The 124893-nt window shown below is 49.1% G+C and overlaps 6 protein-coding genes across 9 annotated transcripts; 3 read left to right on the forward strand and 3 right to left on the reverse strand.

Moving 5' to 3' along the window:
• The first annotated feature begins 3340 nt into the window (after positions 1-3340).
• PNPLA1 (patatin like domain 1, omega-hydroxyceramide transacylase) lies at positions 3341-14060 on the forward strand. The gene is made up of 10 exons (XM_075442899.1): positions 3341-3362; positions 3491-3593; positions 4479-4553; positions 9369-9517; positions 10248-10468; positions 10900-10965; positions 11451-11660; positions 11742-11802; positions 12311-12530; positions 13085-14060. The coding sequence occupies exons 1-9, from the start codon at positions 3341-3343 to the stop codon at positions 12484-12486; spliced, it is 1083 nt and encodes a 360-aa protein (XP_075299014.1). The 3' UTR covers positions 12487-12530; positions 13085-14060.
• A 26645-nt stretch (positions 14061-40705) lies between these two features.
• ETV7 (ETS variant transcription factor 7) lies at positions 40706-47026 on the reverse strand. The gene is made up of 8 exons (XM_075443202.1): positions 46974-47026; positions 44904-45021; positions 44446-44610; positions 44053-44160; positions 42983-43174; positions 42532-42674; positions 42285-42385; positions 40706-41652 (listed from the first exon to the last, which is right to left on the reverse strand). The coding sequence occupies exons 1-8, from the start codon at positions 46977-46979 to the stop codon at positions 41541-41543; spliced, it is 945 nt and encodes a 314-aa protein (XP_075299317.1). The 5' UTR covers positions 46980-47026; the 3' UTR covers positions 40706-41540.
• A 440-nt stretch (positions 47027-47466) lies between these two features.
• KCTD20 (potassium channel tetramerization domain containing 20) lies at positions 47467-77524 on the forward strand. 4 transcript variants are annotated; one of them, XM_075442937.1, is made up of 9 exons: positions 47496-47544; positions 51222-51319; positions 69072-69271; positions 69993-70266; positions 71158-71260; positions 71782-71902; positions 72844-73041; positions 73538-73648; positions 74230-77524. In XM_075442937.1, exons 3-9 carry the CDS (start codon positions 69121-69123, stop codon positions 74520-74522), a joined length of 1251 nt encoding a protein of 416 aa, XP_075299052.1. In that variant the 5' UTR covers positions 47496-47544; positions 51222-51319; positions 69072-69120; the 3' UTR covers positions 74523-77524. The 4 variants fall into 4 exon arrangements, with proteins under 4 accessions (XP_075299054.1, XP_075299052.1, XP_075299053.1 ...); XM_075442938.1 differs by lacking the exon at positions 47496-47544 and adding an exon at positions 49711-49836; XM_075442939.1 differs by lacking the exon at positions 51222-51319 and having other exon boundaries at positions 47467-47544.
• A 1007-nt stretch (positions 77525-78531) lies between these two features.
• On the reverse strand, positions 78532-94996 carry STK38 (serine/threonine kinase 38). Its single transcript, XM_075442978.1, has 14 exons — positions 94771-94996; positions 92844-92976; positions 90514-90565; positions 90233-90355; positions 89583-89666; positions 87628-87751; positions 86608-86762; positions 85367-85469; positions 84360-84421; positions 83701-83818; positions 83389-83512; positions 82576-82671; positions 82230-82324; positions 78532-81711 (listed from the first exon to the last, which is right to left on the reverse strand). Exons 1-14 carry the CDS (start codon positions 94994-94996, stop codon positions 81581-81583), a joined length of 1626 nt encoding a protein of 541 aa, XP_075299093.1. The 3' UTR covers positions 78532-81580.
• A 1634-nt stretch (positions 94997-96630) lies between these two features.
• LOC142364139 (parathyroid hormone 4-like) lies at positions 96631-98452 on the reverse strand. The gene is given in 3 exon segments (XM_075442979.1): positions 96631-96995; positions 96998-97236; positions 98255-98452. Coding segments are annotated over 3 exon segments (489 nt in total). The 5' UTR covers positions 98344-98452; the 3' UTR covers positions 96631-96834.
• Positions 98453-107167: 8715 nt separating this feature from the next.
• On the forward strand, positions 107168-113181 carry SRSF3 (serine and arginine rich splicing factor 3). Its single transcript, XM_075443079.1, has 6 exons — positions 107168-107258; positions 108058-108265; positions 108805-108939; positions 111100-111138; positions 111967-112053; positions 112318-113181. The coding sequence occupies exons 2-6, from the start codon at positions 108060-108062 to the stop codon at positions 112343-112345; spliced, it is 495 nt and encodes a 164-aa protein (XP_075299194.1). The 5' UTR covers positions 107168-107258; positions 108058-108059; the 3' UTR covers positions 112346-113181.
• Positions 113182-124893: the final 11712 nt, after the last annotated feature.

The following is a 124893-nucleotide window of genomic DNA, read 5'->3' on the forward strand; positions in this document are numbered from 1 at the left end:
CAGACAACCATGTCCATCCCTTCTCCAGCCTCCCACAACCCTTAACAAACACTTTCCCATCTCCTCACAGCAATTCATTTCTCCTTCCCACCTTCCCCATACTCGTACCTGAAATAAATCCCCATTTGCTCTCCCCAGGAGGCAGAGGGACAAGGATAGCTGTGACTGCTCATATTAAATGCACAACTGTTCATGCAGGGTGCCCACGGCAAGTGATGCTTCTCTTGGTTTTGCTCTCTGCTACATGTTTATGCTAGCTCTCCCGGCAAATCCACAACACATTTCTGCCTCAGAGCAGACCAGAGCATCCCTAAGAATCTTCCATCAGAAAGTCACTGTCAGGCTCCCAGAGCCAGACATGTTTCCGCAGCCGCTTTCTGCCCTCTTGTGAAGCTCTGCAGAAATCCACGACTACAGCTCTGCAAACCCATGCTAGCTTGTTTCCCTTGCAGAGACATGAGGAGATGATGACTTTCACCAGCTTACATACTAAAGATTTCCTGAGCATGAATGAAGGGCTTTAAGGACCACCACCTCCCCCAAAAGAGAGCATTGCTACCAGTTCAACAACCCACACCAGGCTCAAACCTATTTTATCCTTTTTAAAGCCCTGAGCCAGGAGATTCCCCCTTGCACTGCCAGCCTTGGCTGAGACAAAGCTCTCGCTCTCTCCATCCAGCCTAGCCGAGGGCTTCCCCAGGATCCCGTGGGAGTAAAGGCTAATCAATCTATTGATTATAAAAAGACTGAGCGAACCCGCATGCTCTTCCTACCAACAGTCCCCCAGAAGCACTGGCCAGCATGTTGCAGGGTTCCTCCCTCCCCTGTTTTGGTATTGCCTCCACAGGACACCAGGATTTGGTGGCTTATCCCGGGGATATGGGCAGGAAAAGGCAGGGGTGCAGTATGCAGCCTGGGGCTCAGAGGGTTCCTGCCTGCTAAAGATAAGTTGTTTGTCCAGAAAGAGCAGGAACCTTTGGCTTTAATCTACATTTGGTGCCAGTGTGGGCTGTACCAGCACAGCACAAATTTCCACTCCAATCCCATCTCTCTCCCAGTGGCTGCAGGTAGGGACAGAAGGGACATGACTCATCCAGAAACGGAGACAGACCAGGGACAGGAGGGGAGGTCGGCTGCCTTGCTGCGCACATTACCCTGCCGCACACCCCCCTCCCCTCCGCCCGAAACCCCACCGCCCCGCCATCTGATCAACAAGTCCTCATCTTGCTCAGAGAAAACGGTACATCTTGCACCAGCGCAGCCCAGCCAGATGGGCCCTGCTGTAAATCCATAGCTGCAACTCCCCCTGTGCCTACAACCTGCAGTGCCCCTCCTTTATAACAGGGAAACTGAGGCACAAAAAAGGCTGTGACTTGAAAATATCTAGCTCAGTTAGAGACCAGAGGATTCACCCACATGCCCCGGCTACCGAAGCCACCCCAGGTCAAATCCACACAGCTGTCTATTCTCCTCCTTCTCAAAAGGGTCAGTGACAGATGCCAAAGGCTCTCTGGGGTCCCCTTCATCTTCCCAAGGCATTTAATGCTCTCATATAGATTGTTACTGGCCCCATCAATTATTTGACTTTGGCATGATGACGCAATGCAAAACACATGCTGCACAGCCCACTGGCTTTTAAATGCCATGGACATAAGGAGAACAAACTCCATTTGGTCTCCTCCAGTCATTTGTCACAGCCATTGCAGGACTGTTACTTAAAACGTAGGATTTTATTCTGGATTGTGTGACTGCATCCAACAGGACAATAACACCACACCAAGCCTCTTCCAAGAGCTGCTTTTCATTGCTTGGGCTCTGAACCACGCAGGTGCAGCCAGGGATCTGCTTGTATCAACACAAGACCCATCCCAAAAGCTGACAATTAGGGTAATCCAGCCCATCCAGAGCCATGTGCCAGATGGCACAGCCACCCCGCTCCCAGACAAACACGCAGCGACTCACAGCCCAACCCGCTCTGACAAGCGAGACAGGAGGAAGGTCAAGCCATCTGTTTGCCAACAGCTCAGTGCCATATTTAAGCACAAAGCATTTAAAAACTGGAAAGCTGATCTTACACTTCCCCAGTATACAATTGCTTTAGTCTTGCTTCTCCCTACTCTCCATGAGCTTGAAATCACTTTGAGTCTTAAAGCTGAACAGCCAGAACAGAAATAGGAAAGCACCCAACACCTACCAGAAGCAGCAGAACAGTTGTCCTTCTCAGACTGATGCTCCCTCAGCGAAGCACTGCGCCACAAGACAGAGCCAGACCTGACTGTATGCCCAGAACAGGAAAAAACACTCCGTTATTTTCACTATTGAAGTTCCTGAAGCCCTTATTGCCACAATATTTTGAATTCTCCCTACAGTTTTCATCCCTTCCCAGTGCAAAGCAGCTGGTGCCTTTCATCGCAAGCAGCTGTGCTTCATGAAACTGTAACTATTGCCAAGGGTTTGGGGGAGCCCCAAGACACATGGGCCCATCTACTCCAACTTACTAATTCCTCCTGCAAACAAGGAGACCTTTTTATTTTTGAAACCTAGCGCACCTACACACCTAAGCCACAGCTGGAGTCGCCTGGTTTGAACTCCAGGCTTGGAGTTTTCCACAGGAAAGCTGGCCTACATCACCCTCTTCCAAGCTCTCTCAAGCTGAGTTTTCAGGCCATTATTTCTAACTCTAAATAGGAAAACCCCCAAGCAGCTGTTTCAGGCCCATTGGTCTGCTCATTTCACTTAAAGGAAAGCAGCTGTAGCACACAGACAGCAGCTACATACAGAGGAGGCTCAGGGGAGGCTCCCTTCATGCCCTGCAGGCCCCTCAGCATCCCTGGGAACCCCCAAGACCCAGTGAACACCCCGGCTTAGGATTTGCCCTGCCCATGCCTGCTGCAGGGCACTTCAGACTTAGATTCCACCCCACCTACAATACACATAGAGCAGCCCAGCAGCAAGCTCTAATGCATAAAAAAAGTCAGGAAAAAACAGAGAGGCTCAGCCCCACAGCAAAGCACCACCGCTCACCAGAGCTCACCGCCTCAGTGAGGGGCGACTGCCCCCGCCCGGCATTTTATACCCGCGATAGGGGGCGGGGCCTCCTGCCCGCACTTCTGCCCTTCTCCAACATGGCGGGCCCGGCGAACACCTGCCTTGCGCATGCGCTTCGGGAGCCTTTAAAAATGCGAGGGGAGGGCGAATTCGGAAGACTTTTTCACCATGAAGGGATTTTTTTGGGTGTTATATTTGATTCTCTCTGTCGGTAACGGGCGGCTGGAAGGGGGCGGGAAAGGGAAAAGAAGAGAGGTGGAGGGGGGGGTTGCGTGACGTCAGTGCGGCGGGAATGAGGCTGGGCGGGAAGGGCGGTGTGGGCTGGGCCGCTCCCCGCAGGGCTGTCCGGCGCCCCCGGGCCAGGCCGGGCTTCCCACCGGCGCCGTCCCTGCTGGTGGTGCCGTGGCGGGGCCTTCGCTCCCCGCCGCCGGGCCCGGCTGAGCCCTGAGGGCCCCTTCAGCGGTCTCAGCCCTGCCGGGGGTTCAGCGCCTGAGGCCCAGGCTGGCGGCTCGGCGGTGCCAGGCCCTTCCTCGGCCGCGCCTGAGGTGGGTGTCGAGGCCAGAGGCAGGGCCGGTTGTCACTAGCGTTGGTGCTACCAAATCATGGAGGGCTTTGGGTGTCCTGGTTTTCTGGTGTCTTCAATGGCTGTCGTTGTGGGCAGAAAATACTAAATGCCCCAACAAGGATTAGGAGGGGTTTCTGCAAGTTGTGTTTTTTCTATTTAGAGTGTGAGATAATCCCATTTTGTTAAACAGCCCTTGTCTGATGTTCAGAGGCTGCCTCACGGCCTGTAGGTTTCTGTGTTTTTGCACTGATGAGAGTCTTGACACTTCTGGGAGGCAAAGTCTGTCTTTTCTTTGGGCTTCGCTCTCCCCAGAAAGTGTTGGGGCTGCTGCCTTGCTGTCCTGGGCGGCAGCTGCTTAGCGGTGTGGGCGCAGGCACGGGGAATGAGCGTGTTGTGGGGGCTGAGCGTGACTCTGGCTGCCTTTTGATGTGGCAGTGGGAAAGCGGCTCTTCCTAGGTCTTCTCCTGCTCAAAAAGAGGGGATGATGTAATTTCCCTCTGAAATCATGTAACATCTACTACTAAGGTAGCTTACTAGTATAACAGCGTGATCTCACAGGTATGCAAAGGCTGAAGAATCCCTGCTAGCCTGATGTGAAGTGGTGCCTGCCCTAACTTCATAGAACCATAGAATGGTTTGTGTTGGAAGGGACCTTAAAGCTCATCTGGTTCCAAGCCCCCTGCCATCAGCAGGGACATCTTCCACCAGCCCAGGGTGCTCAGAGCTCCATCCAGCCTGGCCTTGAACACTGCCAGGGAGGGGGCAGCCACAGCTTCTCTGGGCAACCTGGGCCAGTGTTTCACCATCCTCATGGGGAAGAATTTCTTCCTAATATCTAATCTAAATCTGCTCTCTTTTATTTTAGAGCCGTTCCCCCTTGTCCTGTCACTACACACCCTTGTGAAAAGCCCCTCTTCGTCCTTCCTGTTGGCCCCTCCAGGTACTGGCAGCTGCTCTAAGGTCACCCCGGTGCCTTCTCTCCTCCAGGCTGAACAGCTCCAACTCTCTTAGCCTTCCTCGGGCTGGAGATGATCTGCTTCAAACATCTCCTTGTCCTCAAAGCCCTGTGTGCACAGCTATCAGCAGGAAAGGATCCGCAGCAGAGACCCAGTCTCGCTGCAGTGGTCTGTTTGCCAGCACTGTATGCCACAGCCTTTGCCTGCAGCTGTAGGACACCTGTGAGGTCGGTGGTTTCATTGCTGTTAGGACAGGTCATCTGGCTGCTGTAGACAGTGACATCATGTCATGTGCCTGGATGAGATACTGGTCACATGAGGAGGGGAGGGGTTTCTCTAATACTAAGTATAATATGGCCTGGAGGTTTGTATGCCACATTCCTGTTATAAGGGGAAAAAAATGTATGTTGGGGCACAACTGGGAGCTGCCAAAGTCAGAGAAATGTCAATTTATAAGGCAAGGGCTAGGATGGATCGTTAGTCCTTTTTTTTTTCCTTTCCTACATATAATAAATGTTGTCAGTCAAATCGGCGGCAAAAATGTTGCTCGTGTTCTCAACTCTGGTAAAATCAGTGTTTTGGAAGGAGGGCAGGCGACTGGGAGCGCGATCTCTGGGAGCAGTGTCAGCCTTCTGTGGTGAGGAGGCAGCGAGGGGTTCGTTTCCAGGTCAGTGCTGTGTGCTGACATAACACCTGAGCTGGCGAAGAGGCAGGCAGGCTGCACGGGGTGAGCATGGCACGTGTTGCCAACCTGGGACAAGCAGCATTTCCCATGACCGCTGTTGGAGCCGCGCCTTTGTTCGTGCTCCTGTTTCAGTGCACTGAGCTGGGGAGGTGCCAAGGAAACTCCTTGATTAATCACTTTACGGACTGTAGACACAAATAAACAAAAGAATGTTCAGCTTCCCCGGAGATGAAAGAGACATAAACTGATTTTGCCAAGATTAGACTCTTACATGAGAAGACTTCAACCTAAAATAAAACTTATCTTGAATTTCTACAGGGATTTCTCTCTCCCCCTCAATCCTTAACTTTTTCTCCTGCTGTAGCTGTAGGGAATACCCAGTTTCCCTGGTTTGGACTCTGCAGCGTCGCAGGTTGCTTCTGATTATTCACAGAAGCAGCAGGGCAATGAGGTTCTAGGCTTGTGAGTGGGGAAGCAGGACACAGGCTACAGGCAAGGCTGATGAATCCTCCGGTATTGGGACGTCTTGCTAATCTAAACGTGAAGCCAGAACTTTCACCCTCTTGTTCCAAGATGTGTGAGCTGAGGATACAGCCCAGGCTTAATCCCTGCTGACTCTCAGAGAGAGGGAACAGACTCCTACCAGCGAGGGGTAGTCTGTCCCTGTTCTGGAAATCTTGCAGGAGCTTTGCTTTTCTGGCAAGCCATGAGCCCTCTCCAGCTCAGCATCTTGCAGTCAGTACCTTTTTTTTCCAGTGCCTTCTGCATCAACAGCTGCAGGGTTCAAAATTCTTCCAGGCCCTGCACAGGGTTTGTCCCTGCTGGGGATCTTCCGACTGTCTCAAGGCTTTTAGATCGGCGTTGCAAGTGGAGCTAGATTAGGAAATTTTGGGAGGTGACTCAGCGTGCAGCTTGGGTGAGCTCAGCCCCTCCCAACCTCTGCCTCTTGCCCTGAACATCCTGCCCAGCTAAAAGCTTCCTCATCCAGGGTGATGCATTTAGAGCAGCCAAATGCTGCCGTCTAAGGGGAATGACTTTGTATTATACAGTGGCTGAGTGAAAAAACATTCAGGATGTGGCTTTTCCTTTTTTCTTAGTCACAGGAGATGATATTTCTGGACATCCAGTGGTCTGCATGGAAAGCAGCGCACCGACAGCTCACAGCTAGTGAAATCCCGCAAGGCAGCGCAGTACCAGCTCCTCCACTGTGCATTTAGTGTAGTTGTCGAGGTACATGCTAGTGCTTGAAGTCTGACAAACTGCTCATCTCATTCAAAGCAGTGAGGTCATTCATTGTCCCGCAGAAATTAATTTCTCAAAGTCTTTCTCTTGAAATAACTTGCAGATCAGAAACCGTATGTGGGTCAGAAACACCGCTGCATTCCCAGAGCGGTGCAGCCCTGAGGTCACAGTTTTGTCGTTGCAGAAGATCTGTGAAAGAAATGTTTTGGTCTGGTGTCAACTCAGTGCTAAAATATGCCACCATGGGGAGTCAAGATAACCTCCTGGCATCTGTCAGCCTGTCCCTGCTGGGTCCTGACTGGGCTGATGGGTCAGCTTCTGGTTCATTTTAATGCCATAGGAGGAAAATCCTATTTTGGGCATTGCCCTGTATTGTCAGTGATTTTGTGAATGCACGTGGATTGCTTTGTTTCATTTGGCTGCCTGAAGTGGTGCTTCAGACTGGCCCACCCTGGATGGCCGGTTTGCTCCAGGCCAAGCTTGGCTTTGTCCAAAGCTGGAATGAAGAACTGAGACACAAACGAGCAGAGCCCATGTGCTAGGAGCCGTTTCTGACCCGGTGACGGAGACGTGACGCATGCCAAAGAACTTGGGGGTGTTTGGCCTGGGCAAACAACAGACCTCAACCTCAGAGCATCACGCAAGGATGGATATGATCTGTATCCCATCCTGGTGCAGGACAGATAGGGGCCAAGAAACAGCTTCTGCATTTCCACAGCAGGATTTCTCAGTTACTGTTTATACCACCAGGGTCAATCCTTTCCAGATCACCTGGACTACTTCTACATTACAGCCCCTTTGAGGTCTGGGTTCCTCTCACTGAGGCAAAGCCCACCCAGCGCTGTGTAAACAGGTTTGCATTTTTTTTTCCACTCATTGCTAATTTTGAAAGACACAAGGGACAGTCTGAGGGTTTGAAAGACAGGGAGAGATGGCAGTACCCGCTAGTGGTGGAATAAGCAGGTAGAGACTTGGTTTCTCTTTACTTTTCCACTCTAAACACTGTTTACTTCTTGGTGCTGCAAGACTGGGTAAGAAGTTAAATGGATTTAAAAACTCAAAAATGCAGAGATGCAACTAAGAATAAAAGGTAGCCTGTGTGGCCTGATCTGTGGGTTTGGTTTGCGATTTGAGTAGTGCAGTTGTCTGGCTGTGTTTGGAAAGCAGCACAAGAACGTGTCGCATTTCTAGCTCACCTCCTGTGCTGCTGACTTAGAGGAGGAGGGCTTGAACCCGAGGCTGGAAGCAGTGGGACTGTTGTTGCTTCTGCAAGGCTGGCTCGATTTGGTTTTTTTTGCCCTTGTGCTGGAGTTGGGCATCAAAGTTTTCCTTAATCTCAGGAGCTTCCTTTGTGTGGCTCACCGGTGGGTTTCAAATGCTGCATCCCTCTTGCACCCGATACGCAGCACAGAGCAGCTTCTGGAATTGACTCATTGCAGTTAATTCTCAGGGGGTACTTATGCTAAAGTGCAGATGGAAAATTATTTCCAGTGCGTTTGTTCTCTGGACCAGGCATGGAATATGTTTATTTCTCTGTTCCTGAGTCTTCAGTTTTTCTTTGCTCGTTTTCCTTTGCAGCTCAGCAGTGGGATCTGCAACATCATGCAAGGCGTGTGCAAGGAGCTTGGTGGCTTCGCTCCTGGGTGGAGCTGGGTGGTGGCATACGCTACTCCCATGTGGAATTGGAGCTGGATTAACACCATGCTGATGATGCTCGGACAGCAAGAGTTTGGGGTTTAGCAGAGACCACTATTACCAGCAGCATGTCCAGCACAGCTGCTACGGGATCGTCAGGGCTGCACCCAGCCACAAAACTCACCTAGCACTGCCTCAACACACAACAAGAGGGAGAGCAGCGTCTCCTAGGTGGTTTTGGAAGCCTTTTTACCTGAAGGCATTGGGCAGATTTCCATGTATCTCAGAAATACGTCCAACTTCTTGTAGTTACTCTTTGTGTTGGACAGCTGCTTCTGCTCTTGCCCAGCTTCAGTGCTGGTTTTCCCACTGTCTCGCCTAGCTGCAAGGCTAAGAAGGCTGAGCATTTCTGGGTGGATAATCAATAGATCACTGTCAGGCTTATTTCCCCCCCCTTCTTCATTGACCTGTTGCTCTACTGAAACCTCAGCCATTTAGGAAGTGGATTAAACCATGAGTTGTTACCTGGACTTTGTACTTTTACCCTTTTGTAAACTCAAACCCTGAAATTGTGAAACTAGGAGAACAACTTGGGTGGTGATTTATTTAATAATCAAATCACCTCCTCCAACTTCTCCACTCCCTGGGGTGGGGCTTGGTAACCTGTTACAACTGGGGCAGGACAGTTTGGAGCAGCATCTTGCAAGACTCTCGTATACCAGGGATTCCTGCCTCCCAAGAGGCTGGAAACTTAGGCTGTAGAAACTCTAAAGCAGTCCACCAGCTTGGGGAAGCAGCTTTTCTCTCTGGAGGGCTCATTTCTGAGGCTGTGCTGACTGGCGCTGTGGTGCTTCCCCGACACATCCCTGTGACACATGGCCCTCTGCATTGCCTGGGGCTTCAGCTCAGTGCACACCTTAAAAACTTATTGCAATGCCATCATTTTGTTTTAATGAGTCGCCTTAGGTATTGGGACATCATGTCATCCACTTCTGCTCACTGCTGTTGTTTCACTGGACGTTTGGCTTGGAGATCTATGTTGATCAGAGAGGTATAAGACAGCAAGAGCGTGGGCAGCAGCAGGTTGGGAACAGCCACAGCTCAATATTGGCTGGGTGTAGAAAAAACCTCCAAACCTATCCTGGGCAGCTGCTTTCTTGTTCCTGGGGTGCTTGGTGTTAGCAGAGGTGATGAAGATAAATGGAAACGAGGGAAGATCTTTCTCTATACTGTTCAGAGGTTGCGGTTTCTTGCTAATATATGAAGCTGGAGTATTAGCTGCTTTGCAGGAGCTGTCGCCTGACATCCTGAAATCTGCATCCAGGATCTATGGGGCATCTTCAGGATCGGTTGTAGCTACACTTGCTTTGTGTGGGTGTGGTATAGGTAAGGGCTACGCACTTCCATTTATTCTGTGTCTAAAGAGATTGAATGTCTGGATATTTTGGAGTTGCAAATGATCTTTTTTAAAATTATCTTTAATCAGTGGTTAATTCCTTAGAATTTTACTTTGTTGACTTCTTTAGGAGTGGGAAATGTAGGTAAATTAACCAGCACAGAGAAAAGACTAGATATAGTTATTAAATAAGTCATTGCGTCTTATTAATTTGAATTACTGTTAAGCATATCTAATATAAAAAACAGAAGTGTCCTCCCTAATGAGGCATTTGGAGTTGTTGGTAGATTCCGAAAACACAGAGGGGAAATAAAATATTGAATATGAAGAGTATGTGTGTTGCCATTGCATGAAATGGAAAGGAAGTTGTAGGCACAGAGCGGAGAGATACGTTAGGGGCACAGACGGAGAGCCAACGGGAGAAAATGTTACGCTAAGGTTTCCAGTCAATTTTCTCCCATATCTTCAAAAATTTTTAAGATGTCTTGTGGAAGAAATGGAGAGAAATGGGAAAAGAAAACAAAATACTTCTGCTTCCTGCAATATTGAAGGTCCTTCGAAAATCTGGGTCCACTCATGAGACCTTCAGCCCTGATGAAAATAGAGGCTCTTTATGAGCATTTACCAGCAGGGTAAAATGCTGCTTTAGCAGGTGGAAGTGTAGCGCAGAAAGTACATAAATAATAATATAAGGGATGTGGAATGATTGCTTTGCTTTAGATGAGGTGAAGCTATCCTTCCTCAGTGCTCTGAAAACTTCTTTCTGGGGGTATCTTCCTGGAGGAAAAGTCCTTAAAATCTTAAAGGATGTCTTAAACAAATACTTGCCTACGAACGCCCACCAGCTGGTGTCTGGAAAGCTGCATGTTATCCTCACGCGTCTGCGTGACTGGAGAAGCGTGGTGGTTTCGGAGTTTGCCTCGAGGGAGGACCTCATTCAGGTGAGAGCAGCCGTTGCACCCTGCGAGGGGAGAGCTGCGGGAGGTTTGCTGCCCGGCCGTGCCCACGGCATCTCCAAGGGAAGTCTGGGGCCTCGCAGTAGCCCCTGCCGTGATTTCTGCCCTTGCCACCCTCTGAAGCCAGACAGGGTCACAAGCTGAAAATAATAACACATCAGTCCTTTTGATTGCTGGCTGAATTGCCTACAGGGCCTGAGTATGCAGGGGACAAAATAGGGTGTTTCGTAGGTTACCTTCCTACTTCTCCAGCCCTGGCTGTGGATATCAGACATGGTCTGGTCCGCAATAGGCAGTGGTGCCCAATGACCCAGCCAGGGTCCCCATGTTGACATTCACAGATGAGCCACCGTTCCCAAAGGCAACAGGTTTTCATGGCTCTTTGCTCACCTCTGTACTTTCCGTCTCACCCACAGGCCATCATGTGCAGCTGCTTCATCCCTGTGTATTTTGGATTTTTACCTCCTACGTACCATGGGGTGGTGAGTAGCCTTGTGGTCTGGAGACCCTGTCTGGGTCAGGCCATCTAGTCTGTGTCCTTTCTCCAGTGGTGGCATTAAGTGTTTGCCACCAAAGTTGCTTGGAGCTGTGTTGGCTCAGTGTCTGCAGAGGGAAGAACTGAACCCAGGTGCCCCACAATCTGCCCTCGCTGCAGACAGAACTGACCTTCTCACAAAAGCATCCACCCTCAGCCTGTCGATGGGGTTGGCTCAACTCCTTTCTGCTGCGCTTTCCCCCAGTTTCATTAAGCAGCAATTTTTCATCTGGAAGGGAGGAGGTGGTGGGTGTAGACCTGGAGCACATGACACAGGGGTCAGGGCTGTTCCCTGGAAGGGGATCTCTGTAGCCCCAGTACCTCAGTCTAGTGTGGGACTGGGTGGGGAAGAAACCCCAGATGCATGCACATGTGGCACAGCACTCCTCTCTGAAATGAGGAAAACTCAGGGTTCCTTCTTTTCTCTCCTAGCGTTACATCGATGGGGAACTCGGCATGTGGCGGACCAACTTCGTGTTCCGGACCACAATCACCGTGTCTGCTTTTGCCGGCGAATACGACATCTGTCCCAAAGATAGCCCAGCTGCCTTCTTCAATTTCCAACTCGCTGACTGTATTTTACAGATATCAAAATGGAACATCTGCCGCTTGCAGCATGTTTTTCAACTTCCCACTAGTCAAGTGAGCTGCTTCTACAGCTACCCTGAGCCATGAGGCCCCTATAGCTGGCCTGTCTGCCCTGACTGCCATCTCCCTCTGCAGGTTCTGGACCAGTTTTATACCCAAGGCTACCAGGACGCAGCCTCCTTCTTAAAAAGACTGAGTAAGTGATTGGGAGCAAGGAGCAGGTAGGTTGAGTGCTTCTCTTACAAAGTTGGCTTGCTGACAGAAGGTAAGAGATGCTGCCAGTGCATCTAGAGTGACCAGGGCAGAGAGATCCCTGCATCTCTGGCATTGCCAGGATTCCTTGAATCCCATCGCCTGTGTGGCCTCTCCTGAAGCTCCCTGTTCACCCCTTTCCCTCTGATGGTGTTAGGTCCCCTCTTGCCTGCCACAATGGGCATGGTAGAGCTTTCCAGGGACTGCAGGTCCTCAGGACCTAGACAGGAGAAGTGCAGGCTCGGGTACGCTGTGTGGTGTTGGACTGATAACCCACTGGTGCATGAAGCAGCAATGTTTTGTGATCCCTGACCCAGAAACCCAACTCGGATCAGTCATGCACTGTGGCTGTCAGTCCCCCTATATTTCAGTCAACCCTGGTCATGCCTCACATTGCTGGAAACCTGGTAGTTGAGCAACAAGCAGTGAGAGCTGGATTCTCTTCCCACCAGGTGAATTTGGTATAAATTACCTTGATGAGGACTTTATGCTTTCATTGGCCAATGAATCACATCAGAGAGGTGAGGGGACCCTGCACTGGAAGCCAGAAACAAGAGTACTTCGCTTCAGAGCCACAGACCCTGAGGATGTCACCAAAGAATCCAGGGACCATCCAGGCAACAGATGAAGTAGAAGAGGGAGCCCTGCACCACCTTCTCCACCATCAGAAAGGTAGAGGATCAGCACTTCCTTCACCCCATCAATTTTCATTAGCTAAGGGACACTTGCCCAGAGCTCTCGCTGCCCAAAGGCTATTCTTTTTGCAGGTTCCAGTAGGTGAGAACATCAGGATAGGAGGAAGTCCCCTCTTGGGTCAATGGTTGTTAGTGTAGCTTCATGCTGAGCTTGGTTTGAGTGATGTTTGAGGATTTGGTTGTGGCCAGGTCAGAAGGGCTCTTTGGAGAAGTAGCTTTTTCTACGAAGAAAGCCATTTACTCACTTTGCAAGGTAATAACAGGTTCTACCCCCGCATCATTTCATTAAGGGCGAGGGAAGCAGCAGTGTCTCCATGGTTAGAGCTGGGTTTGCTGTGCCAGTCAAATCAAAATTTCTACTTAGTTACTCTGGCGTGCAGCCAGGTGTAAATACTTAAGTGCAAGAAAAGCTTGTTAGAGCTGCAGGTAGACCTCTACCTCTATCATTTTTAAGCAACAGAAGGCAGGTTTAAATTCAAAACTTGTAGTTTTCTGCAATCCTATGCAAAATAATGCCCTCTCCCATTTCAGTTTTGACATGGAAAGGCGGTGAACCCTCAGCATTTTGGATTCCAGTTTGTCTTATTGTTACCAGCGGAATACAAAGAAATATGTGCTGGAGTGCAACATCTTTCAGTTTTATTATTTATTGTCTTTTTCTAAGTCTTTCAACATTTCAGAATTTGTCAGCTTAGGAAAAATTGTGCTGTTTTTCCAGCATGATGATGGCTTAAAATGTTGCCACATAAATTAAAGAAATAGTGAAAAAAGACGCAAATATTGTTCTGCTATGTCTACAAGGACCACACCAAATGAGGAATATAAAGGGGAAAGAACAGGACCATTACCATTCCAGATCTAAAAATAAAAGCATGGAAAACATAAAATAAAAGCAAAGATGACATCTTCATTGAAAACAAGACAATTCTATGGGAAGAGACCCACTATAGAAGTGGCAGGACACAGTGTTAGGCTGTACAGTTTTTTCCATGCTTGCTGTTTTAAAGGCTTCACCAGTCCCAACTATGTGGAGCTTTTGAAAGCAGCATAGTAGGAACCGTATTTCTTTGGAGGTTGGGCAGGCTTTGGGCTATCAGGAGTCTCTTGGTCTCTGGTTTGCAGCTGGGCTGCAACATTTTGCACCAACGTAAGGTTGCCTGTGGAAGGAATCAAGACTCATTTGTTAGGCCAGAGAGCACCCAAGAGGTAAGTCAGGGCTCTCGGTCTGCAAGGGAGAAGCACACTGGATTTTTCAGGTCTGGGAAGAAAAAGCCGTGATGATCTAGGCCAGGAAAAGGCTATTTTACTGTTAATCTGCACAATACTATAATATCATTGATGTTACCAAATAAGCAAGGATAGAAATGTGCAAACAACTTGCACCTTTTTTCCTGAAGAAGTCAGAGTATCTCCAAAGGACTACTGCTGCAGTAGAGCCTGCACACCAGCAAGCCTCAGGCTGGATTACCAGGCTAACCACAAGCATTTGCATTTCTATCTGTGTGCCCTCCAGGACAGCTGCCCAATGAGCTGCACGCTTCTTTGTATCTAGACTCGAAGCAGAGTCTGGCATAAAGCACCTGCGGGCAACAGCCAGAGACGCAGGCAGGAATGGACACAGGTTTGGTTTCGTTTGGCTCGGTTGCATGGGTCAGACCTCAGGACTCCCCCTCCCACTGGGTCTGCAGCGGGATCTAGCTTTACAGAAAGCTCCTGCAGGCTTGGTTGTCTCCAGGATCTCATCCCATCTACCTCAGGCTTCACATCTGCTGAGTTCAGTACAGACCAGAGCAAGCAATGGGACAGTGGTATGGGATATATTTGAAGGGTAGCAAAACCCTTTGAGGAGCTACTGGAGAGTCCAGCAGGGGCTACAAGGATGATGAGGGGACTGGAGCATCTCTCCTATGAGGAAAGGCTGAGGGAGCTGGGCTTGTTCAGCCTGGAGAAGAGAAGGCTGAGAGGGGACCTTAGAAATGCTTATAAATATCTGCAGGGTAGGGGTCAGGAGGACGGGGCCAGACTCTTTCCAGTGGTGCCCAGCGACAGGACAAGGGGCAATGGGCACAAACTGAAGCACAGGAAGCTCCAGCTGAAGATGAGGAAGAACTTCTTCCCTCTGAGGGTGATGGAGCCCTGGCCCAGGCTGCCCAGGGAGGCTGTGGAGTCTCCTTCTCTGGAGATATTCCAGCCCCGCCTGGCCGCGGTGCTGTGCAGCCTGCTCTGGGTGACCCTGCTTGGGCAGGGGGTTGGGCTGGGTGACCCACAGAGGGCCCTGCCAGCCCCTGCCATGCTGGGATTCCCTGAGAGGTGCTAAGATGTGTTTAATGACTCATCATTCAAATCAGCTGTCTTTCATTTCTCTGCAGGTTTGGGGCAGGAGGGCTCTATGTGGTGACCATTTTGGTTTGGGTGTTCCTTGTAGGCTGTTTTTTTGTTAAAGTTCTCAAAGTTTCATTAACTTTTTGTGGCCGAGCACCATGCCGTGTAGGGGCAGGGGGGATGCACCTGGGTAGTTCAAACTATGTGCAGATGTGCAAACTGTGAGATTAGCAGGCAGATTTACTGGATTTGGGTGTCCATTTCCTCTATGAGAATTTTCTTTTGGGGTTTTTAATTCCTGTTAGAGTAGGGATAGCCTACGTGCCTGAGGCTGACTGAAATGGCTGTACCCTGCCAGGAGGTGGTGGTGCTTGCTGGGAAGACCGGGAGCCTGGCAGAAGGGCTGTTGCAGAAGCGGGGCTGTCTGCCTGGGGGGGGAAAGCAGAAGAGCAGTAGGAGCAAAAGCAAGCGATGGGGTGACTGGCCCTGCTCCTGCCCAGGGAGCAGCTGCTGTCGCTGTGCCATCTCCACTTTGATCTGTGGCAGGAACACAGTCACGGTTCATGAGCTGGTTTTGAGCAGCCCAGCTTTGGCTGCAGGGCTTGAGAGATGTGAATACATCCAGGATGGAAGGGGAGACAGGAGAAGGTTTTGACGGATCCAGTGTAAATAAGCATCCAGGTTTCTTTTGGCAAACTCATTGCAGAGAAAATATTCCAAGGTTGGAATTGATTCATTGATTCACAGGTTCATTGATTTCAACCAGAGACAGCAAAACATATGATATTAATCTTTCACTGAGCATTCATAGTTAACTTTGAATCTGTTTACATCAATGCAGCCTTCAGCTATTCCGCATGTTCATGCCCACGGTCTCTAGGGGACTTTGGGTGAAACTTCCCTTTGTACAGTTTCCCTTTTTGCAGTTAAACAAGTTGTTCATTCAAATAAACAGCTTGTACTGTTGTGATCCATTTGTTGCACATTGGGGACCAGCAAACAGGGGAGACCGTTGGGGCACAGCCACTCCGTCAGCCTCTGATGTGCAAAATAGATTTGGCATGATGAGAGTGCCTGTGCATTCTACGCAGACCAGCAACACGAGGTGCGTTTGCCTGAACCACACGCTGTTCATAGCAGCAAGGTACAGAAAATCTCATGGAAAGAACTAATGGATTTGTGAAATGTCAGCTCTCGCGGCGCAGCAGGAGATGCAGTCTGCAAGACTGTGTCCTTTGGGTTGGGGAGGGTTAATCTTTAGGTTTCTCCATCCTTCTCCACAGCTGCAGACTCAGAGAGGTCCAAAGGTGCGCCTACGTCCACTGGCAGGAGAAGTGGGCCTCAAGAATAGGTGATTGGTAAAATAACTTCAGGAAACTGGATAAAAAGGAGTTCCTGCCCAGTGTGATGCTCCCGAAGGCTTTTCCCTCTCTGCTTTCTGTTTAATGAATCTCTCAAAGTTTTTAAGCGGGAGGAAAACACTTAAAATGTGACATTTCCTGGCAAATGCCTGCCCTGTAATCTGCATTAAATCAGAGGGAGGGAGGATGCTGGTGCTCAGCGAGCAGAGTGGCTAGGGGAACCAGCGGCTGGGCTGAACACGCATGGAAGACGCCCAGTCTCCCCTGCGCAGACTGCGGGTCGGCCGTCATGTTAAAGCAGGTCAGGCCTGGGCAGGGACACTGCGGCAGCAGCACTGGAAATAAAACCAGGCGGTTTCCCCAAGTGGAAAAAAAAAACACCCCCAAAAAACTCCGTAAAAAACCAGCAGCCGTGCCACTGTGTGAAATGAGCTCCGGTGTCACCCACTGCTTCCCGGGGCAGCAGAATCTCACGGTGTTGGAGACCCCAGCGCCCGTCCAGGACGGTTACCTAAGGGAACAAACTGGCGGTTAGTGGAGTCAGGGTCAGCGATCTGACAGGGACAAGGAGCTGCAGGGATGTTGGATGCTGACGGGTTTTTTCATGACTGGGGAACTGTGAAGCTGCCTGCCGTGAAATCGTTCTGTGCAAGTCCCTTCGCCAGCTGCATGTGAAGTGACTTGCAAGGAGGTTTTAGGGAGGCATGGCTTAAAAGCTGTCTGTGTGACAAGTTAAATGCCTTGAATCCTGGAGAGCTGAGCTCCAAAATACCTCTCAGGATCTTGATGAACGTGCCTGATACCCTGCTAGGACAGAGCCCAGCAGATAAACGCTTTGGAACAAGAACATGTTGCTGTAGGGAAGCAGCACTAAGCTAGTTCATGGCTTCTTTCAGATATCACTAAATAAATAATATCACGGGGACAAAACTTAGCTACTTTTAATGTGGGGTACTCCAGATCAGAGATTTTTAGCCATGCTCAGCATCAGTGTCCCATGGGTGAGTTGCCCCGGGGTTTCCCTGCTCTGCACCCTCGCTGCGCTGAGGGTTTGCATCCCCCGAGCACCTCACCTGCTGGTCCTGACTCTCTTAGGCAAGCTGTGCACCATGGCTTGGAGGAGCTGCTGGAACAGTTTCACCATGGAGGTGACGCCTTCCACGAGCCCCCACAGCTTCTTCAACCTGCAAAAGGAAAATAAACAGGCAGAGCTGAACGACCGGTAAATGCAGCAAAAGGAGGAGGGCTTTAACAGTAAATGCACACTGCAATACTCCTTTTCCATAACCAAGCGATCCCGTGGTGTTCCTGCTCGCCATGCCCACTCTCCCTGAGAGCTTGCCTTCAGAGACGACCAAACCCTCCTGCAGAGGAAGAGGATGCCGCTAAGCCTGTTTAATCAGCAGATGGGCACCAGCTTGCCCTGGTCTGTAGCAAAAGAGGGGCTCAGCCGCCAGTCCGCCCTGCCCCGTGGTTCCCGTGCAGCTGCCGTCTGAAGGATGCTGCCGCCCGTTGCACGCCCCAACGCCGGGCTTGCAGGGACACCCACGTGCCTCAGGCTAAGCTCTGTTTTCTGCTTCGCTCTCGGCCTCGATGCCTCCGTCAAGATGTTCTTACCCCTTCCTGGCAAAAGCTGGCAGCCTGTATGGCTGCAACAGGATCTTTGACAGGGGATCCTGCAGTCCAGTCGCCTGCTCCTTCCTCCACAGAGCCAAGCCTGTGCCCATGAATGACAAGACAGAAGTAACGACCAATAATTAGAAATAACCCAATAAATTCAATAATTCCTCTTCTCCAGCGACTCTTGCTGCAGCTCAGCCTGTAGGCACTGAGGCCCAGGCCAGAATCCAGCTTGAGCCGCTCTTATGAAGCCGCTTTGCAAACGGCTACTGCAGCTCTAGAAATATTTAATCTAGTAAGTAACTCAGTAATGTGTTAAATATAATACTGCTCCTCTCAAAGGCTGCAGCAGCCCCGCGTGGCCCCGGCCACCCCCAAGGTGAGTACCCCACATCCCCGACCTGGCGGGAAGCAGGGAGCCAGGCACTGCGGGACGCTTCGGCACAGCCCGGCGAGGATCCTGCGGCACTGTGCGGAGTCATTCCTCCCGCACATGGTGGCGAAGCGGAAATTGCCGTCGAAGTAGTTAAAGCCAAAGGCATCTGTGAGACACGGAAAGCAAGGGCTGATGTTTGCGTGGGTGTCACGCTGCTGGGCTGGGGTGGGGGTAACACTTACTGTTCCTGTACAGGAAAAGCACCGTGTCTTGGTACCCCTGGGAGAAAATGTCGTTCAGGACCTGCGAGGAGAAACACCTGAGGTGACTGAAGAGCCGTCCATCCCGGCACCGGCAGGATCTAGCCAAGGCTGCTTGACCGCGGAGGGCTGGGATGGGCCGTGTGGGAAGGCAGCGAGCACAGGTTGGTTTCCAGCCACCAAAGCGCTGCTCCTCTGCAGGTTGTCAAACCGGGGCGGACCCCACGCCAGGTTGGCCACCCACCAGCAGCGTCCGGCAAAAAAATGCACTGCCCTTGAAATCTGATTAATTAATGGTGGAGATTGAGCTGAACCTTAAAGCTTGGAAAAGCAGGTCCAGCATTAATTTGTTTTAACTGAAACAAAGCTGGGAAGAAGACCTGGTGGGCTTACCATGGTGCTCGGCGGAAAGAGAGCGTAGCTAATCCTGCAGAGGTTTTCTATCGAGATCTGAATGCTGCCGTTGAAGATCTGGAAGCAGAAGAAGATAGCGGGACAGTCCCGTGGACAGATATCGAGCTCTCCTGTGAACGGGGACACGGTGATCACAGCTTCTTCCAAGCTGGAAACAGGCTGCAGGCCGGTGAATCCTCCGTCAACGTATCGCTGAGGGGGGAGAGCAGAGGGAGGGTTTGCTCCAAGGATTCTGCGTCCCCGGGAGGAAAGAAGGCACCTCCTGCCAGAAGCCATTCCCAGCGTGTCCTCACTTCCCACTTGCAACAGCATCTCTTCCCACCCCTTGGTCTTTATCCTGGGCTTTGCCAGCTCCTTCTGCTGCCCTGCCTACGGCACCCAGCCAGCTCCTCAACCAGATGCTGTAATGCACAGCGGTTATTTAAAACAGAAATGTAATTATTTTAATTCACAAAGCTTTGTAAAGTTGTTTTGGCAGTCATTAGCCAATTCAAACGCCACTGAATTTACAGCGTCGTATAAATTTCAAGTCCCGAGCTCAAGCAGTAGGGCTCCCGCGTTTAATAACTGCCTGCAGATCCCTGGAGGATTACTCACTGGGCAAGGAAAACCTCGTTTGCTCTATTCCAAAAGGAATTGGATTTACCACCCACCTCAGTGGGATTTGAGGTTGCAAGGACTGCAGCTGATCGAATTAAATGCTCGTGAAACAACAGCGCAGAGGAGCCTCAGGCAGCAACGCCGCCGAGCGCTGGGTCCTGCAGAGTTTATGCACTTTGTGGGCAAGCCCTGCAGCCCGGGGCAGGCTGGAGATCTGACCCGACACCAGGTACAGACGTCTGAGGACTAAACAGGCTCAGACCAACGGGAGTCAAGGAGAGATCCTAGCTCTGTCCCAGCTGCAAATCTGGTATCGTGGCTTTGTGGGCTTTGACACACAAGCGGGTCACAGTGCATCAGCTGCTCCGTGGTCCGTCTGCACATGTTTCACCACCACGCTGCTGGGCTCCTCCTTCACTGAGGGTTAGCAACAAGCCAGCCCAGATTTGTTGACTTCATGGTGGTGTTTCACAGAGTAGGAACATGCACGTGGTTGGGGGAGGATCCTCCTACGAACTTTAGACATTTCAGCCATGCAAGTCTGCACCTGAGCTCGTGGAGACGTCTGCACTGCAGACAGATCCTGCCCAGGATAACTGGATTGTGTGTCAAAGTCCTGAGTGTGGGCGTCCTCTCACCTTGCTTTGGAGATCTGCAAGGCAAGAGCCAGACACCCAGGCTCCGTCGGCAGGCTAAGCAGTCTCCAGGTGGCAACTCCACCCAGCTATCATCTTAGGATGGGACGAAGAACAAGCTAAAAGGCTTCATCATCCTCTGTTAACTAAAGAAGCAGCCCAGACATACATATCCCTCCGTGCTCAAGGGAATGTAACGTTCAAACCCACGAACACACTGCTGGGAGCATAGGTTTTATTGGAAATACCACTCACCACACCTCGGTAGGATGGAGGGATGAAGCCACAGTAGATGGGAAGAAAGCAGCTGCAGAGGAGAGCCTGGGGGAGGAGAGGGATTGCAGAAGTAAGTGTTCGTGTCAAAGTTCTCTTGGACAAAACTGTTGACTGGGTGCCTGCGAATTCAGGCTTGACAAATCATCTGCAGCTGGGCTGTCGGTACCACCTGGGCTTTGCACTTGGCTGTGTCAAGAAGAAAGGTTTCAAGAAGGGGAAAACATCTCATTTCCATAAAGCTGAAACACTTCTCTTGAGCAGGGCGTAGCGCTTCATTTATTTTTATAGCCACCAGCAATATTAGCGTTGTATATCTATGTACCACTCTCCACACACTGCCCTTTGGTGTGGCAAGGTGAAGCGTTGGGGTCATTTTTCAGATTTGTGAGTTTTTAGACAAAACGAAGACATCCTCACAATGCGTTCTCGTTCTGCTGGGATTTGTCGATGGTGAAGCCACAGCCGGGCCGTTTGCAACCATTTTCCACCCATCTCATCAGCTAGGAATGAGCATCCTGGGCTTCTGGGTTGACCTAGGGCAGGCACCACGGGGTGAACTCCAGCGTCTCCATGGACTTGCCGTCCTCTACCATCTGCCTGGGACAAGCAAGCCCCCAACCTCGTGCTCGGCTCTGTTAGGGTTTTACCCTGGGATTCTTTCCCCAGCAACTTATTTACTGGTTAATCAGCTGCTGGTTGTTTGGCAGCACAGACGCTTTGTCCAGCTCTTTCCTCCCAGGAAAGCGCTGAGGCAGCAAGGAAGACTACTGCCAGTGGGACTTGGCTGAGGAGAGACCTGTCCAGAAAGCTGAGAGGTCATGTTAGCATGAACACAGCTCTTTGCAAAGAGTCATTAGCGATGATTAGAGCTGGCCAACGTGTCGGCATCAGCTTTTTGAGCCTGGAAACAAACCTTCTGCTTTTTTATCATGATTTATTCCCAGATGGCTCTGGACCTAACAACATCTCCCTCCTTCCCTCCGAGCTTGATGGAGCTCATTGTGATGGGACCACGGCTCTGACAGAGCTTCCTTACACTCTCCCCATCTTGGCTAGAAAACAGCGCAGTTAAAATCATCACCGCGCAGGTACCTCCACCCCTAGCAGTAGGCAGAGATCTTCCTGCAGCATCACAGGAAGGTCGCTTTACCTCAATGAGCTCCTCTTTGGAGCTGAACTCAGAGGCTATGACATTTTGGCCATCCATCACACGCGTGAGCGAGATGTGCAGCCGCCCCGACGCCAGCTGGTAGGAGTCCTCTGGGAGAATCCGCTGCAAAATAGCCTTGGTATACGCCAGCAAGCTGCACTTGGGAGAGAGAGGGCCCAGGATGGTTTTCCTGACTTCCTTTGCCATGACAAAGAAAAATTCCTTTAGGTCATCTGACACAGAGCAAGGGGAAAAAGACAGAGAGAAGGTCAATATCCATGCTGCCCTGACAGTTGTATTTTTAATCCTATTTTTAACATTCCCCACAATAAAGCCTCTTGCTTTTTATTTATTTATTTATTTATTTATTTATTTATTTATTTTTGTACAGGATGATAACACTACTATAATGGGGGATGTGGTGGCGGGGCAGAAGGGGGAAGATCATTCCCGTGATGTCCTCAAAGGACAACGTATTGCTGAGCGTGGCCCCTCTGGTGAAATCTCCATCTGCCCCAGAGCCGGGTGCTCAAGAAGTGCCCGGCCAGGGATGAGGGAAAGGCTCCAACGAGCCCCGGGAAGGGGGACGCAGGTGGAAACACTGAGTTCTTGGTGCCAACGAGACTTGCACAACACGCTTCTGCCTGCCACCTCCGATTTGGCTCGTGGGCAGTTCCAGGCTTCACGGGGGAGCTGGTACGGCTCGAAGGTGAGGACGAGGGCCAGACCCCCACCTCCTCTGCTTAGGGCTTTGCTGCAAGCCAGGCACCCTGGCTGCACCGTGCTAGGACTGCCTGCTCATCTGAGCTCCGCTGTGACCTCCCAGACGGTGTTAATGGTCATTACGTGCGTCTGCACATCTCCAAAGCTGGATTAAAGGAGCAGAGCTGCAGAGCCACGGCCAAGGGCTCAGGAGACACCGGGCTTTAACGGCTACGCCGAGACGGGGCGAAGAGGGGGTGCACCAAACCCTGCAGTCAGCCTGACCCCAGGGAGGGAGCTTGGTCCCTTTGCTGAAGCGGGGAGCTCACTTGGGGGAATACCCCACCTTGGGCGGTTAAACTCTTGCAGCAAAAAGCTTATCCAGCTCCCCAGTGCTGCAAAGAGCCATCCTTGTGCCTGGGTGGACTCCCCGGGACCCCGAACCAGCACAAAGCCACGGGCTTGCCTTAGCACCATGGATTTGTAGGGACAAAGGATTCCGGGCTGTCTCCTGAGATTGCTTTAAATGCACAGACAGATGGATTAGATGGAGCGTCCCAAAGGCAACTGGAGCCACACAGGTATTAAGAGGGGTTATAAATGTTTGAGCGGATGTTGGGGCCATGTGGCGTGATGATTAACGCTCGGCGGGTTCACACAGGGTCCTCAGGGATGCTGAAAGAGCCAGAGACATCCCAGGCAGGGAATGCACCCGCCGGGCACTGTCTGGCTGCTCTGTGTCCTGGAAATGGGGGAAAACCTGGGAAAACTGCCCACAAGCTGCCAGGTAAGAGGTGAGAGCCGACCCCAGCTTTGGGGGCTTTGGCTCTGGACAGGGCTTTGACTCGGGGCGAGTGAGGGCTGACCCTGGCATGCAATGCCGTGACTGTCCCAACCTGCACCAGAATCACAGAATCACAGAATCACAGAATCACAGAATGGTAGGAGTTGGAAGGGACCTCTGTGGGTCATCTAGTCCAACCCTCCTGCCGAAGCAGGGTCACCTACAGTAGGTTGTAGAGGACCTTGTCCAGGTGGGTCTTGAATATCTCCAGAGAAGGAGACTCCACAACCTCCCTGGGCAGCCTGTTCCAGGGCTCCGTCACCCTCAGAGGGAAGAAGTTCTTCCTCATGTTCAGATGGAACTTCCTGTGCTTCAGTTTGTGCCCGTTGCCCCTTGTCCTGTCGCTGGGCACCACTGGAAAGAGCTTGGCCCCATCCTCCTGACACCCACCCTGCAGATATTTGTAAGCATTTCTAAGGTCCCCTCTCAGCCTTCTCTTCTCCAGGCTGAACAAGCCCAGCTCCCTCAGCCTTTCCTCATAGGAGAGATGTTCCAGTCCCCTCACCATCCTTGTAGCCCTCCGCTGGACTCTCTCCAGTAGCTCTTCATCTTTCTTGAATTGGGGAGCCCAGAACTGGACAGACTACTCCAGATGAGGCCTCACTAGGGCAGTGTAGAGGGGAAGGAGAACATCCCTCGACCTGCTGCCCACACTCTTCTTGATGCACCCCAGGATCCCACTGCCCTTCTTGGCAGCCAGGGCACACTGCTGGCTCATGGTTAACCTGTCATCCACCAGGACACCCAGGTCCCTCTCCGCACAGCTGCTCTCCAGCAGGTCCGCCCCAAGCCTGTACTGATGCATGGGGTTGTTCCTCCCCATGTGCAGGACCCTGCATTTGCCTTTGTTGAACCTCATCAGCTTCCTCTCTGCCCAGCTTTCCAGCCTGTCCAGGTCACGCTGAATGGCAGCACAGCCTGCTGGTGTATCTACCACACCTCCCAGTTTGGTGTCATCAGCAAACTTGCTGAGGGTACATTCTGACTCTTCATCCAGGTCGTTGATGAAGAAGTTAAACAAGGCTTGGCCCAGTACTGACCCCTGGGGCACACCACTAGTTACCGGCCTCCAACTAGACTCAGTGCCGCTGACGACAACCCTCTGAGTTCTGCCATTCAGCCAGTTCTCAATCCACCCCACCGACCACTCATCCAGCCCATACTTCCTCAGCTTCCCTAGGAGGATATTACGGGAGACAGTGTCGAAAGCCTTGCTGAAGTCTAGGTAGACAACATCTACGGCTCTCCCTTCATCTACCCAGCCAGTCATGTCATCGTAGAAAGCTATCAGATTGGTCAGGCATGATTTCCCCTTGGTGAATCCATGCTGACTACTCCTGCTGGTGACAAGCATGGGCCCAGGAGGTGACCCGTGGGGTGGCAGAGGACAGCGCAGAGGGCTCAGAGCTCCTCAGCCAGCCTGGGTCAGGGCACGTGCCGGGTACACGACCTCAGCCACCCCATGGGACGCCCAGTCAGAAGCCAAGCACACCTTTAACCCTGTTTTTGCCCCAGTCCTCCCCAATGTGGGTTTGACAGAGTTCGTGCCACATTCATTTACATAATTAGAAACCCAACCAGAGTCACCACTACCCAAAAAGGGGAAGATGTTTTGGGCACAAGGTCATCTCAGCACCTCTAAATGGATGGTGCCTGCCACCCTCAGCGAAGCAGACCCCAGTTCAGCACTGGTGCCCACAGCAAGAGCCGTTACCAAACTGATTTATACTGGACAGCCGCAGCTCCTTCCAGTTACACCAGCATGAGGAATCAGAGAGGAAAGCTTTGGGCCCCTTGCTGATTTGTAGAGGAGTTCATCCACATATGGGCAAGAAGGTTCCTTTCTGCTTTGTCTAAATATATTTGCCAAAGTTTTGAATTCTTTTTAGCTCCAGCAGAGTGGTTGTAGCACCCACCAGAGGTTTCAAGCACTGCGTGTTTCCTCCCTGCTTCCCCCAGCATTCTTTGGACCCTAAAACACCGACTCCTCCTGAATGTCCCCATCGCTTGAAGCAGGGCTTGGATCACCCTTCGAAGACTTTAGTCTTGTATACACTTGTTTACACATGGACACTAATTGGAAATATGGAGGATGTGACTGTTAAAAGTGGGTTAACTGCTCTGAATTAATTCTACACACAGAAGATCTTATTGCTGGGGGGGGCGGGGGGCGCTGCTTCCACACTGTCTAAAGAGGTTTGGAGTAAAACCCCAGCCCCGGGCCGGAGTAGGGATTGCTCTTCCCCTGAGCATGTCCTGCTGATGAGCTGCTGCCAAGAGGAAAGGTGCTCCGCTATCTGGAAACGGGAATCATGCCGCATCCTCCCTTGTGCTGGGAAGGCTGAGTGGGATAACCCAAGCAACATGCAAACAGGGCTGTCAGCTCTCTAGATACCTGTGTGGCTGCCACTCGCCTCCCTTGCTAGCTAAGGATGCCAAGGGACCTGATCCATAGGGGACAAGGGGGCTTTATATGGGCATACCCGCCCACCGCGACTGCGTAGACTTTCTTTGGGACACATCTCAGCACTCCTTAGACCTCATAGCAGAAGAGAAGCAGATCTGCTCCTTCAGCAGAAGCAGGGAAATGAGCCAGTAAAATACAGGTACGTCCAGATTTACCCCTGCAGTATCTACCCAGCCATTGCGGTACAACATTCAGACAGTAATAACTGGCTTTTCCAGCTTACACCACCCAAAATTGCTTCAGGGTGGCTGCCAAAAGTGGCGACATCTTCAGATTTCCTTTATGCCTTGTGAGTGATAGGAGTTACATCAGTATTGCATCCCCACTGGTGCTTTAAGGAATTAACTCCTCTATTTCTATTTTGAAATAAAAAATATATAGTAGGGAAATCTAGGCAATAATTGTCTTACCGAGGCTGACGCCGCACACCACGGCGGCGGCGATGAGCGAGCCGGCTGAGGACCCATAGACCTTGCACGCAGACTTGAGGAGCTCGGGAGCTAACTCCAGGAGGGACTGCACCACCCCGATCTGGTATAGGACGAGAAAGCCACTGCCCGAAAAGGAGAGAGAAAAAGGGGTGCTCGAACCCCGGAGATCCTCCTCAGCCATCTTGAGATCAAATTGACGTATCCGGCTCAATGTCTCGGGTTGTCCCTTCTCACCAGGTGAACCTCAAGCTCTCTTCTCCTCTGCTTTCTCCAGGCTCATCTCTGGCTGAAGAGGAGTCCAGAAGATGGATTTTCTGCCTCCTTTTATGACAGCTCCCTGAGGTGTTTGGATTCACGAGCTATTTTAATTGCTACCTGTGCTAAAACCAGAATTTTTCCCGGATCAAAACATTGCTTGTAATCCTCGACCACGGCCAGCTCAGATGCTCAGGGCTGAATCAAGGCTCGGCTTTTATACCAAGCACTCTGCCGTGCCCTGGGAGCCCTCCTGGAGACGATCCCCGCATTATGGCGCCCGTCGCTCTTGGAAACATCCATGCAAAATTTCCTCTTTGCTTTGTGCCTTCTTCATCAAGGGTGTTTTCCTAAATAGGATTCTCCGTCAATCCCAGCTTAGGCACAGCTCAGTACTGGGTGAGTAAAGGCTTGTATAAGACACTTAAGGGCAGAGGGTGTTACACAAGGGGTGGATGCAGGGCGTTACGTTGGGTTAGGTTTGGAAATATTGCTTATATTTGCTCCCTATTGGAAGGGGTTTATCCTTGCATAATTCTTGGATGTGCTTTGGGGGGAAAAACAGGGAGCTGGATTTGCTTTTCTCTTCTTCCCCCAGCACTGTGCTCTATAAGGCCCCAGGACGATGCCCGCAGCAGCACCGTGTTCCCCAGATCTGGGGTTACTGAACCAAAAGCAAACTGCCTTTGGGCTGTCTTCACTGGCTGGGTGATAGTTAAAATAAACAAGGAGAAATTCAGTTGATTTCTAGTGTCATTTCAGCCTTAATAACCTATTGCTGCTGCCAACATGCAGAATAAAAATTGCAATTTTAAACAGATGTATTTATTAAATATTACTAAATACTGTGGCTTGTGTTGTCCAAACACATATAGCGTGCACAGTAGATAATGAATATTACATATGTTATATTCAAGCTCATGTTTATATACATAATGTGGGCATGTGTATAATAGCAGGCTGGAGGGGAGAGCTCTCATTGCCCCTGTTGGTGCACCAGCCTGGCCAGGGCGGTACGAGAACACAGAGGATCATCCCAGCATCCTGATACAACCTTCGCAATGCTGTTTAACCCCAAATTTTCATATGTTTTTCCTCAGGCTCTGCAGCCATCGCTGGGTCCTCACGATAAGAGTTGTGTCCTGTGCAATACCCAGGGGCCGAGACCCCACCTCAATGTGCAAAACGTCCCTAGGTTGGAGTTTCGCTGGTCGCTGCCCATCAGCAGGTGAACGTTGCCTGCAAAGCCCCCCAGATAAATGCCACTCGGCATGGCCAAGGCTGTCCTCGACGGCTGCTGCCTGGGCGACAGGACAAGCAGGAGCAAGCTGTCAGCTCAAAGATACACGGAAACGTTATCTGGACTGTCCTGGAGGTGAACAACTCCTTGAATGAGAGCATTTGCGTGTGACCATGTCCTGCTGTAGATACAGAGCCTTGCTGGATTTGGTCTTCTCGTTTCTTGCCTTCCCAGTGTTTGATGTTGTTTTTGCATTATCCCCTCGCTGGGTGAGTCTCCCACACGTTCCAGCCTTTCTACCAACCTTCTGGTGATATCTGAGCTTGGATCTGCATGGTTCATGCCGCTGTCTCCTCCAGCCCCTGGGAAAGCAAATTCCTGCCCTTCAAGGACTTTCTTCCAGCACTGGCAAGCGTCTGCCGGTAGAAGAAGGGCAAAAGGTGTCATCTCCCACTGCGACTGATCTGAACAAACCAGCGCGTCGGAAGTGCAGGAGTCTGTGCACGCTGGGAGAAGCAGTTTCCTTGTTCTCTATGCATTAACTCTGCTAATTATGCGCAGCAGGCCCCCGGGGAATTCAGCAGGCATTGCGTGGAAGAGGCGTAGGATGCTCCTGCTTCACTCACCACTTGCACCTTCTCGGTGGAGCCCAGCCCTGGCTGCCAAGCTTTGGGAAAGGTGTAAATGATCCCATGGGACCTGCAGAACACGCTCCTCCATCCAGCGCGCAGCATGAGACCAGTAGGAGCCGGGCTTGCTACAAAATGTGGTGCTCCAGGAGCACCTCGTGAGTGCAAACCCCGACCAAGCTGAGCGGGAGATGTTGTCCCCCCAGGGTTTCCTTTGGGCGCCTTGTAGTAGTTTCCTCCCTTGCGGCTGCCATGAAGTAATGTATTAAATGTATTTTTCCATTCCCAAAGCCAGATGATGAAGGACAGTGCGGTGGCCATGATAAAGCCGTTAGCCCTGCAAGAAGAGAAGTGAGCAGCTCCGTGGGGAGGTGCATGGTGAGTGCGAGAAGGTCCCTAACATGGAGAAAGCCCAGCAGATGGCACAGCCCCATGCCAAGGTAGGGCCAGCCCCAGGAGAGGGGCAGGGGAGGCAAGGCAGGATGGACGAGAGGATGAGTGTCCATGCTCAGGGCAGGACAGGAGATGTCTGACCTGGCAAGGGGAGGACAGCACCCCAAAAGTTGGCAGCTCAGACCTGCGAGGGCTTCCCAGCATCCTCAGATACCCCGGGCTCCCCTTGGGATCCTCAAAGCCCAAGAGGAGCCGGGCTGTGGGGACACACTGGGGAGATCTGCGGGCCGAGGGGGTGCACAGCCACGTCACAGCATTTCCCACAAATCGCCCTGTCCTGCAATGAATTATGGGGGTGCTTCTCAAGGAGGGAGGGGATGCAAAATCCACCCTGCACCCTGTCCCACTACAAACACCGAGGCCCTGGGGACAGCATCCCAGGGGCCAGCATCTTCCCTGGCCCGGTGCCACACTCCCGTGAGATGAAACCTTGTCATCATCCTCTTAGTGACAGCGAATTTTGCATTAATTGGCTCATTAAGTGCCAGCCTGATTTTCTAAGCCACCCTCCCCCACCTGGTGCTCAACAAAGCGGGATCAGTGGGGACTAACGACTTTGGAAACGCACGATCCCAGAGGCAGCCTGGGATGCTTTCAGGAGAAGCCCTCCCAGCTCGTGTCGAGCTCCGGGCAGGCAGGGGGCTGTGCAGGGTGCGGGGTTCTTTCTGCCCGGGCAGGATCGGTGCCCAGATGGCCGGTGTCCGTGATCCCGGGGATTTGCAGGCGAGGCGATTGCCTTAGCTGTTTGAAGCCACGGCAGGGCGTTTAGGGAAGGATGAAGGTAATACCGAGAGCTGGAAACCGATCAAAACGCCAGGGCTAATAACTTGCCCTTCTTTAATACCTCCTTAATATCTCCAGTGGCCACAGGCAATCAGGGTCTCAATTTTATAACCAAGAGATTAAGCCAAGATGCTGGAGTCGCTCACAAGAAGGGACCTGGGCTCCAAGAGCCACCAGCTCCCGGGTGCTGCGTTAACGGCAGCCGTGGCTGCTCCCGTCCTCGTCCCACCACGCCGGGCTGGAGCAGCATCCCTGCTTTGGGGTGGGTCATCTTGGACCAGGAGCCCGTTGTGGCTGTGCAGGTTTTGGTCCTTGTTTCCCCAGCACCACTGCCCTGATGGGTGGGGAAAGGTCCAGCAGCCACAGCAGGAGGGTATTTGTTTCAGCCGTGATATCGGGAAAAGTGCAGCAGAAGGAAAAGGGAGCCTCTCACCAGTGTTTTGCCTGGCAGCCGTGTCCCGTGGGCCGAGGGGAGACGATGCCCTCCGGGAACTCAGCGAGGAGGCAAAACCCTCTTCTGCTCCATGCAAATCCCAACCCACACCCAACACTGCAGAGCCCAGATGCAAAACAACCATGATCCTCCTACCAGGTCCCCACCGGGTCCCCAAGCCCAGCTCACCCTGCCCCGGTCACTGCCCCGACACTGTCCCCCAGGCTCCGGGCATGGGACGGGAACGTCGTGAGCCTGTGCGAACAGGCGAGAGCAGTTTCGGTTTCTCCTGCAGTAGAAGTCTCCCAGCTTGGTTCCCAGCCAAGAGGAAAGAGCACTGGTGCTGTGCTTGTTGCTGGCGTTGCCGAGTGGGACCCAGGAGTGAGATTTGATGTTTTTCACAGTCCTAATTAGCCCGGGCTAAACTAGACAGAGCCCCTGCGAGGTATCCCCCCCTCCTCGGGGCTTTTCGGCAGCCGGCGAGTCAATGCTCCGCAGCTCTATCCAATGTTTCCTTAAAGGCTTCGCAAACAGGGGATGTTGATCTGGGTGGGGAAGGGCTGCTTCCTTCTTGTGAGGGCTCTGCTTCCCCATTTCATTTTATTTAGGGTTTTAAAAGGACTGAGAAGATCAGGTCCTCCAGGAGAGGAGGTGCTGGGCAGACACAGGCTGTCGCCGGTGGCCCGCGGGGGACGGTCACCCCGTGCAAGGCACTGACCCAGACCCGCAGGTTCGTTTGCCACCATTGTCACCTCCAACCACGAGAACATCCCACCTCTTGCACGCTGCAAACCGTGAAATTTTGTCCCCTGCACCCCAGGCCGGGTCTGACCCTGGCAAGGGAGATGCTCCTGCTGGTGCCACCACGCTGAGCGCTGGCAATACCCCGGCTCCGAGCTGCCTTAATCCCTGGCCCTTCTTAGGGTACTGGGCAAAGATTAGCTGGGAACACTCCCAGAGATTACAGCTTAATCGCTTTGACATTTCACATCTTCTTAGACCTCGTAGGTGAGACCCCAGCAGCCGTAAATCCCCCCGGGCCTCAAGGGAGCTCCTGCACCCCTCGGGAACAAGCTTTACCCAGTTCCTGGTGTCAGATCAAGCTGCTTTGGCTAATAATCTCCTTCTGCTGGGAAGGGAATGGCTATAAATAGTAAAAAAAAGCAGGACCACGCCACGTATCTGCTGTAAGACTCCCTTTGTGCCACTTTGCATCTGGCTGGAAAGGAGCAGCCCACAACAGCTGCAACAAAGCGAACGCCGTTCCATGTATAATGCCCGTACACAACACCCATTAGACAAGCCCAGCTGTCATTTAGGACCAATTTATTTGAGTTTTATGGGTTTTTTCCTGAACTGGATGCTTGGCTGACAGCAGAAGCTACAAAAATCATGTTGTACATTCACAGACTTGTATAGAAAAGCAGGTAAATAAATACACACACACGAACACAAACAACATGAGGTTCAACACATGCACTTGGCAAGAGCTAAAATGCAACTACAGGGTGAAATTTGGGGGTTCGCTGATTTACAGACTCTTTGCCACCATCCAGGTGGGTTTTAAGCATTTTACGCTGCTGTGGCTCTCACTGTGGTTTTCCTTCGAAGATTTTAAATCCATAGCTTGGCAAATCACCCCACATCCAGGTCGCCAGCAGGGACCGTGCCCCCCATCAGTAAATCTGCATCCTCGGGCTCCCAGGCACCGCAGCCGATGTCAGTCCGGGCTCTCACAGTTGTCTGTGCTGAACTTCTCTCTGTCCTGCAGAAACAGGATAAAACATCGGTGAGGTCCCTTCCCAAACGGAGCTGGTGCTCTTGGTCTTCTTTCTTGAGGAGGAAATTCTCCCCGAGGAAAGCCACGGTTACACCAGGTTGCAGCAATGCCGTACGCTGCGGGGCTGCTCCCGGCTGCGGAGACGCAGCGGGCAGGGAGCAAAGCAAGTCCTGCTCCTTGTGTGCACATGGGCCATGCTCGTGTTGGAGGAAGGCAAAGGCAGCCCAAACAGCACTGGGCAAGATCCAGCACCCAGTCACCTCCCCAGTGTAAGCCAGGATCACTGCTACCCACCCAGGTCTGCTGAGCACCCTAAAATTACACCACTTGCCCAAACTTGCTGCTGGGAGCTCAGCCCTGGATGACTTCTCCCTACCTGGAGAATTTTGCTGTAGGACAAGGGTGCAAACGAGTCTTCCAGGTAGCGGGTGCCAAAGCCCATGATCCTGTTCACGGCCTGATTGCAGATGCCGGCCACCTTGGCGGTGAGGTGCACGGCGAAGGCAAACTGGATCTCTTGGGGGTTGACGTCAGGTCTGCTGGCCGTCATTTCCTTGCGGACATAGGCGTCGGCCAAGTTCTTGAAGGAGCTGTAGGACATGTCTCTGAAGAACACCCGTAGCCGTGCATCTTCCTTCACCTGGTTAAGAAGCGAATACACGTTACGAGCGAACGACTCAGTGTGTCAGCCTTGCGTTGATGCCTTCACTTCACACTAGGATTGCAGCTGAGGGAAGATGGACAGACAGCCACGCTCACGCCCCGGCGGGGAATTAAAAGATGCCATTTCCTTGATTTTACTGAGCATTTCCCTGCAGCAGGGAAATCGATGGCGTTGCTGTATGTTACAGCAGTGCAGAGCTTGGCCCAAAGTCCCTCGACCCCATCCAGCTGACCGCAGCTCTCACCTGCCTGTCCAGCTCATCTCCTGCACTCTGGAGCAGGGCGACGATTCTCCTGATGGCTTCATCTGCAGAGAGAGACCCCATGTTATCTCCAGCCCTTGCTCCAAGCCTCACACCCAGATGCTCTGTTTAGACCCCAGGAAAAATTCCCTGAGCAATGCTTCCCTGCCTCCATCCCTCCAAAACCCATTTCAGCCTATCGCCAAGTGCCTTGTTATCCTCAGCCAGCACAAACACCCTCCTGCCTTTGAAATTCTCTCTCCCCACATCAAGCCCTGATGCTGAAAACCTCTGCCAAGGTTTCATATGACTCTCCAGGTCATCCTGGGGCAGGACTGAAGCGGGGTTTTGGTCCCATGCAGGCTTTGCACGGGGAAAAGTCTCATGCCTACATTTTCTATACATGCCAGTGATGAAGAGCTTGCAGGGGCAACACTCACCGACCCCGTCGGTGCTGGCCGGCCGCGATGGTTCCCCACATCCACGCACTCTGCTGCCCTGGCTCTCGCTGCCCTGCACGATCAGCCCGATCTCATCTGAGACTCGTGCGTAGTAACCATCGGGCTGCTCCGCGTCTGCTGGAAGAAAAACACGTGTTCAGAAGCAAGGATTATTTTTTTTGTTGGACATTGATTGAAAAGAAAAGCAGCCACAGCGTTGACAGCATCCACGTGGTGCTCGTGCCCGCCCTGGATTAGTGCATACCGACGGCGAAGGATGGGGCTGAGCTCCTGAACCATAACTGAGCGGCTCCGACTTGCCCCGACTCTGCCGAAGCTTCACAGAAAACCCCTCACCGGCTTTTTGGCAGGAGAAGGGCTGGGCTGGGGACAGGGCTACCTGCAGTGCCGGCTGCCCGCACCCTTCCCCGCAGCAAATCTAAAGCAGCTTAACGTTGGCCGTAGACTGGCTTAAGATTTAATCTCAGGTCTTGAATGAAAGTTTAAATAAAGCCACCACATGCCTCGTTTGCCAGAGGGGGAAAACCTGTGCTTGGCTGGTTACTGCCGAGCAGCTGGCTCGGGGTAGCTTGCTCACAAGCCAGAGCAGTGGCGTGTGCCCAGTACGTGGGCAGACTGACCCTTTCCTGGGGCAGCCACTTGAGACCGGAGTCCCCAGAACCTATCCCAGACCCCAGAAAGAACCAGGAGGGTGATGCTTAGGTTAGAAACCAGCACTAAACTCTACACCTTTCCCAAAAGAAACTCAACGGAGGTCGCGTTGGCAGTAGGGTTGGGTTAGGGGTGGTGGGGGTCCTACCTGATGTGGTGGGCACCTGGACGTGCCGCAGGGGAAGGCAGCTGGGTCGCTTGGCCTTCGCCCCGGCTGCCACCTCTCCCCGCTCCTCCTCCGCATGCTTCTTGAAGGAGAAAACCTTCTTGAGGCTGGGTCTCCTCTTCGGGGCTCTGCCCAGCGGCGGGGATGTGCTCAAGTCCGCTCTGGGTCTTTTCGCCCCTTCTGGTTTGGAGCTGTGAGGAGCTTTGGCATCTTTCTCCTTTGCTTTTTGCCCTGCGTTTTCCTTCTGGTCCTCAGAGCTTTTCTTGAAGAAGAAATTTAAGAAACTTTTGAACAAGGTGCGTTGGGTTTTGCCCGGGGAAGAGTTTTTTGTGCTTTTCTTCTTGGTCTCCGGCTCCTCGTTAGGGAGCTCCCCTGGAGCTTTGCTGTCATTATCCAGAGCCTCAAGCAGGTCTGGTGCTTTGGGTCCCTCCTCCTGCTCCTTCTTGAGACCATGTTTGGCACACGAATACTTGCAGAAGTCGCTTTTCGACCGTTGCAGCCTGCCTGCCTTCCTCCCTCGCCCTCCGGCTCTCTCCTGAAGCGTTTTTTTGGCCACCAGCGAGTTTTCGCAGCAGCTCAGCGAGCGCCTGACGTAGATCTCCAGCACTTTCTTGGCCCCTTGCCTGTCCAGGGAGAGGATATTGCCCGACGGCTGCCTCCCCACATCCCACGGAGGCTTCTCTGCAGCCAGAGCCCGCACGTTGCTGTGGAGGAAAACAACATTTTCAGCCTGATTTTTGCTTTCCCCAGGACGCCGCATGGTCAGGTTGGGCACAATGGAAATCTCCCCCATTTTGGCTAACGCTGGAGCCCAAAGGTGCTTTGGGTGTCCAAGACTGTGTATGCTCCCAGTAAATGATCAACCCCTTTTATAGCTGTTACCCGAGTGCTCCTTACACAGACTGCACACGCAGGGTTTTATGATGGGCTATAGACACCGCTGACAAAGGAAACAAAACTGCAGGTAGCAGGGAGCCGAGCTGGGCACGTCTGAGAGGGAGAGCCTGGTTATCATCCAGAGGGTTTCATTCAGCAAGGGTATCACCCTGATACCGTGGTGCTGTATCCTCCTATCGCAACATATTCCCATACTACAATGAAAAACTGCATGCCAGGAGCGCCATCCCCCCGATGAATCACACAATCCAGAGGTTTTAGTATCCCCCCCTCAACTATTGGCTGCTAAAAAAAGAAAATAAACCTCCTCCAGCAAGGCCGGGTGCTTTCAGCCCTTGGAGAGGCCAAGGGTGATGTGAGCTCTTGCAGATCTGCTCAGTCACTACCAACACTGGCTCAGCACCTTGCGACGATGCAGCCCCTCCCCGAGCTCTCACCAGTGTAGGGCTGTGATCGGAACTCGGAGCACGCAGTCCCTGCCTCTTCCATCACCCTTTTCCTCTACATTTTCAAGCAAAATTAAACAGGAGATGTTACTACTGAAAAAACTATGCCTGTGCCTTATGCTGGCGCTGCTTCCAAAACCAATTTCACCCTTCAGAGAACCAGACCCAAATCAGACTTTCTCTGCCACTGAACGGGAGAGTGAAGCCAGCACAGAAATCCAGCACCCTCGGGTGTGTAAACCACCCTGCAGCCGGGCATCAGCCTCTGCTCAGTCTTAATGAGTATCATCACAACACACACGCACACCCACCCCCAGCTTGACCTTTTTTTGGATCAAGGAGGCAAGTTTCGTTCACCCAAGCCATCAACAAAGCCATCTGACCACCCGATAGTAAATCATTCAACTAGTCGTAACCACAGCAAAGCAACAACCCCCGTCCTACTCCAGTTGGTTCCAGCGCATTGGCTGCATCATTCTTTATCTGCTCTTTTGGTATTTACCTTTCCATTAGTATTTCTGCCCTCTGCACGTATATCAAGAGAAAGCTCCTTGGCCACAGGCACTAAGGGTTGTCAGGCTCTCTTGGGAGGTGCGTTTTTTATACCTGGGACTGATGGCTGGCTGAGTTAAGTCCTATTTTTAGCAGCCATTCAGGTAGGAGAACGGCCAGCGCTTCCGCCTGGGATCCCCGCTATCACCTCCCTCGTGGCGGAAAACCAGCAGGCGTGAGTTTCGCTGGAGGAGAAAACAATTTCCTTATGACGAATAGCAGCAAAACAACATAAAAATCACCTGTCACCTGCTGTAAGCGCTGGCCTTTGAAACCAGCTATCTCAGCCAGGTGTTTGGCATTTGGTTTTGGTTGGTTGGGTTTTTTTTCAATGGGTGTGATGCCATGTATGGGCTTTTTCTGGGTTGTTTTTGTAAGTAGAAGTCATCACTTTCTCACATGAATGCGGTTTCAATGCAGCAACCAGACTACCACGCTCACATCTCAGGAGCTTCCAGGACAGTGGATGTCGTGGCTGCTGCAGGACCACAGATGCTCTGGGGCACAGTGCTATCAGGTTGTTGCCTAACACCAAGCATGACTGGGCTACAACGTCTTTGAAACCCACCCTGGGGTCCTTCAGACAGCCCACACATCCACCCTAAAACATGACACAGGACCAGCTTCATGCCCCGAACCCTCTGCACCCCCAAGGCTCCCACTCAGCCTTGCCCAGGGGCAGAGCATCTCCCAGGGCCAAACCCACAAGACAGATCTGTGCATCCCAGTGTCTACACACTTGGCCCCTGGACCAAGCTAATCTTCTTCTTCTGGGGTGCATTCAGAGGACTGTGGCCAGCAGGTCAAGGGAGGTTCTCCTTCCCCTCTACTCTGCCCCAGTGAGGCCTCATCTGGAGTACTCTGTCCAGTTCTGGGCTCCCCAGTTCAAGAAAGATGAGGAGCTACTGGAGAGAGTCCAGCGGAGGGCTATGAGGATGAGGAGGGGACTGGAGCATCTCTCCTGCGAGGAGAGGCTGAGGGAGCTGGGCTTGTTCAGCCTGGAGAAGAGAAGGCTGAGAGGGGACCTTAGAAATGCTTATAAATATCTGCAGGGTGGGTGTCAGGAGGATGGGGCCAGACTCTTTCCAGTGGTGCCCAGCGACAGGACAAGGGGCAACGGGCACAAACTGAAGCAGAGGAAGCTCCAGCTGAAGATGAGGAAGAACTTCTTCCCTCTGAGGGTGACGGAGCCCTGGCCCAGGCTGCCCAGGGAGGCTGTGGAGTCTCCTTCTCTGGAGATATTCAAGATCCGCCTGGACAAGGTCCTCTACAGCCTACTGTAGGTGACCCTGCTTCGGCAGGAGGGTTGGACTAGATGACCCACAGAGGTCCCTTCCAACCCCTACCATTCTGTGATTCTGTGATTCTGTGATTCTTCCACCTTTCTTACACCAGAGATCCATTTGGCCCCACAGCCATCTCCTTGCACCCCTGTGCCTGTTGCACCCTCCCACGCTGCTGCCCGCCATCCTCATTGCTATTTTGCCATCTGATGGCAATATTTCACACTGCACCTGGCAGGGACGGTGCTGGATGCGGATGAGTTTGCCGGGCAGCAGCGGCTGCCACGCAAGCTTTGGAAAATCCCTTGGCAAGGTTTCCACCTGAGCCGTGCTGCATTATCTCTGGTTTTCAGCTGGGATGATGTGCTGCCCAGGTCCCTCCTGGATAAAAGTCATCTTTGCCTGATAATGGGTTCAGCTTGCAGTTGAAACAGTCCAGGATTTTTTTTTTTCTGTTTCTACAAACTTTCTGTGCCATAATTTCCTGTAACTGGGGAGATCCAGACCATTTCTCTCTGTTTCTCCTGAGCCTACACTGATGAATGAGAGTCTGGTATTGATTAGGAATTATCTGGTTTTGTTTTTCAGCACCCCCATCTACTTTTGATAAATAATTAAACCATCCATGCAGAGCTCTGGGCTGCTAACTACCATCTGACCACGTCCTTTCATAAGCAGGTCGATTCCAGTGGGGGTGAAGCAGTTTCACAGTCAATTTTATTATGAGGTTTTTTTTTCCTCTTCAGCATTCATAAAACAAAAAGCCACATCCACTCTGGCAATGGGGCACAATCTGGCCATCTCCAGTTTGGAGATCTTGCTACTGGAAATCATCCAAGGCTGAGCCCAAACACCATCCCTGCTCATGGAGGACTTCTCACTATTAAACTTGAAATCAGCATTGACTTATGGCATCTTGTAGGCTTTTCCTCTGTGTAGCAATGTTTCTGGACGCAGCCTGAAGATGGGCTACCCAAAGTGACCCAAATCTTGACCTGAGTTGTGATTCTGGGTCCAAACCTTCATCCAAGTTCAGGTCCCTTCTGGGATTTGGGACATGTTCAAACCTCATGGGAGAGAGGCATAAGGAAAAGATGTTTGCGAGAGACCTGAGACAAGCCAAAAGCCCATTGCCAGAGTTGGGGGAAGAGATCCGGATCCAAATTTGTCTGCTTTCCTCATCAGTACTGGGAGAGAATGAGGAAGCTGGCTGGAGACGCGGTCACATGGAAGGAGCACACAACACCGAGGTTGGTATCTTCCAGCCAGCAACGTTAGAAGGAAAAGCAGAACTAAAAGCATGGGGACACAGCAGGAGATAACTGGCTTGTTTACAGAAACTTGCTCCAGAACATGAAAAAAACAAGGGAGAGGTATTCCCTACATGGAGCTGTGAGGTCCGGAGGAGTACAGCTGGCTCAGGAGAGGGCAGGAGTCAAATCACACAAATTTCTTGTGAACAAGACAGACAGGCCACAGGCTGAGGGTGGACATCAGGAAAAGCCTCCTCGGCAGGAGGGCAGACAACCTCAGATGAGTCTCTAGAGGGGTTGGGGATCACCATACTTGGAGGTCTTGAAGATCTGGCTAGCCAAAGCCACTGCCATCCCAACTGGGTGTTGGAGGCGGTCTATGAAGAGAGTGGACCACAAAAGTCCCCTCAAGCCAACACCAGCCACCTGGGCACAAAAATATCCACAGTTTCAGATCTGAACCATGACGGGGCTGTTAAGGGCAGCCACTGCTCCCTGCACCAGCCACAGTGGAAACCTCGCAGCCCGGTTGTGCAGTGCCTCTGACCCAAGCGGGTGGTGAGCACCAGCCCCCAAAGCAAACCCTCTTTTCCTTCAGCCTTAGGACTGATTTTAGCTGCTTCTCTCAGAAGATGAGCAGTGCAACGCAGCAGTGGGCATGCATGGGCATTTGCATTGGCTGCCATGCAACACCCTGCCCCAAACACCACCAGACCTGGGGCTGCCGAAGCATGGATGATGACCTCCAGGGAACGAAGCACCGGCAAACCTCTGGGAAAGCCTGCATGGGGCAACCATCTCCGTGCCACCGCCCCTGGACTTTAGCCATGGCCAGAGTCACCGACTGCTGCATGCTCTCCCTCCCCACACACCCACGCCAAACACCACGGCGCGAGCGGCGGTTACTCGGCTGTTTACCGAAAGGGATGGGTCCCTGTTCCAGGAAAGAGCAGGTTTACAGCTCTCCCGTCTCTTTACTGCAGGGAAAAGAGACACATCGACCCAGGAAGGACACTAGGGCTTCCTGGGAGGACAGAAAGAGCTGATCGTTGCAGCCCATCCTTGCAAAGGTGCCCTTTGATTTTCAGGCTCCACGATCCCTCCGGAGTCGCAGTAGCATGGCGTGGCACAAGGAGAGCTGAGTGCTTTTGGCAGCTTCCCAGCCAGGAGAGGGAATCCCCATCCAGGTCCAACGGGTTCCTTAGTCATCACAGGAGAAAACAGGTGAAGAGAGGGCATCTTGCATGCTCCCTGCAAGCATGGCACAAGCACCAGGGCCACCGACTGTCACTTCCTCCAGCAAAACAAACCACACAGGCTGGAGACATGATGGGATGCTCAGGAGTCATCAGGGCTGTTTCCACGGCAAGAAAGTCGGGGGGATGTCTTCTTAGGGGAAGGTCAGGAAAAATGCACCCATGGGTGAGTATCCTGAGTGACGCCGGGCCAGAATGGGACAGTTGCTGAGGAAGCAGGTCTGCTTTCCCATCTGAGCTGTCCCTCAGGGTTGGGCAGGACTTACACTGACTCTGATGGATTTCACCCCAAGAAAGATCTGGTTTTAGTCTTCACTGGGACAAAAAGCACCCTTTGTGGAAGGAAGGATGAAGTCTAGATGCTTCACTACACCTTCCCAGCATGGTGGACCCCAGACTGTAGCTTGGCTGGGTGCTGGGTAACCTCCAGCCCCCTGTCCTAGCAGAGATTTTGGCCTCCCTTCCTAGCTAGGACTTCCCAAAGGCTGTGACGCGATGCTCATTTACCCCCTTAGAGCTTCTCATTTCCTTCTCCTCCATCGCTTGACTTGTCCAGCACTCATGTTTTGCCAAGCTGGTGATTTTTCTGGAAGTGAAACTTCGGCCAGCGTTTCCACAGATGTTGTACTGTTGACACTTTGCCAACCAGCCACCACGTGTCCCACCACCATCTCTTGCTGGCTACAACCCACCATCACCTTCAGACTCCAGTTAATGGGTGTAAAGTAGTTTTGGAGGAGTGACACCCATTACAGCAGGAGGCACTGCGGTTGGTTTCAGGTTGGCAACAACTAGTTTTGGTTAAAACCTCAGTCACCAACCCTCAGGAAAGTCTCACAAGACCAACAGTTCCCAGACCCGTTCACGGCATCGCTGCCCCAAAAGAAGCACTGCTGCAGCTGAGGCTTGGGAAAGGGTCCAGAGCAAAGAGACGAGGCAGCGGGATCATCTCTGCAGTGATGCAAAAAGTGAACTTGGAAGAAGTTCACCTTCTCCTGTCAGCCATGAAGCATGCTGCTGCTTCACAGCCTGTATCTGTGCTTGCCCACATAGCTACAAAACGCCATGTGTTACACCCTGGTTTAGGGGCTGCCAAGGTTGGGGACAAGATCCGGGTGCCCACAGGAGCTGGTTTTAAATGAGGAAGGCTTGGATTTCCCAGATTCAGACCTTCAACCAGCAAGAAGTGGGATTTTCAACCATACAGAGTTACAGGCTTTTATTTCCTCAAAAAAAAAACCAATCTGAAAATATTAGTGAAATTTTTTTTATTAAAAAAAACAAACCCTCCCCCACACACACATTGCTTCTTCCAGGCCACTGACAGTGCCTGGGGTTGCAGGTATTCCTGCTTCGGACCCTAAGCAAATAACCATGTGTCTGACGATGAGCGTGGTCATATTCATTACTGGCTTTGTTTCTTTTCGTATTATTTAGTCAGGTAATTACAAAAAGCATTACATGGAGGGAAAGGAGGTAAAATGAGACCCAGCTTAGGGCACCCATGCAGCCTGGAGCTCCAGCCAGGTATTGAGTGCACTCCCACCCTCAACCCCAGGAGCAACCCCGCAGTAGACAGTGAGATCGCAGCGTAGCTGCAACGTGAGTCCGTTCTCGAATCGGGGAGGTGGCGCAGATTCAGAGCAGCGCGTTCACGCTTGCAGCCACCGCTCTCCGCAAAAGCACTGCGGTAGATGTCTGACCAGCAGCACGTGCTCCGGTGCTCCCTGCTCAGCCCCTCTCGTTGTAAGGACAGAGCAGACTCTACCCCAAGTTTGAACCTTAAAGACAAGCATCAACATTTACAGAGCAAAAACATCACATTCGCTCCCAGAGGAGAGAAGTGAGCAGAAGACCAGCCCACGTGTTCCCCTGCGCTTTCAGGGCTGGGGGACAGTTTCTGGATGTGTTTTGCTAAGGAAGCCCCAGAGATGTCACCGATGTCACTGTCTTTGGCTCAGGGCAGGTTTAGAAATGCAGGACCAGCTCTGTGGCCTTCTGTTCAGGAGATGCAAGAGACACCGGCACTTCCCAGCGGAGCACAGATCTGTCTGTGATGCACTGCAAGTGCCACCTCCAAGATTTCCTACGGTGAAACCTCCAGTGGGTCTTCTTTCAAGTCCTCATGGTCCTCGTTCTCCAGCTGCTCCAGTTTGCTGGATTTCTCATGGAAGATCTCCCCAGGAGTCTTCAAAAACCTGTAATACACTTTTTTAATGGCTTTAAGGGCATATCCAATACCCAGCCCCAGACCAGGCTGTAAATGGCAGAGCCCTTGTCCCCATCAGCTGAGCTCTGGAGTTCACCAGAGGGTACCTGCCATCCCTGGGCTTTGCTGAGCATCCCAGCTCTGCACCCAGGCTGCACCAAGCCTGGGGAGACAAAGCTCAGGACTCACCAGCCCAGAGCTGGCATTTGAAGTTCAGACTAGTCCCAGGGAAGCAGCCAGCACTGAAAACAGGAGGCTCCTGACTCCTTCCACTGTTTGGAGGTGGACTTCAGACCTGGTGTCACCGGGGAACAGGAGGGACATTTCCAGCTCAGGTGGGCTCGGGGACGTTTCCAGCAGCACCAGCTGGACTCCTCGCAGGAGAGCAGACGGATGCTGGCCCCAGGGCAGGCTGCTGGCATCGGATGGGACCCAGAGCCCAGGCATCCCAGCTCCTGGCTTGCACAGGAGAGAGCCCGGACACAAACCCATCGAGCTGTTGCATTTGCAGGGGAGGATCTTGCTGGATGAAGCAGCTGCCAACATCTGGAGCCCACCAGTTTCTCATGCCCCACCTGCACCTCCCCAGGCAGCTCATTTCGCTGATCCGCTTCATCTCACCTGAACAATAGCTTCTGCCCCGGCTCCTTTTTAATAATGTTGAGTTTGTAGTAATGTCTGAGCGCTCGTGACATCTTTTCATATGTCATGTTCATCCTGTTCTGGAAGGAGAAAAGAATTGGGGGGTTGAATAAAAGCAAACACCAACACCTGGCTTGGGGCTTGTCTGCAAGAGGACCACGTGTGGGACATTCGAGGTGGTTCTTGGGCATTGAGGAATGACAAATTTGTTCTCAGCTGCAGCTACCTTGTGGTTCCCCCAGAGCTGGGCAAGTCCATTTGGGTTAACGATCCGGAAGACCTTGGCTTCCTTGTCTTGCCACTTGATGTAAGGCTCATAGCGGCTGTCGGAAAGGAGCTGGTACACGTAATCCCACAGCAACCTGCAGTCTGAGCACCAGTGGAGAATAAATAGTCACAGAGCTCCTGCTAAGGCACCTGTGCTCCGGTGAGGGTCGGTCAGCAACAGGATTGCACGTTTGCAATGATCATGAATATAGGAAGAACCCAGAGCTCAGGCACAGCACTTTTATTGCTAGATCTCAAAACACAGCAGGAACTATAATTTTTCGAGTGGGGAAACTGAGTCAGGGAAGCACACACTGATCCGTGCAGTAAGTGGAAGGGGAACAGATGGGCAGACAGGACAGAGCACAGTCTCATTTCCCCAGGGAACCAGGCGGCAAATTCATATTTACCTGCAATTTTCCCATCCACTGGGGCCGACAGGGCTGTAGGCAGCGAGCAGGCGGCATCTGCCCTGCAGCTGCCCTCCGAGCTGTGATGGGAGAGGTTGAGTGGCTCCGCGTGGCTGCGGGACACAGGCTGTGCTGCACAACCCAGGCAGGAGGAAACAGCAGCTGGGGCAGCCTCAGCACTGCCGTCTGTCCCTGAAGAGAAAGAAAACCAACCCTATGGTGCATTATGGCAGGTCCCAGGAGATCTCACACAGCTCCAAAGCACGCGGGGAGGGATGGCCCAGGGTGGTTATCAGCCCAGAGGGGACAGGTGCCAAGGAAAGCCCAGGATTTTCCTAAGGCAGGAGCAGCAGAAGGTCCAGAGGGGTTTAGAGGAGATGCCAAGTATCATGAGGATCAGATACAGAATAAAAGTTGGAACAGGAGAGCGTACCAGAGTACTGGGACTGCCTCGTAAGTTGTTGTGAGGGCTTAAGGTGTGTATCACCCTACACCTGAGCCAGCAGCAGAGCTCAGGAAAACACTCCCAGAGCCACCTCAATGCAAAGCCAGCCATTGATACCACCCCATCCTAACTCCTACCAAGATCCCCCAAGAGCACCAATAAGCCTCACTGGCCCTGACCAGCCTCACCTGGGGCCTCTCCCACACCACCCAATGGCCCAACAGCTCTATTTAAACTCAGCCCTGGCCCCTCTGTCCTTTCCTAGTTACACCGCTGAACTGGTCTCCAGCCAAGGCTATGCCTCTGCCTGACTGGACACTCCCACCCAACCAAGATCTCAACTTGCAGATAGACTTCCTACTGTAGCTGCAGCCTTACTTGGTCACCATGGACCCACCTGGTGGTCCCTAGACCTGATTCTGACCAGACCTGCTTCATCACCACAAGCTTCCTTGATGACTCGGACTTTGTTGGACCTGGCTGCCATCTCCAGGACTGTCCTGCTTGCCTTGCTGAGGTACTATGGGATGGGTTCAGCTGGCTGAGCTTCAAACCATGGATGTGTGCAACTCACTGTAGCTGAGGGCAGGACAGCTTGATAGGCAGTTGCCATTCTCCACCATACCTTCCCCTGTGCTCCTGGCCTCCCTGAAGGGTGAGTTGAGCAAAGGGCTGCACACCAGTGCTCTTCTTTGAGTTTTTATGTACTGGAGTATTTCATATAACACATCACCTGCAGGGAAGGAAAGTCTGCTCAGATGATTTTGCATTGTAGTAGAGACTCTTGATGTTGTTGCTGGTATTTCTGTGCTACAGAGTAAAACGTTGTTCCCCATCCCAAAGCATCTGCAGTCCAGATGGACTGCAGGAGGGAAGAGGGTTGTCCTTGTCTCTAGGACCCAACTGGCCAGGCAGGACTAAAGCCTGGTCTGCTGGGACTCATCCAGCCCCTCTCAGCAGACCACAGCTTGTGCTGTACTCGGATGGTCCTCAGAAACATCCCTGCGCTCGGTCTAACCTGAGCTCGGAGCTCGGTATCTGAAGTCATCCTTGGTGAGGATGCACAGAGCTTTGCCGTTCATTTCAAACTTGCTTTCGTCCGCTTGCCGAAGGGAATACTCTTTCTCAGCCCATCTTAGCCAGTGGATCACGTCGTCCTTGCTCCACAGTGAGGGCTGGATTCCTGAAACCAGGGGCAGCCTCTGAAACAACTCTGTCTCCATCCTCAAAACTGCTGAGGGGTGGGGTGGGATGTTAGTCTTCTCCATCACCAAACTTTCCTTCTATATTAAGCACTCATAGATCGAAAAAGCCCCCAAGAGAGAAAATGAACCCTGATGACTGGTCCATCTTGTCCCCCTAATCTAGGCAGCAGGGAATGGTCCCTGGGTGGGACACCATGGCTGCACCCACCACATCCCACCCTGTGGGAACTCCTTTTTTTAAGCAGTGTTGACTTGCTCAACATCTACTCACTCAGCCTGCCTGGAAGCCTGAAGATCTCCCCCTCACTGACAGGTGAGTGTCTGGCCTGGGACGGGGCTGGTAACGAAGCTGCGACAACGGGGCTGGAAGAGCTGACTCCCACTTTACCCTGAGGAAAAGAGATCAAACTCATCAGTGCAGGAAAATTCCCAGCTCTGGTCCTGCCTTTGCTTTGGAGGTGCCTCCACCGCAGTAAACACTGCTCAGATAGTTCCTAACTGGTTTCTCATAGCAGCACGATGTGCTGTCTGCAGCTCTTCCACGCTGGCCCTACATTCTCTACCAGCCCCAGGATGAGTTTCTGCTTGCTCGGGACAGCCTTAGCCAGAGATTCCCCTCTCTTTCTCCAGCTCTTTCCTTCAGCAGAGGTACCTGCCCTCATCCAGGCTCCAGATGAGGGTTATTCCTCCCCGCTGCCCCATGGCTGCAGGGAAGGAGCAGATGGAGCCAAGACTGGCAGAGCCTGCAGTGCCCGTGCTGGCTCCTGCTTCCTGCGGGATCCTCAGGTGCTCGTTGGATGCCCAGGGTTTTGGGACAGTGCTTCAGTTCTTTGGAGTTGTGAAAACACAGCTAGATTTTGTCTTAAAAACACTGCATGAAGAATTCTCTAACTTATTCCCTGGTGATCATTTGTAGTTAAGCGCAAATAGCCATCCCAGGGTTTAGGGAGGTGTCCTCTCATCTTGCTCTCCTGCCATTAAGTCCCAGCCCCTCAAGAATTACTTCTCCCTCTCGGCTGCTCCTTAAGGAGCCCCCCCAGCCTCACCAAACAGGGTGAGATGGTCGGTGCTGGGTGGGTCGGCATCACCCCTGCTCCTCTGCCGGGCTGGAGTGTAGCATCGCCCCTGCCCTGCCTCCGGGCTCTCATCCAGAGCCCGGGAGCCAGAAGGGAGCTCAGACCCTGCTTTCAGCCCCGTCTAGATCTTGAAATATTACTGGCAGCCAAGCAGATAATGTTTCCCCTTAAAAATCTATTAAGGGGAATACCAGCAATTTCTCAGCTTCGTTCTCTGGAAAATTAAAAATTTTGCCTGCAAATGGTATTTTTTCGAAGCGGTTGCCAACTCTGGGCGCTTCGATACACCCTCAGGCAGATTTCTGGGGGTGGTTACAGCAGCCAGCGCTCCTCAGCTGCGTGTGGGGCGGGCAGAGGAGCTGAGCCCCCCAAAAATCGGGGCTGAAGAAAAATCCCAGTGTGCGCTGGCAGAGCAGACAGCGGGTGGACACATCGGAAATGCAAAACTGGTGGCCCCGAAACCGGGAGCACGGGGGCAAAGCGCTCCATCCCTCCCGGGGACAACGCTTCCCGAGGATCCGGGGGAGCGGGAGAAGGGCAGCAGCTTGGGGCTGGGCGGGGGGGCGGCTTCACCAGGAGGATGAGCGGTGGAAGGATGGCCGGCTGTCTCGGGATTGCTGGTTTTAGCAAAGCAAGCGGCTGCGTGACACTGGATGAGGAAACCAGAGAAACTCCAGTATGAACTCTGAATGGGCTTCATGGCAGGGCAAACTGGTTTGGATTCGTTCTGATAATAAGCTACGGGGGAAAAATAAAAGTGAAATAAATTCGGGGTGTATTTTGTCTAGAACTCCTCTGAAAAGATATTTTAGTTTTTTCCTATCGGTGTGACCTTGCTTACGATGAGATTTATGGTAAAACCAGGCCAAGTGTTTGCTGTTTCTCTTGCTTCTAAAGATGTCTTGGATGTAAGAAACGCATTCTTCTTTTTTATTACTTTGTACCGATTTTATTTTCTTGCTTTTTTTTCCTGCTTAGCTGCTTTCAGGCGTTTCTGAGACGGCGCTTCCCTGCTTTGGGAGGAAATATTGTCTTGGGGGGGGGGGTCGAGTAGGAAAGCAGAAAAGGGGGGGTGAAAAGAACCCCCAGGCTTTTGCTTTTGGCTCAGTCCCAGCTGGGGGGGGCAGAGGGAGCCCCCGGCAGCTCCGGGCTCCGCGAGGCCGTTTGGAGGGGGATGGGGGATGGGGGTCACCCCACCCCGGAGCATCTATTCCAGCCCCTAATTGAGCGGGGGGGGAAGCCGGGGGGGGGGGGGGGGCCCTTACCTGCATCCCCGCAGCGGTGCCCGGCGCGGCCCCGGTCCTGTCCCTGCGGCTTCGGCGCGATCCTTCCGGGAAACGAAATCGAAACGAGCCGGAGCCTCGGGAGGCAGGAGAGGGGCGGGGGGGGGGGGGGGGGGGGGGTGGCAACGCCCGGGGCCGTGTCGTGTGTCCCCCACCCCGGGGCCGTGGTCCGGCGGCCCCTCCGGCCCCGCATCCGCCCGGGGGGGACCCCACTCGCTGCCAGAATCGGGGCAGCGCCGGTGTCCCCGGGGGTCCTGTTCCGCACGGGCGGAACGGGAGAGCGCGGCCGGGGTGGGGCCCGGGGGGGGCTCGGATGCGCACGGAGGGGGCCGCGCTCCGGTCCCCGCGCACCGCCGGGGGGCGCTACAGTGCACCCACGCGCGCAGGAGCGCGAGGGCACCACTACACGCCAGCCCGCCCCGCCCTTCTCGGTCCCCATTGGCCAGCGGGCTCTGAGCGCTGGGCCAATCGGGTAGCGGAAGGGACCGGGCGGGGCTTAGCGGTTGGACCCCGCCCTCCGCCCGCCTGAGGGAGCGGCCTCGGCGGGGACGCGGTGAGTGAGGCCTAAAGTGGGGGGGGGGCGGCCAGGGCCCGGCATGGGCTGTGGGGCCTTCCCGTGGCGCTTGAGGGGGCGGTGGGGACCCGTTCCGACCCTCTGTGAGACTTGGGGAGGGGCAGGCGGGCTTTTGGGGCCTTCCCGGCCCTGTCTGTGCTTTGAGGGCGGCTCGTGGGCCTGGGGTTTCGGGGCCGGCCTTCGCTGCCGCCCCCGGGCGTTGAGGAGGATGTCTGTGGGGTCACGGTGGGCTCCCCTTGATCTGTGGGGGCTTTGGAGGGGCCGAGGGGCTGCCCTTCTCTGGGCGTTTGGGGAGGTGCATCTGGGGCCGCCTTTGAGTGCACTGAGGGCGGACCATCTGTGGGGCTGGGGATGCCTCCCCCTGCCCTGTGTTTGCTTGGAGAGGGGGCCCTTGGGGCCTTCTCTACCCCCTGTGTGTGCTTGGCCAGGGGCTGAGACTGTTGTCCCTTGAGCTAGTGCTGCATCGCTGCATCTTTTACACTTACCCCATTCCCCTGTGCCATGTGGGAGGCCTCAGGGCCTGGGCTGTGCCTGGTGCCCTGGGGTGATGCTGCTGCTTGTGACCAGCAACCCCGGAGCAGGAACCACCCTGCTGCTGGGTGCGGGTTGGCTGCGCTGACCTCCCACACGTGTTTTGGGTCTGTGGGCTGGTGCTTAAGCGTGTTTTTAGGCTTGAATCTGTGTTCCCTTTCCTGTGTCCTTTCTGGCCCCGCTGTGCTTTGGAAGGGAGCAGGATTTTCTAGGTTTTCCCCTAAACGGGTGCAGCAGGTGAGACCTCAGCCTGCCTCTGCTTGTAGGCGCCTTCTTGTGTGGTGACTTTCCCTGTCTCTGATCCTGCTCTCTCTGTATTGTCTTCTTGGTGACCTTAGGCTTTTCAGGGAAGGGGTAATAGTAATGCTAACAATTTAGGGAAAAACGTGGGAGGCTGAGAACACACCTCTGTAGGAAGAGTGTTTTGAATTACTTTTCCAGGGTTGCTGTGAACCGAAATCCTGTTGTAGCAGTAGGTTATGGCTTTAAGGCAGAAAATTCACCTGTGCTCCCTGTGCCTGCCTTATCCTCACCACAAAGTCGCAATCCTTCCTGCTGGTGTTAGCAGCAATCATGGACTGTTAATTGGAAGGAGCTGTGTCTGGGGAATCAACAGAAGGGCTCAGCTCTCCCTTGTGAGGTGTGTCTTTGTTAACCCCATTGCCCAGACTGATACTACACTGCTGACAGCCACCTGGATTTAAGAGTTATAAATACTTCAGCCCTCAGTTTGTAGAAGCATTTTCAGTGATGTAAGCATCAAAACAGTGAATTATCAGGCTCAGATGTTGTGGGTTAGTCTGTAGGCAAAGCTTCTTGTAAAGGGTTGGTAGTTATTATTCTTCAGACTCAATTTACACATGCCTTTATTACAGTGGAACAATTTTATTTAGGGAAATGGTCACCTTTTACTAAAATAAATAGAGTGATACTGTTTACAAAAAAAAAAAAAGCGCTTTTGCAAATCAGCCTGTACAACAGTTACGTATACTGGCAGAATTGTATTCATTTTCTATAATAACATCCACGTTAGAGGGGCTTGTATGGTCTCATGGTTGAAATGGAGTGGTTTATGTAGATTAATCCTAAATGAAGCCTGTCCAGAAGGCTGTGTCCAGACTTACTTTAGCTTATCTTAAAGCAGTTAAGAACAGGTTAGAGTTATGCTTTCATGGAAATAGGTGTTGTGCTGAGTTAGCTAAATTGGTGTTTGTTTCAAGATAGGCTTATTTGCAGCACGTGAAGTGGTTTTTGATCTCTTTCAGTACTGTCTTGCTGCTAGGGTTGAAGGGGATGAGTTTTCTGTTTGATCTGGGCTTAAAAAAGAGTGATCTTTCTGGTAGGAATTCATCACACTGTTTTTTGGGGGGGGGCCGGAGCTTTCTATTTAGTAGTTTTGCTGCATAAAGTGGAGTGGATTTCAGTGGGCCCAGTCAAGCCACAGATATCTACCTGGAAGAAGTTGTAGTCAAAAGGACCAGACAGGTTATTTATATACTTGTCAACAGTGATGAGAAACAAGTTATAGCAAAGACATCTGAGCTGTTTGATGTAGAGTGCATGTGCCTCCAGGCAGGAAAAGTGACTGAGGTTTGGGAGGGGGGTTTGCTGGGTTTATGGGTTTTTTTCTGGAACGGTTTTGGGACAGTTGTTTGAGTGGAAGGGAAGATAGTAATTCCAGAGCCTCAGAAGTAGGAAGCCTCATCACTGGTCATAATTATGCTGACAGAAATGTATCAGGTAAGGTCCGTGTGAATGTGGCCATGTCTGTTGGATGTGTCCAGTATAAAATAAGTCAGTGTTATACTTTGGTTTTCCTGTGCTCCAGAGGTAGCCTTACCTGCGCTATACACACCAGTAATGTTTGTTTCCTTCCCCAAAGTATTTTTAACCGTCAGAATTGAGAAACCCTCTTGCTTTAGCTAATTTGATCAAAAGTATGAAGTTAGCTCAGTCTTTTTGAGGTGCCTTCTTATCTTGGCATGTTCAGTCTTGCCTTCTCAGAATCAAGAGGTTTCATAACCACTCAGTTTGGGCTTTCTGTTCAGGATACTGTAACTTTTTTTTTTTTGTGACAATTTAGTCTGACTTTACAGATCATGAGAAGTAAGAATCACATCTGGTTTTATTAGTTGATACTTTCAGCACAAAGTTTGGGGCATGCTAGGATGTGTTAGTCACTCGACCTCATCTTGAACTCATTCCATGTGCCCATTACAGGCAGCCAAGTGTTCAGTTCACAGTTTAGCAGCATAGTCAAAGGAAGCAGAGTATAATATTGTTTAGAAGTAATGCTATTACCTCCACTTGAAATACCTGAAAACCCATAAGTAGAAAATTTGGGTGTAGAGAATGGTAAATAATACTTCACCCTTTGTAATGAATTTGCTGTATAGCAATTCACACCACCTTTGTCCCCTTTTGCCAAAAGCTGTGATCATAAAGGAATATTGGCCAAGCAGTAGGTAGTAGTAGTACTGTATTAATAATTTCATCACAGAGTCACAGTCCTGTTATGAAAGTCACTGCATGATGACGGGCCGACTCAGCAGCCAAGTAACCTGTGAAAGGAGACTTGCAGAGCTACCCAAAATAGCACGTACCTGTGCAGTCTCTCTTGGTTATGTCTTCTTGCCAAAGCCGGTGTCGGAAACTTTTCCTCCTGCTAGAAAGTAAATTCCTGTTCAGTAAGTTCAAAGTGAGCCTCCCTAAAACTTCAGCTTGGGAACAGATTCTGGGACTGCTGCATTCTGCTTAGAGGTCCCGGAGGAGTGTGTGGATAATGAGCTCTTTCTTTACAGGAAAAATGCTGAGGTGGTGCCTGCTGATAAAGGCCATTTCAGCTGTCTAAAGGATCTCCTGATTTTTAAATGAATTGCTTAATAGAAAGTAAATTTAGCTAGAGGATCGGTTCACTACTGGCTAATTCAACCCATATCCAGACAAGCAGCATAATAAATACTTTTCTGTGGGGAAATGTAAAGCGATGAGGAGCCGCTACCATTTTTATTTCCACTTTATTCAGAAATAGCATAACTAGAGATAATGGTGAGTTCAGAAATTAACAATTTGGTGAAATTAACATTTTCTGTAGAAGCGACGTGACTGCAATATCTGTTTTTTAGGGGGACTTGGGCAGACTGCTGATGTAAGCCACTCTGAGTTCAGGTTTCTGATTCCAGCATGACAGTCAGCTAGAGTTTGTGGACCGTCTTTTGCCAAGGTTAGTACAATTTTGGGTCCCTGACTTTTGGACAGCCTTGCTGTGTGAATTGTTGTCTACTGAACAGCCTCCCAGTTCTGAAAAATTCCCAAATTTCATCTTCTGTCCCATAACCCAGACTGATCCCATCTGCATTCTGAGGAGCTGAATTGCCTTCCGGTACTTGTTTCTTACCAGTGTCTGTGTAGAGAAGCTGGGACTGGTAATCTAGGCAGCACAAGTGAGAGGTATCCAACCCCGTGTGCTCCAGGGTGAGCAGGCAGTGCTTGAGCATCCCACATGCTTTATCCTGGGGAAAAGGAAGGCAGCCACTGCTGCGTGAGGAGGACCTGAAGGAGTGACTTCATCTAGCCTGCAGCATGGAGGAAGGCAGATTAGCAGCATGAATATCAAAACTGCAGTTTTCTGAGATGAGAATGGCTAGTGACGGAGCTCTGCTGTGGAGCCCAGCACCCTGATTCTGCTACGACATGTTCCCCAGAGATGTTCAGGTAGCTCACAGCAAAGATGGAGCCCTGGGATGTGTCTGCGTGGTGGGAGGGATGGTCAAAGAACGAAAGTTTTGAGGGTTGAGGGATATCCAGCTTCCCAGAGAAGGGGTTATAACAGGAGGGCAGAGATGAGGAATGTGTCCTGTGGTCTCAGGTCTATAAAGAGGGGGGAGATTATTTTTATTGAGACCTTGTTAGCCCATAGCCGCAGAGCTGGTGACTGGAATTCCTTTGCAGCAGAGCAGTGACTGAACTAGGCTGGGTTGTAGCGTAGCAGAACCACAAAGGCAGAGTGAAGTGGGCTTTCACATGAGTGTATGGCAGGAGTCTATTACAGGGAAATAATTACAGATGCTGTAACTAACTGAAGTCCTGGGACTTGCCTTCACTACATCTTATTTTGCCAGCTTTCATGGCCGTTTCTCCTCCTGTCTTGTTCAAGTTCTAATTTGCGGTCGTGATGTGTCCTCAGACCAAATGCTGGCCTGTGTGCTTTTTGACTCCACTTGCACAAAAAAGGGCTAGGACTTCTGAAGGGCAACTGTTTCATGAGCACAGGCCTGAAACTGAGAAGTAAAATCAGTGGCTGTTAGTCTCAGAAGAGACATTGACCGTGGGCTGTAGTTACTGAAGTTCAGCATTCAGTAATTTTGTCAGCAGTGAATTCATTTGGTTGTTGCCTGGCTTTTGCTCTCAGAACAACCTCAAATGTGTTATGTGCAGCTGTTAAAAATGATGTTAATCCCCTGATTGCTGCTGAGTGTGGGAATGTTCAGTCATTTCATCGGTTTTGCTACTGAACGTGCAAATATAGTAATACCCTTGTGAACTGTAAATTGGAACAGGTCGTATGTATCCCACTGTCAGAGTGAGTATAGAACTGGTCAGCAATTTACTCTGAGAATAAAAAACTACTCGGGATCCAATACTGAAATAGCTAAAAGAAGCAAAAAGAGGAGCAAGGGAAATTGGATAAAGATAGAGAAACGAGAGCACAGCTCTTTGTGTGTGTCAGGTCTGTCTTTGCAATTTGTGGACAAATAATATGGATTAAAATTTATTAGCCATACTTTCAGTGGCAAAAGCGTGTATTACAAGAACACGGAAATGAATGCGAATACCAGCTAGCTCTCAAAATAGCGCTAGGTCCCTGACCTGTGTGTTGGGATGCAGTAGTTCAGTCCATCAGTGAATCGGAGAGTTTTCAGAAGGAAGTAGAGCTTGGCAGCCATAAAAGTAGCAGAACTGAACCTTGTGCCTAACGTTCGTCGCAGCCGAGCGGTGTGAGAACGTGCAAGCCCAGCAGCTGCCTGCTCTTGTGACAGCAATATGGAACGGCATATGAGAATTGCTGATTGCTGCTGCCAGATAGTGCTGCGTGTATGGACAGTTTGGCAATGTAGCTTTGAAAGACAGGTTAGGCAGGCAAAAATAATGAGGCCATATTTAATAAAAGAATGGTTTCCTGAAGAAACATAATTCTGGGTCTAGAAAATGTGGCCGGGTCTCTTGGAGCCCAGCCGCGTGGCTCACTCTGCTAGTACAACAGCTGGTGAAGTTTTCTGAATAATCTGCCGTAGGATGTCCTGTTGACAGTCTTGATTAAACAGATGCCCAAACTTCAGTGATTTTCTCAGTTTAATAAATATTGACATTATTTTTCTCAAAGTGGTATCTGTTTTGTAACGTGAATGACTGCAGTTCTGGCTTGGGGTGTTTTGATAGCGTGGAGAAACCGGAGTGAAAGGTCCACAAAGGAGGTGACTAGGGAAAAGGCAGAAAGAGAGAAACTGTTCTCAACCACTGCATTGCTGCAGCAGCAGAGTTCCTAGGAAATTAGCTGAGTGGATTTTACAAGTATCCTTGCTCATGTGTCATTAATATCATCTGCTAGTTCATGGTAACTGGAACAAATAACGGTAAAAAACAGAATAAGGAAGTTTTAACCCATGTGAAAGATGGCTAATTTCTTCTTCCTCTGGGTGGGTGGATTGAAAATCATGGTGTTGCATAATCTCTAGCCAAGGAAAAGGTTACGTCTGCCTGGAATGTTATCTGCTGCAGCAGTTGGTAGCTATGAATGAGTTCCCTAATCCAGTGACATAAATGTTCTGGCAGGCACTTGCAGACTTCCTTGTAGTCTGATGCTTTCTGAGAAGACTGCTATTCGTCAGGTGTTCATGACTGGTACAGACTCAGGAGGTGGGAGTTTACATCCCATAGCAAAGGCATTTTCAACAGATACGGTTTTCAGAAAAAGATTACTGCATGTGTTGGGAAGGAGTCTTTGGAGAATTTCAAAAATTTTTCCTTATTTCTTCTAACTTTGTTCAGGAGGCCAATTAAGGAATAGAGAAGAAATATAGATTATTTAAATTTCAGGAAGTGGTGATTTGCTGTTACAATTTGATTTGTTAAATCTATGGAGTTTCTCTAATACATATGAGCACAATCTTTTTTTCTTTTGTGGCCTGTTTTCTATAGGATCTATTTTGTTCTTTTTCCTTTCAGACAGACCAAGTTGCAAATATGAAAAATCATACGATTACTCAGCGATCTTCGGATCAGATTATTCAGATATATTTGTGAAATGGTTTCGTTTCAATGTAAAGCACCTCAAAGCCTCAAGTTTTTGCGAATCTCCACAGTTTGTGAGATCCATTCTTATGGTGTGTAAACTAGGTAATGTTTGAGTCATTTTGGACTGGACAGGTTTCAGGTTTTGCCCTTAATGCTGCTTATCTCTGGAGTAAGCTGTACTGCACAGCAATTTAAAACCTTTTTGAGTACGATCGAAAGCCGTTGATTTGGATGCTGCACTAATGGAGAAGAATATTGATCACACACATTTCTTGGGTGTGTGTGAGCTACAGATGCGAGGGGAGGCTTTCTCATTATCCCCTCCCAGAATAGTCCCATATTTCAGACCCTGTAATGGGGCCCGAGCGTGTGCCTGCCCTGTCCGGGCAGCACCCTGTCCGGTTGCAAGCGTACGGCTGAAGCTGTGGTCGGACACGCGGTTCTGACTGCTGCTGAGCGCCGTGGGAGCTTGCCGTGACTCAGCTCTGCGTCGCTGCTCCCAGCCTGCTGAGATGGTAGTCCCCTCGCAGGGCTGTACGATGGGGCTCTCTCAGAAAGACCCAAATGAACGTATTTGATAGCAGGGAAATGCGTTTATGTGCAGTTTGGCCGTCAGACTTTAGGAGCAGTGATAAACAGCTGGGTTTGAGCTGGTTAGCTTTGAATGTGCTGTGCAAGATACTGAAGTGAAACCAGTCTAATTATGTCTGTTACCTAGTGCTGGATGAGCAAGGGGGAAACTGGGTTTCTGTTTACTGGTAATTGTAAAGCTGTGGAGAGCTTAGCGCGTTAGGGCTGTGCTATATTTAAATGGTACCCTGTCTGTCAAATGTCCCGATTACAAAATGTTCTTTGCCGAGATCATGCGGTGAGCCTCTCTTTCAAAAGCTGTTTTTGAAACTCTTGGTTGTTTTCAGAAAATTGGTTAATATGCCATGGCCGTGGCATCTGTATCTGTCCTCAGCTTGTGGTGCTAAGTCATTCGAAGACCATTTTAAAGATGTTGTGGACGACTTAGTTATGGGAAGTGCCATTTCACCACTTGTAGAGTGGAATTACTGCATTTCTGAAAGATGAAACTATAATTAATGCAGAAAATAGACTCTTCTCCAGTCTCTCACCCTGTGTGTTGCAGACACTTAGTGCTATCTTTAATTAGGAGACTGTCACAGCTGAATTAAAAATAGCAATTCAAAACAAAACCTTCTGTGAACTCGGGCCAGCCAGATTGACAGTCGTGAGACTTAAAGGCTTTACTTCCCGCAGAGCAGCTGGAGCCCTGGCCGTGAGCACCCCAGCACCCTTGTGCTGCCCCGGCCGGGTCCCGCAGACAGGGCTGGAAGAAGCATTCACCTGCGGGTGCTGAGTGTGCCGAGCCCTCTGCCCACGGGAGGTTTGGTCCAGGTTTACCACCAAGAGGTTCACTGGGTGATGGTGGTTTCTACTCTGGTTGACTGCCATACCAAAAACAGCAAAGTCATTTCATGCAGCCTGCATTAAGAACTCTAGAATGTCACGGTTTTGGTCACATCTGATTGGGATTGAGTTGAAATCCCAGGGTTAGAGAGAGCTTCTTTGTACGTTAATAGACCCTTTAATTAGCAGGCTTCGCAGTAAGACCTATCTTCTTGTTAAGGATTTATTAAAATCATGCATAAGCTCTACTACTGGAATATGCTAATTTATTTGTGAATCTCTTGGACTATTCAGCAGAGGAGTTGAATATTCCGCACAAGGACAGACTTTGAAGACTGTTTCCTTGAAATAAATACATTTTTAATAATCCTAGCCTTTCTTTTGCTTGTTGTCTTTGAGATAAACACTCACAAAGCCAGCTGCAATTTTGGCCAGAATATTGATGGGTTCCTTGCTTGTCAAATTAAAAATGAGCTGGTGTGGACTGTTCCGGAATACATTTCAATTTTAGAACTTTCCACTTCCAAGAGCGACCTTATTCAGTGCCCAAATGGGCACCTTTCCTCTGCATGAACACCTCATTATGTGTGTTGAAATAGGCATTGTCTCTGCTTTTTCAATTTTGTATTTTTTTAGTGCTATTTTCCCTTTTTTAGCTTCCACAAAATATGGCTACAGTTCCTGGCTGATTTTGCTGAAACAGGACACTAGCCAAATATTTTTTTGAAGGAATTATTAGACACATAAGAACAAACGTAATGGAATATTCTTAGAAAGTGTTATAACTGTGCTTGGCATGTAAAATATTTATCTAGACATGTAAACAAAGCAAGAGGTGTCCTGCCAATGTACCATTGTAAACATTAGTTATTTTGAAATCTTGAGCAAGATGTTTTTCCGTTCTTGAAAATAAGGTATCGAGTTCTTCGCTGGCTTAAATTGACATAGTGCTAATGGCTGGCTTTACCTAGCTGAAATGTTAGCTCCTGCTCTCACCTCCCTAAAAATAAATCAAGAAGTGCTTTCCTGAAGAGCTGCAATTGTGCTCAGTAAAACTCATGTTTATTTTGGTTTCAAATTACTTTAGTATGACTTGCAGAGTTTACTAATGTGCCTGCACTCTAAAAGGTAGGCCTTATGTTTGTTCTGCTTTGTGTTATTATCTGCATCTTCATGTGAATTAGACAACTTTCTTGATTTTGGAGAACTTGTGGTTTCTACAGACCATGCTGACAGTCTTCACTTGGCTTGTGCGGCCGCTCCTGGGGAGTATCTCAGCCCTGCGGCTGGACAGGACGGCTGTAGCTTCGGTGGCTCTATCTGAACTGGCTTCCAGCAACTCACCCTGCTGACTGTCCTGGTGAGATACGGCGATGCCTGGTGGGGATGCCAGATAGTCACCCTGGCAGGGATCCCATGCCAGCCTGTCTCATACCAAAGCTAGGCAGAGATCTCCGGAGCTGGGTTATGACGCTTGAGTTTTGCCAGCCCTGGTCCTGCTCTTCCACACCGGACATAAGCTGCTGCTGGACCTTTAATCGGAGATGGCAGCGCCTGGCCCAGAGCACCAGGGCTCTGCGCTGCAGGTCAGGGGGCTGGCTTGCTGTGCTCTGCCCTCTACCCTTCCAGTCCCCCTTGTACAGCCCCGCTTCAGGACCTGGAGCCACGGTGGAGGTAGATAGGTAGATCAGAGCTTATTCAGGTGTAGCAGTAAGCACTGAGCTCCTCCTGGCTGTAGTACAGATGAACTGCTTCTTCAAGATGGGAATATTTGCTTTCAAATTTAATTGCATTTCATTAAACAGTAGAGAGCTTCCCTCAGTTTTTTTTTGTTCTGTATGCTCTGTTATTCTGAAATCTCTTTGGTGAATAGCACTGTAACTGCATTCAACTTTCAAAAATCTGCCATCTATTGTTAGTTTTTCAAGCTGCTGCCATGTAGTTGGTTAAAAATGAATGGCAGTTGGAGTTGTAGCAGATGAGCTGGGAATGACTTAGCAGTTACTTGTTGGGATCCCTTCCAGAGAAGGAAGGTGGAGTTCTAAGCAGCCCACGGCCTTTCTAAAATAAGAGTCAAAGCAAGTAGGTGCTTTTTGCTATGGGTAAAACATCAACTAACTTTTTGTAGGAAACTAAAAGCTCAGTAAGTGAGGATTTTTGGTTTAGTCTGAATATCCTCTCTACTGATATGCTGCTGTAAAATAATCCACTCGTATTGAAACTGTTGTGTATTTCAGTATACATGGATTCTTAACACACCGATCCTCGTAAGAGGATCTGCACTGGATAGCTGCTATGCCAAAAGCAAATTGGGTAGCGTATCCTTTATGGTGCTGCAGGCTGGGTGGTGGTGCTGGGACCCTGCTTTGCAGGTGAAAATTGCAGGTGGTGGTGGCAGCAGCTCCAAGCACTGGGCTCCTGACACTGTCTGCGGCTGCTGGCTCTCCTGAGGCTGCTGTGGTGGAGGAGGCAGGAGGGGGTTATGGCGTGTTCAGCCCCTCCGTTGTGAGCTGAACTGTTAATTTGTACCCTGCTCTCTTCTTGCTGATTTTTGGGGTGAACGCTGTACTGCATGTTTTGAAAGTGCAACAAGCTGCCCTGCTCTCGAGCATCGTGTGCTCTGTGTGGATTTTTATGGGCCTGAATGATGGTAGCCTGCCTCACCCTGTGTGGGACGATATTAGTGATCAGAGGCTGTTGCTCTTGCTTTTCATCCCCCCAACCTGCTTAACAGGCTACAGGTGCTTTCTTGCACCTGTATCTGGACAGACTAGGTAATAATTGGGCACCAAAGAATTAAAAGCTTGCCCCCAAACCAATGTAATAACAGTACTTGCAATATGTTGTGCGTATGTACAGTACAAACATGAGTGAGTTAGTCAATTAGTGACAACATGTTTTTATTGTGTTGGATTGATTAGTTTGTTTTTAAGTAAGGTATCTCTTAAGGCATCTTTCATGAATCAGGTGCTATGCAATGATCAGACTTTAAAACTTGTCAGTACACACACATGCTTTATCGTTGGCATGAGTCAGGATAAAAACAGTTTCCTACCTCGGGTTCCATTTGCATTAAAAATTATGTATTATTGATGATATGCGATATATTTACTTCTGTGAAAATGTGTTTGTAGCCGTCTCTGAGCAAGCCAGATATATCTTAGGGGAAAGCATTAAGAACAACAGAGTAGACTGATACTGGAACTGATCGAGGGTCACATTTGCAGGTGACAGGAATGTGTAATGCCTCTGCAGTGCTGTCCGTGGGCACGTGAGCGCCAAGAGAAGGTGGTGCTTTTTATTGGGGCTCATTAGCAATGCATCTTGTGGGCGTTGACATAGCAAAATAACTCACTTTATCCTCAGTTACTGTAAATTTGTTTGGGCCCAAGTCCGAGGTCTTCTCGACTTGGGAATCTGTGTGCACATAATTATGTATGTATTCAGAAATTCTGGTAGTTAATTCCTTTCTGTGTAAGGGGTGTGTGGCAGGTGAGCAGCAGGAGTGTATGTAAGCATAAGGCATCAAGGGTTCAATGAAACTGTGCATTTTCTGCCACGCAATTACTGCAAAAACAAGCTGAACCAGGAATCCAGGGAAAGATTTTCCTGAAATTAGGAGGCTGAAAATAAAGCTGTCTGTTGTCATACAGATTTTTATATTCAGACTTTTCATGAATCAACGTGGGGGGGTGGGACTTTTAAACTGAAATATTTACATGAATCAGACATCTGGGGTTTGGGGGAGTGACCATAGCTGCACAAACAGTTTAAACTCTGAAGCTTTGCCGTGACTTAGTGCTTCCCTCTGTTAAAGAAGGATTTCAGGATATTGGTGCTGGTAGCGCTGAGAACATATGAGCCGCCAGTAAGTAAGGAGCTGTGTTGTTTGAGAGGGGGTGCTTGGCAGAGGGTTTGCTCCAGAGTTACAGTAGGAAGCGTGGGGGATTATTTGGAAGTTCAGATCGCTGCAGGTACTTCGGATTTGGTGTCAGAGCCTTCTCAGAATTACTGTTGTCCTTACACTTTATTGTGTTGCTTATAATAGAGAAGCTTGACTTGTAGTGTAGGTGTAGGAATTGGTGTGAATTGGAAACTAAGTTAGATTTAACTGCCTAGGAAGAAAAATTGAGAAAGAAAATAACATTTTAAAATCTCAAGGTAGGTCTTGCTCTTATGCTTTGTTAAAACATGGGCTTTTTTCTGAAAGCTTTGTAAGTAGTTTTGTAGAAAGTGATGGAACGGAGAGTACAGGGCAAAACTCTTTGTCTGCTGCTATTGCTTTTGTTGAAGATTTTTACGTAAGTATCTGGAGTTTAATCTAACACAGTTGAAGACAGTGTAAGTCATAGGTGTCACCTGGCTTAAAACTCTATTTAGCTCTGTATTTTAGTAGGGGAACATTTGTTTCTTCTGTCTGTAGAGAAGATGATCCTGCTTGTATTTGCAAGAGCTCATCTTTCATCAGGGTTTTTCCCTTTACCCTGGTCAGATCTGTATACTCCATCCTTCTGCCTAGAAAGGAGGTATATATTCTGTATTGGTGTGGCCAGCTTTATTTAAATTGCTGACTGAATTTAATCAGATAGCACTAGCAAAGCTGTCATTACTGTAGTGTTAAGCTCTTTACAAGGATCAAATGTAAGAACTGTAATTTTTCATGACTGTCTTAAGCCCAGTGGTGTGATAGTGGAAATAGCACAACCAAGCAGCCTATAAAGGCTCTTTAAACACTAGTACCTTGTGCCTCACAGGAAGGGAAATAGCGTTCGCAAAGCATTAACCTGTTGCCTTATTCAGAAATTTTGTTCCCTTCTGAGACACCCAGTGGTAGGACATTATTGGATGGAGTTCATCTATTCCAGTTGATGAGGCTGCCACAGTATAACTTTCCTATTTTGGAAAAGCCTGTAATAGGTTACTTGAAGTTAATAAATCTCAGTGAGCTTTCTGCATGTGGTAGCCTTCGTGATTATAGGCTGGCAAAAGAAATGATGCTGTCAGTGTGGGGCACTGATGTGGGTCAGTACCATCAGCAACGATGCGAGCTTTTAGTGCAGAAATCGGGCGCTGGCCGTTACGGAAGAGCCGGGTGAACCATGGGCCCTAAATCAAGGTGTGGATGTGCAGTGTTAAACCATTAAAACCATATTGCAGACTGTCGTTTTGAATTGCGTTTGTAGAAACAGTGGATTTTTGTGAAGACTCAAGTAGACGAGTAAGTCTGTAAACTTTGCTAACAGTGGAGCACTATGCACAGAATAGGAGAAAACAATCAAGCATTTCATCAGCCTCTTGCTGTCTCTTGCCAGAATTTGCAGGCTGTCCTGCATTGCATCAATCCTGCTGGACATTATTTTCCATCTATATTTCAAAGCCAGATGGAAAATGAATCCTGTGTATATTGATAGTTATTTCATAACAAGGGAAAAACCTTTTGTAATGTGCCTGTGCTAGTTCAGCCTATAAATCACCCTTTTATTGTGTGGAGATGTTTGTGTCTATAGCAGAAAACGAAGCGAGGATCATTAGTAGGTATGAGAAAGAAAATCCACCTGGAGCCTTTAACATGCTATCTGATGCAGTTTAGGTGAATGCACTTCCATGCTGTGCTCCTGTGGTACAGGCAGATATCTATGGGTGCCAGCGAGTGGCCAGCCTCCGGCCTGCCAGGTCTCCTGTTGCCTTGAGCATCGCTTCGGTCTGGTTCAGCCACACAGGGCAGAGCCTGGGGCTCAGACCCTCGGCCGAGAAGGTGCACTTGCCCAGGGCAGCCTGGCGACGCTGCTTCCCTGCTTACGTGAGACTTCACACTTGGCTCTTCACCTTCTACAAGAGGATAAAAACTGGTCTCCTAGATGAGTCTTACACTTAGAAGAGAGATAGTGATGAACCACATTTGTACTTGAAAACTGAAAAAATTATTTAAAAACCAACAAACCACCATGACTGAGAGACCCTCTGAATATGAAGATGCTTAAAGGCTGCAGAATTTGGCTGAAAGCAGGGAGTAGGATTTAAAAGCAAGATGTGTCATTGCTTTAGAAGTGCCTTTCTTCTACTGTAAAAACTGGGCAATGTGGGTCCGTCACTCGCCTTTATTTTTGAGTAGGTAAAGAATGGATAGGCTTGTGTTTACTCCAGGCAGCTTGTAAAAGGACAGACAGCTTCTTGCATTATAGACCCTAGATGAGTTTTATACAATTAACACGTGTTTGAATAGTCTGGTTTTATACTTAGTTTGTCTATTCCAATTTCCTAATGGGGCTGTGTTTTCCTCTTACTGGGAACGCAGAAGGGAACGAAGCAGAGCGTAAGATGGGAAGCTCTGTCGAGACTAGAACAGGCACAGCCTGGCAGGTTTTTTTCCAGTGCCCTTCTGTTTTGTTTCCTTTCCAGACTTTCTCCATTCCATTTTTTTAAAATGAAAGTTTTTAACTCCCAAGTTACAGGTGTGGGAATGAACAGAAGGTGGGACCAGAATTCCTAGGGTTTGACTCCAGTCTCATTCATGCAAACCCAAACCTGCTGTTTTCAGTGGATTTCCTTCATATTTACAGAATGAGACCCCAGATATGTTCTCAGTCTTTGATAGAGCACAAAGTTTTACTTTTTGCCTTTCTTTCTAATGGTTGGATTACTCTCATTCTGCACAGCCCTCTGGAACGCTTCCCTGCGACTGGAACACTTTTATTGCCGCTGAACTGACAAGCAGTGTGTTGTTTTTTTTCCTCTTCCTCCCTCTGTCTGGGAAAGTATGTGTCTGATGATCAAAAGGAAATAGTTTTTCTGAAAATTACAAAGTTAGATGGCTGCCTACTTGCCAATGTAGTGTTTTTTTCCTAGCAAGTTTGATTGCTGCTTTTTAACTTAACCAAATTTTAGAAATGTGTAGGGGGCAGAAGAGCAGCCCAGACGAGCGAAGATGAGCGTGACGGTGAGCACTACACGAGAGAGGCCAGGTTTATGGACTCGGCATGGTACAGGACGGATATAGCCAGGCTGCAGCGGGCCTCCAAGGGACAAATCCACACCTTGTGTACGGCACAGCGAAGCCTTGGCCAGCGGATCTCTCCTGGCTTGGGTGTCTCTGGGCTGCACTCCCAGCTGTGGTTTAGACGTACCCTGTACTGATTCCCTAATCCTTAGGTACAGGAAATGCTTCTCGTCGTTTATCTTAAACCCATGAAATTTCCCTGTTTCTCTCCAGAGGAGGAATGCAATCATTACTAATTTGTTTTTCTACTTTTCTGTTTAGAGAAACTTTTGGCATGTTCCAAGGATGTGTTTTAAGAAATGAAAGCAAGGCTAAAGTTTTTTGAAAGGTGTGCAATTGTATTAGAAATACATCTTGTTCTAAAGTAGTAGACTGTAGAAGTAGGTCGGGCACACCCTGCATATGCATGTTTCCTGCTTGCTCATATTTCTGAGAATAATTGTACATGGGAATGTTTTGGTAGATCTAGAGGAGTGTTGTCACCTTAAAAATGAGCTGTTTGGAGTTTTATTTAAGTCATCGTGGTTACGCTGTGGTTTAGGAAGAGTGGAAGATTGCGAACTGATTCACTCGGTGTGCTGGTTGTTCTTTGCCATTCGCAAACCGAGTGGTGAAGTAACGTTACTCACTTCTACTATTTTTACTCTTATGACTTCCTTCTTGACATGGCAGAGGACAATGAAGCAGTGCATAAGATGTCAGATTTTACAGTAAAGGGCTTTACTCTTCAATGGATTTTGACAGCTCAGCTTTTCATGATTTTTCTTTGAAGTTTCTGTGAAGTCCTGCAGATTTGATACCTAAGCTATTTTATAATGGCTCTTTAAAAAAAAATATCCCAAGAGTAAGGATCGGGAACAATTAATATAATAAAAAGTTAGAAACCAGCAGATCTGTAGAGATGCTTTTCTACTGCTTAAGAAAATGCCCTGCATCTAAATGGGCTTTCTCTGCTGGACATGTTACTGAATTTGGGTTTCTCTTTGCCCGCCTCACCTGTGCACCGTTTATGTTGGTCTGTACAGGTTCAGCCTTTCAGCTCCTTCCAGTAGCTGGGTGAGAACTGTATACCTTGGGAAGTGGGTATGGATGTGCCTCAGATTCGTTAGGGTGGGGAAGAATAATGTGCTGAAGATCATCCCAAACTTTTTACATTGCAGTAAACTTCCTTCTTTCTTAAGAATTACATAGAACAAGGATCAGCCTTTTTGTCTCTGCAAAAGGTTTGTAGCATGAATTGTTTGTGCCAAAGATGCATTGCTAAATAAAACTCTGTTTTCAGTTTGTGTTTGGAGAAAAAAAATGTCACTTCCATATTTTTCTCTTGACAAGTGTTGGCTCTAAACAAGTTCAAATACAGATGACTTCACTGTGACCATCAGCACGTGGTTTGGAGAGCAGAGATGCTTATTCAGTTGCACAGCTCATTCTCAGCACTGTCGTGTTCTGGAGGGAGGAGGGCCTTGTGTGCCCCAAGTTGGGCAAAACCAACGGCTGGAATCAGAGGTGAATTTTGATTTTTGACTGAGACTGATTTCCTGTTAAAAAAAAAAAAAAAATCCACAACCTATTTAGGAGATCTCTCTTTGATCTTCAGTGCTGAACATGGCTGTGGGATTTTGATGTTCCTGAGTTGCCAGCTCCCAAAATCCAGCTGTCCGTGAGCTATGAATCCTCATCTCCTCTGCAGACTGGGCCCCACCTGGTACACAAGCGCACAAACAAGTTACTGGGAAGTGAGCTATGAAGTCAGGGTGCTTGTTTGCTGCTCGAGATCAATTCTGTGGTACCAGCCAATTTATGCTTACCAGAGGGTAGAAACGTGCATGGAAACAGACCTCAAAAGAAGATGGTAACCTGCTAGTATTGTCCTGTGAACCGCAGGGTTAATGGCCGGTGCACAGCCAGGGAGCTGGAGTAGTGAACGTGCTGAAAGTCAGCGTAACACTTAGTGGACCTGGTACTCTGGCTGGTCGTGAAGATTAGGTCTCTTTCTGTGTCCCTGTTTTCTCTCATAAAAGACTTCCCTGCAGTGCTTCCCAGGGCTGTTAGGAGCAATGAGCAGTTAATATTTGTAAAAAGCTTTGAAGATGAATAGTGCTAATTATTATTTATAGGTATTCATTCTCACCACGGGTATTTCGCCTTGATCCTAGGCATGAAAGGAAGCCACGACATTTGTAAGCTGGTCGGGTGTGAGTATGGCCGTCTGAAGTCTTTATGTACTCGTTTCCCTACTGGGCTGTATGCGTGATTGTAATATATTTGTCACATTAAATGACTAGTTTGGATATTTATGGTGCCAGCCAGGTGTGCTAAAAGAATCCTTACTCATTTACCTCAATCCTGCTGACACATAGTGTGCAGGATTTGGGCATGCCAAGAGGGGACGGAAGGCAGGAAAATGCCATTAGCCTGGCCCGAGTGGGATTATCAGCGAGGCTGAACGTTCGGCTTCCCGTAGATTCCATGAGGAAAGTCAGAGCTGATGCTTGTAAGAGCCGCCACGCTTGCGAAGAGTATCTGTTTCTGAATCTTCCCATCGCTGCAGTTTTTAGCACCTTTCACTGGTGCTAAACTTAGTGTAACAGAAAATAATGAGGGGAAAGGTGTTAAACAGCTGGGCTTTTTTTTCCTAAAAATCCTGCTTAGAAAGGGGGGGGAAATGATGAGGGAAAATTCATGTATTGTAATTCCCGTGCTTCTGATGATAGTCCTATAGACAGTTTCCAAGATGTGTAGTAGAGGACTCTTCAGAATGGTGTGCAGGGTCTCTTGAACTGTGCGTGCATTTAATTCAGAGCTTAAGATGAAGAACAGAAACTGCAACATTCATCAGACCCCATCTGATTGTTGTGAAGATTCGATCTGTAGGCATTCCGTGCTATTTGACATCAGTACGGCTTATAAGGCAGGCCTCTTGTGAAGCTATGGAATGTAAGTGTCCCTTGATAAAGCTGCTGTTTGTCTGAATGTAAGCTGCTTATTGATCTGACTGTACTTAAATTCTCCTCTCTGTTAAGTAATGTATTAAATAATCAAGAGATTGTTCAGGCAGCACAAGGGAGCTTGTTGGCACAACTGCAGCGATGGAGCACTTTTGAAAGGAAGAGGCCTAGGAAGTAAACTTTATGTTTATGGGGTTTTCTTGGTAGAGTTCTGTCAGCTCACAGAGCAAATTCTGTTCCCAGGTGAGTGTGTTAGTGTCTCGGTTTTAGGGAGCTTGCTTCAATATAGAAAAGTTGAGGGCGGGGGGGGGCAGAGTTCCTGAGACGCAGCCCGGTAGGTTGTTTGTGATCCCCCTGACACCCAGCGTGTCTCAGGAGCAACTCCTCTTAAGGGCTTTCCTGAGATGATTCCGTATCCCCTCGACAAAGATATCTTTTTCCCCATCTCAAAACACTTTTGCCTAAGTAAATCAAACTGCAGTTTTAAAAAATATGTTTTGGTTTTCTGTGCAGTTACCAAATTTTAAAGCATTTTGGTCAAAAAGTATAGCATGATTCTAATGTTTGGAATTCAGTGAATGTGTTTGAAGCCACAATATTAGTTGTATAAATAGTTTAATGTTTGCAGCCTGGAAAACTCCATTTTCTCACAATAATTACAATAGACTGTATGAAATAGGGGGACAGTTGAATTTTTGTTGTTATGTTTGAAATTGTCAGTTCTGGAATTGATATAAAGGCTTTTGTGGTTGTTGTTGTTGTTGTCCAAGGTGTTGTACAGTATGTGGGTTTGCATATTTGGGTTTACTTTAAACGGCATTTTTCTGCATATTCTTTATGTTTGCTCATTTATATAGCTCTTTCTGGGACAGTAAGTTTGCCCTGCATGGGGCAGTTAGTGCAGCACACATGCTGTTGGTGTGTTGGTACCTTGCGTTTGGGTGCTGGGGACGCCACCCACCCCCGTCCCACTGCCCAGCAGACCGATGGCCTTGCCCACTCCCTCTTTGCTGGTCTGACACGCCAGAGAAGAGGGCAGAAGATGGCCCGGGTTTGCTTACGGGGAGTTTGTGTTGCCCTTTGCTCAGGCAAAAGGGGGTGGATTTGTTCACAGAATCCCGGCATGGCAGGGGTTGGCATGGCCCTCTGTGGGTCACCCAGCCCAACCCCCTGCCCAATCAGGGTCACCCAGAGCAGGCTGCACAGCACCGCGGCCAGGCGGGGCTGGAATATCTCCAGAGAAGGAGACTCCACAGCCTCGCTGGGCAGCCTGGGCCAGGGCCCCGTCACCTTCAGAGGGAAGAAGTTCTTCCTCATCTTCAGCTGGAGCTTCCTCTGCTTCAGTTTGTGCCCGTTGCCCCTTGTCCTGTCGCTGGGCACCACTGGAAAGAGCTTGGCCCCATCCTCCTGACACCCACCCTGCAGATTTTAGAGGCATTTCTAAGGTCCCCTCTCAGCCTTCTCTTCTCCAGGCTGAACAAGCCCAGCTCCCTCAGCCTCTCCTCGTAGGAGAGATGCTCCAGTCTCCTCCTCATCCTCGTAGCCCTCTGATGGACTCTCTCCAGTAACTCTTCATCTTTCTTGAACTGGGGTGTTCGTGTGTGACCAAATGCAAGGCAGCATTTGCAGGGGCTGCTGGGTTTCTGGTGGGACTGGTGAGGGGTCTCTCCAGGGCATGGTGCACTGGGTCTGAGGGGAAGAGCCTGGGAAGCATCGGGAGAGGCGGTTTTGTGGGGCTGTGACGATGGCCCCAGCCAGCGTTGGGGGCTGGGGAGAGGAGAGGTGCGTAGTGATGCGCTGTGCAGTTACCTGTGCTGGAACTGGAAGTGACCCTCGTGGGCTGCTGGCATTGCTGTTCCTACCAGCCAGTGCCTTTAAAAAAAGAAAGAATACAGTAGCTTTTCACATGGTTTTGCTGTTGCCAAAAATCTTTCTTCTGATGAATATCACATGATGCGTAAGCAACAGATTTTCTAAAAATATGCAGATATAATAATGCTGGCAATTTAGTATTGATTTTACAGAACAAGAGGAAGGAATTGTTATTCCTTTTTTAAATTTCTAATTAAGAATGAAATGCTTACACTGGCTGCCAGTAACGATGGGCTTGAAACCCACCACTGAACTGCTCATTAAGACCTTCACCCTCAGCAGGTCCTCACCAGAAAACTTGCCAACTCTTATTTGGCATTTTGTTGTTTTATTAGCGCTGTGTTTTATTTGGTTTGTATCTAGCCATGTCAGTGTTCTGCCGTGCTTTATAGATGCCACCCGCAGGCCCTGGAGTCTTAATTCAGCCAAGAAAAAGACAGAGGACAATTGTTCTGCAGGGGAGAAACTGGGAAAATTCATTAATGAGGAAATTGGTGTTTTATGTTGGAGAGAGTGAAAGGAAAACACTTCAAGCCAAGAAAAGAGATCTGTTTCTTGTCCAAGGCAATAGCAGGACAAAATAAATGCTGAAGAGAGAATGAGGGAAAGAGACAGCAAAAGAGATCTGTTAGGAGATACAAAGGGGCGAAACTGGCCTTAAAGATAGGAACAGGGAAGAAGAATAATTGCACTTAAGAGTAAAGTGGCCAAACAGCAAAAATGGAAGATGCCTCTCTGCATATGCTGGAAGGACATTAAAGATTTGAATAGCGTTGGTTAAAGCATCGTGTGTGTCGGGCTGAGCTAGGATACGAGGGATGTAAGGCTGCTGCAGTCATGGCTGTTCTATGCGATACGAGTGTTTGTTGTAGGACTGCATTGGGTTAAATACTGGAGTGAGCACTACATGACGGGAGGGTGATTAATCAAGAAGAAGGAAGACCAAAAAAAAGCAATGACTGGGAGCAGGGAACCTGCTAGTCAAACCTCAGAGTGGTTAAGAGGCAATGCCCGAGCTGTTAACTGGGAAAACGTTGCATTTCGGGCTATGGCCATGTTACAGAGCCAGTGCTGGGGATCAAGAGGTATGTAGGCATTTTCAAAGGGCGCTGGTGGACTGGAGGTCAGGCAATTGCTACGAAGGTGTTTGCAGGAACACACATGTGATCTAAAGACATCAGTGACTTTAGACTGACTGACTTTTAAAAAAAGCAAAGTTTTATAGATGAAATACACCCCTGGTTATTTTAATACCTTTTTTTTCCCCCTCTTTCTAGGTAAGTGTAGGAGCATAAACTAGCATCATAAGCCTCTCAAACACAATTAAGTATCTGAAGAAATGCCTTGTGAGCCTGATGGACTTTGCTTGTGGTACCAGATACAGGGATTTGAGCTCCATTGCTTGGGAGTTTCTTCCAAAACTAACCGCCTTGTATTTTCTCTCCTAGCTCTTCTCTTAGGAAACGCAGCCAACTCCTCACATCACGGAGACCCAGCATGAATGTTAACTGTGCTGGTGGGACAGGCTGGTCAAGAAGTCCGGACTCCAGTTGCTCTGTGGAAAACACAACTGTAGCGGTCCATGAGTCAGAAGAAAGTAACGTGGTGCTAGGAGGTCACAACCCTGCTGCAGTTCCCAGGACTGAGGGTAAGGATAATGTCTTTACCTTATAGTAGTCTTTAAGGGAGATTTTTTTTGTTGTTTTTTTGGAGGGGTGTTATGTTCTGGAAAAATTCCAGTATCCCAAGGCAGTTTGCACTGGGGAGTGCAGAATGTGCGTACCCTGCCTTTGCCAGGCTGGTCTAAGGACAAAGATCCACAGCAGTGTTTAGGATCTTGCTGTCTTGGTAAGATCATCACATGCTGGCCAACTTGCAGCTCTTTCTGAGGTTGTCCCTGAACAGATGAACTGAAAGTGGCGGGCAGTCCTGATGAGCTGCGTGCCCACCGTGGACCAGGCATCAAACACTGCTGGCTTAAACCGCCGATAGTGTGCTGTGTGCTTCTGCTCCAGCGTTCCTGTGAGAGTAGCAGCACTCGGTGTCTGTGTCTCTGTATTTCTGGCCTTGTTTAATTCCTATGCTTCCTGCTCTTTACTCACTGAATCCATCTTGCTTTAACAAGGAGTATTTAAGCATCATGGTTCACTGGGAAATTTTTTTATCCAAAATCCAACTGCTGGCTCAATTTGAAAATGCAGCCTAGTTTTATGTCATATAGCATTACTCTGATAGTTATGTATATTGACATCCTTTGTTACTGTATGACTCAGTTTTCTTATCACAGTAGGAAATGTTACTATGAGATGATGTTTTTCAGTAAATGATACCTTACCCTTGCAGTATTCATTTGTCTCTCTCGGGATTAGATTCTGAATGCCGACACACTGCTTGTCCAGTAAGTCCCCAGATCAACAGCATGCTGTCTGCTTCTGAAGACACACACAACTGTCATTTCCAAGACGGAAGTAAGAGACAGTCAGAATATTTTAATACCCAGGAACGCCATGGATGCTGTGCTTTGTCTTCAAGCATCAATTCACAAACAGTGGCTCCAGAGAAAGTGACGCTTGTGGTGGATGGCACTCGCTTTGCAGTAAATCCACAGATTTTCACTGCTCACCCTGATACTATGCTGGGAAGGTGGGTGATTTCCACCATTTTCAGAGTACCTGAAGAGGGTCAAATGTTTGCTAAAATGGAACAAACCCCTAATGTTTACTTTGTGATCTCATCAGTACACACAAGCAAAGCGAGGTTGACCTCATTCAGAACTTGGCTGTGAGTGAAGCCTTGAAGACATGACCATGCATAGAGAGAGTTGGTGGTTCTCTAGATACCATTCTTCTATCAGTCCACTTTCTTCAAAGTGTGCACTTTCAGCTAGACGTGGTCTGCTTTTCGCTTCTCCCCAAGTGTTTGCCTTGTTTATAAGTTGTACATCTGTTCACAGCTGATAACTTCCTTTCCAGAGTGGGGAAAATGATAATGCTCCATTCCTCTCCTGCTGTTATCTTTTGATACTCTCCCAAAAGAGAAGTTACTCAGCCCTTTGTAGCATGGCTTAAAGGTTGGAGCCTACTGATGTAACAAGAAGCACTCATTTTCTGTATTGCCAGCGCTTACACCCACCTCTGACCAAAGGGAGCCAGGTTCTGTTGGGTTACTGACCCTTGCACAGGTCATTGTGTAAAACAAGGGATCGAGGCATGCGACGGTTATCTTGCATAGCCTCAGTGAAAGCGCTTTATTGCCAGGGTATTGTCCGGCCCAGGGTTGAATGGTCTCTTCCTCTGAGCTGTGACTTGTTCCATACAATGCAGTGTAGTTACAGCGACAGAGTCCAGCTATAGGAGGACTTAGCGGAGACAGCTCTTGCGCTGTGTTTACTATGTAAAAGACTTGAGTTTAGGTTTCAAGTTACTGTATATACTTGTCACTGCTGGTTTTGTTTAACCTCAGTGCACCTGTTGGTCTCTAGGATTAATACATATAAATATTCTTGTGCACTTACATAGATTTTTATCTGTTCAGGATGTTTGGACCAGGAAGAGAATATAATTTCACCAGGCCAAATGAAAAGGGAGAATATGAAATCGCAGAAGGAATTAGCTCAGCTGTGTTCCGGACTGTGCTGGTAAGGAGATGTTTGCAGATTGAAAAAACCCAATCTGTTTGTCACATGTGCAAGACTGAGCCATCTCCCAGGCAGCTGCACACCCCCTGGGACATATTCTTTTATTACCCTTTTGCATTGTGATTTTAAAAAAAAAATTATATAGAATAGACTTTGGTATGAGTCATCATTTCAGATGTTTGCTCGTGTTGCCTTTTACCTTGCTTGTGTCATGCCATTGTAGTTCCTGAGCTGTGTCCTGACCTCGTGGTTGCATATAAATGCATGTTGCCTATGAGATGTTATGAAACCCTGTGCCATGGGAAACATTTTAACTGGAGCTCACAGTTTATCAGACCCAAGAGGATCTGCAGAGAGCCGTAGATTCTTGGACAAGCAGGGCTGTTTCTGCTATCCACAGAACTATATATAGCCTCTGTAACTGTCAAATGTTGGTGAACAAAACAAAGAACTCATTAAAAATTATCAGAGTCCAAGCTGTAATTAATTTTTCTCTCCAAAAACTCTCCTTTTATTTACAGGATTATTACAAAACTGGAATCATTAACTGCCCTGATGGAATTTCCATCCCAGACCTTCGAGACACATGTGATTACCTCTGTATAAACTTTGATTTCAACACAATCAAATGTCAAGATTTAAGTAAGTATGGAGAGAAATCAGCTCTTAGGAGATCATCTGCGTGGTGTTGAGCACTCTGATCCTGATTCGGTGCAGTTCTTAACCATGTGCTTTAGCTGAAGCATGAAGGTATCACCTCCTCTAGGACTCGTGTGCGTTGCATTTAAACAGCTTCCTTTTTTGCTGCATCAGTCCAAAGTGAAGTGATTGAACCCTGCAGAATGCAGACACGTTGCTCGAAAAAAGCAGATTGAAATTGTAAATATGGTAGTCTTCTCTTGTAACAGAGGCTGAAAAGAAGAGCTTGCTGTTGCAGTCAAACAAAATGAAGGCTAAAAGCAGAGTTAGAGCTCCTGTCTAAAATGTACCAGAGAATTGTGAATAATTTAAGCTGGCAGATGATGGGCAGAGCAGGAACCGAAGACACCAAAGTTGGGAAGTAGTAGAGAGTTGCCAGTCATGAAGGGATCTGACTGGGAGCAGCTTTTTGGTGGGTATGCTGGCAAAAACAAGTACTTTTAACGTAGGCAAATCTGTGAAAGGTACTATACTGAAATGGGCCATATGGTATCATAGCACAGGGCTTCAGTGGAGTTTGCTACCCTGTTGTCACAAAATGTGCTTTCAAGGGCAAAGGTTGTTGGTGCAAGTTCAAGTTAAGTATCATAATGGATTAATTATTCAGTCTATAACTGTTTTGTTATATTGATTGGACCTTGGTGGTTTTTTAATGGTAATGTAATGGTTCTACAGTGTAATTTGCTCCCATTCGAAATACAGTCTCATATATCTGATTTTGCCAGTTCTGGAGCTGGAGACTGTTGATGCGTCTGAACATATGTTAAGGAGTTTGCCTAAAGAAGAATGCAGGCTGTGCTCTTGAATGTGTCTGGAAAGTGTAGAGCTGAAACATATTTTCATACTGTGTAAAAAAGCTCATCATATGATGCATGTCTCGTTAGGTGCTCTGTTACACGAGCTCTCCAACGATGGTGCTCACAAGCAGTTTGACAGCTACCTGGAGGAGCTAATTCTGCCCATAATGGTGGATAGCGCCAGGAAAGGGGAACGTGAATGCCACATTGTCGTGCTGACAGATGAAGACACTGTGGACTGGGATGAAGATCATCCACCTCCAATGGGAGAGGAGTACTCACAAAGTAAGGGCTTTGCACTGGGTGTCCTGGCTCTGTGTTCAGCGCGCGCCCAGACATCTGGCCATAAGGAAAGGACCTGTTGCCCAAACAGCAGTCTTCCTCCCAGCAGAGATGCTGGCACATGGAGTCCTGTTTTGTACGTTCCTTCTGAACTGGCTGCTGCTAGAGGCAGAGCTTTGGTCTGACTGCCTGTATTGGTAATGACAGCACTCAGTGCATCTTTTCCTTTTGTTTGCCACCTCCCCCTCAGCCTTTTCCTGGCTCTCTAGTGAGTGAATATTCTGCTTTACACACCCATCACCACCTGTTCTATTCAGACTGCAATGTCTGTCACTACCCTCTCACCAACGAAGTGCAGCTAATCCCGGTGATGAGAACAGGCACCTGAAGTAGTTCTTGGAAACCAGACCTGGTTTTTGGCACCCCCACAGCTGAGCATGTCAAAAACAGGGAGAAGGTCCCTCCTTGTAGATTCTAATCACTCTTTTTGTTTCTCAAGTCCTTTACAGTTCCAAGCTGTACAGATTCTTCAAGTACATTGAGAACCGCGATGTTGCAAAAGCTGTATTAAAGGAACGGGGACTGAAAAACATTCGGATTGGCATTGAAGGTAAAATAGTTCTTCAACAAAAGAAATTCTAAAACAGGTGACTCCAGAGTCAGTAAAGCCTGGTTTCCTCTGGACTCCAGGCATCTACTGTTTTGCTCTGTGTTTTACCAAGCATTTATTTTCATGAATCTTCCTTCACCTCTATCATGTTACACTGAAATTGGCCAGGAGGCTTAAAAGTTAAGGGAAAAATGAGATATACATAGCATGTACCAGCAAGCCTTGTCTCTTCAGGACCGAGTAAACAGGAAACAGGAGTCAGACACTTCCACGTGCTGATCCAGGCATTCCCATAGGGAGCTTAGAGAACGCTGTGCTCTGTCCTGGGAGACTGTCTTCTATTTATAGTAGCTGTGGTTGTTCACCACTGTGCAGCCATTGATCGTATGACTACACACAATACCGCATTGTCTTTTCAGGGGAAAAGCAAGCAAGCCAATAATGTGGAATGTGATCATTTGTCTGCTAAGTCCCTCTTGCCCCCATAACCGCTCCTGCCTGGCTCTGCTTCTGGGATCCCGTTGTCCCTCTGTGCAAGGCAAAGGTGCATAGTGCAACTGACGGGCTGTCTGTGTTTTCAGGATATCCCACCTGTAAGGAGAAGGTGAAGAGGAGGCCTGGTGGCCGGTCAGAAGTGATCTACAACTACGTTCAACGGCCGTTCATCCAGATGTCATGGGAAAAGGAAGAAGGCAAAAGCCGTCATGTTGATTTCCAGTGTGTTCGGAGCAAATCTCTAACAAACCTAGTCACTGTGGGTGATGATGTTTTAGAGGACCATGAGGTTATAATGCATCACCCCCCACAAGTAGATGAACTCGACAGGCTAAACGCACCATTCTCCCAAATGGCGGTTAACGATCTACCAGATTAGTCGTGGCTCAGGGCGTGGATAGTCCTGCTTGACGTGGGAAAGTCTCGGCATAGTTTTGCCAAAGGTGATGGAACACAGACTCCTACAAGGTGCTTTATCCTCCTTCATGCTCTTACTACATTGTCATATTTCAAGCATGTTAATAAAGAGGCACAATCCATTGTCTAATTGTGCAATCAAAAGCAACATCTCCTCAGACAAAAAGAAATTATGCTGTTTGTTTCTACTACAAAGGCTTCCAGATTGGTGGGTGCTGAATATTTTACCTAAACTTCTAAAAGAGGAGCAGAAGTATTTAGAAACGTCTTGTTTGACTTGAGAGAGGAAATTCTGGGCCTGTCAAGACAAAGCTTTCCTTTACCATTGGGCACTTAGCTTTGCTTTTGTGATAATCAGTTATAAAGGACCGAACATCAAAGCAGGACAGATGATACTCTTTCATCAGCCAGCAGAAATGTAGCACAGTTGTGACAGCAGAATCCTGAGTGTGGAGGAACCTGTTTACACTGCCACCTGGCTTTGCATCCAGCGTGTTGTACTGCTGTTCTAGGGAAGGATGAACTAGCTGCTTAGGAAGCAGATGCCTGTTCATGGGAATTTCCCATATATACTTCTCCGTAAGATGGAATCACTGTTTTAGGGATGTTGTCTGTTAAGTTCAGTAAAACAAGTGGATCATGCTGAAGGAAGAAGCCAGAAAGAAAAGACTGTAGTTGATATTTTACCAAGAAAGTAAATCTGTTTAGTAGCCTAATAGATGTAAGAAGCTTTCTAGAGGTGACTGTGCATGCTAAAGACTTTCATTTGTCTCCTCCATCCCTTTGCTAAGACAAAAAAAAAAAACCACAGTAGAGGAGCTCCCACTACAGACCATTTACTACCTGAGTAAAATCCTTGGTCTCATCAACCTTAGGCAGTCAGAATTGCTGTGGACTCTCCAAGGAGCACTGTGCTGTTGCACCTTTAAAAGGCCAGCTGCTTTCTTCCTGGTTTGGAGCTGACGACCATTTTGCTGTCAGGCAGGTAAGAAATACCAATAGTAAACCAGCCTTCCGCAGAGAAAAATACACGTACCTAGGAACACCTCTCCTTTGCTGCTCTGAATATATTATCCCAGTCTGTGGTTAAGGCTCTGTTCCTTTTGGATTCAGGGCAAATAAAGCTGTGACTGTAAGTATAGACGCACTGCGGGCTGGTTTAGCTCAGTTAGTTGTATTAGAGCCTAGCTGGTCCTGTTCCTGCAGCGTGGATTTTCCTGTAGGCTCGTTAACCCCCCGATTAGCACACAGTGAGTTCAGTACTGCCACAACTGAGCTGCACATCAACCAGAGCAGGCCTGCCTTACAAAACCATCATTTCTGATGGCTGTGGAGAGGTTTTACGTACCCAAAGCGGAGTACTTAAACATGGTGCTGGTGCAAAGAAAATACGAAACCATTCAAAAAGAAAGAGAGAGAGGGAGAGAGCTCTCTTGCAAAGTTAAGTTCAGGTCTGTTCTTGCAATCGACTGCTGTTGAAACCAGTACCGCCTACGCATTGAGTTACCTTGTCACACTGGGCAAAATAGAGGTAGGTATCGGTCTGCCCTTACAAGGTTTAATCTTCTGTTGTCAGGGTTGTCAAGCAATTTTTTTATTTTTCTCTATCTGCAAAGTGAATGGTAGACTTAGCACTGAAGATTGCTGTTACTGTTTGCTGCTAAGGATGTCTGGTTTTTTGAGTAACATGACGATACCAAGTACAGATTTTCCTGAAGGCTTGTGCGTGTCATTTTAGTTACAAGTAACAAAATCTCTGCCAAGGCATATACTTGCTGATATATTTATTCCCAATTTGTATGGATACAGGTTCCATGCTTTGCAGTGTTTCTGTTCTTAGCTTCTTTCCTAAGTGTAGCAAAGAGATTTCTTCTTTTTATAAGTGCCTATGGGAAGATTTCCAAAAGCACTTCAGGACCTCCTGGGAGTCCCAGGGGTTCAGATGCCCAGGTCCACCTGACTGCTTTTCAAAATTCTTCCCTGTGTGTCACCGGATCAGTACAGAGAAGTGTCCTTCAGTATCTGCACAGAGGTGGTGTGCAGTCCCTTTCCATTATCGCTCTAGATGAATTTCTATTTTTGTAGTAGAGAAAGGAAGACATATGGACCATTAACGTTACAGTTAAGGGCCAGACCAAACCCATTACCTGCCTTGGTAACAAGCTGTTCCCACAAGTCAGGTAAAGGCACTGGTGAGACTACATGCCCAGCAATGATGGAGCTTCCCCCAGGCTCTGTGGGGCTTTTTTGTGTGTATTTATTTTTACAGCAGTGCAAGTTTTACATAAATAGGTATTGGTATTGACCGGCTGACTTGGAATTGGAGTTTACACAGGTTCTGTTCTAAGGACTTGAACCGTGCATGTTCTTGAGCGCTACCCTACAGGACTGTGTCAAGACATCAGATGCCGAGCATCTGACATCGACAGCACCTTATGGGATCTGAGAGCTAAGTACCATATTCAGCCTAAACACATCCTGCCGGTGTCTGTCCATGAGCCAAGTGTCAGCTAGGCCGCCTGAAGGATTCAGCCAGTTTATTAGAAATAGTGGCCCTAGGCATCCAACTGCAGCAGGCCGTTGCCTGAGGGTTAGAGTGTCAATGCCTTGCAGGGACTTGTTGGTATCTGGGTGATCAATTTGGACCTTCTGCTTGGGATGGAGGTATCCAGCTTTTGTGACTTCCATGCAGTTTTTGTCACTCTAAAAAGCCACTGTACTTGATTGGCTTTCCCAAGTAATTAAAGATGAATTTTGGATTTAATTTTTTTTTAGTAGAGTCCCATTGGAACACTAAATGAAACAGAAAGAGTGTGCATTTGCTTTTCCTCCTCTCTTGGTCACCTACTATTCAGGTACAAGGTCAAGTTTTGTCTTACTCTAGATATACTGAAGTGTTGTTACCTGTCGTGTGTATGAGCTACAGATGTACGGTTTCTTTTCTGTATTAAAGTATAAATTATATATGGCTTGTTTGGCTCTTTTTAAAACTGTTTTAAATGTGGAGTAGATGAGTGGGCAGGGGACAGGTTGCCAGGTTTTGTTTCCTTGCTTCAGAAAGTAAGTGACCCCAAAGCCAGGAGTAATTTCACATCAGACAGAGCCTCTTTGATTTGGCAGGGACCTTGTGCAGTGGCTGCACAGAAGTGTTACTACAACTTGTGCTGAGAGGACCTCGACATTTACCAACTCACGACAGTGATGTTCCAAACACAGCACATAGCACAGGTATGACACAACACTACTTAACCCACAAGCTATGCAGCATCTGTAACAAGCCCTAGTGCTATTTTTGGTTAGCATGCTGTGAAAGATACTCTCCACTTCTACCTACTTCTGTCTTTGGAAGAAAACAGCTTTGGAGCAGGTCTGGCTTTTATTTCCCTCTTGAGTGTTGGAAGTATTTCAAGGGTTTTCTTGATGAAGCTTGAGGAAGGCGTGAAGAGTTTGTGAACAAGGTGGAATTACTGAGGTGATAACAGGAGCTTGTACTCACAAGTGGAGCTGGCGCAAATGTGAAGCAATGAAATAAAAACTGCAGGCTGATTTTGGTGTGTTACAAACTGGTAGGAAAAAATGAAGAGTCATGGCTTTGCTTCCAGTGCAAGCTTTTAAAAATAGCAAGACGAAAAGATTAAAAACAACTTGCCCTGAAGGTGGTAAAGTGAAGCACCATTTACACACTGCAGACATCAAGGCAGGAGTAAGGCCAGGGTCATCCCCCCTTGCCAGGAGGCCAGCCACATTCTGCCCAGAAAAAGCTTAATTCTTCTGAAGATCAGCAGTCTCTCAGGGTGAATAGGGTGCTCATTTCTTCATGTCTGCTGGGCATTTTTTGGAAATGCCGTCTTCAGCCTGTGAGTTACAATTGCATTCTCTTAGCTAAGCCCTTGATTATAAAATCAGTTTCAAGTCTGAAAAACACAACCCTGAGAGATTCCAGTTTGTAAAAACAAAACATGCTAGCAACATGGTGTTTACTAAGAGGATTTTATTTACACAACACAATGCAAAGATAGTTCCATAAAAAGTTGGCTCCCCCCACAACACAAATACACTTGCCAAATTTTACAGTGCAATTTAGTAACAGCTTGTAAATATTTACAGAACACTTTTTTGACTTACAGGTTAAGGCAGAGTCAGGGCACAGTGACAAGAAACACTTAGTGCAGTTTTGTGCTAGGCATGATACAGAGATGAACTGGCAGCATAACTCTGCTTCAGAGCCACTGGAAATTCAGACTGGAATTGCTCCGAGAAGTTCAGCAAGTGCTTGCAGCTTAAAAAAGGGGCTGAAAGACACAAGCAACAGCAGTACACAAGCCCGTAGCTAAGAAAAATGTCTGGCTAATGTGGGAGATGGAATCAGCATACAAAAATCTTAAATCTGTTAGCAGTGAAGTATGGATCATGGAAGGATGACGCTGTACTTTTTCCCTGGTGTTGGGCAACAGCTGTCTTAGGAAGCAGGCTTACAACGCAAGAGGACTATATTCAAAGAAATCCAACTTCTACTGAAAGATAACAGGGGTGAGGTACCCAGCTGCTCCTTGTGCCTTTGAAAAACTTCAACTCAAAAAGTGAGCAAGCTGAGGTTTCAGAAGACCTTAAACCACACGCACTAGAAATGCACAACACACATTACTATACAGGGTTTTTTTCAGAGCAAGTTATCACAACTTAAAATTGTGTAGCTTCTTCATCTTTGGTATTTATAAATAAAAATGCCAGTCCCTTTTAGTAAAGGGCTAATAATGCACCTACTCAAAATCATTTATTCCTAATCTGCAGTAGCTTTAAAGAATTTTGATATTTTTTTAAGGCAGTAACTGAGCTGTTAAGAATTTTTATGTTTTTATGTTAGTACCTCTTAGTTTTCCAATGGTTTATAAGGCAACAATTTCAAATGGCTAGAAGAAACTGCAGGATAAGGAGATGGAGCAATTTGAGAAGTTGGTATCAGTCCTTCATAAAAAATACAAAGGGAGCAGAAGGTGATATTACTGACTAGTTTATAAAAGCCTGATCCTATAAATCTTTACTTCAGTTAGCCCTTATTCATCTGAGTACGCCCTGCTGACTACAGTGATCCTGGTATGTCTTAATTAAGGCTATTTTTGTGTTTCAGCTCTGTAGGATCTAACTGGTATCTAAACTGCTTATGGCAATTCATTAAACTCCAAGGACACATACAACATAGCACAAGGGGGGGGGGGGTGAGAGAGAAGATGCTAACGAGTTATCACCCAGTTTTAGCTATTTAGTCCTTCAAGATGGCACTCAGTTCAAAAGACATCTAAGTAAAAATTCCCTAAAAGCACCTATTTAAAAAAAGTTTCACTACAAACCGATTTTCTTTTGCTTCCTAATCAAGAAAGTTAGGACTAAATACAACTGAGAGCCTTCCTTTTACTTTGAAACACTGCTCTAACATTGTTTTGTTTCTAACCAGCTTTTTTTGTTTGTCTGTGCTATGTAGTTAGTGTTCAGCACCAGTAAAATTTTGTGAGAATCCAAGACAGTTCAAATTGATACATACTTTTAGAAACCTCATTAAATTTATGTTTAAAATGAAAAATCTAATTGCAAATTCAAGACTGGAACCAGGCAGACCCAAAGATTAATGCCACCTGCCCCTGTTTTTAACTACAAAACAGGTGGCAAAGTGGAGCTCATTATAAAAAGAAATTACCAGAAGCTCAGCTAAGGCAGAATCCTCCTTCCCAAACCGCAGCCATGTTCTGAGAGATGCTTAGGCAAGCAAAGGCACTTTGGGGCTCTCCTGGAGAGCATCCTGATCGTAACTGAGTGCACTTTACTGAATTACACCAGGCAGTACTCAAAGAGCGGACATGGTGGGTTCCTCTGCCCCGAAAGTGCCCCCACCAGGCGCCATCTCTTTGGAGGGCCATGGGGACAGAAGGTTCAGCCACCACAGCAAGAGGAGCTCTACATGGAGAAACCAGGGTGGCCTCCATCATCAAGACTGAGAAGAATCCAACACTGCTCTGCTCAAAACCAAGAGCAAAAAGGCCCCAGAGGTGGTTTCGTCTTTAACCCGATGAAGATGCAGCAGATCTTTAAAGTGGCCAAGAGGTGGCAGCAGCAGGGCCGGGCAGCCTCGCAGCTGACCCCACTGACCCAAGGTGCAAACCCATGATCAGGTGAAGGGAATCTCCCTCCCTCTCTGCTCTAATTCCAGATTCAGCTGTAGTTTTTATTATCTGCATTGTTTGTAGAGCCATCCTTTCCTGCAGTAACTGAAAACTGTTGGGGCTTGGTGGAGGAAGTGGCCCTGTTTCTCTGTCACTGTCTAGAAAAAGAGAGAGTGTTGCACAATGTTTTAATTTAGAAAAATATTAAATGGCTTGAGGATCACTGTCTTAGTACCAAAAGTAAAGTGCACCGCAACTGGAGGCCACTGTGACAGAGCTGAGAAATGCTAGTAAAGAGGCTTCCAAGTAGCATTGTAAAAAACAGCACTACAAACTAAGGTTAAGGCAATACACGTTGTGTTCTCCTACTAGATAGCTTAATGCAGAGTTGTCTATCTCAAGCTTTAATTATTGCTTTGTTTCCTCTGTACTGAAGTCCTTAGCCACTGGGAAAACAGTGCTGGCAGAATTGGCAGATTGAGTTTGTCACTTAATGCAGGACTAGCAAAACAGTCCACATAAACATCCCGTGCGTTGCAACGTCAAAGTGAAGGCTTGCTCTCATCTCCCAATGGACTGTACAATCTGGCAAAGAATTTAAAAAGAAAACAAACTGTTGCTCCTGAAGCAGCAAAACGTGCTTGCAGCAGAGATGAGACAAACATTTCGTGGAATTTTTCAATGCCGCAGAAAGAAGAAATCCTTAGTAACAACCAGGGTGTGTAACAAAACAGGGTCTTGAAGTCTTCTCCAAGAGCTGATAGCCCTCAAGTTTTCTTAAAAAAAAAAAGTTCTTTTATGAGTATAAACCCAAAGTACAGGAACAGAATTCCATGGCTCAGAAGTTGTCCCAGGTAAAGATTCATTACTTTCCTGCTTTCATATAGGATGGTATTGCTCCTCGGGCTGTCAGACCTTCAAAGCGCTTGTAGGTATAATTGATAAAAACCCAGTCTTTGTTCTTGTAGTCAGTCTCTGGATGGTTGCTTGTTGCCACTGGTAAGACATAGAAAAATAAAATTATCCTTTGAAGACCACAAAGTTTGTTTTCATACAAAACACTGGATGTGGAGCAGTCTAGGCATTGTTTCATTCTTCAACCCCACGAAGCAAACGCGTGAATATGCTTTGACATGTCAATACACGGATCCTTTACATATTTACACTAATACATACCGTCCCCTCCTGTCCCACCCTATCCCTACCCCCTATACTAAGTGTTAGGCACGGTAGCAAGAATTAGCCAGCCCCAAGAGGTTCTCGCCACGTTGGGCTCACAGGTCCCGCTGAGGTTGGAGCTTGCTGGGACCTCCTCAGACGGCTTCCGCATCGTGCACAAGCCTGCATCCCATCTCCTGAAACCCAAATGATACCTTGCGCACCCCTGCTAACAATTTGATCATGATAAAAAAAACGTAGCAGCTAGTAAGAGCCTTTCTCTGATCAACAGGAAAGTTACATTATTTTGTTGAAGAAGAGGAAGGATTGTTCACATGCAGAATCAAAGCATTTACCTGTTGGTTTAAGGATATCAGATTCTGGAAATTCATCAAAGTTTGAGGTATCGTCAATGCTTTTAATTTCTATTGAAATTGCAGCAGGTCTCTCTCTGCCAAGAAGAGCAGTTCCAGCATTAACATTTCAAAGGCAGACGAAAGTAGGATTCAGGCACTTTCCATTTCTTAACAGAATCAAAGACTGAAGGCACCTAAACCTTAGCAAGCTTCAGATAAGGAACAAAATGCTGTCACCCACACCTAGATATAATAAATGCCAGTCAAGGTGCTCACTTCTGCTAACAGGACTAGCTTTAAACAGTCCATAGAGAAGAGCAGCTTGCTTTTCTGCAAAGCATCTTACCTGATATGCTCCCAATCAACCCCTTCAAAGAATGGGTTACTCTTTATTTCCTCCACACCAGATGCACCAATTCTGTGCTCCCATTCACAGCAAAATCTGGGATGGAAGGAAGAATGAAAACGAAGAAAGAATGAAAATGAAAGCATTCCATCCAGAAATGGAACAGCTTTCTGAACTGATACTACTACGGTTTCTTAACATCTAAATGGAGTAGGTCAAGAACTCCCACTGCAAGACCAACACACAACGAATGTCATATCAAATGCTATAATTAAGATGTGGTATTCTTTCACAACAGGATAATGTGCCCTTTGTATTTCAGGACCAGTGTAGAGCACGAGAACATATAAAGCCTAAAAAGCTAGACATTTATATTTCTGTCCTGAGAATAGATAAGTGATTGAAAATATAAATGAAAGAACAAGAATCAGCATGCACTGGGATACGTTTGTATGCTCCAGTGCATACAATGTCAAAACCATTGCTATTGTAAGAAGCTAGCTCTGGCAAAAAGATTTAAGTTGCTTCCACAAGAAGCTCGCAGACAAAATAAAGAGCAGAAACATTCACATTTTGCCAGACTGGGAGCACTTACATGGGAGCTCCTTTTTAGCATAGTTTAGTCAGGGAACCACTAAATGACCTCCGACAGACAAAGGTATTTGATGAGAGAGTTCAGCATTTGATGCATGTGTGTAACGGCATGTAGCACCAGTTTTTTTTCACGTGAAGCAAGCCATGACAGGCGTACACTACAGTTTGCAAGACAAGAAAATTAGTACTATATTAACTGGCAAACCATACAGCTGGCACCTTAAAATAAGATCTTTTGCTTTATCAGATATTGGAACTTCAGGCGGAAATGTCAGAGTCTCTTTCCAATTCATTACTTTCTTATATGTTTCTTGAGGAGTCTCAGAACAGAACGGTGGATAACCTGAAAAGAAAGAAAAATACAATCTTGTATAAAGCAAAAATAGTTCCTGAAGTCTACAATGCACTAGAACAAACCTCACAAACCATGCAAGAAGTGGATGCTTTGAGAACCTGACCCCAAGCACATAAATACAGCTGACGTCCTACACAGCAATGCCTGTTAAAACTCATGCACTGCCGGTTTCTTACCGATCAACATCTCGTACATGATGACCCCAAGCGACCACCAGTCACAGAGTTTGTTGTATCCAGTCTGCATGAAAACTTCAGGGGCAATGTAATCCGGCGTACCCACGGTAGAAAAAGCCTGAAACGAATACCATCAGTTAGGTATCTTCAGAGAAAACTGCCTGATACAGAAGTGGGAACTTATGCAACAACAGTTATTTTGAGGAGCACAACAGATTGTCTTAAGACCCTTTAGCAAAGTTGTTTAAAGCCCTTATTTCAAGATATGTAGAGACAAAATCAACAAGTTCATGTGAAGGAGTCTTAAAATACCGTCAAGGAAATAGGGAAAGGTACCACTGTCTAGATAAACCTTGGAATGGGTCATTAGCCCCTTGTGATACTGCAAGTGGCAAGAACCGTTAGTTTTAGCTAGGAGGCAGCAAGTATCAATGTAAATAATTATAGCAGGGCTATCTCAGGCACATATGCCCCCAGCTGTTCAGCAGATGGATGAAGGACAAACTAGAGTCATTCCTCTTTTTAAAAGAAAAAGCATAATTTTATTTTGGCATTGTTCAGAGCTCTGAAATGGATTAACACCTGTCATTTAAATACGTGTGCCATTTGAATGCAACAGCTCAGAAGGGAACACTTCCAAGCAGGTGAAACGTACTTACCAACTGCCGTCTGTTTCTCTTCCACGTCTCTGCTTTCCTTTTGGAATTCATGTTCTGGAAAGCTAAAGGAGATTGGAATATATGGGACTGAATCCTACTCGTCACCCAACACACGCTTTTACCCCCAAACTTTTGCACTAAAAATCTCCTTTACGACATCAGAAAAGGCAGCCAGGGCCCGGACAGCCAGCCCACTTTGCATTCAGCTGTGCTGGTAAGAGGCCACACTCCCCAGGTGCCCACCGCTGGCCCCTACAGCCAAGGTTTACCACCACAGTGAAGCCGGAGCTCTTTGCAGAGGCACACCTTAATTCACCTCTCGCTGAAGATAAGCCCCGCCAGCAGAGATGAACTAGTTAACCTGCCTCAGCCTTGCCTTGCGCAGCTTACCTGCCGCAGCCTAAGGGGTGCCGGCAAGGGCCGATGAGAGCACTCAGCAGCCTCTGCAGGCAGTGGCAGCCAAGAGCAAAGCAAGGGATGCGACCTCTTCCACTGGCACGGAGGGTTGCAAAGAGCACATCTGTCAACACCCTAAACCTATCAGCAACTTCCATGTCACACTCATAAATTTTATAAAGCTTTTCATTAGCGATCCAGGCTTTCAGTGTTTTTTTAACTCCATGATCAAACTTGTTCCCCTTGAGAAAATTACTGAATATTCAGAGGCTGCATGCTCACTTACTACTTTAAATAACACATGAGATAGATACAGCTAGCATCTACCAAGTCAAACTGATTTTTCATTCGAGGTTTGTTACACATGCAAAGAAAGGCTACAGCAGAGTCTATTTCAAAGACAAATGTCTAGAAACGAAGATGTTTATAAACACTAAAGTAACTAAAACTACTTTTATAAATAAAAATCTACAAAAAATCAGAATTACACCTCATAAGACAATGTTGATTATTAGATGCCCCTCTGCAGCCTTCTGGCCTCACAGTGAAATGAGTTACGGCAGGCACCGACAGCAAGCACGCAGATACCCTTCTGAAGCCAAATAACTTACTGAAGTCACTAGGAAGACTATGGTTCAAGTTTCTGTAAAATTCTGTTCTGTGGGCTTTCTTTAGTCCAGTACAGAGACCAAAATCTGAGAGTTTTACGTGGCCCTAGAAACAACAGAAAAAAAAAAAAAAAAACAAAATACAAAACAGTGAGACATTATCATAGCAAATCAACTTTTCTACTTCTTCCCCTCTCTTTATTTTGTATAACAAATAGATGCATTCTTTTTGCATTCCTTGTTTTAGCCTAAGACTGGATGTGTACATAGAACCAAGCTATTAATACTTTCATCACTACTACACAGAGAAGACCCAGCAGCTATTTACGTCAAGGAGCCTCTGCTCCTGCAGGCTCCTGGCCGCTTCAGAGCGACAGCCAACGTCTCCAGAGGGAGCTGTGGTCCCTGCATTGCACACTGACCCCAACAGATAAGGAGAAACGCCTTCAGTTCACAGATTGGATCTGTCCTAGTGCATAACATGTGACCACACCCAACTGTGCAATTTTTAGATGCAATTTTTACATCTAAAATATACATACTTTTCAAAGCCCTCAATTTATCTACACCTAGATGTAGGCATACGGAATAACATCAGTAATTCCACCAGTGCATTATTAGCTGGCTACAGGTGAAGTGTAACTACTTACTGTTAGCACACTTTTTCCAAAGAAGCTAAATTTTAAGCAAACTTGTAGTGAGCAACAGGAGGACAGTGAAACGATCAAGCTTTGTGCAAACCGCCTCCAAGAACCATCTAGAAGCAATCCGGTAGCCTGGCCAGCCTTCAGAAATACGTCCTGATTCTGAGGGAGATAATATCTCCGTTTTCAGTCTCGCTAATGGAACAGCTACATCCTTCGCATTTGATATGATCATCTACCCAATAGCTGGCAAGCATGAGCGTAACAGATGTCAGACCAAAAGGAAACATCTTTGACTTCAGAGGGGAGAACTGAAACTGTGAGTTAAATTGCAGCTGAAATAACCAAAAATAGCTGAAACAACTGTCAGAAGAGAGCTCATAAGCGAGATACAAATACAGCTGGAGGTGCAGGAGAGGTCTTTCTTGGCTTGGCTTTTTTTTTGCCCCCAGCAACATGGCAGATATGCTCTCAGAAGCTCACAGGAACAGGGCTAAGAAAGAAGCACCATCTTCCTTCCCAACTGTCACCACTAGTTCAGGTCAATATTAAAAATTACAAGACCTATTTGCTACTACCCAGCCAGTGGCTGGGACATACCTTGCTATCCAGAAGAAGGTTGTCTGGTTTTATGTCTCGATGGATAAAACCCAGCTGATGAATAGAATCGATGGCTAGCACGGTTTCAGCTATGTAGAACTGTGTCTCTTCTTCTGTTAAAGTGTCTTTTTTCATCAACAGTGTCATCATATCTCCTAGAAGTCACCCCACAAACAGCAAAGGTAAATACAAGCAAACACACAAACTCCACTCTGGCTGATTTAGAAGTTCACAAAGAAAAGAATTAAGCTATTTAAAACCTCCAGAAATCAAAACTGATTTCATCTAAAGTAACAGAGTTCCCCAGCACCTCTGTGACAAACTCTTGTATTTCCCCTTGTATCACTGTGTGGGGAAAGACGTGTACTGCAGTTCCATTAGAGACAGCTAAAAGCATCAGGATGGAATAGCAGTAGACGAACATCCCCTGAGAGTCAGCTATGGACTGCCACTCTTCACTACACAGCTGAATCAGATTAAAATAGATCCTTTCAGCTACAGAGCTGTTACAAAAAACAGATTGTATTTGTGCAATGTCATCTCAGAAAGCCTTCTTGTGGTTTCATTAGTCACATATATCACAGGCTTTCAGTATAACTTTCTTCTTAAGTGAATTACAGTAGCATTATCACTCAAGGGCAAGCGTCATCATCCTCTGAAAAGAGGACCTTGAAAGTTACTCTTCCTGCAAGCCAGCTAAAAGCAGAAAGTTAGAAAATCAAAAGCTGGTTATGTTATGGATCTATAGATAGCCAGCGCACAGTAAGAAGAACTAGCAGAACATTAAGGTCAAGTTTCAAAGCTCTGTAGCTAGGAGACCCAAGCAGATAACCTGAGCCTGACCCAAAGACCTCAGCGTCCACACTCCTACAAGCAGAAAGCTTTACAATGACTTGTTTCCTCACAAAGCAGTGTCCAGGACAAACACCACTGGATCCTCACCCCATACACGCTCGCCCCAGACTACAGCTGTCATTAAGAAATTAGAAACCCACAAGCCTTTGGATTCCAGGTAGTTACCTCCAGGCAGGAACTCCATGATAAGGTAGAGGTTTAGCTTGTCCTGAAAACTGTAGAACATTTTCACAACCCACAAACTGTCTGCCTCCACTAGAATGTCCCGCTCCGCACGAATATGGCCAACCTGGAGATACACATACACATTTGATTAATTACAAGTCTGTGTTTTATTACATGCATTTATTTCACAGACAATTCAAGTATTATATTGAAAAGCATCAAATATTGAATAGACAGCAATCAAACTTCTGCATGAGAGCAGAAACACCACCAAAACATCAATAGTTTCACCCTCAATACTTTCAGGTAATAAAATAGCGTAACATGTTCAAAATCAAACCCAAAAGTGATGTTTCTGACTGCAAAAAGGCGAGAAGCTTTCATTTAAACTGCTGTATTTTTCCAGAATTTTTTTTTCTCCAATCTGATAAATCCCATTGAACACCAACTCCATTTTACTCCTCATTGTGAAGGTCTGAAAGGCCCTTTTACATTCCAAAGTCTCCACTGGGAAGTTTATGGGGACTTTTGCCTTGGACATTTACACTTGAGTAACATTTACACTTATTGTGTGACTTTTCCTGCCATACACCAAGTCACAGGTAGGAAGGCAAGAGGCACCAACCTCCTTCTTGTAAGCAAAAACTCAAGCTAGATAAATTTAAACCGCCCTCCTGAACAACAAGGTTCCATACAGAAAGATAACCCACGTTTATGGTTTTATACAATTCTTCTGGCATTTGGGTCCTCTTCAAATCAGAACTGCCCAAGTGATATGGGACACTATGAAAACACTTATCTTAAAAACCACTTGGATAACAGACCACTCCAAAACACAATTTATTACCGTGGGAAGATTCACGAGGAGAAACATATGGTTGACTGTAAAAACAGGTTAATCCTATACATTAAAATGTATCACTTTTTTACAGAAATATCTTCTAATAATTAGATCTCTCAAAATCTAGCTCTCCTCGAAACAGCTGGCATGCCCTTCAGATACGGCTTCAGCCTATGCCCACAGATTCAGACCTCAGCACAATTTGGCAGCGCTGCATAAAGCTCCTGTGTGAACACACTGCTGCTTGTTTTTTAAACAAGTATCTTCAGAAGTGGAAACCGGCTGCTGATTTTGTGAACACACACAGAGTGCTTCCTAGATTCATCCCCCTGCTGAACAGGGAATTCTTTTCGCAGACCATTATATTCCCAGAAGTACTAGCAGAGGAAAGCCTGAAAAACTTTAAATGCTGCTACTTTGTGTCTCTCTGGGTCAGAATTCCAGCAGTCACATCACTTGGATATTTATATCCGATTCCATAAATCAGAAATGCAGTAAAACACCAGTCTGGACATCTATACTGAATCATTTGCACATATGTACATGTAACATACGTCACCATAAAACGAGGAGGAGGAACATAAATCAGATACCTAGAACCGTCCTTCTCTTTCTTTGGAGAAAGGCAAACCTAGTCCTTAGAAAAACGCTCTGCTTCCCCACATTTTCAAGGAGAAAGCAAGTTCAGCCCTACCTTGCTTCAGACTGAAGAGCCTCTTAGAAAAAAGCGTTATAATTGCAGCTTCCATTAAGACTAAGCAAGGTGTTAGAGGAGGTTTGAAATGCTGTGCTGAGCATCCAGTCACATACAGTAGCCTGTAACCCTATAGATATTCCTCAAACTTTTGCATTGTTACAAGGGATGCTTAAAAACAAAAAAAGAAAGAAATACAAGACTCATATGAAAGAGCCCACTAGAACATGGATCCTTATGAATTCATGCGAGATTTTTGTGACCTATTTCCTCTAAAAAATGAGGGGAAAAAAACCCACATAATTTTTTAGTTAGGGAACCCAGACCACAGATGCCTATTCCTCCTCTCTACACATCACAATTCCCTCCCAGTCATCTAAAACACGGATGGCAGCACTGCTACTCAAGGTGGCTATTCACCTGCTCTTTTTCCAGCATATCAGCTTTACGCAGTATTTTCATTGCATAAACATGCCCTGTATCTTTCTTCTGGACAAGTCGCACCTAGGAAAGATGCAAAAATTTGAGTCAAATACAGCATTATCACTACAACTCTTGACAAATTTGGGTACCAAGCCCTTGCATTTAATGAAATCATATCCGGTTATAAAAACAAAAAGCATGACATAGTGCAGAGTAACGGCAAACAAGCTTTTTTCATTCCAAGAGATGAAATCGTTTTAACAGAGATGACACGTTGAGCAGTGACACGCCTACAGCAGCAGCTCCAAAGCCGCTCTCTGTGAAGGCGGCCACCAGACGAGAGCCCCGAGAGCAGCCCTCTCCCGCTTCCGTAAGCTCAGCCCGAGCAGGTCAGAACTGAAGCACACTGCCCAGCTTGTGTTTAACGGGCCCATCAAGTCCTTTTCAACAGCATTCATGTTCCTTTAAAGCGCTTAATGTTTTAAACCAGCATTTATCAGTCATAAAGACAGATGCAGGTGACTGTTAAGCTAAAAATCAATCTGCAGTTGTTACAACATTTATCCTTCACTTGTGTAAACTATGCAAGTCCTTCACAAATACCAGTGCCATCCAGAAGAACACTCAGTCATCCTTCCTGGACTCACCTCCCCAAACGCTCCTCTGCCTATTACTTTCAAAGACTCAAAGTCTTCCAAACCAAGCCTTGTTCTCTTTAGGCGGAGAAACTCCGTTTCCTTTTGTGCATGTGCCGACCTCCTGATTCTTTTCTAGGGTTTAGAGGGGAAAAAAAACCCACAGTGAGAATTCTGCAGGGGAGCTCCATGGAGATCACAGCAATTCCAAGTCAAGATGCCAGGTCTCCATTTATAAAACAAAATCACTTGTATTACTTTAACTATTAAGGTAATTTTCCCATATTCATTACCTCTTCATCTTTTAAGCCTTCTTCTTCCATCATTTGTTCTAGCTTCTTTTGCCTATAGCAGAGACAAATGAGAAAAACAAAGATTGAATCATTAACATTGTTTCTTAATCACAGGCACATATGCAACACCTCTGGTCTGGGCTTGCTGTGAAAGGAGGAGGTAATGCCAGCAAATGACAAGTGTAGATTATATATAAGGGAGAATCAGACGTGAGATTAATTTTGAAGAATCTAATATTAGAGCTTTACCATTCTAGCCTTGTTCTCTGCAGTTTCGACAATCTAAACCTGCCTTGAGTTTCACATCTTATCCAACGGTACGTTTTCATTGTATGCAAATGTAGATTGAGGAGATCTGGGTTCAGTTCTTGTCTCTCTCTTTGACAGCTGGGCAAGTCACTTAAGGCCAGAGCCATAATAAATATTTTAGCACCGAAGTCTCACTTATTCCAGGGAGAACTGGCTATCTGAACATCTTTGTGGATCTGTACTGCAATTTCTCTGCATCTCAGATGCATCACATGCAAGATGAGAGGAGTTACTCTGCTTCCAAATATCTGAGATGCTTAAAAAGTTTGGGAAGAGGAAACATGTCTGTACACATTCTCCCCCCTTAAAGGATCAGAAGTATTTACAGCCTTAATACAAAATGATTATTTGGGAGCAAAGAAAGGAAGCAAGACTTCAGAGGGGAGATGGCTTCAGGGGACATTTGTAACGATTACCCCCGGGAACTTCTCCCCAGCACTGATCATAGTAATAGCTGATTGAACTGGGATTGGCGTTTTGGGTTTTTGTCCTCTCCATGTGTGGTTTTTTGGTATAACATTACAAACGTACTAAAACATTCCTTCTCTTTATGCAAGTCATTCTTCGCAAGATCCTCTTCCGGTCTCCTGTGCCACTACGCAGCTGCTGCAACACGATAATATTTTGGGTTATCACTTGGACAATCGGGCACATTTAAATCGCTTTGCCCTTATTTAAGTACCCGGTCAGCACTGTCCAGTCATCTCCTTTCACGCTCGAAGCAGTGACTCCAGTAGCAAAAGACAACTGCTGCAATATACAGAATTAAATAGCTCAGCATGACCAAGCAATGCTGAAATTCCCCCAAATATCCTTAGCAGGTCCTGTCTGCGCTTCAGTGTCCATTTTGTCAACACCATTTAAACTCCAAATTGCACATCCACAGACACATCTCTCATTAAAAAAACATGCACCTTGTAAAGTCCGGTATGTTTGTTCAGACAAAGTCTTGGTCCTAAACAGAAAAAAACCTGCCGTTGAGGTTTTGGGAGTAGACAATAGCTCATAATAAAAAGCAAGAGCTGTGCAAAGAGAAAGAAAGGAATTAAACCAGTGACATTTTCTGTTTGGATTAGACCTCAATCTCTCATTACTAATTGGAAGCTTTGAAGAAAATCCGTATGCAAGTTAGTATTTATTTCTAAATTGCTTCCTCATTTCTGCAGTTATTGCAGTTAGCAGGCATTCCTCTTGGATCTAGCTAGCGTTTTGGAAGCAAGTCTGCAAACACTGAACCTTTTTGAAAATTCTGATTATAGACTACATGGCAAGTTGGGAGAACATCAGAAGACCCAGTGCTACAGCTTGAGGGTACTCGGCAAATTAGAGGCTTCCAGCCAAGGAAAATAGAAGTAACACTTCTCAGTTAAATCGCTTGTTATATTTTGACCAAAACATTTGAAGAGATGCCGTAGGTTCAGCGACATCACAGACAATAAGTTAGCATTAAGGGACAGTCCTTGCAGCAATCCCTCGTTGTCTCTGAGAAGATTATCTTCCTTTATCAGCTGACTCGGTCACACATTATAATCCAGACTGAAACTGATGCTCTAGAACGAGTTTTAAATATTACAGCTGGGGACATAAAACGGGAAGAGGCAACAGAACAGACGTGGGCAGGACAAACATTTGGAAATGCTGGCTTTCTGCTTCAGAACTGCCTGAACAATCCCAAGCACATCCCGAAGTTCATTTCTACTCAGTGGCGTAATCAAATATATTTTTTAAGAAAAACTCGGTAACAGTCATCTCACTTTTGCATTTCCAGGCACGTTTCAGGTAGTTGCAGAAGAAACTCAAGAAGCTCCAGCCTAAACTCCAGCGGGACTCGGAACCCCCACAGCTGCCTCTGGGTGCTCATGCTGAGCCCCGGCCAGGTGCCCATCCCAGGAGCTTCGCTACACGCTCAGCAAAATGCTCAATTTTCACTTTGGGACCAGAAAACTAAATGCAGTTTATACAGATTAATACATATTTTTGGCTCTTACCCAGTTTGGAAAGGAAGCAAGAAAGGTTTTTACCTCATCTCTCGTTCTTCGTGCTGTGCGATGAGATTGCTGTAGAAGTTTTCTAACGTCACCTTTGTCATCGTCACTCGCTCCTTGGTGTGATTACTCATGGACGAGCATGGCGTGGGGCCTGTCATTGCCATGGCTATTAGGAAAGAAAAAGGGAGGAAACATTGGACATGATAAACAAAACATAACCTTCAAACTGAGCTGCAATCAATTAAGCGACGCTGAATCACAGAGTGAAGATTTTAACGACAAGCGCTAACAGCCCAGTTGCCTAAACCAAGACTAAGCAGGGAAAAGTCTTACAAAATAAAAGGTGCAAGTTAAACTTCCTGTTTTGAACATTTTTGATCTGAAAATAAGAGGGAAGGAAACTTAAGAAACACGGTGCCTCAAAAACCACAATTTCAGGCAGCACTGCAAGTGTTTCTTTCTCCCGATATATATTTTATCTTAAATAAATGTTAAAAATTCAGAAATATCACACTGAAACATCTGATCCAGAAGTTCCCCTTCCTTTGACCCGTGCAGAAGTAACTCCATCACTCGCCTGCTCTCTCCTCTGCTGGGAAATTTATCAAGCTCCTGAACGCTGTCCCAACAACACGACTGAGGAAGGAGAAGAAAGGGCATTCAGCTGCTTTTAAGCACTCTCGCTTTTACTAGATGCTTTCAGGCAGAAATCTGGCAAAATGCAGAGGGCAGCTGCCTCTGAACAAACTGTAGTTTTAAAAGAAAACCACCCATTGTAAGCGTCCTACATTTACGTACAGGATTGCGTATCGGGAGTACGCCACTTCCAACCGGTAGCACAGCTTCAGGGCATTATTTGACAACCCAGCTCTCCTTTCCAAAACGCATTAAAATGCAAAGATTTCAAGCGTTAAACTACCTCTCGGTCTAGTTCCCCCGGCCGCAGCGTAACTTGCAGGAAGGTAACCGAGTTCTGCAACTACTGCTAGAAATTGCAGGCAGACACAGGTCAGGCACACTTCCCGTTTTTACAACGCCTGGGCGCTGGCAACGTTTTACGAGTTATTCTTTTCTGTTTACTTCTGGCCGATCTTTACAAGGCATCGCTACTGCGCCTTGGCGAGCCGCGTCCTTTGCAGACGCCAGCGGTTCCGTCTGCTGCGTTCGCAGGCTCGGGCGCCAGACCGGAGCCCGGCGTGGGAGCGGGCAGCAGCCCCCAGCCCCGGGTCCTGGGGACGGAGCGGTGCCCGTGCGGAGGAGCAGACGCTCTGCGGGACACCGCGCCAGCGGCGGGGCGACGTTCTCCGCGCATCCCCGAGGAGATGGCACCGGTACGGCCCCGCGCGCGGGCAGCGGGTCGGTGCGGAAGCCACGCCGGTGGTTTCCACCTCCTGGAGAACAGGACCTGAAATTATGACATTGGGGGGGGGGGGGGGGGGGAGAAAAACGAAGGGCAGGGGGAGGAACGAGCGAGCAGCGGGCTGGGAGGCGGCAGCGCCCACCCACCTGCCGGTGCCCCGGCTGCGGGACCGCCGCGCAGAGCCAGCCCCCACCCCCGCCACGGCCACCGGGGATGCTCCCGGCACCGGGGCTCGGCCACAGCCGGGCGGGGGGAGGCAGCCCCGGGGGCGGCGGCCCTTCCTGCGGCCGGAGGGGCCCGGCAGCATCAGCGGGAGCGGACAAAAGGGGCCCAAAGCCTCCCGAGGGAGAGCGGGAGGGCCCTCGCCGCCCCCGGGCCCGCAGCGCGGCCATCCCGGGGCAGGGGGGACCTCGCCGGCGGAGGGACCCTGGCCCGCGCCGCCCCTGCTCCCGGTGCCACCGGACGTGGGGGCTTCGGGAGGGGAGGGGGGCCGCGGCTGGGAGCGGCAAAGGCGGGGATGGGAGGGGCGGTGAAGGGATCCGGAGCACGGGGCGGCGGGGACACGGGGGTCGCCATGGCAACGGGGCGGCGGCGGCTTACCGGAGCCCCCCGGGAGGGGAACGGCGAGGAGCTGAAGGCGACGGCGGGGTCCCGGCGCCGCCGAACCAGGCGAAGCGACTGCGGAGAGGCGGGGCGGAGCTGGCGGGGGGGACGGGACCGGGGCGACCGGAGCCCCCGCGCCGCTACCGCCGCCCCCCGCACCGACCGCGACCCGGACGGGACGGGCACCCCAGGGACCGCTACGGCAGCGCGCATGCGCCACCATCCTCCCGGGCCCGCCCTCTGCCCGCGGGGCCGGGCCGCCGCGCCCCGCCCTCTCCCGCCAGCGGCGCACGCGCGTGGAGGCTCCGCGCCCGCCCGAGGGGCCCGGGAGGGGCGGTGTGCGCCAGCGCGCATGCGCGGTGTGCGCCGGGCGCGGGGAGAGAGGGCATCCCCGGGGGTGCTGGCGGGGGCCCGGCGGTGCCGGCCGCGCTGTTGTTTCCCGTCAGGCCTTTCCTCCGGTGGGCCCAGACGGAGGTAGCGGCCCTTCAGCCTGCCTGCGGCCTTCCCGGAGGCCCGGGAGCCCTGTCCTCCTGCCTTCCTCCCTCCCCACAATGGCGCCGTGGCCTGCAGCCTCGCAGCCCCGGGGGCTGGTTTGTCCCCGTCCTCTCAGGGGTGACACGCGTTGGGTCACCCGGTGGTGAGCAGAGGGGTGGGGTGGACCTAGGGACAGGTGCCACCAGTGGTGCCTTCCACCTCCCAGAGTCCGGCCCCAGGGGAAGCCGCGCCTGCAAGGGCAGACGGACTGGCCACAGCCACTCCCGAGGGGTTCGAGCTCTCCGCAGCCAGGTCCCCCGGTTCTGGCAGAGCCCAGCGGTGGTGCGGGCAGGAAGGGCTCCCACCTCCCGGCTCAGCAAACTCCTCGTCTCGGCAGCGCAACCCGTGGGCATCTCAGCCATCCTGGCTCTTCAGGAGCTGCTGAAACGGCCTGGTTGAGTGATTGGCCTTGGGAATCCAGTGGGGAGCCCAGAGGGGTGGCGTGGTTAAAGAAACACCACTCCGTACTCATCCCGAAGGTGCGGAGATACGAGCAAAAGAAGATTTTGCTTCATTTTATTTACATTTCTACAAAAAAGCGAGGGGATTTCAGAGGGTGGAAAGGTTTTTATTATTGACAACATCAAGGAGTTCTTGGGCTTCATCTCACTGAAAAACACCTTGTGCACATGCAGCTGATGTCTCAGCAACAGAGGAATGTCAGGATCTCAGACAGCACATCTAGTCCCTACACGACAGAAATGCTGATGTATTCATAACACACGACAGGTTTCTGAAAGAGTGATGTTGCAATGAAACTGGCCCTTGTTTTCTTAGACAGAGCCAGTCAGGTTGCTATTAAAGGTGAACAGCAAAATCATCTGCTGCCTCTCTCGGGAAACACAGATCCTTTCATGACGTTGAGTTTTCTGCCGAGAAAACTTTATGCACTGTGGGAGCTCTTGGAGATGATTTCACATCATCTATGCGTGATGAATGTCTACAGATCACTGCCAGATTCTGCCTCTGTGGCCTGGCAAAAGTCTGCCACGCTGAAAGAAAACCTGAGAGGCTTAAACTACTCTACGTGCTGAAGAAGCAGGAAAAAACAAACCTATGGACCTTAAGTGTGACAGAAGTCGTTACTGCTGCAGAGCAGGGCAGAACTGCAGGCAGGTGTGAAATACAATCAGTATGAGGAGGTAACTGCTTCTTCAGGAGTCAAAATATTAGAATGCAAGGGAGCCTGTGAATATGCAGATTAAAGAACCAAACTTCCTGCTATGTGTGGGCAACAAGAGCTACAAAGGGTTGCCACAGCCCTAAGACATCAGGAACAGGCAGGGAGGGCCCTGCCTGGAAAGAGAGATTCTGGCCTGTGACAAATGACCCCATCTGACACCCACAGTACTCAGCCTGCCTGCTGGGGAGAGAACCTGCGTCCTTACAAGGGTCTCTCTTCAACATCTAGGAGTAGTTAATGGAACAAATGGACACTGTTTTTCTTTTGCTGTTCACCTTTGCGCTAGAGCTTTTCCTTGCGACATCACACGTCTAAAGCAACGGACGGACTGAGCTGGACTGAGGCTAGCGGGGAAAGTTCTGTGGCTGGGTGCTGGGATTCCTCTTGCTGCCCAGCTCTTTGATTTGAAGAAGGTCGAAAAGGTCTTGTGGGTTCCAGTTACCCTTTGGGGTCTTCACATACTGCAGCAAATCCAGCTGCTTTAACGGGGGGAAGCCCTGTTTTTTTCCATCAGTTCCATCAGCTGCTTCATCAGGCCTGAAGTCTCGTCTCTGCTGATGCTGTCGTAGAGATCTGAGGAATCTTGGCTCTTCTGCGAATCCCACATGGCGTTCGAAAGCGAAATATCCCTGCTGCTGGCTGTGTGCACGCTACCGAGGGCATTGTGGAGCCACATCAGGCGCTTCAGCCCTTGAAACGCCCTCGCTTTGTCATGCATGAGCTGATGCTCCGTCACTGCTCTTCTGCTGCAACGGGAAGAAAGAGGTAGTTAGGAGACAGCACAGCCGGATCTGAGCTCCTGTTTCAGACGTGTTTGATCTGCCGCCATCAATCTGGGATGCTTCTCTAAGCTGAGGAAGGAGCACTGGTGATGTCCCCACACCATGTAGCCGAGGCCAGTAGTGCTGGTGCCCCAGCCAGCCTGAGCCTCGCGAAGCCCACAGCGGGAGCGCTCCCACGCAAGCTGGCTTGGGCAGCCGGTGATGCAGCCAGTTCCTGACGGTGGGAAGCTGAAACACCGTGCCATTCCCCGGAGGTACACCTTGAACCACCTTTTCAAAAAAAAAAAGTTTGTCACTGTTTCTCCAGTTGGGGAGACAGCTGGGGAGACGGTGACAAAATGACCTTAACAGGATTAAAGGGCTCTTAGAGATATTTGGTCTTTCCCAAATTTGGGTTCTTTTCAGAGGTTTACATACCGGAATAAAATTCCCTTTTCATGACCTTCGTGTTTTAGGATTATTGGGTTTGTTTCTTTCCTTGCAGAGCTGTAAGTCAGGAGCAAGTAAACTGAAGTCAGTGGTGTCCGTGAAATGAAAACAAAACCTTATTTTCTTCAGATATACCAAAAATGTTGAGCCAAATATGACTGGGGAGAGCTGGCTAACTCTGGGATGCAAGCATTTCTGGATTTCAGGCTGTTTAGATAACAGGTAACTACAGCTACGGGCTCCCGCTGCAGGGGAACCTAAATATGGAATTGCAGTATGTGCCATTTCCATGGCTTGCGTGGAACATCCTGGCATGGTTTGCTGCTCAGTGGTTAAAAGCATCAGCTGAAATGGGGTATACATTACGCATCTAAAAATGCAATTGGTCTAATTTTATACTGCATAGAGGGCGATGTAAAATGTTGTCGTATCAAATGTGTAGAATTTTCTTTCCACCATGCCCTGGAGTAAATGACAGCGTGGAGAATACAGTCCATTAAATCAAAGCCATCAGTCTTCTAATGATACTAAGTAAAAGGATGATATTGCTTACTTTTCAGTGTCTTGACACGTAGCAAAACGGGAAAAAAAAAGAATTGCCAGAAACGTAACCATCTGCAGAGATCTCGGGGGCAGGAACATGTTCTCTCTTCTTTGAATCTGCTCCACGGGACAAGAAGCTGACTACGATCAAAAATCTTTTTTTTCTCTGTTCTTTCTTTCACCTGACAAAATGAATTTCAGCCGTTAAGCACTGGTAGCAGTGACGCATTGTACTGTGGTGCATCAATCCCAGGACCTCCCAGAACATCAGACATGTGGATTTGTACCTTACACCAGTAGAAGATTAATAGATTTCATCGTATGTTTCTACATTTCCTTGCTAAGAGTCCTAAATCTCCTTTTCCACTATTTCCTTTCAATATACTGCTTCCCACTCTTGTGCATTTGCAAGCACAGGAGATTATTTCTTTTAGAACTGGTGAGAGACCTTCCTGATAAAAAACTTAGAAGAAATGTAACAAAAAGATCAGGATCGCTGCCTGAGAAATCTGTCACAAAACTCAAAAAGGGTTTAAGACTGGAGCATGCAGATCAAGTTCAAAGGTGTACACAGCCGTGGGATTTGGACCTTTAATACTACAGCCTTTCCCACGAGCCATACAAGTGCTGACATCCAAATCTGCCACTGCACCAGGATTATATTAGACTGATACTGGATTTCCTTTCTGTAAAAAAATGGATTTCTGGCTTAAGGAATTGAAAACTAGAAAATACAAGTGTGCAGTGATTATTTTCATCTGAGTTACTACTGCATTCAGCTCTGTATCTGCTCCTGGCGTTTGTACACCTCTATCTACCCATCCTTTCAACCCTGCCGCTCCTTTATCACCAGATCTATCTTTAAAATTTCTGCATTTTTTACACTAATGGCTGTACCCTGCTTTTAGAATTGGCTCCAGCCTGTCCCTTTGGTTATTTACTAGCAAATCCTGTATTAATTGTTACATTAAAACCTAGATGGACAACAAAACAACAGTTGTAGCATTTAAATTGTTAGATGAGACTAGTAAAGGTATGCTCCTATATAATGAGGCCACTAATTTTTTTCAGAATTAATTTATTTTTGTGCAGAAGCAGCACCTCCTCAAATGACTTCTTTATGCTAATTTGAATATTAAATTGTCAATGACTGGATAGAAAAGCAAATTATATCATATGATATCATTTGATATATCATATGTCATATATCATATCAAATTATATCATATCATTGTAAAAATTAAGCTTGTTCTTAATCCACTAATTTGTGAGTAATTTCCTTGGACAATATGTTCCAATTAAACTAGACATGAAAGAACAAATAGGTATATTTCTGTATTTATACAGAAATTAAAATGTCTGTATTAAATACAGACATATAGACATAAATATATATATAGATATATGTGTATTAACATGGTGTATGATCTTTTAGGTTATGCTAATGTAGAACTCCGCTCATATATAATGGCTAAGCTATACTTTCCTATTGTGATCAACAGTAAACTATGTATTAATTAAAAAGCATCTTCCAGTTACAAAAGTAACATTCTCTACTTACTGATGGTCTTGCAGAGATCACGGTGCAGTTCTGATCTGCACAGATGTGTCTCCTTGCCAGGCGTGGCGTGACGTTCCAGTTGCAATGACAACGAGTGCCTGTCACCTTCTTTTATACCTGCCCAGAAGCCACAGAAATAATAGAAATGATCTCTACAGCACTTTGTGACTAAGACCTTTCCTCTCGTGTCAGTGAAATGAGACAGCTCCCCATTTCCAGTGATAACAAATCTTGGATTCTAAAATGTTCTCTTCAGCTATGACTAAGGAAAAGATCACAAATTTGTGGACAGTTTCTTACTTAATTGCTGTCTCTCCTGTTTTGCGAGAACTTTTTATTCTAACACAGCGTTCCTGTGCCCCAAGATGATGCAAAAGCGATATTCAAACCTGTTGTTCCAGGACTGATCAGGAAAAATGTCTCTGGTATGCAAAAGAGATCTCCCTCCTTTGCTCTCCTCGTGGATCCACGTATCGGACACTAATGTTGCGTAGGAGGAATCGAAATCAACAATACTGATGAACTCTGTAATGCCAATAGTCAGACAATTAGCAAAATGGGACAGTTACTTGCAAAGAATCTGAGGAACTGGTAAATAAGATCCCACTGGAATTTAATGTTCAGTACAAATTTCATTTAAATACATTGTTTGTACAGTAAACATATTTGTTTTAAATCTTGGAAACTGGGGAGATACGGAGAAGACTTACCAACTGACTAAACAATAAAAAATCCAGGTAGTAGCTCAGGCAAAAAGCCAAATTCTGATATGCTTTGAAACCCTACAAGTTGATGCCGTTCCAGGTTTGAGACTCATTTTATGATCTCTAACCAGGTAATTTCAATAGAATTTGGATACTCAGGATGTGGCTGGACCATTAGACTGAAACACCAGTCTATTGAAGAGGACCAATTCCTATTTCTTAAAGTGAAAGGAAGTGAACGTGTTTGTCAGCTCTGAGGAACAATTTCCTGGAAAGATTGAAAAGATCTGTCAGAAGCTACTGATTCCTTTCACATAGGCACAGCCATACGTTCCCATTAAACCCAGAATCAGGTGAATGCAAACCAATTGTCCGAACGGAGACAGGCCCTGTGAGCAGTGCGCGCACGACCTCATCTATTCGCCCAGCTTCTATGGACATCAAATTGCTTTTTATTATATCCCTCATGACAGCGTATTTTGAGCCCTGCTATGTCAGAGCTATCAAATAAGCGTTCCTGCTTTCATTACGCGAGTCCCAATTGTTAAGGAGAGTGTCACTCATTAAAGACAACAAAGTGTATCACCAATTAAAGATGACATTTGTTAAATGGTGGTGAAACAGGGGTCTGCGTCGCATCTTAGTTTCCAGGGTAGCACTTACGCTGCAGTTACACTGAACTGTCTACCTGTGAAAACAAGGTTTCTTAGTTACGTCTTCGAGGACTAATAAGCATTGGCCAAAGACGTGTCCAAAACATCTGGTCTAATTCATGCTTGAACTTTTCGAGTCTTCGTTATATAATGGGTTTGCATTGAGTGCGGTTACCGGCATCTCCACCGAAGACCCAACACCACATTAATTTGAGTGACTGCCAGCAGGCCAGAGACACCGGCATGGGGTCAGTCAATGGGCACTTGAAGCATTCTGTAATGGCCAGACTGCAGCGCCATGGCTACGCGCTTCCGCTGGATACTGCTTTCCACCCAAGGACTTAGAAGAAGTCAAAACAACCCTGGACGTGACTTTGTGACATCTCCCTGAGAGGTGTATGTGAGGACGGGCTGCACTGAAGTTATGATATGTCTTGGGGAAGCATCCAGCACAAAGACTTACTGGCACTAACAGCACAGTAGGGAAGAGATGCTTGCAGTGACTGATTTCCATGGTTTGCAATATTTCTAAAGGAAATACAAATGGGTTGATTGCACAGCTTATACCACAGCCACACACATAGTAGTTAATATTTCTGACTGTGATGGGAACGTTGCTAATTTGACAAGGAGAAATTGTAGGAGCAGCACTACTAGATGGTGGGTTTAGCTGGTATAGATTGATCTCTGCAAGAGCCCTGAACAGTGTAGAGCAGACTAAGAGCCCATTTTGCCAGGGGAGTAACCTGCAAACCCACCTGACTGGAATTTAGTTACCTCGGGGGCCTCCCTCCAAGCACACTTGGAGCCATCAAAGGTTTCAGCCTTGGCTTCAGAGCTTTGCTCCCACCCTCCGGCTTCTCCTGGGTGTAAGGCTTGACTTCGCATTGGAGGGTGCCTTTGCTGTGCAATCACCTTTTTCAGTGGGAGCCTTTGAGCGAGGAGGGCTGTGCAAATTACGGTTTCCCAGTGAGTGATTCTTTTGTTTTGCTTGCCAGTCCTCTCCCCAGGGAGCCAGGTGGGGGAGGAAGGGAATATGGCTTGCTGCAGAGCACGGAAGAGAAAGCCTGGGGGCCCAGCTGGGGGGGGAAGAAGGAATGGGGGGAGGGAACAGCAAGCAAAGCAAATGTGGAAATAGCCTCGTTAGGGCAAGGGGGATCCTCTTGCCTGGGATTCGGAAACTTAATTAGACAAAGGCTGTGCTGCATCAAAGGGATCCTCTTTCTGTAGGGACATGGGGAGACCTGATGAATTTTTTTCCATGTGCTCTTCTCTGTTGTTCACCAGTAGCAGGAGTGTGGGCTTCAGAAGGCTTCGTGCTTCTCTGATGTAAAAATCTACTGTGGCTTTTTGGATTTGTTTTTTTTTCCCCTCCCCTAACTGCTCTTAGCCTAACAGGCTAAAATTCATATGAGCTGTTCAGCGCGGTGCGTGGAAAGAAAGACACCGCCCTGTTGAGAGGAAACTGTTTGACCACATTTGGATGGTAAATATAGTTCCCCTGCGCTGCTGGTGAAGCAGCTGCTAATGAATGGCTGCTCTCCCTTCCTGGCCTCCCTAATTGAGAGACCCGGAGGAAATGACACCTCGCAGCAAAGCCGGAGGCCACCGAGAGTTTTGCACCACCACACCCGCATCATCTCTGGGCACTACGGGGGCTTCACCAGCCCTCTGCCCCTGGGAGGAAGGAGCCAGCAGCAGCATCGCCTCGGTCACCATTTAAAGGAGATGAAATTCGCCTCCTGGGGAGAGCAGGCTCCAGGTTTTCCCCTCGGTTTGGGTGCTTACAGCTCTTCTGTGTCCCCTTCTTATTGCTGGGGGCAGAGCCTTGAGCAATCCAGAGAGGCGTAAGCAGTCACGTTTGTGGGTTAGGCTCCAGGGCCAGCGTCTGGACTGTGTGCGCAGTGTAAATCCTGGCCCCTAATCCACTATGTACTGCATCATACCAGAGAGAACTCCCATCTTCCAGGGGATTAAAACTGAAGTTGAACAGCAGTGAGTCAGGCTCACTGTTTTAATTTTCCATTTTAAGCCAGATTTACAGAAGTGCCTGAGAGTCACAGCTCTGTCTGAACACAGTAGCAACGCTAAGTGTATCGTCCTGCAAAACCTGCCCTGCAGCCAAGCCTGGGGCTGACTTTTTCTTAGTCCTCCCCCAAATAGTCTCCAGATGGAATATTTTCTGTGTGCAAAACAAATTCACATGAAGCTGAGACAAAGCCTCCAGTCCCTTGCGCTGCTTCTGTAACACCCACTGGGCTCTCTGAGCTTATCCCTGGTTCGACAGCGTGGCAATACGCCTGGGGAATTCTGCGGAGAACCTCAACTAAGCAAAAACAAAATAAAAGGCGAGGTATCTCCCAGTGCTGTGGGGCCTGCCACCCCTGGACAGGAGCCCTCTGGGATGTGCCCCGGCAAGGGGAGAACACTGCTGTTGGGTGCCCGGACCTTGGTTTGGCTGAGCCGGGGAGGAGGTGGGCAGGACAGTGCTGAGTCAAGGGCTGTGGTTCTGGGGTAGCCCTGAGTCCTGCTGCGAAGCTGGGGAGCCCTGAGGTGACCTGGGAATCAGCGATCTCGTCCCCAGACTGGACGGCTTTACGCTAGAGGGGGTGCCCCATTGCTAATGTCTGTAGGACCAAGAAGGTGTTTCTTAAAGGGCCAAATTAGCCAAGAGCTGGTCTGCATTTCTTATTTCTTCATAGTGACAGCAAATGGAGTACGGGCCCTGAGGGAAAGCGGTGTGCCTGTCTGCCACCATGGGTCACGGGGCTCCCAGCAAGGGGCTGGGGTTGTAATCAACACCCGGCCCTCCAATGTAGAAGATGCAGAAGGAGGTGGGATCCCAGCAATGTCAGAAGGCTCGCACCTGGAAAGATGGCGATGAAGGTTGAGGAACTAAGAGCCTCCAAGTGACACGTCATTCAAGTAAGTGGACTTCTTGCTAACTCATCCCTGAGTGCTTCAGCCCTGGACATGCTGTGCCCCTGCACTGGGTGCTGTGCCGTAGTTTAGGTCCATGATGTATGAATTAGAGTCTGTTGTTTCACTCTCCCTTCACTTGAAGTCTGAGACACAGTTAAAAGCTTTCACAGTGTAAAAATATATACATTGTAAAAGTGAGGGAATAAGGGACAAGGACCTGTACCCTGTAAACAGAAGAGCAGTCGTGGTGGGAATACAGTTACACAAGCTGGTTGTAATATATCGAAAGATCAGACAATTGTTAAGTCTCTGTTTCTTTAGAAAATAGCCTGCATCAAGATTAGCCTGTTGGCAGGATGTGAAAATGGGTTGAATCCACAAGAACTTGATGAGCAGCTAGCCGAGGTATGACCATGTGCAGTCAGTTTTCTGGCCTGTCCCCTCAGACTAGTTCCTGTTGTGATCGTGTGATGACATTTCCTAGCAAAAGACCTTTCTGTAAATAGTATCATGCCAGTAAATAAGTATTTTTGGTAATGTCTAGTTTTGCTTGAGGGGCAACTGAGAGGTTCTATTGCTGATAGTATTCTTCAGTAAATATTGTTCTGTCTCCCGAAGTAGCCCTTAAATGTGGTTCACATGGCTGAGGTTTCTTACAAGTCATAATGGCTAGAATATATTCATTTTCTTATGTGAGATTTAAATCTCAAAGGATGGCAGCTTGAATGTAACACGTCATGTCAGTCTGGTCATCGATTCTGGTCCGGCCATGCTCTGAAACAGATAACTGTGCCCCACTGTAATGTGCAGGCGTTGGGTGCCTTCTCAGCCAAGGCTTGGCCCACCTGTTTAAAGTAGATCTGGTCTTGTTTGTAAGGTCCGTGTTCTCTCCTTCCTTCTGTGGAAGATCTGACTAATGTAAAAGTTCTGTACCTCTCATAAGTACTGGACACGAATGGTATTTTCTTACTACAAAGGCAAGAGAGTTGCAGTGCAGCAGGATTTTTCAAACACTATCTTAAGAGCTTGGAATAAGGAAGAAAGTCATGTAACACAATGCAGCTTTCATATGTGTGTATATGTACACATATTTAGCGCTGCTCAGAGTTGATTCAGGGTGTCGTCTTTCGGAGGACAATCAAAATGCTGACTTTGGAAATACTGAATGCTGTGTGGCCGTGTTGGGACGTCCTAAAACTGATGGTGGAAATAGGTTGTGTGTTTGGCTGAATCCAGTTGCCTCTGTTCTGACCTCTGCCTTTTGTCACAGTTGTGTGCCACATTTAGTTTCTTTACAATGCCAAAAGCAAACTCAAAATGGATTATGTTTGGATGATGTGCTTTTTACGGTATGTGATTTATAAAACATGGTGATGGGCCTAAGTCCATGTAAGAAGTGCCTTGAATAAAACAGGTAGAATGTCCTAGATGAGTGCTGAATGCCGTGTTTACTTTGCAGGAGGTGAATTTACTTCAGAATAAATCCTTTGTTGCCAAGTCTGTCATCTGTTATTATTTTCATGTGTCGTGGGTAACTTTGGTATGAAGGTAAAAGATCTGTTAAGATTACAAGGTTGTCAGAGTTGCTCTCTAACTAATGTTTGGTGTGGTTTGGTTTCTTTTTTTTAAATAATCATTATTGCGAAACTTAAATCATGTTTCAAATGTACATTATGTAATATGGGACAACAATATGAGGCAGGGTCTAGTTAATGTTGCAAACAGCAGTCAAGAAGGGAGGCGAGGATGGGAAATCATCATCTCAAAGAAGCCGTGAAATGGCTGAACAGCCCCAAGTAAGCTTCGGATTGTTTCCTTTGTTTGTGTTGCCTCAGGAAATTAACCATCAGCTAATTTTGATTACAGTGCATTAGATTTCTTTAATTAAAAGCAGGTAACTGTCAGGTAACTGTACACATGATAAAGAGACTTCAGTCAGTTACCTCAAAATCCTTGTTTTTCTGTCTCTTGGCCAATTTTGACCCTTGGGAGGATTTTACTGAGAAGGGGCCCTTGAAAACAATGAAGGATGCTGCAAAAGATTTTGGAAAATTCTAATGCATTTTACCCGCTGCTTGTCTTTAATTCCAGTAATTTTCTTTACATGCTGGTACAATTCTAGCAGACTGAGGACGCCCCATCCTCTGCACAATTTCTGCTTGGAAAACACAGTGCATGTGCGTTAAATTGTACTCAAAATGCCTTATAATATTACTCAAAGTATTATTAATTATACTGGTACCAGATAAATTTGTCTTGGCTGGCCCAAATCAGAAAGATAAAGTCTGGATTACACACAGCCTGGAGAGCAGCAGCCCTGGCTGGGTTTCTCACGTTACCTGACAACCCGAAACAGGAGGCAGCCCCTCCAGAGCAAGTTATTTTATTTAACTCATGTTAAAACTCACTTTACACGTCCTAGCTAAATGAATGAGAGTTTAGTAAAGCACGTCACCACCGCTAACAATGCCATCTGTAACTAGAATTCCTCAGTTCAAATCCTCTCGTTTTCGATTTGAGTGCTGAAAAAAAATCACTTCCCTCTTCTTGTGCCTCGGTAGGCGGAAGCCCAGACATAAAATTTACCAAAACCTATGGGTTAACGCTACGGGTTTGCTCAACACATTTATTTAAAGCCCCTGCCCATGGCTATTAGTGAATTCAAGCTTTCATGTGTGTAAAACGCTAACGATGAGGGGATGATGCTTAAAAAACATGGTCTGAACGTATCCCGCCGGGTCAGGGACAAAACAGGAAAACAAAGCCACCTTTTTCCTTTCGGCCATCAAAGCAGCCTCCCTGGGCGCGCTGCCGCTCCCTGATCTCCCAGCCCTCCGGTCTCCCCTCGACAACCGGTTTCTCAAGCCGAATTCCGGTCGAGCGGGGCGGGGCGGCCCCGGCCTCCCGCCGCTGAGGAGAACCGCGCGCGCCGCCGCTTGTGGCCGCGCGCAGGCGGCGGGGTGAGGCGAGCTGTCAATCAGCGGGACGGCGCCCTCTGATTTGCTGCCTGGTGGAGTCACGTGGGAGTGGGCTGACCGTATATAAAGGCGGGCGGGGTAGGCGGCCGTCGCCATTTTGTCCAGTGAGGAAAAGCGGAGCGGGAGTGTCGTTGAGGGTCGAGTCGGCTACGAATTTAGCGCGGGCTCCCTTCGCGCGCCCTCCCTCTTAGCATCGGTGAGGATCTTCACCTCGGAGGGCGGGGGGGAGGCGGCACCCGCGGTCTCGGTCCCCGGCAGGGCGGATGGAAGCGGCGGGGCCCGGTGGCGGCAGACAAAGAGCAGCCGCCATTTTGTAAAGCTGGGCCGCGGGCGGTGGCTGCTACTACGCTGAGGAAAGCCGGGCGGGGAGAAAGCGAGTAGGCCACGGGTTGCCTTGAAGAGCCCGCTCGCCGCCGTTTCTCCGCGGCTGTGGCCAGTGAGGCGAGGTGCGGCTGGGCGGGAGGTGCCGTGGGGGTGGTGTGGCGCCTTTCCCGCCCGCTCCGGGAGAGCGCTGGTTCCTCACGCAGCGCTGAGGAGACGCTCTGGAGGGAGTCCCCGAGAGCTCACGGCGTGGCTTCTGCCGGAGATGGCGCTGCTTCTCCCCCCGGCATGTGCAGCTTCCCCCGAATCCCGGTCCGAGAACAATGGAGCCCTTCTCCCGCGCAGCGCTCCCTCTGCAGGCCCGGCCCCCGATGGAATCCGGGGGCGGGGGAGAGGGGCGCAGAGAAACACCCCTTTTTCAAAAGTAAACGAAATTCCCTGAAATACTGAATTTTAATCACGATTACGATATAGCAGCTAGCATTTGTGTTTGGTTTTGAACACTCTCTTTCTGCACCCCCACCCCCCTTCTACGCAGGTTAACGTTTCTGTCCTGTCAGATCATGTTGCTGTTGAAGTACCTTGGAAAAGCAACGAACAGAATTACTTCTGTTGTAAGTGGATGAACACTTGCTGTGTGTTATGTATACATGAGCTCTTTTTTTTTTCTCTAGCAATGCATCGTGACTCTTGTCCTCTGGACTGCAAGGTTTATGTGGGTAACCTTGGAAACAATGGCAACAAAACTGAATTAGAGCGAGCTTTTGGCTACTATGGACCACTGCGCAGTGTATGGGTGGCAAGAAATCCTCCTGGTTTTGCCTTTGTGGAGTTTGAAGATCCACGAGATGCAGCTGATGCCGTAAGAGAACTAGATGGAAGGTAAAATGTGCTCCTTGCGTGTTTGGCTTGCTGGCTGAAAAACTAAAGAAATTGTGGGTAGTGATACAGTTTAAATTGGGAAGCTTCAACTGGCAAAACCAAGAACTTGATGTATTTGTTGTGCAATATTTATTTGTACGGTGATACAAGGGTAGTCTCTTAATAGTGCAGGGATAGCATTGGGACAGTTAGTTTTGCATTTTAGAATTTAATTCCTAGGTGAGACGTGAATTGAACCTCTTGGTGTGCAGTAGTTAAATTCAGGATGGTGTTACTATAAAGGGGCAGAACTCATCAGGGAGACTCCTCAGTTCCCTCTCTGCCCGCTTTCATAGCGTGGCAAGCTTTCAGAAGTGGTCAAACTGTTTGTATGTCATGCTGGAGTTTACTTTTTAGACTCTCAATAGTGCATGCTTTGATTATTGTGTATACATAAGAGTGTTTTTCCCCTTGTTGACTGTGTCTTTTTCCCCTCTCTTGATTCTGTAGGTTTTCTTCTGTCCAGGGAAATGCTAACCGATGTCAATATCTTTTCCCAGAACCCTCTGTGGGTGTCGAGTCAGAGTGGAACTTTCCAATGGTGAGAAACGGAGTCGGAACCGTGGTCCACCTCCATCGTGGGGCAGGCGTCCTCGAGATGACTATCGCAGAAGAAGTCCTCCTCCCCGTCGCAGGTACCCTAGGTCAAAGTACACTCATAGAGCTGTTGGAACTGTTACCACTTAGCGTCCTAGAAGCAGGCTTTATAAAAGCATGTTGATGGATGAGAGTCATCTATCTGATCACAATTTGGAGATGTCAAATGTTAAAAAAAAAAACCCAACCCCAAAACCCCCACAAAATCGAGGTGAACTTAAGTTGTGTTGAATGTTGGCGTTTGTCTTTAGGTCACTGTGCAAGTTGGTAGTCAGTGCCCTCTGTCCTGGACTTACCCTCGTTCCTCCTAAAATCTGCTCATCTTCTAGTCACGCTTTCCCGTTCTTCCCCATACTCCAACTTAGGCTGTTCCTTTCTGTTATTCCATAATGGCAAAACATGACATACAGCAGCTTAGCATTTCCATACAGATGTGTTTCTCCGTTTTATTTGCACAATTTAAATACTATCCAAGTAGGCAGCTGTTTAATAATAGATTGAGTAACAGTTGCTCTAAAGATGTAGAATCTTTACACTTCAGTGTTAGTTTGGAATTAAAGCACCTGTTGCTTGAGGTTTGCAAACCCAGCTCTAAAATGTAGCAGGATTTTTGGTAACTGACCTGTTCTTGGACCCAGACTAGCTGGTCTGGCAGTTTAAGTCTGCAGCATGGTTTTTGCAGGACTGAATTTACCTGTTGCAGGTGAGTGAAGTCCTCACAAGTCAGGGTTTCAAGCTTACCCTTTTGCTGTTGAAAAATAACACATTAGGAGTATTTGTTAGCTAATAGACGGTTGTACTGATGGCTTGTTTTTCATTTTTTTTATGCTTTTTGGTCCATCTATTAATAAAAATGAACCCGTTACAGAGTCACCATCATGTCTCTTCTCACCACCCTCTGAGTCTGCATTAGCCAGCCAACTAGCCCTTTCAGCGTCATGTGACCAGCGCGCCCCATGCAGCTTGGCTGGTGTCGTTTCACATGACCCAGGCATGGCCAGTCGTCAGGTTGCACCGCCCTTTGGTTCCCGAGCATGCTGTTTTCTCTCAGCCTTCTCTCCAACCTTAACCAAATCGGCAGCAGCCACCTCGACCGCCCACACATTCCCGGCCAATCAGCTCAGCTGTTTATTTACCAAATGTCTTCACAACAACTACAGCAGCAGCCTTCGGCTAACAAAAAAGCAGGAAAAATCCACAACACCCCCTTCGCCAACCAACTAAATACAACGCAACATCTGGCAAAACCTTTTCAGCAAATTCTTCTTGGCAGTCAGTCCGGCAGCCTCACCTCACCATTTCTAGCTTGTTGAAACCAAAAACTAGTAAGTTTTTCCTGCTTATACAGTTTACTGCTGGTTAAAATAAGGAGTAAGCGGCTTATAAGTAATTACTTTTCTCAATCAAAGGCTGGCTGTGCATAATTGAGTGGTAACGTACATATGTTGCTTGAGAAAACTTTTAAGGGTGATATGGAAGCTCTTACACTGTGAATAACGTAAAAAACCGGTATATTTGCATGTGAGATGCCAAACTAAATTTTTAATAAAGCTCTAACAAACTTAGCTTTTCCTTGCGAGAAAAATCCTATCACCTTTAAATGGTTTTACTAACAGTTTTCAAAACTTAAAACAATTACTTTTTGGGATGAACTGGGCCGAGCTAAGGTTATTTTTATTTTTTATTTTTTTAAAAGAAAATAGTCTAAACACACTATGGCATTAAAAATGACAATCACAGATATGCAGTTCTAATGTAGCACTTAATGGCATTATCAATATTGACACTGAGCGCATTTTCACTTTTTTCCACTTGGTATCTCTTATGCCTTGTCATGGACCTTTTTGGCTTGCATGGGTTCCAAAACATTTGGTCTGTGCTATTTTTTTGGAACCACTTGTGGGACTTTGGTGTGATGTTCTGGGCAGTGTATTTAGTGGAAATGGAAAGTGTTGCATTGGACAACTCTGCTGTGAAGCATTCTTAGTTAAAGTGAATTCGTGGTTGGAAACGTGCTGTTCACACTGAGCTTTGTTTTACTGCCTAATCTTTCCATGCCTTTTGCTGGATGATGGATGCCAGTTATTCTTGGCACATTCCCTGGGCCCAACAGTGAGTTTGACAAGTTGGGAAATGCCTCACCCCATTGATGCTAACAGAATTGATAAAAAGCCTCACATTTATCTTTCTGGTTCTAGATCACCGCGAAGGAGAAGCTTTTCTCGTAGCCGCAGCAGGTATGCACCAGTTAATGATAGCCTGGACTACTTTGTCCAGGAGGTTTAAAAAGAAACAAACCGAAACGACTGAACGTTGGGGCGGTACGCGTTTAAATAGACTCTGGGGTAGGTGTGATTTGCTAAAAGGGAGAAATGGGTTTGCTTCTGCCATATTTACTGCTTGCCTGGAGGTAGTACTTCCACAGCTACTTGAGGTTGCAGGGTTATCAGTGGGAGGATACTAAGAATGGAAGTAAGGAGTGTTTGTGTTGTGCAGCTATCCAAGGTTCCTGCCAGTTTTTGACAGAAATTTCTGTGCTAGTGTGCTGCTCTGCTGCAGGTTCTGTGAGCCACAAGCACAGATTGTAAGGAAATAGTGTGTTCTGCTGTTGTGTGCTGCAGAGTGTTAGGTGGTAGTGACCCGACAGTGTAACACAGCTTTGTGTTGGGATTTTTCAAGTTTCCAGAGTTTGTACACAGTTCTTCCATTCTTGTAGCATAGAGTGCAGCATTGCTGTAGGGGACGCATAAGGATATGTGGACACGCTGTGTTAGCAGAGGCACAGTCACCTGCAGTCCAACTCTGAACAGATTGGAACTGCTGCAAAGGAATAGATGCCTGTTTACAATGCAATTTAAGCTGTGTTGTGTGGTGCAAGCTGATTATTCTTACCCGAAGGAGAGGCTAATACCATAATAAAATATAAATAAACAAACAGGTTTCCCCTGGTTGAATAGTTAAAAACCTTAACTTCCTGAAGGGAGGCTCTTCAGATAGCCTGGTTAATGTAATCAGTTCAGCTTTGCTTTGATGCTGTAATCATCTTGCTTTGTGATCTTTAACAGGTCTCTCTCCAGAGACAGAAGAAGAGAGAGGTCACTCTCACGGGAGAGGAATCACAAGCCTTCTCGTTCCTTTTCCAGGTCTCGCAGGTAGGATGAGTCTTACAGTCATTAAGTGTTTTGAGTAATCTGTGAAGTTAATTGTTCCTGTGTCTTGGTGATACTGAGAGAGGTTGTGGTGGAGAATTGTCTCTAGTGTCTAGTGAGGTTCTTTACCTTGAATTAAATACTCAGGTTTACTAAATGAACAGTGTTATTAAAATGCTTGAATGCCATCTGCTGATTTGGGCTGGGGGGTTTAAAGCAAACTTTGCTGCTCTTGGCACCTGGGTACTAACGTCTTTTCTTCTTCAGTCGCTCCAGGTCAAATGAGAGGAAATAGGACGATGAGAAGGAGCTGTGTACAGGAAGTCATTAGATCTGAGGACAGGAGGAGTATGTACAGAACATTGTTTTGTTTTGAAGCTTCATAAAGCTTGGTGCATTTTTAAAATGTTTTAGCTGTTGAACTTGCTTTGTTCCTTGTATCTTGTAACAGGTGGCAAATGTAAAGATGTGAATCTGTATATGGTTCTGAGCAGATCATATGATTTGTAATATTAATCGCTTTACAATGTACCATTATACATAAATTTTTGTTTGTGTTGAACGGTAATCAGTTTGTCTTGCATAGATAGAGGAATGTTTCTGGTCTTGGTGTGCTGGGGTATGTTTTGATGGGATTCAGCTTTTGGAAGGAAGCGTGCGATGAAGATGTGTTCATTGTGGAAGCGTGGCCACGGACGGTGTTTGTGCGGAAGAACAAGACGTAGGTGCTTCATTGTACAGCTCCCGAAGCAGTCGGGAACATGGAACCAGTGGCCTGGGGAGGGAGTGGCTGAGCTGCAGTTCCATCCAGAGCTCCAGTTCTGACTTCCATTACCTGGAACTGAGCTACTTCATATCATGTGAAATATAAATTTTTAGCCGTAGGGTCAGTTAATTTTGTACTTCGTGTGACTGTAGTACTTCTCAAATAGATGATTGATTGACCATCTATTCCAGAACCTCTGAACAGACCAAATACACAGCAGAACTGACAACTGGAGTGGATGTGTGGGGTGTGTAATGGTACATTGTAAAAGTTACGAATTAAACATTTCTTTACTGTACAAGAATTTTCATGTCACTTGTAAAATGTCTTTTGTGAGATCCTTGGAATTAAAGTTTTGGTTACAACTTGTGGTTTAGTATTTAACTGGAGCACCTGCTGAGCACATTGGCTTTGGAGAATGTGCACATGGGTCTTGTGGTGCAGCTCGGTTCAAACTAAAGGTGCTCTGTAGTCGGGGGTGGGGTGGCACTCGCCATGTCTCCCTGTAGCATGTTGGTGAACTGTTCAGCTGCTGCTAGGAGCTGAGGGTGGCTGCCTAGGGGAGCTGCCTACCTGGTGCTGGCTTGACTGCTTGCCCAGTGGTGAGCTCCGTCATGCTTACTCAGAAAGCTGGCTGGAGACCCAAAGGTTCCTGGCACTTTTTGCATCCTGGATGGGGGCTGGTAGCAGCTTCTAAGGTATTCTTCACATCTCAGTTTTGAAACTGGTGTTCTGTAACAGAAGCTTTGCATGAATATTTCGCTTAGGAGTGTGAAGCTGAATGCAGTTAGAGCTCCCAGGCTCTGTCAGAGCTCTGTTTTTCCCTGTATGCAAGAGAAGATGGGCTGCATGGGTTTTGATTGTGTTTAGATTAAATCCATCCTGCTGAACAGCTGGTGGGTCGGTTTCCTTCACTTGTGTCCAGACGGGGACGAGATTATGGCAGAGCTGTAGTGGAAAGAAAGAAACGGCTGGTCCCCGCGCTGCCTAGAAATAGCGAACTACTGAAACCCACTTGTGGTTGGACTCGATCTTAAAGGCGTTTTCCAATCTCAGGGGTTCTGCTGCCGAGGATTTGACAGCCACAGGCCCAAAGAGTGTGCTGTGGAGCGAGTGGCACCGCCCGCGTGTCCTCTGCCAAGCAGGACGGCTGCAGATGGTGCTAGAGGCACGCGCAGCCCGGAGTCATCTCCAGTGGGGAGCTGGAGAGGCACCCAGAAACACGTCCTCTGCTCCTCGCCTGCCTGGCCTGAGGAGGGATCTGCTGCTCTGCTGTGATGGGTGCAGGGCTGAGCTTTGTCGGTCAGTGCTCCTCGGCACGGACCCGAGCGGTTTAGTCTGGTGTGTGCGTTGCGCAGCGTTCTCGGCAAAGCGGAGTTTCTCCGTTGGCTGGGGCGCATAGGGAGCGTGGGGCTCTGCGGTGTCGCTGCGGTGGTTGCTGCCGCGGCTCCCGTCCTGGTGCCGAGCCAGGTTTGCTCTCAGAATGTTGCCAGACCAGCTCCTCTGGGGATGCCTGCGTTGCGTGGAAGGCAGCCGAGGGCTGAGACGATCCCGTGTGCCGCACGCAGCTGTGTTCCCTTTCTGCGTACGTGCAGCTCGCGGGGTTTGATCTGTGGAAGGGCTGCAGCTCTCGCTGCCTGGGAGCCGGGCTCTCTGCTGGCACGTCGGTTCCTCTTGCGGTTACGGGGCGGGGGGGACAAGCAGCCGGCAGCAGTTTCAGCCACTGAGGGGAAAGGAGGGAAAGAAATCTGAAGCGCTAGAGGCGGCGCGCCGTGGGGAAGCAGGTTGTGGTTTTCATACGCGAGGGAGTTGGCAGAACTGGGAATGTTTATCAGTTTCAGGTTTCTGACATCACGACGCTCCTCAGCTGGCTGAAGGAGTCGGCGCTTCGGCTGGATCAGAGCTGCTGGTCCACGGCACGCTGCTGGTTTTGTGGAATCAGGTGGGAGTTTTGGTGGGGAACAAAATTAGCAATTTCTAGAGAAAGATGGGAAATGTATAAATGCTGGCTGTGAACAGCCCTGCTCCCAGGGTGTGATTACCAAGGGCTGTTTTTAATGCAGCAGCACATTCATGGATTCACGGCTTCCAGTTTGCTCCCGCGCCGGGGTGACCAGCCTGCGAGCGCTATCTGCAGGTAGAGCATTGTGGCTTGCATTTGAAAAGCCTACTCGGAAATTCCGTTTCCGAGGAAATGTTTGTGTGGACCTTCTAAGGCCAGGAGCATCCCTCACCTCTCCCCAAAGACCCTGACACCAGGAAGAGCCGCTAAGCAGTCTGTCCCAGCTGGAGGAGGACAGACAGACGCTGTGCCGCGGTTGCTTGGCGGAACGAGGTGGCTCCTGCCCCATCCTCGGCCTCAGCCCTGCTCTGCAGGCTCCCGGCTGACGGGGGAATCTCTTCGCTCTGCCGCTTTCCGAGTGGTGTCAGGGCCGGGTTTCATGGTGCTCACGCCAGCGTGGTGAGCTGCGTTTCTGATCTGGGGAGGGCTGTAGCTGCCCCTGCCTTTGCCCGGCCGAAGCCTCCTGAGGTCAGCGCTATCTGAGCTCCTCAGGCGCCCGGCAGCGCAGTATCTCAGCGCGTCCCAGAAGCGTCGGACGGCGTAACTACCCTCTGTTTATGTGCGGTTTGTTCTTTTCTCACACTCCCCCTAGGGAGAGCATTGTGTGCAAATGGTTTTGCAAAGAAAGGGATTTTTTTTTTTGCTTTTTGCTTTTTACGTACGTGCTGCTCTTTGTTTATGGCAGAGAAGATCATTTTAAGAATGTGCCTTGCGCTTAAAACAGAAAATGGAGAGGTTAAATATGTTCTTCCTTTCAGTGGAATGTGTTCCACTGACCCTCAGAGAGGTTCAGCTAACCAGGGTCGAGCTTGGATGAGCAACTGCAATCTTACCGAGCACCGGCTGCGGTTCTGGTTAACAAAACCGTGTTTCAGGCAGGTTTGGGGGGCTGCTGCGGTTCACCCCCAAAATGAACCTCTTGCTGGAGCTGTGCTCTTCTGCACTCCAGTCACACCAAGCCCTCAAACATACTCTTGACAGAAGATCACCTCCATGCTTCGTGCGCTCGCTCTTCGCATTTCTCCCGGTCCAGAGCGAAAGGGGATGTGAGAGAAGCCGCAGCGTGCCCGTGACCCTTCCCGCAGCAGCCGGCGTTGGAAGGACAGGTTGTGCCTCTTATCCCTGCACTTCTCGGGGCTGCTGGGGGGACCTGGCAGCGGAGCTCACCGCTGGAAGCGGCGCGTGCCCAGCGCTCCTGCGGCTTTTTGCTTTTGCTGTTGACACGCCCTCCTCTCAGTTTCCAGTTCTACTTTCTTCTACTCATGATCCCACCACCACGAGGTGCCACAGTGTCTCCTGACGTGAAGATCCACAAAGCACCTGAAGATTTGAACAGCTCTCCTGTTTCTGCTGGTTTTAATCCCCGTCCCCGCGCCCATATTCAAATCACACCCTCGGAATACCGTCCCAAAACCGGAGCTGCGGTCGCTGTCGTGAAACGTCCTGCTCTGGGGCTGATGTAGCGCGGCGTCACTGAGCTAGAAAAGAAGCGAGAGAACTGGGGCATCAACCCCTTTTGCAAACAGAAGGCCAAAGGGCAGGAGCGCAGTTCCCGTAGCTCCGGTTCGACCTTGGATCCCACGCAGCGCGGCAACAGCGCGGCACCGAGACCTGCCGTAAGGAGGCGGGTCGCAGCTTCCCTGTTGCTGAAGTGCAGCCGGCTCCAACTTCACACCTCAACCTGCCAAAAACAGGCGAAATAAAGACAAGTTGCCGCTTGGCAGCTATTGCGGTCGTTTAGCAAAGCAGCTGCTGAAGCTGAAGCAGCATCCCAGCCTGCCAGCCCACGCAAGAAGCGATCTGACTTCCTAGAAATACTGTCACTGTCTCGGTTTTCTGTTTCATTTCGAAATTTCACCGAGGGACTACCATTAGTCACATTCTGTTAGTGCCCTTCAGACAAATGCTGTTGTGGACTAAAATAAACGCCAGATTCAGACAAATATGAAATAGACTATGCAAGAGGAACACTATGTTCCCAAGTGATTCATTCATCTATTATTTAATAATTTAGTAGCTGACATAACTTCTGGTTGAACAAATCTTCACATTGATTTCGAGTGGTGTTTCTGCTCGGTCCTCAAAGCAATTTTAGGGGTTTTCTGCAGCGGTAATCCCAATCGGAGGAGGGAAATGTGCCTCCTTCCCCGCTAGATTCGGCCACCGATTTCAGTGGTGTCACTCCCCAGCCTCCCTGGGGCACCCTGGGGTTCGTCCTGCTACGGCCGGAGTCGCGCGCTCCTGTCCTTGGGCACTTTGCCAGGCAACACGTGAACACGCTGACCGGTTCCGATGTACCCACCGCAGACGCAGACGCCGCGCACAGCAGCCCGGCGCGACGTCCCGTGGTGTGCAGGGCCCCGGCCGTGGCGTGCCGCGGTGAGCAGGGCCCGGAGCCAGCCGGAGCCCTTGGCCGGGAGCGGCAGCGTCAGGGTGGAGCAGCCGTATCGGGGCGAGGCACCGTGTCACCCTGGGTGTCACGCTGGAGCAGGCCGGGAGATCGCTGCCGCCAGCTGTGAGAGAGAAGCGTTATCTCCGCCGCGTGCGGAGGCTGCTTTGCCCGTGAATATTCAACAAAATTCAGCAGCGTCTCCGCAAGGAAGCCCCGCTGCTCGCCCAGCCTTTCCCGCGCCGCTGCCGATGGCGGGCTTGCTGTCAGGGTTCGCTATAAAATGTTCGCAGTCGCTTGTTTCTGACTAACACTGGCGTTATTTGCCGTTGCATTAAAACACAGTCCGTCACCGCAGAACGCCCGCCGGCGGGGCTGGGTGCCGTGCTTCCTGCTGCGGGCGCGCGGTGGATTGATGGGCTTTTCATGCAGTGCTGCTATGAGCTTTTTGGGAGGAGGTTGCGGCAGCTGGGCAGATAGGCTCCAGGCGTGGCACGCTGCTGCTCCTGCCCGTGGCAATTCTTCCAGCGTCCCGCTCCGCACCCCGCGGCTGAGTGTTCGCCAGATTGGGAGTTGGGTTTCCCCCGCGCGGGGTGGGTCTGGGGGGGACTGGTGGGGTATTTTTTGATCTGTAGTCATTTTCAGGTTTTCATGTTTCGCAACCTTCCTCTCCTTCTTTGTCTCCCTCCTGCTCTTTGTGACACGTTACAGTTGGTCATCTATAAATCTTCTGGCCTTCTGCAGAGCCCGAGTTTGTCACGGGAGGTGGACGGGAAGGGCTCCGGCTGCTGAGGAAGCACAGGCCATGTTTAACCCATCTCCAGCTGCTGCCGCGCTGCTGACAGCAGCTCCACAATTCAGCGAATTTCTTTTCCCTGGTGTAATGCGGATGCTCGCAGGCGGGGCAGACAAACCGGGGAGGGAAGCTGAAACCAAAAGAAAAAGGCTTTATACTGGCACCTGGAATTCCCCGACTCAGATCCCCGTTTGGTGGAGCCGAGCAGAGCCACACCACGGCGTGTGGGCCGTGGCCATCCCCATCGTGGGTCTGGCACTCGGTGTCGAGGCCAGCGCTCGGTGTCGAGGCCAGCGGAGCTGCTCCTTCGGCCCAGCTCCAGGAAGTCCTGCCGAGCGTGACCCACACGTAGCAAGGAGGGTGCAATCGACCCTTACCCCGGCGTCGAGGTGGCGGCTGTCGTATCATCACCGATGGCTTTATTGGGAACTGTGCACGCCCAGCCCTCCCCTCCCATTACCTCTGCTCCACACAGGGCCGTGAGTCACGGTGCAGGACAGCTGTCCGTCCGTCTGGCTGTGGCGCATGGTCTGGTGACTGCGCTCCGACAGCTGCCATCGCAGGGCACTCACGGAGCCCTGGGGCTGCTCTGCCCCTGCCCTCTCCTCCGCCCCACACCCAGCCCCGCTCCTCGCCCACCGGCACTGGGGCACGGTGAATCACGACCCCCACCCTCACCCGGGGTGACGGGGCTCCCGGAACGCGTGCCGTGAGCGGGGAGATGCCGGGAGACGCTGATGCACGGTGAGCCAACGCCTGGCAGTGCCAGCGGGCCCGGCATGGGCGAGCGGGCCAGCACGCGTCTCCCAGAGCCACGGGTTTGGGGTTCGGTGTTGCTGCCTCCACGAGCGGGAGCGGAGGGACTTGGCTTGGGGATGCCGCATCCCTGTGTCCGACTGCTCCGGGTTCTCCGCCGAGTCGGGGATGGTTTTTATAGCAGACGTGGTGAGCAAGCGTTAGTCAACAGCTCTGCGTAGTCACCTCCTCCTCGCGCACGGCTGTGGAGGGCCAGACACTGCTCCCGATGGATTTCAAGCATCGCCACAGCTCTGGGAGCAGCAAATCCCTTGCCAGCAGCGCTGACACGTGGTGTCCTTTGGGAAGAAGATCTGTTGGTCAACAGCTTCCCATGGGCCTGGCTGCACCGAGAGCTGCCGAGGGCTGGAGACCCCGTACGCCTCATGGATGGGAGCAGTTCTGCCCCACGCTCCGCTTGCTGATCCCCCCCCCGCACGGTGAATCCGGCTGTGGACGGTGCCGGTGGGCCTGGAGAAGTCCCTGTCCTCCCCCTGCCCACTGCCACCCCATGGGACGCTTCCCCTGCCCTGACAGAGGTGCCCGCGAGGGAGAGCTGGCTGCAAAATAAAACCCCGTGGATGTTTTCCATGGAGATTTTTCCCCCGCGAAAAAAAGCTTTGCGAAAGGCTGGAGCCGTTCGCCCCGGTTCCCAGTGAGGCGTCCGGTCCTGCCCTGCTCTCAGGTCATGGTCTGGGGTGCCTTAGGAGGAGTGTGGCCAGCAGGTCAGGGAGGTTCTCCTCCCCCCCTGCTCTGCCCCAGTGAGGCCCCATCTGCAGTGCTGTGTCCAGTTCTGGGCTCCCCAGTTCAAGAAAGATGAGGAGCTACTGGAGAGAGTCCAGCGGAGGGCTGCGAGGATGAGGAGGGGACTGGAGCATCTCTCCTACGAGGAGAGGCTGAGGGAGCTGGGCTTGTTCAGCCTGGAGAAGAGAAGGCTGAGAGGGGACCGTAGAAATGCTGATAAACATCTGCAGGGTGGGTGTCAGGAGGATGGGGCCAGACTCTTTCCAGTGGTGCCCAGTGACAGGACAAGGGGCAACGGGCACAAACTGAAGCCGAGGAAGCTCCAGCTGAAGATGAGGAAGAACTTCTTCCCTCTGAGGGTGACGGAGCCCTGGCCCAGGCTGCCCAGGGAGGCTGTGGAGTCTCCTTCTCTGGAGATATTCCAGCCCCGCCTGGACGTGGTGCTGTGCAGCCTGCTGTGGGTGACCCTGCTTGGGCAGGGGGTTGGGCTGGGTGACCCACAGAGGGCCCTGCCAACCCTGAACATTCTGGGATTCTGGGATTCTGTAAATAAACAGGCAAACGCGCCGGGGGTTCGAAGCCAGGTACTCCCTGCTGTCCTTGCCGGGCTCTGAACAATGAAGCCCTTTGCTGCCAGCAAAAAACAAAACCCACCCCACAAAGCTTCCAAGCTGCTCATGGAAAGTCAGCGAAGCAATTACGTTAATGACTGTGAACGGGGCTAAAAACAATCTCGGATGAAAATGAGTGAGGGGCCGAATGAAGCGGCGGATTCATAGCCCGGCTCCCGCATCCAGCAATATTTCCAGTAAGCAAAGGCCTTGTTCCGGGGCCCATCTCATCCCCCATTTGTGCCTGGTGGGACTCGATTTCCACTCTGCTGGCTCCGGCGTCTCATCAAAATGCCTTCATAAATGGAGCGAACGAGGGCTGTAGATGGCAGGGAAACAGTCAATTAACACGATCCCGGTTCTTTTCGGGGCAGAGTTAATCAAGCATTCAGCGTTTTGTCATTCTTGTCTTTCTTTCCTGGGAAAATCCTATTAGTATAAAATCATTTAATTGGGCACTTCAAAGAGCTGATGGGAAAACAGCCTTCGCCGGGATACAGACGCCATTCAGCCGAACACTGGGCTCATTTAGGCTTTTGCTGGAGCGTGAGTGTTTCATTAAGAGCCTTCACGTTTCCCACTTAAAAGAAAAAAGCTTGTGAGCAGAGATAATAAAAAAAACCCCCAACCCCAAACTTGGAGATGTGAATCTTGCTGAAGAGGGTTTTTACTGCCTGAATACACGGGGCTTGGTTTGGGGCTTCATCCCCAGCAGAGCCGCTCACACCTACAGCCAGCACCTGTCCGGCCGCTCTCCCGGGCTGTGTGGTTTCACATCTGCTCGGGGGGGTTCTGGCCAGCAAGGGCTGTTGGAGGGGGGATAGAGACACCCCCGCGCCCAGGGGAGGTAGGTGACAGACCCAGGGGAGGTGGGTGACAGCCCTGGGCAGCGGGTGACAGCCTTCGGGGCGCAGGGTAATGCCCTTTGCAGGACTCAGCCCCAGAACCCACGCGCTCGTCCCCGCTCCCCGTGCTGGGGTGGAGGTCCCGTGGTCCCGCCTTGGTTCCCCACTTCTCAGGTTGGTTCCCTGGGCAGAAATTCTGGTTTTGGCAGAGCTTACGTCTGTCCCACCGTGAAAAACAGCACAGGGTGCCCTCATCTGTCACTGCCAGTTCCAGCCCGACAGGCCTGAGGGATGCCCGTCTGCCCACCGCTGTGCTGTTCCTTCCCCCTGCATTGGTTGAAGGATCAGCAGTATTACATTTTCCCCCCCAAAAAACACTCCGTGTACACCTTCGACCATGGAATTTCCAAACCTTCCTCGCTGCTGGGTGAGGAACCGCACCGATTGCTTTGCTTCTGTGGTCGGCGCTGGCAGGTTTTTGTCTGGGAAAACGTTTCCAGGTCAGCCACGTGCGTATGTATATTGTGTGCATTAACGACATTTTGTATTCTGGCTTTATAAACCCCTGACGTGTAGGTGTTCGTGTGCATTCAAAGCAGTCGTTCTGGGCATGGGTTGGACCTCAGCATCTGATTCCCACCGAACGCGCCGTGGTCCTTCCTCAGCACGACGTTTGGTTCTTCACTTCGGCGTCGGGACTCCCTTCCACGGCCCCATGAAGCTGCGTTTCCCCCCTCCCCACCTGCTCACCGGGGGCTGGGGGCATCCGAACCCCGATTCCTTCACCCAGCACAAACCATTCCCCTGCCCCGCGCTGAAGCTCCCACCCCCATCCCCGTGGCTTTCGGGGGTGCTGCTCCCCACGTCCCTGGAGAGGACGAAACTCGGTGTCGGAGGTGATGTGCCCGGGCACGTTCCGCTGACGAAACCCCGGCCGTTCCAGCGCTGAGGACGGGCTGAATCACGCACCGGCTCTGCCCACCATGAATAATGTATTTGCATCCACGTCTGCAGTGGGTTCCTCTCCCCTCGGCGGCTGTGGGACCCACCTGGGGAGATCCGCCGGGAAGGAGACGACCCCGAGGGCTCCTTGGCCGAGGCAGCGACCGCCGCTCGGGTTTCGGTGCCCCCGGTACTGGGAGGAAGGGGACTCCGAAGGCTATGAAATATGCAGTCATTTAACGTATTCCTTTTGCTTCCAGGCGTTAGGGTGGGGTTTTCCAAGCAAATCACAAGGATGGATTCTCCCCCCGATCGCACCCCTCGCGGGTGGGGGCTTGGGACCCCCCTCAGGGAGAGGGACCCGGGGCGGGAGCGGCAACAGCTCCCGCGTGGCGGCTGGAAACGGTGAGCAGGGACCGCACCGATCGCGGTGCCCAGCCCCGCGCCTCCGACCTCCTCCCGCTACGTGTCGGTGGGGCTGAGCGTCGTGAGTCACCTTCGGGATTTTTTTTTTTAAAGTTCCTGTGCCGCCTTCTGTATTAATCACCCTTTTTTTTTTTTTTTTATTTCCCCCTTTTTTTCTGACGATGCCACCGCAGACTTGGCCGCGGACTCTCTGACCCGGGCCCTGACGCCATTCTGCTCCCCACTTCCCATTTCCAGCAACCCGCTTCGCCGAGGTCTCCTCCGACACCGTGCAGCTGGAGCTCCCCCGGCGCAGGGGCGCGAGGAAGGGGATCCCGCAACAGCCAGAACCCCGCTCCCCGCCATGCCGAGTCGAGGGGAGGGGACCCCCACCCCACCAAAAAAAAATCACAGAGAGAATTATGGAGTCACTTTCCTAAGGGAAAATCGACATCTGATTTATTTTCTGGCCTGTCTGTCCCACGAACGTAGAATACCCGTGAAACTCCGTTCGCATCGGCCAGGCCGGCCGGTCGTCCAGCGTCACTTCGCTTTTTTAATCCCTCGTTCTTGCATCAGCGGCTGCCGGCGTTCGCCGCAGGTTGCACAAGCGCGGCCGCTCCTTCCTCTGCCACGCCGGGCGCTCATTTAAAAAGCGGCCGGGTTGGACATTCCCATTCCCCTTTGGCGTATTTGGGGGGCTTTTATGGGAAAAAAAATTAAAAAGCTCATTTAAGCAGCGAGCGTCCACTTGGTGAATGCGAGAGTGCCGGCCCGCGCTGACCAGGTGAGGATGCCCAGGGCGCTGCGGCCGGGACGGCGCTGGGCTTCCCTTCGGTGCCGACCGCGTCTTCCCCGCGTCCCGAGGGAGCGAAGCGAGGAGCTGCCGCCGGAGCAGGGCGGGCGGTTGGCAAGGAGACGATCTGCTGCCGCAGCGCGACGCGTCCGGCCCTCCGCACTGCGGCTCCGAAAGCGGCTCCCTGCAACCGGGAGCAAAAAAATCTCCTTCCCACGTGGAGACACCGGCGGCAGCTGCCCTGCGAGGAGCGGCCGTTCCAGCTCGCCCCCTCCTCTCCCTGCGCCTTCTGAATGGAAAAACACATTTAATTAATTTGGGTCCAGACCCTCGCTTTGCCAGGATGGATTTTCTGCAGCGCGTGGTGTGATTTTAGGATGTTTTCACATTCCCCCCCCTCCTTGCACCTCTCCTCCCCATCCCTCCGTGCCCGCCGCAGGCAGCGAGGGGCCCAGCAGCCGCCCATGGCCCAAACGCCGCGGGGAGGGGACCGGTGACAGCGAACGCCAAACGTGTCCAAACGCCTTCCCCCGCCGCTCGGGCCGGTGCGAAGCTGCTGGTCCAGCCGGGGAACACACGGGTGCTTTGCACGCCGGGAGTCCTGCTCAGCACCCCAGCACCCGCCGTCCCTGGGAGCCTTCGAGGGTGCCTGTCCCTCCCCAAGGGACGGCTTTAACTCAGCCCGTGTCGCTCGGCAGCGTGCTGTCACCTTCTCGTGCCCCACAGGAACGCGCCACGTTCGCGTCCTCGCTGCCCAGGCCGCGGCGTCCGAGGTGCCGCAGAAGATCCCAGCTCCGAGGGCATCGGCTCGCGGGGCGTGGGGCAGGGTCAGCCCCGCTGACTCAGCACTTTCTGCAGCACGGGGAGGGGTACGTGCAGGTCAACCCCGGCAGAGGCTGGTTCAGACCTTTCCCGTCGGCGGACATGGATGCATTTTCCATCCGAAGCCCACGGATTCCTCCCGATCCTCCTCGCGGGTTCCTGCAGGACATGCACGGGCTTGTTCCTCCTCTTCATCCCCGCCCGGCAGCCCACAGGGCTCGGACCAGCGGATCCCGCCTGAAACGCTCAGACCAGCGGGTCCTTCCCGAAACTCCAAACCCCCCCCGGGTGCCGGGGGTCCGGCCGCGGAGCAGAGCCGGACCCCGGGGAGAAAACCCGGTCGGAGAGGTGAAGGGTGGCCTGTGCTGCCCGGGACGGGGTCGGGCAGTGCCCGGGGACGAGGGCAGCAGCGTCGCGGCGTGGCTCCGAGGGGGCACCCCGAGGGGCTGCGTTGCCCCTTCCTTAATCCAGCACCCCCCTTTCCCACGGGAATCCTCTGCGGGCAGGAAAGGCTGGGTGGGACGGGGAGACCCCCGCTCCAGCCAGCTACAGCACGGGTCGTTGCGGTCCCTGTGTCCCCAGTGGGGGGTCCCTGTGTCCCTGATAAGGGGTCCCTGCATCCCCCTAGAAAGGGGGTACCTGTGTCCCTGCTACGGGGGGGTCCCTGTGTCCCCAGTGGGGGGTCCCTGCATCCCCATAGGAAGGGGGTCCCTGTGGCCCTTGCTAGGGGGGGTCCTTGTGTTCCCCAGTGAGGGGTCTCTGCATCCCCCTAGGAAGGGGGTCCCTGCTAGGGGGGGTCCCTGTGTCCTCTAACGGGGGGTCCCTGTGTGCCCTGATGGAGGGGGTCCTTGTATCCCCCAGCAGTGGGGC

Source organism: Opisthocomus hoazin, chromosome 25, assembly GCF_030867145.1.
Source record: "Opisthocomus hoazin isolate bOpiHoa1 chromosome 25, bOpiHoa1.hap1, whole genome shotgun sequence".
Lineage (NCBI taxonomy): Eukaryota > Metazoa > Chordata > Aves > Opisthocomiformes > Opisthocomidae > Opisthocomus > Opisthocomus hoazin.

Excerpts from the sequence above, each read along its gene's own strand:
- PNPLA1 (XM_075442899.1), top strand. The coding sequence starts at position 3,341 with ATGAGGCTGGGCGGGAAGGGCG. Across the intron at positions 3,363-3,490 it reads GAGGCTGGGCGGGAAGGGCG|CCCTGAGGGCCCCTTCAGCG; the intron begins GTGTGGGCTGGG and ends GGCCCGGCTGAG. Across the intron at positions 9,518-10,247 it reads TTTGTGTGGGTGTGGTATAG|ATGAGGTGAAGCTATCCTTC; the intron begins GTAAGGGCTACG and ends GCTTTGCTTTAG.
- ETV7 (XM_075443202.1), bottom strand. Across the intron at positions 44,161-44,445 it reads ATACCGAGCTCCGAGCTCAG|GTGATGTGTTATATGAAATA; the intron begins GTTAGACCGAGC and ends CCTTCCCTGCAG. Across the intron at positions 42,675-42,982 it reads AGTGGATGGGAAAATTGCAG|ACTGCAGGTTGCTGTGGGAT; the intron begins GTAAATATGAAT and ends ACTGGTGCTCAG.
- KCTD20 (XM_075442936.1), top strand. Across the intron at positions 73,042-73,537 it reads GGGAGAGGAGTACTCACAAA|TCCTTTACAGTTCCAAGCTG; the intron begins GTAAGGGCTTTG and ends TTGTTTCTCAAG. Across the intron at positions 73,649-74,229 it reads CATTCGGATTGGCATTGAAG|GATATCCCACCTGTAAGGAG; the intron begins GTAAAATAGTTC and ends CTGTGTTTTCAG.
- STK38 (XM_075442978.1), bottom strand. The coding sequence starts at position 94,996 with ATGGTGGCGCATGCGCGCTGCCGTAGCGGTCCCTGGGGTGCCCGTCCC. Across the intron at positions 90,566-92,843 it reads CACGAAGAACGAGAGATGAG|GCAAAAGAAGCTAGAACAAA; the intron begins GTAAAAACCTTT and ends TCTCTGCTATAG. Across the intron at positions 83,819-84,359 it reads AGAGAAACAGACGGCAGTTG|GCTTTTTCTACCGTGGGTAC; the intron begins GTAAGTACGTTT and ends TATTCGTTTCAG.
- SRSF3 (XM_075443079.1), top strand. The coding sequence starts at position 108,060 with ATGCATCGTGACTCTTGTCCTCTGGACTGCAAGGTTTATGTGGGTAAC. Across the intron at positions 108,940-111,099 it reads AGTCCTCCTCCCCGTCGCAG|ATCACCGCGAAGGAGAAGCT; the intron begins GTACCCTAGGTC and ends TTCTGGTTCTAG. Across the intron at positions 111,139-111,966 it reads TTTTCTCGTAGCCGCAGCAG|GTCTCTCTCCAGAGACAGAA; the intron begins GTATGCACCAGT and ends GATCTTTAACAG.